This window comes from Camarhynchus parvulus, chromosome 13 (assembly GCF_901933205.1).
Source record: "Camarhynchus parvulus chromosome 13, STF_HiC, whole genome shotgun sequence".
NCBI lineage: Eukaryota > Metazoa > Chordata > Aves > Passeriformes > Thraupidae > Camarhynchus > Camarhynchus parvulus.
Genome location: NC_044583.1, coordinates 1,796,683 through 1,936,053, shown reverse-complemented (window position 1 = coordinate 1,936,053; position 139,371 = coordinate 1,796,683). Strand labels below are relative to the sequence as shown.

At 58.2% G+C, this 139,371-nt stretch overlaps 1 protein-coding gene across 3 annotated transcripts; it reads left to right on the top strand.

Annotated features, from left to right (window-relative positions):
• The first annotated feature begins 57,430 nt into the window (after positions 1–57,430).
• On the top strand, positions 57,431–116,385 carry PCDH1 (protocadherin 1). 3 transcript variants are annotated; one of them, XM_030957487.1, is made up of 6 exons: positions 58,486–58,816; positions 65,288–66,102; positions 67,643–69,835; positions 86,503–86,722; positions 111,295–111,337; positions 113,474–113,598. In XM_030957487.1, exons 1-5 carry the CDS (start codon positions 58,753–58,755, stop codon positions 111,318–111,320), a joined length of 3,318 nt encoding a protein of 1,105 aa, XP_030813347.1. In that variant the 5' UTR covers positions 58,486–58,752; the 3' UTR covers positions 111,321–111,337; positions 113,474–113,598. The 3 variants fall into 3 exon arrangements, with proteins under 3 accessions (XP_030813346.1, XP_030813347.1, XP_030813345.1); XM_030957486.1 differs by lacking the exons at positions 58,486–58,816; positions 111,295–111,337 and adding an exon at positions 57,431–57,541 and having other exon boundaries at positions 113,474–116,385; XM_030957485.1 differs by lacking the exon at positions 111,295–111,337 and having other exon boundaries at positions 113,474–116,385.
• The last annotated feature ends 22,986 nt before the right edge of the window (positions 116,386–139,371 follow it).

Sequence of the window (139,371 nt, the reverse complement as noted above, 5' to 3'; positions counted from 1 at the left end):
GATGGGATGGGATGGGATGGGATGGGATGGGATGGGATGGGATGGGATGGAACGGAACGTAACAGAACGGAGTGGAATGGAATGGAATGGAATGGAATGGAATGGCAGGGGCTGCTCACTGCCACCCAGGGTCAGCGCCTGCTGTGGCAATCCAACATGAAATGAACGACACTCACACGCTGAGATGTCCAAGGCAAAAGAGGCACCTTTATTTCTGGACCTCAATATTTACAGAATTCCAAAAGTGACCATGGATTGGAGGATGAAATTCCCACCTCTCCAATCACACTGGTCAAACCAACAGTCCATCAGTTCTCTCCTCCTCCACAAAGGAATGCAAAATAATCACTATTTACATGAAAAGCGTGTGAGAAGCTCCATTACAAAAATGTAAACATCAGAAGGCTTAGAAGAACTTTACAAGAACAGGACAACACCTGCCATTCACTGGAAGCCCCTCCTGGCTCCTCCCTGGCAAAATCAGCCAGGATCACAGCAGCAGGGCCGGCTCTGACCTCAGCACTCTGCTCACGTGCAGCCCATGGGGCAAGGAAATACAGAACAAAGAGCCCCAAAGGTGCCAAAGCCTCCCCAGCTCCTGCAGGGCTCCTCTCTCCACCACGGGGCCTCTCCCAGAGCACTGCTCCAAACTTTAATATCCAGCGTCACAGAGGCTGCAGAGCCTTTCCTGTGCACAGCCCCCAGCCAAAGGCCCTCTGCCAGAGCAGAGCACCTGCAAAGATGCTCCTCTGTCATCTGGAGCTCCTCGTTTTGAGGCTCTGGGTCCCCCTCAGCTCTGAGAGATTCAGCTGAGCAGCCCATTCTCCTGCTGGGGAAAACAATTGGGCAAGTTGCTAATTAGGCAAATGTCATTAGGCAAGAGACTGTTGTGGGAGAGATGGAGGAAAGGCTGATGTGGGAGCAGAGCCCACCAGGCTCCTACACCACTCCCTGACTCCTCCATGCTGCCCTACACGAGATGCTGGGGGTACTCTGTGTTTCCAGAGGGAAAAGCACACAGAGCCCATTCCCAGGGGCAGAAAACACCATAGGAAATTCAGGCTGCAAAACAAAAATATAAAACCACAGAAGGATGTGAAGGAAATGGCTCCAAAATGGCTGCAAGACAGCAATGCTGAGCCTCATTCCTGGCAGGCAGGGATGTCCCAGCTTGGAGGGGGCAGACTGGGAGAGTGGCACTGGCAGAAGGTTTCCCTACAAGAAGGGGGATGTGGAATGTGTGGCTGGGCACTGCCCACCCGTGTGATGGCTCCCTGCCCTCTGATGTTGAGATTTTCCCCTTGGACAATATGTCTGGAGCAGGAAGACAGGACTCAGCCATGCCCTGGGCTAGGCAGGCTCTGCCCAGTCTGTTCCCTGCTTTTGTCCCGTCCACTAATCAGGGCAGCAGCAGGGGAAGGGATGGAGTGGCTTTAATCTGTTTTTTGGGATCAGAGCATCCCCCTGCAGGAGCTGTGCACTGTAGGGTCCAGCTTCCAGCAGCCTGGAGATGCTCCCAGCTCCTGGAGCCCATGGCTGCATGGCTGGAAGAAGATTCCATGCAGGGAGGGTGTTGCACAGACCCTGAAGGATAAGCCTGGCAGAGCAGAGCATTCCCTGCCCTTGTTTTCCATTCCCTGCCCTTATTTTCCATTCCCTGCCCCTGTTTTCCATGCCTCTGTTGGGAATTCTCTGGAGCACCTGCACAGCCCATGGTCCAGGCCAGCCATCCCAACTCTGGTCAGGAGGTCCAGTATCCCATCCTGGCTCCCAGAGGGGTGTCTGGACCTGTGGATTTCAAGGAATTTGGGCCCCTCGCCCTGCTTGGTGCCCCAGCTTTGCTTTCCCGGGCTCCCCAGGAGGGGAGCAGCAGGGCTGGGCAGGGCAGCAGAGCAGGGAGGGGTCCCTGAGATCCCCCAGCTGCATCCATCCCCATCTGGGTGCCCAGCCAGCAGCAAAGCATCTGGAGCTGTGCAGCTGGCAGAGCAATCCCGTGATCCCAGAGAATCAGAGATTATCCAGGGGACAACTCGGGGCTTAAGTGGGATCGGGAGGAGGAGAGGAGGATTTGGAGCTGGCCCGATGGGTTAAGCCACTTGTACCAGCTGGGATTAAGAGAGAAGGAGTCTGATTTAGATGGGAAATCTGCTGCACCCCCTCGGAGCCCTGGCCATGAATTCCAGCAGCTCGTGGTGCAGGAATGCAGCAGCTGCTCCTGAATAACCCAGCCCAGGGGGCAGGAACGGGCCTGGAGAGCTCCTCTTCCCTCTCTGTGCGGGCTTGGAATTGCCTGCACCTCCTTCCTCATGGTCAGCATCAGTCTGGATGGCTTCCCAGGGGATCCTGCCCCGCTTCCCTCCGGACAAACCCCTTGCCGGGCCTGCAGATGAGAAGAGATGGAAGGAATTGGCATTTCCTGCTTCCCCTTCTCACAGGCATCCATCTCCAGGACTGCCACAGCTCCAGCCTGTCCTGGCGACACCTCCATGCTTGCCAGCCCCTTTCTCTGCTCCAAGGAGTGCAATTCCCTTATTGACTTGAAATTCCAGCTGCCAGGAGGGGCAGCTGAATCAGCCCTGAATCCCACGGGGATGCTGCACTGCCCAGGACTGCCACGGCTCCCCAGGATCTCTGCTCTCCTCTCTCCTGGCTGCACAGCCAGTGGAAGCCCCCAGCCCCACCACGCTGGTCTTTCCTTTCCTGCTGGGATCAGGATGCTGCTCCCCTTGGAATCTGGCAGGCACAGATGGCTCTGGAACATCCTCCATCCCAGTGGGAGCTGGGATCTGGCAGCTTTTCCAAGGGTGAGGATGAGATGAAGGGAAGTGAAACAGAGCCAGAGATGGGAGACAGGGGCTGGGAGCAAAAAGAGCAGTCAGGAGTGACAGCCCCTCCTGGCACTGCCCTTCCTTCCATGGCACTCCCCTGTCCCCCTGGGGGCTGTGCAGACACGGCTGGGAGAGGGTCCCAGCAGCTTCCCCTGGGCGCTGGCAGAGGGAAGCAAAAGGGACCTTGAGCAGCTGAGAGAGGAGATGTGAAATTGGTCCCTGAGAGCAGCCCCGCTGTCTGACAGTGGCCAAAGCAGCAACAAAGCTCTGCCCGTGGCCACCATGGCCAGCCAAGCCCAGCCCAGAGCCTGGAGTGCCCTTCCACACCTCTGGATCCAACCCAGGAGATCCCTGTGTGCCCCTGGAGGGGCTCTGGGGGGCAAACCCCAAATGCAGCCCCCTGTGCCCTGCAGGTGCTGACCCCCTCAGCCCTGGAGCTTGTGGGGAGTGCAGAGAGCCCTGGGGGTGAGGAATGCAGGTTTGGGTTGGAATGAAGCCCCAGGAGCACGGGGTGAAGTGTCAGAGCCCTGGGGATGCTCTTGGATCCCCCACAATGAACAGGGCTTGGAGTAGCAGCCCCCTCCAGGGATGGATTTGCATCCTGGGTGCCCTGGGCATGGAGAGCTGTCCCAGAGCTGGGGGACACCTGGATAGGAGCCTGGTGGGGTAAAACCATCCAGATCCCATTTTTCCCAGAGAAATCAGTGCCATCTCCAGCTGTGGGCTGCCTCCTGAGGGGAAAAGGAAAAGGAATGGGGAAGGAAAGGAAATGGGGAAGGAAAAAAGGAAAATAAAAAAAGAAAGGGAAAGGGAAAGGGAAAGGGAAAGGGAAAGGGAAAGGGAAAGGGAAAGGGAAAGGAAAGGGAAAGGGAAAGGGAAAGGGAAAGGGAAAGGGAAAGGGAAAGAAAATGGGGAAGGAAAAAAGGAAAGGAAAAACAGAAAGGGAAAGGGGGAGGAAAAAAGGAAAAGGAAAAGGAAAAGGAAAAGGAAAAGGAAAAGGAAAAGGAAAAGGAAAAGGAAAAGGAAAAGGAAAATGAAAAGGAAAAGGAAAAGGAAAAGGAAAAGGAAAAGGAAAAGGAAAAGGAAAAGGAAAAGGAAAAGGAAAAGGAAAAGGAAAAGGAAAAGATCTCCTGAGAGCAGGGGAGCAGGAGCACCAGAGCCAGCAGTGGGAGCTGCACACTCAGACAGGAAGGAGACCTAATGAGGTGCTTTATTAATTGCATTGTGAACTTTTCCTTTAATGATTCTCCCCGCAACTCCCTCTAGTTAAAGCTAATGGCCTGTAGCAGGTTCAGCAGATGGATTATCCAGAGGTGCCCAGGCAGCCGGGCCCTGCTGCCAGAGGGGGGTGTGGGGCTGCCAGCCTCAGCTCCCGGGGTCCCACAGCCCCTTGGGGACTCTGCAGGACCCCAGGGACACCCTGTCCCTGCCCCATACTGGTCCCAGTGTGTCTCTGGAGGTGTGGAATGGCAGCAGCCAGAGGGGTTCCTGTTTCTCAGAGTCCCACTCTAGGGATCTGTGGGCTCTCCTGTCCCAAGGCTGGGTGGGACAGGACAGGTCTTCCTGCTGTGCTGCTGTGCAGGGTGGCCTGGAGATGGCAGGGAGAGGGAGCAGGAGCCCTGGCAGAGCAGGGTGTGGGGAAGATTGCAATGCAAGATGTTTTCAATTACCATCTGTATGGCAGATTACCTTTGTCAAGCACCAGGAGGGACCGATGGAGGGACAACCCCACCCGAGGGGCTCCTGGCTGGGAATGGGGCTGGGTTTGGGCACCTCCACAACCCAAACCCCCTGAGACAGTGTTGAAGATTGCAATGCAAGATGTTTTCCATTACCACCTGTATGTATGGCAGATTATCTTTGTCAAGTGGGCAGTTTGCCTTATCTCTCTCTGTGAGTGACCACATTCACACCTCCCTCGGGAGGGGACATTGCTGATAACAGACTACTGAATGTCCCTGCATGGCTGATAAGAGCTATAACATCCCACTAGGAGATGTGAGCCCAGAGGGAGGAGCCAAGCATTGCTACCCCGATATATTCTGGAGATTCTGGAACACCAGCATGGCTTTCTCCACGGGATTCCCCAGAGGAACAGCAGCTGCCTCTTCTCCCACTGGATCTTCAGAGGAAGAATCCATCCTTCTCTACAGAACCCCCTTGCTCCAACAGAACCGCACCTGACACTGTAGGAGGGCTGCAGCCACAATTCCAATGGGACTGCTGCCAACTCCCTGACCCACAGGGTGTTCTGACTCTGTCAGTGTTGTTCTAGTGGACTGCATTGTTTATTTTATCCTTTTATTTTTTTTCCTTCCCTATTAAAGAACTGTTATTTCCTGCTCCCATATTTTTGCCTTAATTTAAAATTATAGCAATTCGGAGGGGTGGGGAGGGTTCACATTCTCCATTTCAGGGTAGGCTCCTGCCTTCCTTAGCAGACTCCTGTCTTTCCAAACCAAGACACCTGTCTGGGCTCTGCCTCGTTATTTCTATCAAATGACAGCAGATGCTGCCCTAAAGGACCACGTGCCACCAGGACAGTGCCCGGCCCCTGAGGGCAGCAGGAGCCTGTGCTGCCCCATCCTGGGATAACCCTGGCAGAGCAGGGGGGCCTTTCCTGCCATCCCTTGGATTTCACAGAGCCTGGTGAGAAAATATGGATTTCCAGCTGCTGTGGGATGTGGGGTCACAGCCACCAGCTGCATTTAGCACTGGGAGCTGTCACAATGTGTGCAGGGAGAGCAGGGAGCTGTGATCCATGAAACCCCACAGGAGCCAGGATCCAGGGAACATTGGGGCCACAGCAGTGCAGCTCAGGCCCTGTGGGGTTCAGCTGGGAGCTGTCCTCCCTCAGCTCCTCTCCCTGCTCCATCAGGCCCCCATCAGAGCTGCCTCCTGCCCTCCCTCCCCTCCCCATTCCCTTTCCCTGTCCCTTTCTGCTGCTCTTTTCCCGGGGAAGGTAGGCACAGGCAGCTCTGGACTCATCCCACACCCCAGGGCCTGTCTGCAGGCTGAGCAGCAGCAGCAAGGGGAATAAATTAGCAGCTCCAAGAGGAGCTGGAGGTTTCCACGTGGGAGTTTGTTTCATTTTTAAAGCTGCTGCTGGGGAGGGCTGGGCGCTGCCGCCCGGCCGGGGCCGTGTTTGCATTCAGCGCTGCCATTAATTGCTGCTGGGGATGGCTGAGCGTGGGCTGAGCTCTCTGAGGTGACTCAGCTGTCCCCTCCTCGGCACCACAGCCTCATGGGGTGGCTCTCGTGTGGCCTCAGCCGTCCCCAGTGCCCGGTGCTGCCCCGTGGAAATTCTGGCTGCTCTGCTGAGAGGATTTTCCCTCTTGGAGCAGCTTTCCAGCCTGTGCTGGGGGTCTGCTGTCCCCTCCCGTGGCTGGAGCTCTCCCTTGGCTGTCTCAGGGGGCTTGGAAGGACAGGAGTCTGCTAAGGAAGGCAGGAGCCTACCCTGAAATTGAGAATGTGAACCCTCCCCACCCCTCCGAATTGCTATAAATTTTAAATTAAGGGGCACTCAGGCAAAAATATGGGAGCAGGAAATAACAGTTCTTTAATAGGGAAGGAAAAAAAAATAAAAGAATAAAATAAACAATGCAGTCCACTAGAACAACACTGACAGAGTCAGAACACCCTGTGGGTCAGGGTGTTGGCAGCAGTCCCATTGGAATTGTGGCTGCAGCCCTCCTGCAGTGTCAGGGGTGGTTCTGTTGGAGCAGGGAGGATCTGTAGAGAAGGATGGATTCTTCCTCTGAAGATCCAGTGGGAGAAGAGGCAGCTGCTGTTCCTCTGGGGAATCCCGTGGAGAAAGCCATGCTGGTGTTCCAGAATCTCCAGATTATATCGGGGTAGCAATGCTTGACTCCTCCCTCTGGGCTCACATCTCCCAATGGGATGTTATAGCTCTTATCAGTCATGCAGTGACATTCAATAGTCTGTTATCAGCAGTGTCCCCTCCCGAGGGAGGTGTGAATGTGGTCACTCAGAGAGAGAGATAAGGCAAACTGCCCACTTGACAAAGATAATCTGCCATACATACAGATGGTAATGGAAAACATCTTGCATTGCAATCTTCAACACTGTCTCAGGGGGTTTGGGTTGTGGAGGTGCCCAAACCCAGCCCCATTCCCAGCCAGGAGCCCCTCGGGTGGGGTTGTCCCTCCATCGGTCCCTCCTGGTGCTCCAGGCAGGTTCAGGAATGCTGGGGGAGCTCTGGGCACTGCCAGGGTCACCTCAGTCCCCTGCAGTTGCTCATCCCATGGTCCCCAGGGAGCAGCCAGGCCCTGGGGATGGGCTGGATGCAGGGAAGGGATGGGGCAGGACCTGCCAGCCTGGGGGAATCTGCCCCACAGAGGAGCTGGGGGCTGCTGGGGGGGCAGGGAGCCAGCAGAGAGCAGGGGAAGGGACATTTTTTGGGACTGGGCTTCAGGATCACAGCGGATGGGCAGGAGGTGTTACAAAACCACATTTCCTCTGCACTGGCTCTCCCTGAGGTCTCCAAGCCCAAAGCCAAGCTCAGTTCCATGGAAGTGAAGCTGGCATGGATGTTCAGGGGCTCTCTTGGCCATGCAGGTGGCCAGACCTGCTGGGGAGGGCTGAGGGACAGCTGCAGGGACAGCAGGGCTGTGGGAGCCAGGCTGGAATGGCAGGGATGGGCTGGGAATGGGATCAAAGCACAGTGCCCCAGAGGGGATCATGTGCAGGGCCTTGAGCTGCATCAGCCACCCAGAGCTGGGGTGTGTGGGGACTCCTGAGCTCCTTGGGGCTCCCTAGAGACCCCCAGAACCCTCCTCATGCCCCTTTAGCTCCCACTCCTCCTCAGGAGGGCCAGGATGGGAGGTCCCATGCCCCATGGGGGGCTGTGGGACAAGCCAGCAGCTCTGTGCTGAGAGAAGCCCCCTCCCTCTCTGGGATGGACATTCCCCAGAGCAGCTCTGTGCCTGAGCCACAATTCCAGAACTGGAATTGTGCAATTGGAATTGTGGAATTGGAATTCCAGTTGTGGAATTGGAACTCCTCCAACCCCACAGGACAAACCTTGGCCACACCTGAGCTCCCAGCAACTCCGTGCCCCACCAGGGATGCCACCAACCCAGGGTGGCCTGGATCAGCCAAACCCCGCTCAGTTCTTGGCAGCAGAGCAGTGAAACCCCCCCAAGCCCCTCCATAAAAAGGCAGAGGGAACAGAGGGGTCATGGTCAGCAGCCCCAGGGGCCCTGGATGCTCCTGCATCCCATGGGATCCCGGATCCCTGCCTCTGGAGCACAAGGCAGATGTGTTGTCAGGTATTTCCCTCCTGTAGCTGGAATTTTGCTGAATGTTTTGTCCTGGATCAGCTGGAAGTAGCTCCAGTCACTGTTAACAGTTCATTAGCTCGGTTTTGTTGTTGCTGCTGCCTCTCTCAGAGGGGAACGGCTCCGCAGAGCTCAGAGCTGCCCAAAGGCTGCTCCTGCTGGGGAGAGGCCTCCAAAGGCCCCTTCCATGGGCTGCACCTGCCTGGCCCTGCTCCTGGCACTTAGAATATGTTGGATTGTGTAAAGCAATCCAGGGAATTCACAGAATCACAGAATGACCAGGTTGGAAGAGACCTTCAAGACCATCAAGTCCAGCCCAGCCCCAACCCCTCAACTCAACCCTGGCACCCAGTGCCACATCCAGGCTTTGTTAAACACACCCAGGGATGGGGACTCCACCACCTCCCCGGGCAGCCACTTTATCACTCTTTCTGTGAAAAACATTTTCCTGATATCCAACCTGAATTTCCCTTGGTGCAGCTCGAGGCTGAGCTCTCCCCTTATCCTGCTGCCTGTCCCAGCCCATTCCCACCCTCCTCAGGGACACTGCTGGAGCTCAGCACAACACTCTGAGGGTTTTGTCATTTTTGGAGCCTCTCAGTGCCACACCATCAATTCAGGGATGAGAAACCCAGCACAGTCTTGGCTGCTGTCCGTCTGTCCCCACTCCTTCTGCCACAGTTGATATTTTCCCATCTCCAGCTCTGTGTCTTCCCATTTCCCGCATGGGGAGCAGGGGTTTCATTACCAGCAATGTCCTTTCCTGGCTGCCCTCCTATTTATGGCAGTCCTTCTTTTTTATAGCCAATTTTGTAGAGTGCCCAGCAGTTAGCTCAACTGCTTCCTTTCATTTCGGCATTATTGCCAATTTCCTGTTCCACGGGCTAAATTTATCACTTCTTTAATTGTTTGATAACTCCAGGAACCAGCTGAGAGTCACCCTGCCCTGTGCCAGCCCCTTCCTGGGGGAGGGCCCCACACTCCCACCTCCAGCATGTCTTGGTGAGGAAGATTCCAGCCGCAGAGCCATTCCCAGCCTCTCCCGGGTGCTTTTGGCCTCCTTTCTCTCAGTTTAATTTGTCCAGCCGAGTTCAGCATCCATGCCTTGGTCCATTGCCAGCTCATCCTGGGAATCCTTGTGGGGTGTGAGGGCTGCCCAGAGCTCTTCCTGCAGCACTGTCAGTGCTGCCAGCTCTGGCCTCAGCTCAGACCCAGCCCAGAGAAGATGCCAGGACTTGGGCCAGGTGGGTTTCAGTCCATGGCACCCCCTCCCTGCCTGGCTTTGGGCTGAGCAGCAGAGCAGAGGATGGATTCTGCAGGGTCAGGACAGCCCAGCCCTTCCCAAGATTGCTCCAGGCTGTGTTCCAGGTGCCAGGGAATGGGCCCATTTCCCACCCCAGAGCTCTGTGAGCCCTGCAGAGTCCCTGGGGACGCTCTGGGTGCCTGTGCAGGGCTCCAGCAGCACCCTGGCTGCTGCTCCCAGCCCCAGGCCGAGCAGGGAGAGCTGCACACCAGCTCTGGTGCCTCCTGCTCCAGCACACATTTCCCTCCTGACTGCAGGCTTTGCTGGGAGCCTTCCAGTTTTTCTCCTCGATTGGGCTGGAGCTGCCCTGTACTGCCTGCAGAGCTTGCTCTGGGTTTGTGGTGCTTCTTGCACCTCCTGACTGCGCCTGGATCCCCATTTCCTCCCCGTGCCTGCAGCTGGGGCTCCCTGGCACCAGCCCTGGCACAGGGGCCCATCCTGGTCCCAGTGCCCTTCCCTGGCACCAACCCTGGCACCAGCCCTGGCACAGGGGCCCATCCTGGTGCCAATGCCTTCCTCCCAGTGCTGCTGCAGCAAGCTGGGCTCTGGGGCAGGGTGGATGCCTGGAACCCAGCCCCAAGGCTGATCCCACGGCTTTTCCATTTTTTCCATGTTATCCCATTCCAGGGCATGGCATGGAGGTTGTGTCTCAGGAAGGGCAGTTTGTGCAGAGAGGTTTGGGCTCTGCTGCCCCAGGGCTCCACTCCACCCCATCACAGCTCAGTGACACCAAGCAAATGCCTTGCCAAGGCTTTCTGCTGGATAATGCCAAAATTCCCAAGACATCCAGGGCAGTGATCACAGCCCCGAGTTTGCCAGAGCTCCAGGAACATTGGGACGATGCCCCCGGGCACAGGGTGGGGTTGTTGGGATGTGCTGTGCAGCAGCAGGAACTGGCCTGGGTGATCCTTGTGGCTCCCTCCCCCTCGGGCTGTTCCATGATCCATCAGCCCAGAGGGGGTTGAGCATCCCGGCTGTGCCTCCCAGGAGCTCCACACTTCATCCTTGTCCTGCCCAATCGTCATCCATCCAACTGGGGCCAGTTTGTTGTCCTCGGTGCTCCTTTGATGCGTTAATTAAATGGGGCTGGGTGCTGTGAGAGCTCCCTGTGTGAGACCCCCCAGCCCAGGGGGGAGCAGCCTCTCCTCACTGAGGTCCTGCCCCAGCCTTTCTGTGCCTCCCAAACCAGCCCGGTCCCACAGTGCTGGAGGTGACAGCCCCCTCTGAAGGGGAATTTGGAGGCACAGAATTACCAGGGGGCTTCACGCCTTGCATTGTTAGTGCTTGTCAAATATTTATGAAAAAACAATCTGGGGATAATTAATTCAGCAGCAATTGCAAAGCCCTGGCTGAGATTTATGGGATGGATGCGATTGGAGCACGGACAGAGCTCTGCCAAGCCCAGGGAAGTGTATCATCAATAATAGATTTGTCAATAGATGAAAACACCAGCAGATAAACTGGCCTTGAGTGCCACCTGGCCAGCACATCCCCACAGCCACCCTGGCCAGGGCCTGGCGAGCAGCTCCCGGTGCCACCTTTCCCTGCTGGCATCCTGGGGACTGTCAGAACTCAGCACATCCCTCTGAGTGTCCGGAGTTGCCGAGGACCCCGCCGGGGGCTCAGAGACCCTGGCACACAGCCCAGAGCAGCTGGGGGTTCGATTATGACCCATGGAGCAAGTTGCCAGCTTTGTATGAGGACATGAAAGTCACAGAAGTTTAAATATTATAATAATAAAATTATCACAGGGTGAAAAAGTAGATTTTAGGATTTTTGGTATGGGGGTTTTGGGGACAAGATGGAGGAACTTGGGCGTGTCCAGCCTTTCTTCTTCTTCTCCTTGGTCTCCATTTTCTGCTGTGATGTTGGTACTTTGGGATTGGTTTAGAGTAGAAGTTCACTGTCTAACACAGGTGATAAGAATTGGGAATTAAGTGTAAATATGTTATACATAGTTTGTAGCATAAAAGGACAACACCGCCTCAGGGGCGGTCAGAGTGCCTGTGGCTGCCCTGCTGAGCAGATCTCAGCTGGGCAGAAAGAAAATTTTATAGATAGGAATTAGTAAAAAACCTCAAGACCAAAAACTGAAGAGTGTGCACGTTCTTCAGCCATGCGGGCCGAAGCAGAGACATCCCGCACATCTCGGGGCAGCAATTATCAACAGCAACCCGAGAGGGGACCATGTCCCCTCCAGAGCCATCTCAGAGCCACCTCCAGAGCCACTCGGCACAGCGGGGACAAGGGACCAGACACAGCCTCGGGGCAGCCCGGCCCTCAGGAGCCCCAGCGCTGGCCGGGTGCCACCATCCCTCCCTTTGGTGTCTCCGCCCGTCCCCAGGGCAGCCGCGGCTCTCGATTCACGGCACAAAGGCGACCTTGAGCAGCTCCTGCCCTTTCCCCGAATAGCTCCGAGCCCGCGGGGTCCCGCTGACCCCAGCGCCGCCGGCCGGGTGCTGCGCACACTGAGCCCATTGACGGGGCAGAAAGGGGCCCTTGTTCCCTGCAGACACAACCGCAGGGCCCCGAGCAGCTGCGGCGACGCGGGGCCACCCGGGCCACCAGGGCTCCGGGACATCAGCGGCCCCGGTGGCTCCGGCGGGGCGGCCCCAGGAGCCCCCCGTGTCCCCAAGGCTGCAGCTGCACAGAGCCTGGGCAATGTCACCCCATCCCCAGTGAGGGCAGGTCACTCCACGTTTTTGGTTTTTTTTTTTCGTTTGTTTGGGGTTTTTCCCCCATTTTTTTGGCCCTGTTCAAACCTGCTCTGGCCTGAACACCCAGCAGAGCACCAGCAGCTGCACCTGTGGCCCACCAGGCCGGGCCTGGCCTGTGGCATTTCCAGCACTGAGGGACTGAGCAGAGACTGAGTGAGCTGAACTGCAACCCGGGGAGGGACTTTCTCAGTTTGTCATGTCTTTTGGAGCAGCAAGGAGTTTTATTGATTAATATTGTTTAGGTTTTATTGTTTAATAAACAGGTTTTTCCACTTTTCTCCAAGGAGGTATTTTCTCCCCGGACCGGTTGTGGGGAGGGGCCGATTGAATCTGCTTTGGGAATTCTCTCCCAAATTTGCTCTGAACCAGGACAAATACACCTCTTGGCTGTCGCCTCCAGCACTGCGGGGCCTGGGTGGTTTTGGGAGGCACAGAAAGGCTGGGGCAGGACCTCAGTGAGGAGAGGCTGCTCCCCTTGGGCTGGGGATTTCACACAGGGAGCTGTCAATGGGACACAGCACCCAACCCCAACCTGTGCAGGGCAGGGTGACCGTCCCCATGCCAGGGGACACCGGGCAGCACAGCTGGGACACAGCCGTGCTGGGGAGCGATGGGTGATGGCCAAACCCAGCCCTGCAGCCTCTCCCCAGCGTTCCTGCTCTGAACATTCCCCATATCCCTGTGCGGGGACAGCTCCGTGGGGCAGGAGATGCTGGAGCCGGCTCTGCCCCCTCTCCCTATGGGCACCGAGGCTTCCCCGGCTGGCCGGTGGATGGCTCAGGCTCAGGCTCATCCTCATCCATCTGCTCTCCTGTCACATCCCCGTCTCCCTGATTATTTTAATGAGGATAATGATTCACACCTGGGCAATTCAAACCCGCTAACAATAACAATTTTAATTAGTTTCCACTACAAATCTGAAACGTCGTCATTAACATTTAAAACGCTCGCGATTGGCAGCTCCGTGGAACGCCGGGGCCGGGTAGGAGCTGTGGGAGGGGTGGGCAGAGCTCCAGGGTGCAGGTGGGATGGGGAAACTGCTGACGGGGTCAGGGCCGCGGAGCCACGCGCTGAGGGTGGCACTGAGCTGGCTCCTGCCAGCCCCCGGCCCTCCACGCTCTGGGAGGGAACTGGATCCTCCCCAGCTCTTCAGCGGCGTGGGCAGGAACCAGCACCTGGTGGCACTTTGGTGGCATCTCGGCTGCTCACTGGGAGCTGTGGCCTTTGGAGACAGTGCAGGCAGGGGAGGGGACATCCTTCACCCAGGCAGGGACACCCACCTGCCCCACGCGGGGCTCCAGGAGAAGAGATTGTGTCCCAGCGGCTCAGCCTGCTGCCCCGAGGCTTTCTTGAACCCCAAAAGGCATTTTCTGCCCCCAAAAAAGCTTTGCTACAGGCTGCCCACAGCAACCACAGCATTGGGGTCAGCCTGTCTCGGTCCCACACCCTCCTGTGTGCCCCTGGTGCCAGCTCTGTCTTGGCCATCCCTCTGTCCCAGCCATCCCTCTGTCCCAGCCATCCCTCATCCAAACCATCCCCCTGTCCAAACCATCCCCGTGCCCAAACCATCCCTCTGTCCCTGCCATCCCCCTGCCCCAGCCATCCCTCTGTCCAAACCATCCCCCTGCCCAAACCATCCCTCTGTCCCTGCCATCCCTCTGCCCAAACCATCCCCCTGCCCAAACCATCCCCCTGTCCAAACCATCCTCCTGCCCAAACCGTCCCTCTGTCCCCTGTCCACCCTCCCCACACAAGCCGAGGCAGTTCCTCATTCCCAGGGCTGGGTTTTCCCCGAGGCAGCCGTGGCTGCAGGCTCGGGCCGTGCCCTGCCCTGCTCGCTCAGGACGGGGAGAGCACTGCGGGAACCTGCTCCAGGCACCACAGGAACACGGCAGAGCACAGCAGCCTCGGTGCCCAGGTCCAGCTGCTGCCGGGGGGGTGTGCCCGAGGGTCCCAGCTCGGCTCTGTATGAGCTGAGCCCTCCCAGCCTCTCTGGCAGCTCCACCCGCCCATCCCTGGAGGAGGCTGGGGTGGAAACAGCCCCGCAGTGCCCGGCCCGGGCAGCCTGGCAGCGAGCACAGCAGCCATTCAGGCCTCTGGGGCTGTGGGATAACGCCGGGCTGGGATGGGGGTGGCACATGAGCATCACCCCCCAGGCTCCCCCCGGGGCAGCAGCAATGAGCAGCCGAGCTGAAGCTGTGGGTTCAGGGCAGCAGGGAGCCAGCAGCCCCCTGAGGATGCCCAGAGAGGGGGGAGCTGGCACAGCTCCTGCCCAGGTGTGCTGGGTGCTGCGGTTGTGCAGGGGCTCGCTGGGTGAGTGCTGGCCACAGCCTGGGCAGAGACCCTGGGGTCACGCTGGGGGCTGTTTGAGGTCCTTGGAGCTCCTGCCTGGAGTTTGTCCAGCTCTTTGAATGAAGGTGGAGGGAGCTGCCTGATTCCTGCCCTGCTGAGAGCCTGGGGAGCAGCACCAGGGCTGGAGCTGCTGCCCTTGTGCCTGCCCTTCTGTATTTTCAGGGACGCCTGGATTGTCCTGGAGCCCTGAAGGGCCCTGGGCTGGGGGTTCTGGCTGGGGAGGGGACAGGGGCTGTGGGCAGCAGCCCAAGGCCACCAGGACAGCCCTGAGCCCTCAGCTCAGCCCCCACAGTGCTGGGGCAGGGCAGGTTGTGCTGGCAAACCCCAGTGCAGCTACATCCCAGAGCCAGAGCTGTCCCTCTGGGCAGGGTGGGATCCTGTCCTGGGGACCTTCCCTGCATCCTGTGGGCAGCGAGGGACTGACCACTGAGTGGCCAGTGCCTGGCCAGGGTGGCTCCTGCTGCCCCCCTGATCCTGCTGCCCTCTTCCCCTTTCCCAGCTCCCCAGAGCCCATGCCCAGGATCTGGTGGGAGCAGCCCTCTGGCAGGCTTCAGTCCCCCAAAACCCCCTTGAGTCCCCCCACAGGGGACCCCTGGGCAGCCTTGAGTGACACTCAGGGCTTGGGACAGAGTGATGCCACCACTGCTGAGAGCCCTGCACTGTCCCTGCAGCCTGGGCCTGGCCTGAGCTGGGCTCAGCAGCTCCTGGGGGACAGAAAGGCTGAGTGCAGATTGCAGCCACCTCCCCTCCCCTCCTTCCCCCGGCTCCACCGGCTGTTGTCTAAGTGTAAACAAGGTATTTAATATGCACAAGCACTCATTAGCATCTCCTGCTTCCAAGGCACCGTGTCTGCAGCTGGACTCGCGGGACGTGTCACAGGAAATCTCTACACACAACTTTTAATTACAGACAAACGGGTGGGCACGGTGGCACTGCCAGTCCCAATGGCACTGCCAGCCCTGCTCTGTGCCCCCTCCGGGGCAGCCCCTGGCCAGGATGGGGTTGGGGATGGTCCCAGGGTGGTGGGGATTGAGGGGACACTGGGGGTGGTGGCAGCAGGGACCTTCCAGCAGCAGGGAGGCAGTGCCAGCATCACTGGTCACTGTGCCAAGGGGCCAAGTGTGGGAGCCCCATCCTTATTTTGGGATTTTGGAAGGATATCAGGGTGGCTGTGGCCCATGGTTGGGCCAGTGAGCATCGAGGGAGGGCACCCTGAAGCAGGGCAGGAGGCTTCATCCATGTCACCTCAGGTGTCACAAGGATTTGGGTCACCCTGCCTGTGACCGTGTTCACAGGGGTCTGAGGATGAGGGAAGAGATGAGGATCTGACTCCATGTTTCAGAAGGCTTGATTTATTATTTTATGATATATATTACATTAAAACTATACTAAAAGAATAGAAGAAAGGATTTCATTAGAAGGCTAGCTAAGAATAGAATAGGAAGAATGATAACAAAGGTTTGTGGCTCAGACAGAGTCCGAGCCAGCTGACTGTGATTGGCCATTAATTAGGAACAACCACATGAGACCAATCACAGATGCACCTGTTGCATTCCACATCAGCAGATAATCATTGTTTACATTTTGTTCCTGAGGCCTCTCAGCTTCTCAGGAGGAAAAATCCTAAGGAAAAGATTTTTCATAAAAGATGTCTGTGACACCCTGCCAAGAGCCCAGCCACTCCTGACCCCCTCTGTGACTCCTCAGGGTCCTGTGGCTCATCATGACCAAGGGACACAGTGAAACCCAGCCCTCTGGGTCACAGGAAGGGTCCAGGATGGGCCCTGCTGTTCCCAGCGTGCCAACAGAGGCAGCTGGGTGGGCCTGAATGCCCTGGGACAGGCAGATGGTTGTTGTTATCCATTGCTGCCCAAAATCACAGGTACTGGCCCAAACCAGACCTTCCAGCAGCCCAGTGCTTCTCCAGAGCCTGGAGCGGCCCATCTGTGGTGGGATGGACAGCCAGGCCCCGCTGGAGGAGCAGGGGTGGGAAATCCACATCCCCTCGTGGTGGGGATCAGCCCTGGGCTGGTCCAGCCTGAAACACAGCCAGGAACTGGGAATGTGCAGGGAGCAGGGGGATGGCACCCTGCACACCCCGCACACCCTGCACACCCCGCACACCCTGCACAGCCTGCACACCCCGCACAGCCTGCACACCCTGCACACCCAGCTGCAGCCAGCACACAAACCCCTCTGAGCCCCTGGCAGAGCAGAGCCTGGCCCAGGGCACAGGCAGAGGTGCCCAACACTTCCCATGGCACAAGGGAACCATGGGAGCTCCAGGCCTGGCTCTGACCCTGGGCTGCTGCAGGAAGAGCTGCTGTTCCCTTCTGAGCCCCAGCAGGCACTGCCTGCTCCGGACAGACACTTCTGGGAGCTGATTTTGGGGCAGATTTTCTTTCAAAAACAACTCACTGCCGATGATTTCTCACTGGCTTTCCCTGGGGAGCACTGGTGAGGAGAGGGAGGGAGGGTGGGGAGGGGCACACAGGCACCTCACACACACCTTGGGATGCTCTGGGGCACAGCAAACAGCTGGGACTGTGACCACACAAACTTTGGGATGCTCTGGAGGCTGTGGGGCACAGCAAAGAGCTGGAACTGTGACCACACAAACCTTGGGATGTTCTGGAGGCTATGGGGTGCAGCAAAGAGCTGGAACTGTGGCCACACCTGCCCCAGACTGCGGGTCCCGGGTGGCTGCACCCCTGGGGAGGGATTTATCCTCCTGGAATGTCCCATCCTGCAAAGCTTTGAGCAAGAGCCATTTGGGGTTCACTTGAGAGCATCCAAAGAAGGGGCAATGAGTCTGGAGAGGGGCTGGGAACACAAACCCCTGTGAGGAACCCCTGAGGGAGCTGGGGGTGCTCAGCCTGGAGAAAAGGAGACTCAGGGCTGCCCTCATCACTCTGCACAGCTCCTGAAAGGTGCCTGTGCTCACCTGGGGCTGGGCTCTGTCTCCAGCAGCACTGACACAACCAGAGCACACAGCCTCAAGCTGCACCAAGGGAAATTCAGGTTGGATATCAGGAAAATGTTTTTCACAGAAAGAGTGATAAAGTTCTGGAATGGCTGCCCAGGGAGGTGGTGCAGTCCCCATCCCTGGGTGTGTTTAACAAAGCCTGGATGTGGCACTGGGTGCCAGGGTTGAGTTGAGCTGTTGGGGCTGGGTTGGACTCAATGACCTTGGAGGTCTCTTCCAACCTGGTGATTCTGTTCTGTTCTTTGTGCTCACAACATTTCCACAAGGTCATTTCCTCTGGAGTGGTCACCAGGACAAGAGGACACAGCCTCCAGCTGTGCCAGGGGCAGTTTAGGCTGGACATGAGGAAAAAATCCTACACAGAAAGAGTGACTTAAACTGGAATGTGCTGCCAGGGAGGTGGTGCAGTCCCCATCCCTGGGTGTGTTTAACAAAGCCTGGATGTGGCACTGGGTGCCAGGGCTGAGTTGAGGTGTTGGGGCTGGGTTGGACTCGATGATCTTGAAGGTCTCTTCCAACCCAGTGATTCTGTGAATTCTGTGAATTCTGTGAACCTGCAGCATGGGAATGTCCCTCCCAAGGTGGGCAGCTAACAGGGACAGCAGCTCCTCAGGAGCTGGGGGGATGCTCTGCTCACTCAGCACCAGCTTCCCATCCTGGTACATCCCGGCCAGCTGAGCAGGCTGGGAGCTGTGTGGGGTCTCAGGCTCATTCTCAGGGAGTTTGGGCACCTCCAGGATGCAGGAACACCCTGCAGGAAAAGCTGGCTCCATCACATCTCTGTGGTCTGTGGGGCAGCCGTGGTTTGCCCTGATTCCTTGGAGAGGCCAAAGGAAGCTGGGCTGGATTTCAGGGGTAGCTGTGGCTTCCCTTGAAAAGAGAGACAGAGAGACCAAATTCATGGGGCTGGGCAGGATTTTGGGGCCCACACCCCTACGAGAGCACAGACACCCCCCTGAGCTGCCAGGCCGGGAGGGAATCACAGCAATTCCCCCAACCCCCACATCACCCCATCTGTGACAGTGCCAGCAGGCCATGTGCGCAGCCCGGGCCTCGGGGGACATTCCCTGCTCCTCCTGCTGCTCCTCATCCCCCTGCAGCTCCTCCCGGGCGGGCTGAGCGCCGCTGCATCCTCCCCCGGGAGCAGCCAGGCAGGCTCTGCAGCCCGGGGTCACTGCAGGTGACACACAGGTGACGTGTGGCCGTGTGTCCTCTCCTCCTGACGCATCCCGGGCCCCCTCCCTCGGCCAGGCACGCTGGGGTGGGTGCCTGCAATCAGCAGAGATGCCGATAAGGGATCCCGCCCATCCTCCCGCTCCAGCTGCTGCCCCTCCATCCCCGCGGATCCCCCGTGCCAGGCACAGCCCCAAAGCCTCCCCAACAACCCCCAAACCCCCCAGCCGGGCTGGGCAGGGCTGGCAGGGAGCAGAAGTGTGACGGTGCTCACAGGGGTCTGAGGATGAGGGAAGAGATGAGGATCTGACTCCATGTTTCAGAAGGCTTGATTTATTATTTTATGATATATATTATATTAAAACTATACTAAAAGAATAGAAGAAAGGATTTCATCAGGACGCTAGCTAAGAATAGAAAAACAAAGAATGATAACAAAGGCTTGTGGCTCGGACAGAGAGTCTGAGCCAGCTGAATGTGATTGGCCATTTATTAGAAACAACCACATGGGCCAATCACAGATGCACCTGTTGCATTCCACAGCAGCAGATAACTATTGTTTGCATTTTGTTCCTGAGGCCTCTCAGCTTCTCAGGAGGAAAAATCCCAAGGAAAAGATTTTTCATAAAAGATGTCTGTGACACAGAAGGAGCAGCCTGAGGTGCCCTATGCCATTCCAGAGGGGTGAGCACAGGCTGTGGCATGGGGATTTCTGTAAAACCTGGGAATTGTGCCCCACTGCGGGCTGGGAGTGCTGCTGCTGCCACCCCTCTGCAAGGGGACACGGTGCCCATCCCTGGGAAATGGCAGTGAGGGGACAGAGCCGGCCTGGCAGGTTTGGGATTGGAGGGGGGATGAGTTTGGTAGGTTTGGGATTGGAGGGGAGATGGCTTTGGCAGGTTTGGGATTGGGATTGGGATTGGGAGGGGGGATGAGTTTGGCAGGTTTGGGATTGGGAGGGGGCATGGCTTTGGCCATCCCAAGTTAATTTTCCCACCTTTCCCACTGGTTAGATAACATTAAAATTAAAAAAACTCCTCATCTTAATGAAGCAATCCTTTTCCTAATACTTCATATTTTATTTTCCAGAATAAAGAGATAGAAGAATTAACAAAGATTTGTGATGAACTGATTGCCAAAATGGGGAAAAGCTAAACTTTAACCAAGTTTCTGGACTTCAATATTGGGATTGGGAGGGAAGATGGCTTTGGTAGACTTGGGATTGGGATTGGGATGGGGGATGGCTTTGGTAGTTTTGGGATTGGGAGGGGGGATGGCTTTGGCAGGTTTGGGATTTGGATGGGAGGGGGGATGGCTTTGGCAGGTTTGGGATTGGGATTGGAGGGGGGATGGCTTTGGCAGGTTTGGGAGCAGCACAGATGGATTTGGGCTGTCCCCGCAGGGAGGAAAGGCAAAGCCAGGCTGGGGAAGCTTTCCCAGAGATGCTGCACGGGGGAGACCGTCAGGATTTCCAGCTGGAATGGGGAATTGCAGAGGGAGGGCCGGGAGGAGGGTCCCAGGCGGGGCAGGGGGGACAAGGAGCGCTCCGTGGCGCTCTCCATGGCAACTGCCGGGCTGGCAGCAGGATTAAGGGAATCGCTTTGGCTGTGCTGAGCCTAAACCACTGCCTGAGGGGCTGCGAGCACCGTGGGTGTCCCTGCACCTCTGTGGGTGTCCCTGTGCCCCCATGGGTGTCCCTGTGCCCCCATGGGTGTCCCTGTCCCTCTGTGGGTGTCCCTGTCCCTCCATGGGTGTCCCTGTTCCTCCATGGGTGTCCCTGTTCCTCCATGGGTGTCCCTGTCCCCCCATGGGTGTCCCTGTGCTTCATGGGTGTCCCTGTCCCTCTGTGGGTGTCCCTGTCCCTCCATGGGTGTCCCTGTGCTTCATGGGTGTCCCTGTGCCCCCATGGGTGTCCCTGTGCTTCATGGGTGTCCCTGTCCCTCCATGGGTGTCCCTGTGCCCCCATGGGTGTCCCTGTCCCTCTGTGGGTGTCCCTGTCCCTCCATGGGTGTCCCTGTTCCTCCATGGGTGTCCCTGTGCCCCCATGGGTGTCCCTGTGCTTCATGGGTGTCCCTGTTCCTCCATGGGTGTCCCTGTGCCCCCATGGGTGTCCCTGTGCCCCCGTGGGTGTCCCTGTGCTTCATGGGTGTCCCTGTGCCTCCGTGGGTGTCCCTGTGCTTCATGGGTGTCCCTGTGCCTCCGTGGGTGTCCCTGTGCCCCCATGGGTGTCCCTGTGCCCCATGGGTGTCCCTGTGCTTCTATGGGTGTCCCTGTGCCCCCATGGGTGTCCCTGTGCCCCCGTGGGTGTTCCTGTGCCCCCGTGGGTGTCCCTGTCCCTCTATGGGTGTCCTTGTTCCTCCATGAGTGTCCTGTGCCTCCGTGGGTGTCTCTGTTCCTCCATAGGTGTCCCTGTTCTACCATGGGTGTCCCTGTTCCTCCGTGGGTGTCCCTGTGCCTCCGTGGGTGTCCCTGTGCCCCCATGGGTGTCCCTGTGCCCCTGTGGGTGTCCCTGTGCTTCCATGGGTGTCCCTGTGCCCCCGTGGGTGTCCCTGTTCCCCCATGGGTGTCCCTGTGCCTCCGTGGGTGTCCCTGTGCTTCCGTGGGTGTCCCTGTGCCTCCCTGTGCCTTCCACCAGTGGCTGGAGGGTCATTAAGTGCTGCCTAGCCAACATCTGCCCTGGCAGCAGAGACAACGCTGCTTTGGGGACAAAACCCCCTGCTTTGGGGACAGAAACCCCTGCTATGGGGACAAAACCCCCTGCTTTGGGGACAGAAACCCCTGCTATGGGGACAAAAACCTCCCAAAACCTGCAAGCTGGGCATCCCCAGCACCACACCTGCCCGAGGGCATCCCCAGCCCCAAGGCCAGGCACAGGACACCCCCCTGGCCCCAGGGGAGCCCCTGCCCTGCTGGGGATCAGCCTCCTGCTCCCTGGATCCTTCCTTGGCCTCCTGGCCAGTGCTGGGGTCCTGCTGAGGCCGGTGAGCTCCTCAAGGGCAGTCTCCTCCCTGGGGAGGTGTTTTGGGGTCTCCCTGCTGCTCCCAGCACTTGAAGGTCTCTGTGCTGGGCACGGTGTGAGCATGCAGAGCCCAGCCCAGCACGTGGAGCCCGGGCAGGGCAGAGGTGCCTGTGCCAGGCAGGGAGAGGTTCCCTGGCCCCACGTCACCGCCAGGGTGACCTGGATTCCTCCCCGAGGCACGAGCCGGTGACCTCAGCCATAAACAAAGGAGTGCAATCAAACCAGGCCAAGACAGATGCCTGCTTTAGAGGCTTTTTAAAAGCTTTTGACTCATTCTGGCAGGCTGGACTAACCTTAAATTGCCGTGTGATGGAACTGGGGGGGAAATCTTCTGGCACCAGCGATGCTGCACACGGATCCATGGAGAGAGGATAAAAATAAACAGCGTGGAGAGGGCCCTGGGGCTGCCAGGAGGGGCTGCACCCCGGAGTTAACCCCTGCACCCCAACACTGCCGCCAGGAGGGATCAGCAGGGTGGGCCTGGGGGCTGGCAGCTCTCCCTTATAGGATTTTTATAGGATTTTCTGGTGGGAATATGCTTGGCTGGGATCCCAGGCCTCTGCATGGAGTCACAGCAGACTGGCTTAGAAAATGGACCTGGGGTTAATGTCCTGCTCGGCAGGGGAGGGGGAATGTCCCCAAATGGGAAAGGCAGCTGGGAACCGCAGCCAGGAGCCAGCCCGGGGTGAGAGGGGCTGTGTGGGGCAGCATTTGGGATTTTCCTGTCTGTCCCCTCCTGCCTGCCTCATTGGAAGGGACCTGCTCGCTGCTGCAGCCCCGGGGCACAAACCCAGTGTGATCCCCCTGCCCTTGGCACTCAGGGGGGCACCCTGGAGCATCCCTGCACCCAGGGAGAGGGGCTGGCAGCTGGCACTGAGGGGGCACTGAGGGGCACGGCTCTTCCCCAGCACTCGCTGGGCACACAGGACCAGGCTGGACGCACCACCCTGGCACCGTGTGGGGACAGGGGGCAGGCAGAGCCCTGTGCCAGCCCCGCTGCTCCTGCCTCAGCACAGAGCATCTGTGCCATCAGCCGCTGCAGCTCCCATCGGGGAGGGTTTGAAGCGGCTCCTAATGCATTTCTAATTCCTGCTCACCGCCAGAGCCTGTTGGAGCTGCTCCCCCAGCCCTGCTGCAGTGATCTCACGGCAGCAGCTCAGCCGGGAGCCCTGGGCTGTGCCTGGAAAGCCTTCCCACACCCCCTGCCCACGGAGAGGCAGCTCCCACCACAGCAGCTCCCACCACAGCTGCTCCCTGCCTGTCCCTGTCCCTTTCCCCATCCCTGTCCCTGTCCCCATCCCCGTCCCTGTCCCTATCCCTGTCCCCATCCATATCCCTGTCCCCATCCCCATCCCTGTCCCCATCTCCGTCCCCATCCCTGTCCCTGTCCCCATCCCTGTCCCTCTGCCTGCATCTCCTGGCCCTGGCTGGGATGAGGTTCTGGTCACTGCCAGGCTCTGATGGCACTGCTGGGCAGGTGTCCTTGTGCTCCCTGTCATCCACACGCCTGGGAGATGAGGCAAGACTTTGTAGGGTGAACCTTGTAACCCATCCCCAACCCCAGAGTCCCTGAGAGACCTTTTGGAGGTGACAAAAAGTGCTTGAAGGAGAGGACAGATGAAGTCCCACCTCTGCTGGGGGCTGTGGGCCACGGGAATGGATCCCAGCCTGTAGGAGCGTCGGGGGGTAGGACAGTGGGGATGGATGGAGACGAGAGATCTCTGCAGCCAGGTCAGGAACTTGGGGTTCATTGCAAAGGGCCTGGGTGCAGGGCCCTGCTGGGACTTGGGGTTTATTGCTGGGAGCTGCCAGCCACAGCTCAGAGCAGGCTGGGAGAAGAGAGGGGGAGAGAGGATGAGAGGGTGAGAGAGTAAAAGGGGTAAGAGAGTAAAAGGGGTAAGAGAGCCAGGTTCCCGTTCCAATACAATAAATCTTCTTCTGTGTTGGATATTCTCATTCTCACTAACCAATCTAGTACAAGATACAAATCCTACAGCATTTACATACAGCCTATAAGAATCATTACATTACCACACTGTGTTACATTTTAAACCCTAAAAACTCCTCTTTGGGCCCCTTCTGCCAAGCTGTAGGGTCTGCTCTGACCCTTGGGCCTGCCTGCAGGCAGAGGGTGTTGTTCCATCAAAAGGGGATTACCCTCAGCTGGCCACGCCATTGTTTTCCAGTTGTTCAGTAACTGAGGTATCTCAAAGCTTGCTTTCATTTCAATCTCACTTACAGTTTCTATATTCTCAAAATCTTTTGCCAGGCAATCATATTTATAGGGCTTTCCTGTTTCACCTTCCCCAACACCAGCCCTTTTTCCTCCCGTTCCGGCGGTGGAAGGAGCATCCCCGGCATCCCACACCCCCGGGCTGGGGGAAAGGCTCCGAGGGAAGCGCCCTCTGCTCTGTCATTAGCGCTAATGGCTCTTTGCTGGGGATGCTCGAGCAGCCGCGGCTCCAGTTTCACGGCAAAGCCCCCCTGCCCCTCCCCGCTGCCCCGGCACGGACACAAAGGCTCCTCCGGGCGCCCCTGCAGCGCCGGGACCCCCGGGGGGGGCAGCCGGGGCACAGCAAAGGCACCGGCAGGGAGGGGATGCGTAAAGATCCCTGTGCCAGGAGCACAGGACGCGGGGCACAGGGATGGGGACAGGGATAGGGACAGGGGTGGGGACAGGGATAGGGACAGGGGACAGGGATGGGGATGGGGGCATTGAGATGACAGGAATGGGGGCAGCGATAGGAACAGGGACAGGGATGGGGACAGGAATGGGGATAGGGAGAAGGACAGGGACAGGAACAGCGGTCACAGGGACAGGGATGGAGACAGGGATGGGAACAGGGACAGGGATGGGGATAGGGACTGGGGACAGGGAAAGGGGCAGGGATGGGGACAGGGATAGGGACAAGGATGGGGACAGGGACAGGGGACAGGGATGAGGATAGGGATAGAGATAGGGACAGAGATAGGGACAGGGACGGGGGCAGGGACAGGGACGGGGGCAGGGACAGGGAGGGGACAGGGACAGGACACAGCCCAAGGAGCCCACGGGGAGCAGGAGCTGGCAGGTGGGGGTGCAGAGCACACCCTGCACCCCAGGGCTGGGGTGGCACCCTGCCCACCTGGCGCCTGCAGCTCCATTTGCATTTCAGGGATTCACGGAAAACGAGAGGGAATTTTTTTTTATATATATAATTTTTTCCCCCTTGGTAAGCACGGAGTTTATGTGAGTTGAAAATTGACTCGATAAATATTTCAGGCGCTGCTTTAACGGCGTGTGCGGGCTTCAAAGGCTCTGAGGGCAGCAGCTTCAGCCAGGCAGGCACTGAATCGCCCTGGCCAGAGCACAGCACGGCCCGAGCTATGACACTGCCCCCAGGGGAGCTGTTCCAGCGGGATAAAACCGCTTTCCCTGCGAGCTGGGCGGGCTGGGAGGGCTGGGATCTGCACCACAGGCGTGATGCTGAGCTGGGAGGATGCTGCAGCACGGGGCAATGCACGGCGGGATCTGCGCTGCCTGGGAAGCCTCATGCGGGTGAGGGCCCTGCAGGAGGGTTTGGGAGCATAAGGAGCCCCGGGTGCTGCCGTGGGTGCTGCGGATCCAGGATCCAGCCCTGCCTGGCGCTGCAGGATGAGCTGGAGGGTTCAAAGCCCCGGGGGAATCCTCCTCCTCCTCCTCCTCCTCCTCCCGTCTGCCGGGGAGAGGGAGGCGATTCCCGCTTGCAGAGCCCTCCCCATGCTCCGGTGCTCCGAAATGGCCCCACGGGCACCCTGCCAGGCAGGGCTGCATCCCGGATCCGTTCTGCAGCTCCCGGCAGCGCTGCCGTGCCCAGCCCAGGCATCCCGGGCACCCCGCGGGCCCCTGTGCCCCTCCGTGCCCGCCCTCCCAGAGCCCAGCAGAGCTGGAAGCGCTCACAGCCAGCCAGACGAGTGGAAAGCGCTCCTCTGCATTTGGAAATTAAACGGGAGCTTTAAATATCGCTGGAGCCGATTGGCGGCGCGGGCAGGAGCCCAGCGTGGCCCTTGCCAAGGGCTGCCCGGCACGGGAGGGCTCAGCCACAGCGTCCCCTGCGCTGCTGCCCTCGGCCAGTGTCCCTCGTGTGCCCCTGAGCCTCCCTGGTGACAGCAGAGTGGCCCTGGTGCCATTGGGGGTGGCCCTGGTGCCATTGACGGTGGCCCTGGTGCCATTGGGGTGGCCCTGGTGCCATTGGAGCTGGCCCTTGTGCCATTGGGGGTGGCCCTGGTGCCATTGGGGGTGGCCCTGGTGACATTGAGGGTGGCCCTGGTGCCATTGGGGGTGGCCCTGGTACCATTCGGGTGGCCCTGGTGACAGTGGGGCGGCCCTGATGCCATTGGGGATGGCCCTGGTGACATTGAGGGTGGCCCTGGTGACATTGGAGGTAGCCCTGCTCCCTGGGCATCCCCGCCCGGTGCGCTCGGTGCCAGCTCCGGGGGCGGGCGGGGGCAGGGAGCCGTGCTGCAGGATTAGAGCAGTTTGCTGTGGGATTAGAGCACTGTGCAGCCATGGCAGGGCGCGGGAGCCCCGCTCTGCCTCGCTGAGCTCGCCGGGATTAAGGCTTTGTTTCAAGGGATTAGGGCGATTAGCGCGGGGTTGCTGAGGCATGCGGGGCTGCTCCGTGCAGCAAACTGAGCCAGAAGTGGGGCTGGGGGGCTTGGAGGGCTTCAGAGACATCCCAAAATTGTGCTCCCATCTCTGGGGGCTGCTGATCCCTCGTGGGTCCATGCCCAGGGTGTCAGGACCACAGAGCTGCAGAAAACAACTGCACCCAATCCCTGGTGGGACCCAGCCCCCTCAGAGCGATCCAGCCCCTCCCATGGAATCCAAGCCCTTCAGAGGGATCCAGCCCCCTTGGAAGGATCCAGCCCCCTTGGAAGGATCCAGCCCTCTCAGTGGGATCCATCCCCCTCAGTGGGATGCAAACCCACCTCGTATGGTGCTGACCGAGCCCAAGCCTGGTCTGACCCCACCTTCCCCATCCTCAAAACTCAGCCTTTGCCCCACTCCTGCGCATCCTTGGCCACAGACTCATGCCTTGGCCACAGACCATGGCAGAGAGCAGGGGAAACACGTGGGAAGATCATGGAGAACAGGGAAACGTGGAAAAAATGACATCATGGGCTGTCCCCATGTCCCCACAGGCAGCAGGGACCTCTCGTTCCTGGCACATGGACCAGCAGCTCCTGCCTGGGACCCTCTGTGCCACTCTGGCCCCTCCCAGCACTGCTCTGGGGGACAGGAGGTGCCAGCACAGCAGCTCCTGGCTGGCCCCAGGTGAGGATGGGGCTGTCCTGTCAATCCCCAAGTGTCCCCAGGGCCCCCAGCTCCCTCTCTGGGGTAGGAACTGCTGGAGCTCAGCTGGGAGCAGGAGCAAGGGAACAGCCCCGACCTCTGCAGTGCAGGAGTGAAGCTAAAACTGCAAATCCCACCCAAGGTTAGAGGCTGGAACTGCCCAGGACCAGCAGCTGGAATTGCCAGGGACCAGCAGCTGGAATTGCCAGGGACCAGCAGCTGGAATTGCCCAGGATCAGCAGCTGGAATTGCCAGGGACCAGCAGCTGGAATTGCCCGGGATCAGCAGCTGGAATTGCCAGGGATCAGCAGCTGGAATTGCCAGGACCAGCAGCTGGAGCCTCCAGCCCTGGTCTCTGGTTGCTCCAGAGCTGGGGCGCTGGCAGCAGCCCTGCAGGGTGGTGGCAGTGCCAGGGACACATGCCAGGCTCCCAGATGCCAGTGCTCATGCCATCCATGTGCCTTCCCCGTGGTGCTGCAGCCCAGCCCCTGACCTGAGCCAGCCACGAGGAGCTGGATCAGAGGAACCAGAAATGGAGCCAGGGGTGCAGGGGTCCCTCACCTGCAGCTCCTCATGGCTGAGGCTCCTGGCCCAAGCTGCAGAGCTCGGGGGCTGCAGGGAGGGGAGCAGCCCCCAGGCCTCTGCTCTGAGATTCCAAAGTCACATCTGTCCTGATCAGCTCGGATGGACACAGAGCCTTTTGCTCAGGTCCCTCTTCTCCCCCCTCACACCCAGAGCTGACCCTGCCTGGTGGTGGCATCGTGGAATCATGGAATGGTTCCATGGTTTGGGTTGGAAGGCAATTTAAACCTCACCCCACCCCTGCCATGGCAGGGACACTTCCCACTGTCCCAGGTGGGGGTGTCCCAGGGACAGCCCCAATGTCAGCCTGGCCTTGGGCACTGCCAGGGATCCAGGGGCAGCCCCAGCTGCTCTGGGCACCCTGTACAGGGCCTGCCCACCCTGCCAGGGAGGAATTGTATCCCAATATCACACAGAATCACAGAATCACAGAATCACAGAACAATGAGGTTGGAAGAGACCTCTAAGATCATCAAGTCCAACCTGTGCCCTAACACCTCACCCAGACTATAGCACCCAATGCCATGTCCAGTCTTTTTATAAACATACCCAGAGATGGTGATTCCACCACCTCCCTGGGAAGAGCATTCCAGTAATTTAATATTCTTTCTGTGAAATTTTTTTCCTAATATCCAACCTATCCCTTCCCTGCTGTAGCTGCAGACTGTGTCCTCTGGTTCTGTCAGAGACCAACCCCACCTGTCTGCAGCCCCCCTTCAGGGAGGTGTAGAGAGCAATATCCCATCTAAACCCCCTCTCTGTGCCTTTGAAGCCATTCCCTTATCCTGTCAGCCATTTCTGGGCACACCCGGGGGCAGTGCCCCCCCAGCCCCCTGTGCCATCCCCAGGATCTGCAGAGGGGGAATTTGCATCCAGGGACATTTTCTTCACAAAGGAAATGTGCAAATGCTGCTTTGGGCATGGCCACACTCAGACCTTCAGAACTCTGGGACATCAGGTCATTCCTGGCCCTGTGCTGTGCCTGGTCCTGCTGAGTGCCACCCCCTGCCCAAGCAGCTCTTTGGGACAGGAGCAGCTCTGGGGCTGGCAGAGAGGGGATTTGCAGCTCTGGGGATGGCAGCAGAGGGGGGATGAGGGGGTTGGACTGGGGGGTGAGCAGGGATGGATCCCATCCTTTCCCCTCCTCCAGGCTGCGAGGAGAGCTGGGTTTGCAATCCTTCTCCCCTGCTCGCTCCCTGTGAGCTGGCACTGTGCTGGAAGGGATTGATGTGGAGGAGACACAAATGAGTGACTCACACACACTTGGGCAGGATAAAAATACCCAGGCCCATGTGTCCCACCCGTGTGGGGTGGCTGGGATGCTGCAGGTGCCATCTCTGCTCCCCCAACCACGCCAGGACCAACCCCCAGGGGGCTCAGTGGGTGCTGCTCTGCTGCTCCTGCCCCAGCAGCTCCAGCTCTGCTGCCCAGGAGTGACAAAGATCAGGGGCCACGTGCCCTGGGGATCAGGTGGCCTCTGTGTCCTTCAGCAGGCAGAGGGTGACACAGCCCTGGCAATAAACCTGGTGCCAGCACCTGGGGAGCACCAGAGCCAGCAGCTCGTGGTGGCAGCAGCACTGTGGGCACTCTGCGTGTACCCAAGGGTGCCCACAGGGCAGGATTTGGTCTCCTCTGGCCCCTGGAGGTGGCACAGCCTTTTTGGGCGCTGCCAGCAAGGTGTGCCCAGCTTCCAGTGCCACTGCTGAGTGTGCCACGTGCAAGGGTCACACAGAATTCCCCGTGCTTCCCTCACTTCCCTGTTCCTGGGGGGAGGAAGGAGGTTTGAAAGCAGAGACTTGGCTTCAAGTCCCTTGCCTTCTGCAGTGCCGTTTCTGAAAATGGGACACTTTGCAGGGTTTTCCCTGCTCTTTGGATGTGCTCTGACACAAGAATGCCCTGTTGGAGAGGGCACACGGTGCCAGGAGCACCAGGGAGGATCCATGCCCATCCCTCCTCCATCCCTGCAGGGCTGATGGGTGACAGGAGTGGCTGATGGGGATGCTGGTGACAGGGCTGGGGGGGACATCACCCAAATGTCGCTGGAGGCTGCCATGGCAGTGCCACACAGCAGGGGCACAGAGGGCTGTGCTTTGTGCAGGCAACCTGCAGTCCCTGGAGGGGCAGTGATCAGTGCTGGGATGTGGGAAAAACACAAGGAATGGTGAGAAAAAGAGGAAAAACTGGAAGAAAAGCCTTCGAGTGAAGGTTTCCAGCAGTCAGCCTGAGAGTGTGGAGGGGACTGAGCCTCTGCTGCCTTCCCCTGCTGCCTGTGCCAGGAGCCACAGGTGTCCCTCGGGCAGGGGGGCACAGATCCAGCTCCTGATGCCTTCCCTGGCTCAGGGCAGGGGGAATGGGGCAGTGGGATCGTGGGGAGGGGTCTGGGTGCGCCCAGCCTCATCACCCCCCTCCTGGGCTTTCCTTGGTGATTTCCCACCTCGCTTTGCCCCGGGAGGGAGCAGGAGACTCTCCTGGGTTGGGTGAGCTCTCAGCACCCCTCAGGCTCTGCAGGGTCCCTCCCTGCACCCCCGAGCTGCAGGTGCCCACCCAGGGCTGCTTTGTGAGCCACTCAGAGGGTTTGGGGTCGGGCAGGGGCAGAGGGCAGTGCTCACCCTGGGGTGGCACACTGGGGTGAGCGCCCCAAAGGGAAGGGGCCCGGCTGAGCCCCCCGAGCAGTGCCAGCGCTGCAGAAGGTCCCTCCCGTCACCTGGCAGCCCCGCAGAGCACGTTCCTGGCATTTCGCTGGAAGCTGAGGCGCAGGAGCCGGGCTCTGGCAGCGATCCCAGCACTCTGCGCTTTCCTGGCAGCGGGGTGGGAGCTGCCACGGCTGGGCGGGGGCTGCCGGGGGGGAGGAGGAGAGGAGGAGGAGGAGGAGGAGGAGGATGCTCCTGCCGGGATGCGGCCCCGGGAGCCGGCTGGCGTGGGAGGGGGTGGGAAGGCGGTGAGGGCGGAAAGCAGGGTGGGAAAGCGAGGCAGAAGTCCCGAGGGAGCGAGGGAGGGTGAGGGGGGAGCCCTGCTGCAGCCCCACCTCGGGCAGATGCGAATCCCGCTCCCTCTGCTCTGCCAGGGGATCCGGGCGCTCCTCTGCCCCCGGGACAGCGAGGGGAGCCCTGTCACCCTCTGTGCCCTGGAGAGGGGAGCTCTGTCACCTTCTGTGCCCTGGTCAGGGGAGCTCTGTCACCCTCTGTGCCCTGTGACAGCGAGGGGAGCCCTGTCACCTTCTGTGCCCTGGCAAGGGGAGCTCTGTCACCTTCTGTGCCCTGGTGAGGGCAGCTCTGTCACTCTCTGTGCCCTGTGACAGCGAGGGGAGCTCTGTCACCCTCTGCACCTGTGACAGTGAGCAGGGGGTGCTGCTCACCCCCCCCACAGGGCATTGCCCGGGGGCACCGAGGGGACCCCACTGCCAGGGGGTCCTGGCATTCTGTGTCCCCTGTGTTGGGGGGACTCTCCCCACTGCTGCCCTGGTTATACTGGGACAACTGGGCAGGGGTTGGGACAGCGTTGGACTGCGGGAATTTCCCTGCAGAACTGAGGCAGTTAAAGTATCCGATAAAAAGGAGCATGTCAAGGCAGGATTAGTTCCTGGATGGGGATCTGACCCGCTGGCACTCTGCAAAGGGGGCAGCACTGAGGGGACAGGGCCCCCTGTGCTGGCAGGACACACAGCAGGACACAGGGACACCCCCAGGGGTTGCAGCCTGCCCAGGGCAGCAGGAGCACCTGGAGGGGCAGAGCCCCCATCCCCACCTGCATGGAATCCCAGGTGATTTGGGAGGAGCCCTACAGATCATTTCCGTGCCAAGGCTGCCCTGGGCAGGTGATCCTGCCATGCTGACTCATGGCAATGCAGACATGAGTCAGTTGGGAGAAAAAACCACTCCTTTTCCCTTTTCCCTTTTCCCTCTGCAGGATCCCTTCCTCCCTGGATCTCTCCCCAGCTCTCTGCTCCTCAGCCTCCCCTCAGCCCTTGGCCAGGGGAACAGCTCCCAGAGCAGGGATGGAGCTGGGCTGTTTATTCCTGGGGGAAATGGGAATTCCCTGCACATGGCAGCATTTCTTTTCCCCAGGGTTCCACCAGTACCAACACCCCCCTCACTGTTCCTGTTCCTTCCCTCCACATTTATCTGTCTTTCACGGCAATTTCAGCCCACCTTGGGCTTCCTCAGCCCCCAGCAGCAGCTCTCCCCTTCCCTTAGGTTTGCAGGGATGCTAAACCTCACTTCCTACTGCTCCTGCATATTTCTTCTCCAAAGCCCAGGCTCGGTTTGGCAGGAGCAGCCGGCACTGCCTGTTCCCAGCTCCAGCTCTCAGCTGGGGGATGAAATAGGGATGCTTGGATCAGCCTGGGCTGAAGGCTGCTGGCTCCTCATCACTATTTACTGCCCTGCCAGGCTCCCGTGTCAGCTGCAGATATCAGCAGAGAAATTGGGGATTTATTTCCAGCTGCTGCTAAAGGTGGCCCAGCCAGGGCTCCACATCCACTGGGGAAATCTCCCTCAGGAGCATCCCGGGGTGGGTTCAGGAGAGGAGGGGACCTGCCACGAGCTGCCTGGCCACTGTGGGCTGAGCTGGCTGCCTGTGGGGCTGGAAATGCCCCCTGGCACTGGAGGAGCCCCAGGGCTGTTTGTCCTGCTCCAGCAGCGGCACAACCAGCCCGGCAGCACCGGCGAGGGTGGAGCAGGAGCAGTGACAGGAAACTGCCCTGAATGAGCCCACTCGGTGAATCAGAGCCCTTCCTAACCCCGGCTATTCAGCCTGGGGCTGCTGGAACAAACATGCCAAAGGAACAGCTCAGGAGTGTGGCACCCACTGATCACAGGCACCCTGATCCCGGGAAGGATCCTGGTGGGAAGCATCTCACTGCCCCCTGCCCCTGGGAAAACCTGCACACAGCCAGCAGAGACCTCCCCAGGCTGTCCCGGCTTGAGCTGTGCCCCAGGAGGAGCCAGGCTGGTCCCCACCGTGCCACACTTCAGGATGGTGGCTGGTGGAAGAAGAGAAAATGTAATCCTGCTTTTTTTCCCTCATGTCCATTACAGCCGACATGAGGCAGCAAGAAGAGTGGATGACTCAGTCCTGTGCAATGCAGCTCCTCTGCAGCAGCTTCCTGTGCCCTGAGCATTGCCACGGGCTCAGGGTCCTACCTCGGTTTTCTCCCTTTGGATAAATTCCTCCTCAATGGGAAATGCAGGATCCTCCCAGCTGGGATTGCCCTGGAAAATCCAGGGGGGAGCTCGTGGGGACCCCCAGGTTTGGTAAACACAGGATCAGGGCAGGAATCCTGAATGCATGGAGGACGGGGAAAGAGGGGTCACATTTGGGGTGCAGAGCAGCCCAAGCAAAGCCATCCTGAGCAAGAGTCTCTGCAGCCTTGGGTGGGCTCTGGGTCAGGGAATCAGGGAATGGTTTGGATGGAAATGACCTTAAATCCCATCTCATTCCACCCCTGCCATGGCAGGGACACTTCCCACTGCCCCAGTGTCCAGCCTGGCCTTGGGCACTGCCAGGGATCCAGGGGCAGCCCCAGCTGCTCTGGGCACCCTGTGCCAGGGCCTGCCCACCCTGCCAGGGAACAATTCCTCATTCCCAATATCCCATCCATCCCTGTCCCCTGGCAGTGGGAGCCATTCCCTGTGTCCTGTCCCTCCATCCTCTGTCCCCAGTCCCTCCCCAGCTCTCCTGGAGCCCCTTCAGGCCCTGGAGGGGCTCTGAGCTCTCCCTGGAGCCCTCTCCTCTCCAAGGTGAGCACCCCCAGCTCTCCCAGCCTGGTACCATGGCAGAGGGGCTCCAGCACTGGGAGCATCTCTGTGGCCTCCTCTGGACTCATCCAGCAGCTCCTGGTCCTTCTGGAGACCCCAGAGCTGGGGGCAGCCCTGCAGGGGGGTGGGCCCTGCTCAGGGGGTGCTGCTGTGGGTGCTGCAGGGGCTGTGGGTGCAGCTGTGGGTGCTCTGGTGCTGACAGGACACACACCCAGCTCGGGGGCTGCTGGCTGTGGGGATGGGAGGAGGTTTCCCCCTGGGCACTGGGAGCAGGTTTGCTCCATGGCTCTGGCATGGAGTGTGGCAGCGTTTTCATGCACTGATAATCCATAAAAACAGGGTGAAATCTCTCTGCGTTGTTGTCAAGTTTCAAATCTCCAAAGGGTTGGAGCAGACAAAGCTTTTCTGGCTCCTTTTCCACAGCTCCAGCTTCGGCCTGAGTGGGCAGATCTCTGCAGAGCCAGGCAGGCAGGGAGCTGGGAGATGTTTTCTACTTTCACGCTCTTTACACTGTGATGTGTCCTGCAGGATGTCAGCGTTGCGTCTGGGGGGATGAGAGGCAGCGTGTGGCCCACTGCTGCCCATCACCTCCTGTCCCTGAGCTCCTGGGGCTGAAGGGAGCAGCTTCCCACAGCTCCTGAGGCACTGCCTGCCCAGAGATCAGGGAATTTCAGAATTCACAGAATCACAGAATCACAGAATTCACAGAATGACCAGGTTGGAAGAGACCTTCAAGATCATCAAGTCCAACCCAGCCCCAGACCTCAACTGAACCCTGGCACCCAGTGCCACATCCAGCCTTGTTCAAACACCTCCAGGGCCAGTGCCCACCTCCCTGGCAGCACATTCCAGTTTAAGTCACTCTTTCTGTGTAGGATTTTTTCCTCATGTCCAGCCTAAACTGCCCCTGGCACAGCTGGAGGCTGTGTCCTCTTGTCCTGGTGACCACTCCAGAGGAAATGACCTTGTGGAAGTGTTGTGAGCACAAAGAACAGAACAGAATCACCAGGTTGGAAGAGACCTCCAAGGTCATCGTGTCCAACCCAGCCCCAACCCCTCAACTCAACCCTGGCACCCAGTGCCACATCCAGGCTTTGTTAAACACACCCAGGGATGGGGACTGCACCACCTCCCTGGGCAGCCATTCCAGAGCTTTATCACCATTTCCATGAAAAACTTTTTCCTGATATCCAACCTGAATTTCCCTTGGTGCAGCTTGAGGTTGTGTGCTCTGGTTGTGTCAGTGCTGCTGGAGACAGAGCCCAGCCCCAGCTGAGCACAGGCACCTTTCAGGGGCTGTGCAGAGTGATGGGGGCACCCCTGAGTCTCCTTTTCTCCAGGCTGAGCACCCCCAGCTCCCTCAGGGGTTCCTCACAGGGGTTTGTGTTCCCAGCCCCTCTCCAACCTCGTGTCCTCCTCTGGACGTGCTCAGTGTCCCAAGGTCCTTCCCAAGCTGAGGGGGCAGAGCTGGGCACAGCACTCAGGGTGTGCCCTCAGCAGTGCCAGGCACAGGGGAAGGATGCCCTCCCTGCTCCTGCTGCCCACAGTCCATCTGAGCCATCCTTGGCATTCCAGGAGCTTCCAAAGGGGGAGCAAACCTTGCTCCTTCTGGGCACTTTGATGAGAGCTGAGGCTGAGCCTGCAGGACATGTGGTGCCAGGGCAGCTGCCTGTGCCCTCCTGCTTGCCCAGGACACTGCTGGCCACCCTGGGAAGGTGCCAGCAGCAGCCAGAACTGGGGGTGCCTGGTGCAGGGCGATGGAGGCCCAGGAGCCCCTCCCCACCATCCCCATCCCTGTGTCCAGAGCAGGACAGGCTGCTCCCATGTCCCTGTCCCAGCCCCACAGCAACACCTCAGCACCCCTGTCCCACCAGCAGTGTCCCCTGTCCCACCAGCAGTGTCCCCCACCCCTGTGCCAGCAGCTCCATGGCCTGGCTGATGCCTTTCCTCATGTCTGGCAGTTCTGCTGTCCCCTGGGGAGGTGGCAGAGGAAGGTGTCACCCCCCTCGGGGTGTTCCTCCCCAGGATCTGTGCCTCCCACTGTGTCTGCAGGCAGCCTGGGGAGCTGCCAGCTGGGCTGAGCTGCCTGGGCACCCATCCCAGCCCCAGGAGCCCATTCCAGCAGCCAGGGCAGGGACTGTGCCTGTTCCCGAGCCTGTGGAGGGTGCCTGGCCCTGCTGGGGTGGCTCTGGCTCCCTGCTGGCAGCTGGCCCTGCTGGGGATTGCTGGCAGCCATAGGGGAGGGTATTTTTAGCTCTGCCCTCCCTCTGGCTGTGGGTGGTGTGTGGCATTTATTTGTGGTGGAATTATTTGGAATTGGGGTGGCAGGAGGCACGAGCAGAGGCACAGAGCTCACCATCCCTCAGGGCACCCTCCTCACCCCAAAATCCTGGATGCTGGGGTGGTCCCATGGGCTTTCCCCTCTCATCCTGAGCCCAGGGCTCTGCCCAGGTCACAGGGAGGCTGCATGGAAGCTGAAATGCAACAGACCCAATGAGCTGCTCATAAGCTCTAGGTGAAGGCCAGGTGAACTTCCAGGGTCACAAATATGGAATCAGGGAATGATTTGGGTTGGAAGGGACCTGGAACACCATCTCATTGCAATGCCCTGCCATGGCAGGGATGCCACCCACTGGCCCAGGCTGCTCAGGGGCTCACCCAGCCTGGCCAGCACAGGTGAACCCATGCTCAGGCTCTGTGTGGAAGCATCTCTGTGTCCTGCCCCTGGGAGCTGCCTCCTCCTCCTCCTCCCCTCCATGTGCCCACGCCCAAACTGGACCCACATTTTCCCCTGCCAGTGCCTTGACTCAGCTGTTGGCATTCCCAGCCTGTCCTGCCTGCACAGGAATGCCCGTGGAGCAAACACCTCGTAGCTGTGAAATGATGCCCTGCAGGAAAACGCTCCCCAGCCTGTCAGGTGCCTTCCCAGAGCTCCTCAGGCTGGCAGAGCCTCCCTGGCACACGAACCCTCCCTGCAAGGATCACACATTCCCTGGCACGGGCAGAGCCCTGCTGGATGCAGCTCTGGGATGGGCTGGGCACGAGCAGGAATGTTGTGCCCGCACGTGTGGTTGTGGTTCTGATGATGTGAGAGCTCCCAGCTTATCTTGACCTTACTATCTGGGTTTTTAAATGCATTTCAGTCTTTATTTAGATGTTTTAAGCTCTTGAACTAGATTTTACAAGCTGGTGACCAGTGGCAAAAGTATTTCTCCCACAGAACTATAACCACACATTCCCAATTCAGTATATGGTTGAATTAATATTAATACACATCACCATTTTATCAATTACCTGATAAAACAAGATATCAAGTATCCAAATATTGAGTTATGCAGCTTGAAAGGCATACAAAATATTACAGAGGTCTGCCCAAGGCATAGAAGAAACTCAAGGAGGAAAAAGGAAAGGAAAGGAAAGGAAAGGAAAGGAAAGGAAAGGAAAGGAAAGGAAAGGAAAGGAAAGGAAAGGAAAGGAAAGGAAAGGAAAGGAAAGGAAAGGAAAGGAAAAAGGAAAGGAAAGGAAAGGAAAGGAAAGGAAAGGAAAGGAAAGGAAAGGAAAGGAAAGGAAAGGAAAGGAAAGGAAAGGAAAGGAAAGGAAAGGAAAGGAAAGGAAAGGAAAGGAAAGGAAAGGAAAGGGGAAAGGAAAGAGGAAAGGAAAAAGGAAAAAGGAAAAAGGAAAAAGGAAAAAGGAAAAAGGAAAAAAAGGAAAAAGGAAAGAGAAGAGAAGAGAAGAGAAGAGAAGAGAAGAGAAGAGAAGAGAAGAGAAGAGAAGAGAAGAGAAGAGAAGAGAAGAGAAGAGAAGAGAAGAGAAGAGAAGAGAAGAGAAGAGAAGAGAAGAGAAGAGAAGAGAAGAGAAGAGAAAGAAAAGAAAAGAAAAGAAAAGAAAAGAAAAGAAAAGAAAAGAAAAGAAAAGAAAAGAAAAGAAAAGAAAAGAAAAGAAAAGAAAAGAAAAGAAAAGAAAAGAAAAGAAAAGAAAAGAAAAAGAAAAGAAAAGAAAAGAATCCCAGTTTAAGCAAAGCAATAGTTGGTAAACAACTCTCAATAGGTACAGTTAAAGAAAACTGCAGGATTGTTCAGAAATTTTCTGTTTAAGAATTTTTAGCTACAATAACAAAACATTTCTATGTTTAAAAAAAAAAAAACATCTACTAAAGTAAAGGGCATATTCCATACTTCCTGCCCAAGACAAAGACAACATTTTACCAGAAACATTGTGGAGTCCCCTCCTGTGTGGGGACAGGCTGGGGGATGCAGGGGGTGATTCCAGCCTCATCCATTCCGTGGATGTCACCCCTCAGATCCACAGGGGCTGGTCCCAGGTCCCTGCAGGGGCTGTGAGCGTCCCAAGGTGTGGCATGGCAGAGCCAGAATGCCAGCACTGGCACCAGGCTGGGTTTGCTGCCACAGCTCCTGGGGCTGGCATTGGGAACAGGGGGCAGAGGCAGGAGCAGCATTCCTGGATATTCCCAGCGGTGGAAACTGCTCGGTGGGGATGGAGCACGGGGACAAAACAGAGCTGGGGAAGCAGCTCTGAACCTTGGGGACTTTTCCCGGGGCTCAGCAGGAGGGAGCTCCCACTGGACTGCTGCCCCAGACCCTCTGGGGGTCATCCCATGACAACATCATGGAATCATGGAATGGTTTGGGTTGGAAGGGACCTTAAAGCCTTTCCAGTTCCCCCCATACCATGGGCAGGGACACCTGCACTGTGCCAGGGTGCTCCAGGGCCCATGCCTTGCACAGGTGTGTCACAGGTGTGTCTCTGTAGGCCTCTGTCCCTGCAGTGCCACAGCTCTGGGAACACCCAGCCATGGAGACCTGCAGCCTGTGAGGCCCACATGGCAGAGAGCAGCCATGGCTGACTCACTGCAGCCCAGACACTGTGGGAGGGCTGGTTTCGGCTCCAGCAGGCTCCCAGTATAACCAGTAATGCTCCTGGCTGTGCCTCAGTGCCAGCTGCAGCAGGGGCTCCACCCAGGAGCCTTCCCCTGGCCTGGGGAGAACTGAGGGTTAAAGAGCACCTGAGTGCTTTGGCCTGTGCGTGCCCAAGTGACATTCCTGTGGATCTGTGTGTGTCCCCTCAGGAGCTCAGCCCCTGCCCCAGCCCCTGCTGGCACACAGCAGGGTGGCACAAATGGGGGAACGGCCAGGGCAGGTGCCTGGTGTCCCCAGGGCTGCAGTGAAGTGCCAGGAGCAGCCAGGGAATGTCACAGAATCATGGAATCTTCGAGGTTGGAGAAGCTCTCTGAGGTGTTCCAGTCCAATCATTCCCCTGCACTGCCCAGGACACCACAGCCCCATGTCCCCAGGCGACACAGCTGTGTGTGTTTGAACTCTGCTGGGATGGTCTCACTCCACCAGTTCCCTGGGCACATGTTCCAGTGCCTGACCACTCTTCCAGTGAAGGAATTTCCCCAAAATCCACCCTGAGCTGCCCTGGCCCAGCCTGAGGCCGTTCCCTCTGCTCCTGTCCCTGTTCCCTGGAGCACAGCCCGACCCCCCCGGCTGTGCCCTCCTGGCAGGAGCTGTGCAGAGCCACAAGGGCCCCCTGAGCCTCCTTTGCTCCAGGCTGAGCCCCTTCCCAGCTCCCTCAGCCTCTCCTGGGGCTCCAGCCCCTTCCCAGCTCCGTTCCCTGCCCTGGACACGCTCCAGCCCCTCCAGGGCTCTGTGCCCATGAGGGCCCAGAACAGGACACAGCCCTCGAGGTGCCCCAGCAGTGCCAGCACAGGGGACAGGCCCTGCCCTGCTCCTGCTGCCACACTGGTTGTGATCCAGGCCAGCTGCCCACGGCCTCCTTGCCCACCTGGGCACCCCTGGGCCCCCCTGGGCACCCCTGGGCACCCCTGGGCACCCGTGGGCCCGTGTCCAGCTGCTGCCACCAGCACCCCCAGGCCTTTCCCCCTGGACAATTCCCAGTCACTCTGCCCCACCCTGGAGCGTCCCTGGGGTTGTTGTGTCCCAAGGGGAGGGCAGGGCAGGACTGGCAGCGATGCCCCTCAGGTGAGGGAGGAGCAGGCCCAGAAACGTCCCCGAGCCGGCAGTGCTGTAACCGTGGAGACCGGCGAGGTAATTGGGAGAGAGGAGCGCTCTGCAAGCGGCACCCGCTGCTGCATTCAGCCCCGCTGGAGCGGCTCTTTGAGGCAGCTGCGATTTCCACATCAAAAGAGGAAGCTGAGCAAAGGCAGCCCAAAGGTTGAGGCTGAGGCTGTGCTCGGGTCCTTGCCCAGATGGCAGCAGGGCTGGGCAGATGGGGTGGGATGAGTTCCTCGAGCTCAAACTGCCTCCCCACAGAGCCTGTGCTTGCTCGGCCCTTTACAGGACGTGGGGAGGATGGACACCTCTGGATGACAATTTGTGACATCCTCAGGCAGCTCTGAGGTAAGACTCCAGACCTGTGGATGTCTTGGCTTTGTGAGGGAACAGGCAGAGGGATGAAAGCTCTGCTGGCCAGGGATCCCCCCTGTGTGGGGGAGGCAGCACCTCTGAGGCCTTCTCTGCCATGCTGGGGCTGCTCTCAGCTTTTTGCTTCATGCTTTGTACCCCTTGGCCTTGGCCCAGGGATGGGGATGGGCACTGGGAGGGGAACTCAACACTCCAGGGTTCCCTCCCACCATCAAACATTTCCATGTGCCCACCCCAAGCAGGATGGAGGGAATTCCTCCTGGGCCAGAGAGAAAGGAAGCTTCTGCAGAGCTGGCTGAAACCAATCAGAGGGTGCCAGCAGAGTTTTGCATGGCTGAAATGCAAGAGACCCAAACTGAAATCTCTTTGGCACAGCAGATTTCAGACCATGATCATCAGTTCCAGTTCCAGCTCCTTCTGTTTGAGGAATTGGGCCTGGGAAGATGAGAATGGGGTGCAGAAGGAGAAAGCAGAGAAGCTGTTCCACAAGGGATCTCTCCTTGGGCCATCCTCACCCTGTGCATGGCTGAGCTGGGGACATTGGGAGGGGAGGCTCAGCTGCAGCAAGCCAGGGTGACAACAGCAATTTGCACAACCTGTCAGAGGGACAAAGTGGCTCTTGAGGTCCTGCTGAAGGGGACAGGCACGGCCTGGTCCCCATCTGCTGTTTGCTCCTCCAGCTATTGTCCTATTTCCCAGTTTGTCCACACACAGCCCTGGGATTTGGCTCTGCAGTGCTGCCTTTGCTGGGCTCTCAGGAGCCTGATGTGTCCTTTTCCAAACCCCACAGAGTCCTGAGCTGGAAGTGACCTCAAGATCCCTAAAGTCCTGCCCAGACCCCCCAGCAATCCCCCCTGTGCATCCCTGGTGCCCAAAGGCTCCTGGAGCTCTGACAGCCTCGGGGCCGTGCCCATTCCCTGGGCAGCCTGGGCAGTGCCAGCACCCTCTGGGGAAGAACCTTTCCCCGATCTCAGCTTGACCTGGCCCAGCTCCATGGTGCTCTCACCTGGACAGCTTCTCTGGAGCAAAGATGGGCCCAGGGTGGAGCCCAGCTGGGATCCTGGAGCTCCCATCGGCCTGGCCATGGCATTTCCCATCAGGAAGTTATTGGCCAAGTGCAACAGAACCACAGCTGATTGTCACAGAATCCCAGACCTCCAAATGGGTTGGGTTGGAAAAAACCTTAAGGATAACCTCATTCCAACCCCTGGCATGAACAGGGACACCTTCCACTATCCCACCACCAAACATTTCCATGTGCCCACCCCAAGCAGGATGGAGGGAATTCCTTCTGAGCCAGAGAGACAAGAAGCTTTCTGCAGAGCTGGCTGAAACCAATCAGAGGGTGCCAGCAGAGTTTTGCAGGTTGAAATCTGTTTGGCACAGCAGATTTCCAGGTTGCTCCAAGCCCTGTCCAACCCGGCCTTGGACACTCCCAGGGATGAAACAGCCACAGCTGCTCTGGGCACCTTCTCCAGGGTGTCCTTTACCCCTCCTCCAGGGATGTGGGGGTGAGGAACACATCCCACACCCAGCATCCAGTGAGGGATGTTTCTTCCAGTGAAGAAATTTCCCCAAAATCCTCCTGTCCCTGTTCCCTGGAGCACAGCCCGACCCCCCCGGCTGTCCCCTCCTGGCAGGAGCTGTGCAGAGCCACAAGGGCCCCCTGTGGCTGTCCCAGGTGCAGGGAAGGCAGAACAGGAACATCCTGTGATAGACGAGTAATGTGACGATTGACTCTCACAATTAATGGACAAATATCTTGTATGTAAGTTAAGAAAAGTTTATAGATTCATAGTTATGTTGTACCCCTCATGTGGTTATCAAGGGACATCTGGAAGGGCTGGCTTGTCACTGTGGTGACATCTGAACTCCAATCAGGATCTGAGGAAGAGATCTCCACCACTGGACAGTGAAGAAGGGGGTGATGGACAGAACTTTGGGAGGGGTTAAAGGGTTAAAAAGGGTAAAACCTCCTTTGTGAGGGGGCTGAGCACATGGTGGGGGAAATCTTTTGCTCCCAGTGCCGTAACCTTTTTCCTTTATTCAGTCTTGTGTTGTATTTTTGATAAGGTTTAATAAACCTTCCTAAACTATGCCAAGTGAGGAGCTATTTCTCACAATCCCAGCCCAAACCCAGAGCTGTGCCCAGCAAGCAGGGCCAGGCTGGGGATGGCAGCAGTGCCAGGACAGGGGACAAAGCAGAGCCCCGGCCCCGCTGGGCTGCAGCCCACATTAGCAGCCCCGAGTTGTGTATTAGCCGTGAATTAATGTCCTGCAGAGACTGGGAACCGGGATCATGCGGGGATTAAAGAGGCATTACCCCTTTGTTAAAGCTGATGTTTTTGGGATAATCTGGAAGCTTTAGCTAATACATTATTACAGAAACTCCTTCAATCACAGCGGCAGACAGTAAGCAGATTTGGATATTACTGCATAACTGCGCAGGGCTGCTGCTGCTGTTCTTCCCTGCTGCCCTTCCTGGGCAGCACCATGGCACAGCCAGGCCTGGGAGCTCCCCAAGGACCTGGGCTGGCCTTGTCCTGGAGGAGATCCTGCCTGGAGCTGCCCAGCTGAAGGGTGGCTCTGTCCTGGCCAAGGTGCTCAGGGCTCCATGGGGAAATCAGCAGCTCTGGAGACACTGCAGGGGCTTTGTCCATGGAGGGAGCACTGGGAGCTGCAGCCTGGATAAGTGGATCACCAGCCAAGCCGCGGGAAGCATCCCCGGAGCAGGGGAGGTTGTTGCTGGGGGCACATTTCTCCCTTGGTGCTGCTGCCCCATTGGACGTTCTGCTCCCTCCTGTTTGCTCAGGAGCCGCCAGGGCTCTGACAGAAGGAATCCTTCCCCCATCCCAAGGGCACAGCAGCCCCAGGATTTGGGGCTGTGGAAGGAGCCATTTGGATGTCACTTGTCCTTGTTCCCAGCGCCTCAACACACGAAGGACTTGATGGGTGGCTCTGGCACCACATTCCCAAGGCTCACTGGGGCTTTGGTAGAGACACATTCCCAATTTTCTGTGTGACTCCATGCAGTCCCTGCCAGGGATGGCTCCCTAAATCCATCTGGGAGGGCAGGGGAAGCTCGTGTGTTCCACCCTGCAGGGATTCCTGCCTGCTGGCAGAGCAAACTGGAGCTCAGCACGTCCCACCCCTCCACAAAGGCTCCTGGAAATGGGAAAGGTTCTCATGGAATCATGGACTGGTTTGGGTGGGAAATGAAAGCTCTTCTCATTCCAAGCCTCTGCCACAGGCAGAGACCAGGATGCTCCAGGCCCCATCCAAGTGCCCAGTAAGCCTGGCAGGAGCCAGAGCTGGATTTAATCTCAGTCCCTGCCCTAAGGCTGGCTCTGATCCTGCCTCCCAGGGGTGCTGTGGCTCCCACAAGGCAATCCCAGGGACACAGAGCCATGCCTGGGGTCAGAGCAAGAGCAACTCTCACTGTGCCACATTTCCTGGGACATGGAGATGGCTCCAGACCTGTGGGAACAGCAGGGACTGGAATGTGATGGGACCAGGGCTTGAGGCCCTGCTCAGCAGAGCTTTGGGAATACTGGGAAGAGAAACAGGGAAGGGCCATATTGCTCTGATGGCAGATGCATGACAGGGAGCCAAATGCTGTGGAGAAAACAGGGATTAAGCCACAGAGAGCCAACAGAGAGGGGGAGAGAATGCAGGGGGTAAAACACGGGATGGAAATCAGGAATCAGAGATGGCTGGGAGCACATGGAGCACAGGGAGTGTCGGAACTCAGTACATCCCTCTGGGTGTCCAGAGTTGCCAGGACCCCTGCCAGGGGGCTCAGAGACCCTGGCACACAGCCCAGAGCACCTGTGGGTTTGATTATGGCCCGTGGAGCAAATTACCAGCTTTGTATGAAGACCTGAAAGCCACAGAAGTTTAAGTAGTGTAATAATAAAATTATCATTGGGTGAAAAAGTAGATTTTGGGGTTTTTAGAATAGGGGTTTTGGGGACAAGATGGAGAGACTTGAGTGTGTCCAGCCTTTCTTCTTCTTCTTCTCTACCTCCATCTTCTGCTGTGATGCTGGCACTTTGGGACTGGTTTAGAGTAGAAGCTCACTGTCTAACACAGGTGATAGGAATTGGGAAGTAATTGTAAACATGTTATACGTAGTTTGTAGTATAAGGAGATAACACCACCCTGGGGGCAGGCAGAGTGCCTCTGTCTGTCCTGCTGAGCGGACCTCAGCTGGGCAGGAGAAAAATTTTATAGATAAGATACAATAAACAACTCTGAGACTGAAAACTGAAGAACTCCAACTCATTCTTCAGACGTGCGGGCCAAAACAGAGACTTTTCATGTGTCTTGGGGCTGCAATTAACAGCAGAACCCCCGAGAAGGGAGCATAGGGAAGGGGGGAAATGTGGGAATACATGGCCAAACCCTGGGACAACCTCACACAGGAGCAGAAACCGTGTTCCCAAACCCATCCTCCTCCTCAGGCAGGGAAGAGGAGGCAGAGATGGAGGATTCACTGCCACGAGGCCGGAATGCACCGAAGGCAGCAAATCCCCTGGCCCAGATGACACATCTGGAGCCCTCCAAGAGCCCCAAGCCTGGTGATGGAGCTCTCAGCAATAACACACAAATTCACATCCTCCAACTGCGGCTCCGGGGGCACTAAAGGCTGGGCCTACATTTGAAAGCAGGCCCCGGGGTGTGCTCGGCCTCACAAACCAATAAGCTTTGCTTCAGCCTGAGCAAATGCTTGGAACAATTATGCAGAGGCGTAATTAGAAATCTTGGTGAGCAGAGGCTCCTGAGCTGCCGTATCCAGCACTTCAAACGAGCACACCAGCTCCTGCTTTCCAGCCCGGGCTATTCCTGGGGCTGCTTCCCCCCACGGACACACAAGCCGTGCCCTGGCAGCAGCAGGAACAGTTTGGGCTGGGATGGAGGGGTTGGCAGCAAGGAGAGCTCTGAGCAGAGCTCAGGGCCAGCAGGACCCAGTTTTTGGGGGGTTTAGGCTCTGCCAAGCTCCCCAAGAGCTGCAGGTCCCTTCCAGCAGAGCTCAAGGCTAGCAGGACTCAGTTTTAGAGGGGTTTGAACTCTACCAAGGTGCTGAAACCAACCCTAAGAGCTGCAGGTCCCACCCAACAGAGTCAGAAGCCTCAAGGCTAGCAGGACCCAGTTTTAGAGGGGTTTAGGCTCTGCCAAGCTCCTGACACCCACCCTGAGAGCTGCAGGTCCCACCCAACAGAGCTCACAAGGCTCAAGGCTAGCAGGACCCAGTTTTGGAGGGATTTAGGCTCTGCCAAGGTGCTGAAACCCAGCTGAGAGCTGCTGAAACCCACCCAACAGAGCTCACAAGGCTCAAGGCCAGCAGGGCCCAGTTTTAGAGGGGTTTAGGCTCTGCCAAGCTCCTCAAACCCACCCCAAGAGCTTCAGGTCCTTCACAGCAGAGCTCAGGGCCAGCAGGACCCAGTTTTAGATGGGTTTAAGATGTTCCAAGCTGCTGAAACCCACCCTGAGAGCTGCAGGTCCCCGCCAGCAGAGCTCAGGGTCAGCAGGACCCAGTTTTAGAGGGTTTAGCCTCTACCAAGCTGTTGGAATCTACCCTGAGAGCTGCAGGTACCTCCCAGCAGAGCTCAGAAGGCTCAAGACTAGCAGGACCCAGTTTTAGGGGGGTTTTGGCTCTACCAAGTTGTTGGAACCCACCCTGAGAGGTGCAGGTGCCTCTCAGCAGAGCTCAGGACTAGCAGGACCCAGTTTTAGAGGGGTTTAGACTCTGCCGAGTTGCTGGAACCCACCCTGAGACCGAGAGCTGCAGGTCACCAGCTCAGGGGGGCTGCAGTGCCAGGAAGATGCTGCCAGAGGTTGTTGTTTGCTCCTGGTGGGTCTTTTCCTCCTTCAGGGCACCTTTTGCACCTCCCCATATCTAGGCACCAATTTGGTCTCAAATTGAAGTGTGTCCCTGGAAGTGTTCAAAGCCAGGCTGGACAGGGCTTGGAGCAACCAAGACTAGGAGAAAGTGTCAGCCAAGAGGGTTGGAATAAGGTGGTGTTAATTCACAGAATTCACAGAATGACCAGGATGGAAGAGACCTTCAAGATCATCGAGTCCAACCCAGCCCCAGACCTCAACTGAACCCTGGCACCCAGTGCCACATCCAGCCTTGTTCAAACACCTCCAGGGCCAGTGCCCACCTCCCTGGCAGCACATTCCAGTTTAAGTCACTCTTTCTGTGTAGGATTTTTTCCTCATGTCCAGCCAAAACTGCCCCTGGCACAGCTGGAGGCTGTGTCCTCTTGTCCTCGTGACCGCTCCAGAGGAAATGACCTTGTGGAAGTGTTGTGAGCACAAAGAACAGAACAGAATCACCAGGTTGGAAGAGACCTTAAAGATCATCGTGTCCAACCCAGCCCCAACCCCTCAACTCAACCCTGGCACCCAGTGCCACATCCAGGCTTTGTTAAACACACCCAGGGATGGGGACTGCACCACCTCCCTGGGCAGCCATTCCAGTTTAAGATCCCTTCCAACCCAAATAATTCTGTTATTAGAATTTTTAGAACCCATGGTTCTAAAAAACCTGCAGATGTGGCACCTGGGGACACGAACGCATGGTGAACACAGTGGTGCTGGGTTAACTGTTGGACTTTATGACCTTGGAGGTTTTTCCAACTTAAACAATTCTCTGATTCTGGGATCTAAATCCTGCAGAGCTTCCTGACATCGGTGACATCAGCCAGGAGCTAAAATCACCTCATTGCCTCAGAAAACCTGAAAGAGAAGGAAATGAAACCCAACCCTGCAGTGCCCCAGCCCCTGGCAGTCCCCTGAGGCACCAGGGTGTCCCTGCAGGGCTGGGGCTGCTGCTGCTCTGGCGTTTATTTTTGCCCTGCTAACAATAGGATTGCAAACCAAAACTCAATTATGGGATCCTCTGTATGGCTTCCTCCCCTCCCACTTTCCTAAAGAGGTGGAGTGGCATGGAAAGGTCCACAGGGTTTTAAATACCTGACTCAGGCTGGAAAAAAACACCAAATAACAGCTGAGAAAGACTTTTCTGTAATAATTTTGGTGACAAAGGTCCCTGAACAGCACCTTTGGGATCATCCTGATGCTCAGGGTGCCCTGTTTGTGTGCCCCCGGAGCTGCCCGTTGTTTGCAGTGGGGGCCGGGCGGGCAGGGGCACAGGGGAGCGCTCCTGCCCCAGGCTGTTCTCGGCACAAAGGAGAGCAGGGCCTCCCTCCAGGGCTTCCCCTGCCTGCTGCTGCCCCGGGGCGTTCGTGCTCCTTCCTCCGGAGCCCTGGCACCTCCGGGACTGCGGGCTGGGCTCCCCAGTGCAGCTCCCCCAGCACCAGCCCAGGGGCCTGACAAGGGAAATCAGGAGGGACCCCCGCCCTGGCTCCTCGCTGTTGGAAAAGTAGGACAGGTCTCCCAGGCTCTGCCGTGCTCCTTCCATCAGTGCCAGCGTGTCTCCAGCTGATTCCTGCTAACCCTGCCCTCTCCTGCTCCTCCAATGTGATCCTCACATCCAAGGGAGCCCCAGATTTCACTGCTCCCCTTTGAGCCGGGCCTGTCTGCTGCCTCCCAGGGCAGCTGAGGGGTCACACAGAGCCCAGGGGAAGTTCCCAGCTTGGGGACAGCTCCTTCACCCGCCTAAAAAACCACTCAGGAGCCTCTTGGTGCTCGGTGAGGCACCTGCACCCCCTGGCACCCCCAGGAGGGACCATGAGGTGATAGACACCCAGCATCACCATGGAGGTGCTGCTGGTGTCCCTGACAGGGGTGGTGGCACAGCAGTGGAGCTGGCACAGCAGCAATGGGGGCACAACTGTGTCCTCCCCATCCCTCCTTGGCTTTCTGCAGCTGCCCCATCCCACATCTCTGGGAGGTGACACCGTGGGTGTCGTACACGGGCCAGGAGCTGCCACCTGGAGCAGCCCAGCATGGGCTGTGGGCAGGGATGCAGGAGGAGGGCCCAGATCTCCTTCTGCCCCAGATTTCCACAGTCTGGTGCTGGCTGTGCCCCCACCTCCTGTCACCAGCGCTGCCCCTTCACCTTCCTCACACTCCAGAGGGGCTGAGCAGCTCCCTGCCCTCTCCACAGTGCCCTTGGATGTGCCCTCAGTCCTCTCCAGGCACGAGTGGTGCTGCTGCAATCAGACCAAGAGGTTTTGTTTTGTGAGCAAAATTGTCACCAGGTCCACTCCAAACGTCTCGCTGTGAGCCAGGCCAACACTCTGCAGTGATTTTCTCTCCTCTGCTCCTCTGCCCCTCCCTTGGTGTGCCTGGCACAGCCCTCCCTAACCCTGGTGGCACCTCTGTGGGGCACAGCTCAGTGGGAGTTGCTGCATGGGGACACCAGGGGTTCAGTTTCCTGCAGCTCCTCCCAAAGGCTGCAGCTCCCTGTGACCTCCCTGTGCCATCTCTCTGCTCAGCCCTGATTTCCTGAGGGCTTTTGGGTCACCTCATGGTGGTTTTGCCAGGGACCTCAAGCTGAGGTGGCTCAGAGATCTCGTTATCCCATGACAATGGGATCTCATCATCCAAATCTCCCCTCCAAATTGTCTCATTCGTTTTACTCCTTGCTGTGGAGAAGACCCAGACCCAAAAGGGCTTCTGCTTCTTGGCCTCCACATCCTGCAGCTCAAAGCCTCTTTGGTGGCTGAAGCCTTGAGGACTCAGAGCCAGGATGAGGCAGGAGGGTCAGGGCCAGGCTCTGGCAGCGGGAGGGGTGACAGGAAGAACATTCCCCCCATGGTGAGACTGTCCCCGTCATTCTGACTGTCCCCATCATTCTGACTGTCCCCATCATTCCAGACTGTCCCCATCATTCTGACTGTCCCCATCATTCTGACTGTCCCCATCATTCCAGACTGTCCCCATCATTCTGACTGTCCCCATCATTCTGACTGTCCCCATCACTCCAGACTGTCCCCATCATTTCCAGACTGTCCCCATCATTCTGACTGTCCCCATCATTCCAGACTGTCCCCATCATTCCCAGACTGTCCCCATCATTCTGACTGTCCCAAGAGCCTGTTCCATACCCTCTCCAGTCCCTGCAAGGCTCTTAGACCCAAAACTCCCTGCTCCCAATCCATTCTTCTGGTGCTTCCTCATGTCACTGCTCCCCATTCCACCTGTTTCCAGCCAAGCCCCTGGGCAGCAGAGCCCAGAGCTGGGAGCAGCCCCCAGGCCACCAACCCATGTCCCTGCAATGCTGGAGGGAGGCTCCTCCCTGTCCCCAGCACCTGCAGGTGCCCAGCCCATCCCCAGGTGTCATGCAGCCTCTCTCCAGGTCACCCCATCCCATCCCCAGGTGTCAGACAGCCTCTCTCCAGGTCACCCCAGCACATCCCCAGGTGTCAGACAGCCTCTCTCCAGGTCACCCCAGCACATCCTGGCCCTGGCAGGGGGCAGTGCCCAGTCCTGTGGCAGCAGGGCCAGCTCCTGTCCCGTGCCAGGCCACCAGAGATGCTGCTGGTGGCCATGGACTCGTGTGCCTGCTCAGCTCTCAGCCCGTGGCTGCCAGGCTCCCAGGCATGTGGGCTGCAGTCCCTCCTGGGGGCCCTTGCACCGTGCCAAGGGAGCTTTTCTTATCTTCACAGGAATGAAAACCTTTCTGAAATCAAAGTGCTTGGGTGGCTTTGAAGAGTTTCCTCTGGAGATGAAACAAGGCTGTTTGTGAGCGCCAGCAATCTGAGCTGCAGCTCCTGGGGCCACGGGGCTGCTGGGCAGCACTGGGCAGTGCCCGGCCTGGGGGGGCCCTGGCCTGGCCCCTGTGGCCACAGGAGCTGCCCCCAGGCTGGAAGGTGCCCCTGGTGCAGAGCCCACCCACAGTGAGCTGCTCTGGCTCGTTCCCAGGCTGGGAGCTGTGTGCCATGAACGGCAACCAACAAAGGGACGGAGAGAGGATGATGTGGAGGTGCTGGAGATGTTCAAACACACCCTGCACTGCCAGGGGCTGCTCAAATCCTCCAGGGCCCAGGGCCCACAGGGCCCCTTTGCAAAGGAAAAAGGAATTCAAGGGCCAGTGCAGCAAATGAGCCTGGAGAACAACTGCCCCTCTGGAGGAACCCACCTAGGCTGGCCTGATTTGAGGTGCTGGATGTGGAGGGGCCAAGCAGGCAGATGTGGGCATGTGATGTGGCACTCAGCAGCACAGGCTGTAGCTGCCAGCCTGCCCTGGGGAGCAGAGAACGCCTGGCAGGCCGGTGTGCATGGAGATTATTTGTTGTTTGATATTTTCCCTTCAATGCTTTTGTCCTAGAATAAATACACAAAAGTTCAGGGCCCTGCAGGTTGTCTCTGTTAGGGGTGGTGGAGTCAGGGATTGTTTTGGAGTGATCCATGCTGTTTGTTTACCAGCATGGGCAAAGTCTGCTCTCCCTGCTTGATCCTAATTCCTCAGGATTCTTCCCCAAACCTTCCTCAGCCATTCCCTGCTCAGCCCTGCCACCCTTCCCTGCTCAGCCCTGCCACCCTTCCCTGCTCACTCCTAATTCCTCAGGATCCTTCCCCAAAGCTGCCTCAGCCTGTCCCCGCTCAGCCCTGCCACCCTTCCCTGCTCCCACAGCCTTCCCACCCTGGGCAGGGCACCCTGGCCTGTGTGGCACCACTAACACTTCTGTCTCTGGGGACAGACAGACTTTGTCCCCCCACAGGAGTGAAGGTCCACGCTGGGTGCCAGCTGGGGTGGTGATGCTCAGGCCCAGGGGGAAGCAGGACGTGCTGTGAGCTCTGTGCCATCGCCCTGGCACCTGGGCACAGCTGGGAGGGATGTCCCACCCCCAGTGTTCCCCCACTGCATCCCAGGGCCAGCACTGCCACTGTGCCCAAGCCCAAGAGAAGAGAAGATCCCCAGCAGGATCCCCACTGCAGCCATCCCTCTGAGGCTCCTTCTCTCCCTCAGGATGGGCTGTATCTGATCTTGGCTGGCCTTTCCTGCAGATCCCAGCTTGTCTGCCACTTGTTTAGCCCTGCATTCCCCTGCCAGGCTCACCCCAGGGCCTCTGGATTTTGACCCCAGAAGTGCTGGCTCCAGGATATTGCAGAGCAAATACAGAGCAGAGATAAAGGGGCAGCATCACCCCTGGGAGCAAACACAGCCCCAGCCCTGCAGAGGTCACTCAGGTCCATCACTGCTGCCACCCTTCCCTCCCCAGCCCCTGTGCTCCTGCCACATGCCAGCTCCAGTGGGACAGTGACCTGCCCCAGAGCCTGTCCTCAGTGCATTCCCATTTCCAGCCCTGCTCTCCCCATCCCAGTGCCAGGGCTGCCTGTTCCTGCCCCCCATGCCCACAGGGATCTGGTCCTGCCCTGCTGGTGCTCGTGGCACCTTGGTTCCCTGTGCCCCTTGTCTCCTCTGCTGTGCCCATGCCCCAAGCCTGCCCTCAGTGTGCCCCTGCCATCTGCTGCCAAATCCACGCTCACCCTGAGCTCTCCCCCTTCTGCTGTGCCCATCACAGTCCCTGCCCTGCTGTTGTCACCCAGCACCCTCCCATGGTCCCCATCTGTCCCCAAACCCTACAGATCCCTGCTGGCCGTGGGTCCCTCCTCTCCAGGGATGGGGATGAGCCTCTCCCTCTCTCCATGCCCAGAGCTGCTCCTCTCCTGCCCAGCCCAGACTCCAGGGGCAAGTCCCAGCCTGAGCAGAGGTTTCTGTGTGTCCCATCCCCATGTCAGTCACGGGCAGGGCAGGTCTGGTCTGGTCTGGTCTCCCGTCCCTGAGTCTCCTCCTGTTCCCTTGGGCCGCAGGATCCTGTGGAGGGAGGTCAGGGCTCCCCGACAGCTCCTGTTGGGAGGATGTGGAAACTTCCCTTCCCCGGTGCCTGCTTGCTTGTCTCCAGGGCTGGACCATCTCCCAGCAGCAGCTGGAGGTGGGATTTGAGGCAGGAGACCGTTGGACCCTAACAAAAGCAGGAAATGGGTGTAATTCTCCTTCGGAGGAGGAATGAATAGCAGATCCCAGGAGGAGGCGAGGCCAGCTTAGCAGGACGTGAGAAACTCGGCTCATTCCTCCTAAGGCTGCACTTCCTGAGAGCTTCCCCCTTCCTGCTGCTCTCCAGCCTCTCCCCAGCTCTGGCAGAGCCTCAGCAGCTCCAGCAGGACAGGAACCACCAGAGTCCTGGCCAGGGTGCCTGTTCCCAAACCTGCTGCTGCCGGGCCATGGGGAGCCCAGGATGGGGACAGCCGAGGGGGACAGGGGACATGAACGATGTGATTTAGTGGGTGACATCCCTGTTTTGGATTGAGATGAGTTTGAAGGCCACTTCCAACCCAAACCATGCTGTGATTCCATGACTCTGTGACCCCACACCTCTGTACAGCCCCACTCACTCCTTCCTTATACCCAGGGGCAGGAATTTGAGTGGTTTGGGAATAAAGGGAGTGCCAGGGGCAGGGATGGGAGGAGGCCAGTACAGCCCAGACCACTGGCATGGACTCGGTGCTGGGAACAGCAGGAGCTGCCCTTGGGGGTGGCTCCCAACCTGGGGAAGCTGTTGGAGCATCCCACAGATTTCCAACAGCCTGGGAGTGCCAGGGAAGCTCCTCTCCAGTCTGAACCCCAGGATCAGCTCAGGCAATGAGCACCAAAGCTCCATCAGCACCCAGGGTTTCATTTTAGGGCTCTGCTGCTTCTTCTTGAGGAGCTCTCTGGTGCCGCAGAGGATGGGTGGGGACTGGAGAAACCTTCCTGAACCCTGGAGCAGGGCATTGATTAATCAGTGCTTGAATAATTGCAGGGCACTGCAGACATTCTGCTCCCTGTGGAGGGAAGGGATGAGGTGGAGGATCGGGCCAGGGAGGTCACTCACCCCAGCCCATCCTCGCCTCAGCCTCAGAGCTGCCCCCAGGATTAAATGGTTTCTCTTTAAAAGCGAGATCTAATCTGGTGACAAAAGCCGAAGCAGTGCTGTGAGCCCATCATCTCCCCAAGAAAAGCTCCTCCAGCCTTCAAATGCTCTCACCACTTGGATGCTGGATTTCAATCCAAGGCTCAATCTGCCTCTCTTCAGCCCCAGCCCTGCTCTTGTTCCTCCTTGCTGTGGGATTTAAGGGCTCCCCGCTCTGTTTTCCATGTGGGAGCACACAGCCAGGTGCTCAGCTCACCTGATAACAGAGTTTTAGCAGCATCACGCCCCTAGGCCTGGCTTTTCCAGCCTGTGCTCGGGTCTGTGGTGCTCCTCCCAGCTCTCTGGTGTTCCCCTGCCATCCCCGAGTGTGGGTGCCAGACAAAGAGCTCCAGCAGGGCTCTGTTCACTGATTTGCAGCCCCCACACATCCGCACACAATGATCCCTAATTACCCTTTCACAGACAAATCTGCATCGCTGGACCAGGCAGATATTCCTGGGAGGGCCTAAAGCTGGCTTGGTTGCTGGTTAAAAGCCAGGGTTCCTCTCCCAAACCTGTATGGGCATGTCCAGAGTCACTGCTTTCCAAGATCCAGCCTGAGGGCTTCAAATCCGAGCTTCAGTCCCAGATCTATTGCAGATATCTGCAGTCAAACACCCCCTGACCATTTAACCAGCTGAAAACATCCTCTTCCCTTTCTGTCTCATCACTCTGGGTGTCATTTTCCAGCTTTCCCAGCAAAGATTTCATCTCTTCATCTCCATCATTGATAAAAATGTTTCATAGCAGCGGACGAAGCGCGGGGCCCCGGGGGAGGGAGGTGGGAATAATGCTCCTTTCTGCTCTCTCCCCATTAGCAGCCCCCTCGGAGATCTGCCAGGGAAGCAGTTTGAATCCATCTCATCTGTGCCCTGTTAATTCCTTCTAATGCAAGTTTTAATCAAAATGTCAGGTGGAAGGAAGTCAAATGCCTCGGAGAGATCCGAGTGTGCTCTATCAACACAAGTGCCTCTCTCGCCCAGCCCGGTGCTCCTGTCACACACAGACAGGGCTGGGTGACAGCCCTGCTGGCCCTGCCACCAACGCTGCCTGCAGCTCCTGAGTCTGGGGACATCACATCACCAGCTGGGACTTGTCCCAGGGATCCACATGTGGATGGAACCCCATGGGACACCAGCAACCCGCCCTGAGCAATGCCCTCACCACCTTCTCCAGGCCCAGACCCACCTTTCCCCCTCCTTACTGAGGGAATGCTGCTCCCTGAGGAAGGGGAGGAGCTTTCTGTGACGCTCAGCCCCAATGTCCATCCCAGGAGGAGCTCCCAGTGTGGCAATGGTGGAGCTCATGTGGCCCTGAGGGACAGGGGACAGTGGCCCCTGAGGAAGGGTCCCTAAGGAAACGTCCCTGAGGAAGGGGATGAGCTTTCAGGGCTGCATGAGGAGACTGGAGATGCTCAGCCCCAATGTCCATCCCAGGAGCGGCTCCCAGTGTAGCAATGGTGGAGCTCATGTGGCCTTGAGGGACGAGGGACAGTGGTCCTGAGGCTGGGAAGAGCTTTCAGGGCTGGGTGAGGAGAGTGGAGATGCTCAGCCCCAGTGTCCATCCCAGGAGGAGCTCCCAACCCTGTGCCCTGCGATGGGGGGTGGGCCGAGCACTGTGGGAGGACCAGGGCTCAGGGGCTTCCCCAGCTTGCAGGATCTTTCATCCTCCGTCACCACAAAGCCAGGCCAGATCTGCATTTGCAGCAGCCCACAGAAGCTGCCTCTGTTGTCTTATTTTTGTTATTTTTGAGAGGATATTTTAGCGCTGAGCACATTCCCTCCTGTTGCCATGGCAGCCGTGACAGGGGTTATATACCGTGAGAAAAATACCAAAATTAATGAGTGAGTGAAAGAGCAGCCAAGAGAAAAACAAGGTTAAAAAAAGAGTTAAAACAGTAATAAAAACAATCTCCCAATAATTTGGCAGCGAGCATCCCACAGGCAAGACAGGCGGCGAACATGGGAGCCCGCGGCTCCTCGCTGCATCCCAGCTGGGGCTGGCTGCCCGCAGCCCGTGGCCAGAGCACTGCAGCCCATGGCTAGAGCACTGCCGCTGTCCGAGGGCCGTGCTGGATCCCAGCCTGTGGGCAGAGCATTGCTGGAGTCCCAGGGATGCTCCAGATCCCAGCCCGTGGCTGGAGCATCGCCGCACTCCCAGGGCTGTGCTGGATCCCAGCCCATGGCTAGAGCATCGCTGCGGTCCCAGGGACACTCTGGATCCCAGCCTTTGCCAGAGCGTTGCCACGCTCCCAGAGCTGTGCCAGATCCCAGCCCCTGGCCGGAGCATCATCGTGCTCCCAGGGACACTCTGGATCCCAGACCCTGGCTGGAGCATTGCTATGGTCCCAGACATGCACCAGATCCCATCCCATGGCCAGAGCATCGCTGTGATCCCACGGCTCTGCTGGATCCCAGCCCGTGGCTGGAGCGCCGCTATGCTCCCAGGGACACTCTGGATCCCAGCCTGTGGCTGGAGCATTGCCATGGTCCCAGGGACACTCCGGATCCCTGCCTTGGTCGGAGCGTTGCTGTGATCCCAGGGATGCTCCAGATCCCAGCTCGTGGCCAGAGCATCGCTGCAGTCCCAGGGCTGTGATGGATCCCAGCCTTGGCCGGAACATTGCTGTGATCCCAGGGATACACTGGATCATAGCCCATGGCCAGAGCATCGCCGCACTCCCAGGGATGCTCCAGATCCCATCCCATGGCCGAAGCGTTGCTGTGCTCCCAGGGATGCTCTGGATCCCAGCCTTGGCCAGATCATCGCTGCAGTCCCAGGGCCGCGCTGCTCCCACTCCATCCCACCGACGCTCCGGATGGGGCTGCGCCCACCCAGCTCCTTCCCCCGCAAACCTGCAGCCCTCGGTGACGCAGGAGGCGAGCGGAGGAGAAGTTCTTTAATGTGCTCATTTCCTCGCATTTGGGTTTTGAGGATCTTTTTGTTTTTAATTGTAGAAACAAGCGGATTGTCAGAACATCTGTGTTATTAGCATTTGCTGCCCAAATCCGAGCTGCTGCTTCTCCTGCGGAGCCCAGAGCTGATGAGAGAGAGAACAGAGGAGCCTTTGAACTCCTTGCAGCAGACGGCAGCCAGGTTGCTGCGTGTGTGTGTTGGGGAGGGGGTATTTATTCTCTTGTAAGGTTCATTTGCTCTCCGTGTTTCCCTTTCTTCTCGCTTTCCCAGAGATTTAGCTGGATGCTCTTCCCTTGCAGGCTTTGTTCTTCTGACAAGGCCCCACCGGCAGCACGGAGCAGCTGCCTCTGTGTGATGCCAGGGCAGCCCAGCACGGGGTACCTGGAGCAGCCCAGCACGGGGGACCCGGAGCTCGGGGCAAGGCAGAGCCTCCAGCAGCAGCTCCGGGGGCGGCGGCACTGCCAGCCCTGCAGGGGCTCACCGAATAACTCTGCAGACAGAGCTGCAGCCTCGGGGCTTCTTGTTGCTCAGACTGGCTCTGCTTTCTGGGAATGGTGAAGACAAGGTGAGGATGGGTGACTCATCTGGAGCTGCTACATACACAGGGTGGAATTCTTCCCTGGTAGCGTGGTGAGGCACAGGTTGCCCAGAGAAGCTGCGGATGCTCCATCCCTGAAAGTGTTTAGGGCAAGCTTGGATGGGGCTTGGAGCACCCTGGGATAGTGCAAGGTGCCCCTGTCAGACCAAGGTGGAATGAGATGGTCTTTGAGCTCCTTTCCAGCCCAAACCATTCTGGGACTCTACAATAACACCCAGGAGAAGGAAGTACAGGGAAAGGCAAGCTTCCTGTGTTGTCAGAGGGCAAGGAGCACTCTGGGAGGGGCTTTCAAAGGCACTGGGGTGGAGGAGGAAGGCAGAGATGGATGAGACAGCCCTGGGATGCCAGGCAGCAGGGCCCTGGACACAGTGTCCCCCCAGCTCCCCAGGCTACGGGTGCTGCTGGCACTGCAGAGGCCCTGCCAGGCTGCTCCCCTGGGCTGCACAGAGGTGGTTTCTGATGCCAGGACACTTTTCCCCTGCATTCCTAGAGCCTGGACCTGTCTCTCAGAAACATGTGTGAGCAGAGGCTGAGGTGACAGTCACGGGTGTCCCACAAACCAGCAGCATCCAGTGATCCATGTACGCGCCCAGCACCCCAGCACTTCCTGTGCCGCTGCCCATCGACTCCTTCACTGCCCCGTGACTCTTGTGAAATGCAAACCTTTGGTCCCCAGCAATCTCTAAAGTTTGCTGTCCCTGCTCCACGGGCAGCCTCAGATCCACAGGGTCACTCTCTCGGTTTCTCCCTTCTCTCCAGCTCCCTGTCCCTCCAAGGAGGGCTGCCAGTTACTGATCCATCAAATCTCCCCTTGTCTCCGGAGAATTTCGTTCCCTCTCCCTGCCCAGCTCACGCTGGATCAGCAGGGCACAGCCTGACAAACCCCACAGCTCCTCTCCCTGCCCCAAAGGTGGGCTGTGACCTTCCCTGGCTTCTCAATTCACATCTCTTGCTAAATTGGCTTCATGTGAATTGACACTCGGAAAAAAACCCTGCACATACACACGGAGGAGCTGACATCTCTGGAGGAGCAGAAAGTCAGGGAGGAGAGCTGGGCTTTCCATCCTGAGGGATGACTCGCCAGCCCCCTTTTCCTGCCCAGCGGGATGCAGCCGTGCCACGGCCTGAACCCGCTTGTTGCCGGGGAAAAGCGGGGAGATTTGGGAGAAAAGCACGGCAATTCTGGGGGGAAAACGGGGCGATTTAGGGGGTGAGATATAGCCGGGCTGCTCCGAGCAGGCAGGCGCAGCCTCTAGATGGTGCAGTCATGCAGCCGAGCTGAGCATGTGTGCAGCGAAGGGCGCTGCGCAACAGGTTGGCGTAGCTCAGCGGGGAGACGCGCTCCCATCCTCGCTGCGGCGGAGCGGGAAGGACTTTCCAGCATCCTGGCGAGAAATCCGCGCCGCAGCCGGCCCGGAAAGCGGGTGAGGGGCAGCGCCACGGGCTGCGAGACCCTCGGAGGGTGCTGAGGGTTTTGGCAGGGTCGGGCTGCAGCTCCAGCCCCCGGCACGGAGCGCGGCCGCTCCTTGCAGGAGCGCGGAGGCGGCGGAGGCAGCAAGGGAAGGGGCAGCCCTGCATGGAACACGCTGTCCCCAGGCCCCGGGGACATGGCTCGGCCAGCCGAGGTGCCGGGGTGAGGAGCCAGCCGAGGGAGAACAGCTTGTGAAAGCATCGCGGGTGCTTTTGGGAGCCGCAGGTGCTCCGTGCCTGCTGCGCCCCGACACCCCGCGCTAAATAAAGCCGTGATTCACCGAGGTGTGCCGGCTCCAGCCCCGGCCCCGCAGCCAGCAGGGCGGCTCTGCAGCCTGCCCGCAGCCCTGCTGGGGGGGCTGGGGGCCGGGGAGCGTGGGCACAGCCCCCGCTGAGATCGGTGCTAAGAGGGACCCTCCTGGCGGCGCTGGCCCGGGTCCCCGGCCCTGTGTACGGGGTTGTGCGGGTGGGAAGCGCCGGCTGGAAGAATAAACGAGCGAATTAATTATTAAGAGCCCCGAGAGGGGAGTGAGAAGGGAGACCCGAGCCGCACGTGTGCGGGCGCGGAGCGGAAGGGTCTCCGGGGCGAGGGGCTCCGGGGGGCCGCGGGGACCCCCGGTCTCCACGGGCACCCCCGTTCTCCACGGGCACCCCCGCTCTCCACGGGCAGGGCGCCGGGCGCGGTGCCGGCAGCCCGGAGCCGGGCGGCTCTGCCCGGCAGCCGCTGCCCGCTCGTCCCGGCAGCCCGGCCGGGCTCGGGATCTGATAAGGAGCCGGAGCTCCACCTCCCCGTGGTGGCGGCGGCGAGAGGCGGAGGCAGCGGCGGGCGCGGGGGGGGGAAGGGGGCCGTGCCTGCGCTGCGCTTCCCCTGCACATCCTCACACACACCGAGGGACGGAGGCGGGCACGGACCGAGCTGCCCACCGGGGCTGCCTCCAGCCTGAGCCGCCGCTCCGCCGGAGGAGCCGCAGCCCCGGTCCGGGGAGGGGGGCGGTTCCCACGGGACATTTATATATTTTTTGCCCCCCCTCCCCATTTTTTTTTTTTTTCTTTTTTTTTTTTTTTTTTTTTTTCCCAGTATTTTTTCCGTTTGGTTTTCATCCGTGGATAACGCTCGAGAGGAGCCGGGGGGTGGGGGGAGCGCGGTCCCGGCGGGAAGGAGGCGATGGAGACGCCGCGGGACCAGCGCGCCGGGGCTCGGCACGGAGCGCAGCGCCGGCACCATCCAAGTAAGAGCTGCGGCGGAGCCGGGACCCCCGCCCGCAGCCAGGCACAGCCGCGGGGGGGTGCGGGATGCCCCGCGCCGGAGCTCGGCTCTGTGCGGGAGCGCGGGGCCGGGCGGCGGCGGGAGCGGCGCTGGCGAGCATCCCGCTCCCGAGCATCCCGCATCCCTCCGCTCCGCTCCGCGCCGGGCTGCGCGGGGCTCCGCGGCCAGCGGGGCGGCTCCCGTTTGTGCCCGGTCCCGCCCGGCGCTGCCACTTGTTGTTGTGCGGCGCGGAGCGGAGCGCGGCCAGCCCCGCACAGCGCAGGGCGGACGGGGGTTGCGGGAGGGCGGCTGTGTCGGGGGGTGCGCGCGTGTTTCGGGGTGTTTATTTTTCCGCGTGGGGGTGGCCCTGGGTGTGTGTCCCTCGTCCAGCCCTGGGTGTGTGCCCCGCGGGGTGCGCGGCTGCGTGGGAGCCGCAGAAGTTGCGGGTGAGCCGGGAGCCGGCTGGGAGTGGGGCTGTGCGGGAGCCGGAGCGGCGGCGAGAGAGGGGCTCCGGGGGTGTGGAGAGGTGTCCGCGTGGGGTGCGTGTGACACCGGGGTGCGGGGACGCGAGTGGGGTGCGTGTGTCTGTGTGCGGAGCTGTGTGTGTGTAATGGGTGTGCGTGCGGTGAGTGTGTCAGCCGGCTCCGAGTGTGTCAGCGGGCTCCGAGTGTGTCAGAGAGCTCCGAGTGTGTCAGCGAGTTCTGAGTGTGTCAGCGAGCTCCGAGTGTGTCAGAGAGCTCCGAGCTGTGTCAGCGAGTTCTGAGTGTGTCAGCGAGCTCCGAGTGTGTCAGAGAGCTCTGAGTGTGTCAGCGGGCTCTGAGTGTGTCAGCCGGCTCCGAGTGTGTCAGTGGGTTTCGAGTGTGTCAGCGAGCTCTGAGTGTGTCAGCGGGCTCTGAGTGTGTCAGCCGGCTCCTGAGTGTGTCAGCGAGCTCCCAGTGTCAGCCGGCTCCGAGTGTGTCAGCCGGCTCCGAGTGTGTCAGCGGGCTCCCAGTGTGTCAGCGAGCTCCCAGTGTGTCAGCGGGCTGTGTTTGCCCGCGCCGCGGAGGATCCCGGTTCCCGGTACGCGAGGCTGAGCGCGGAGCCGGTGCCGGCAGAGCGGCTCCCGTGGTTTTGTCACGGGTGTCTGCGTGCGTGTGTCCGTGCGTGTGTCCATGCGTGTGTGCGTGTCTCTGTGCGTGTGCTCGGGGCTGGCGGAGCCGCCCGGGGGAGCGGGGGCTCCGCTCCCTCCGTGCCCGCAGCCGGAGCCTCAGCGCGGGCAGCGCCGCGGGGAGCGGAGCCGGCCTCCATCCTCCCTCCCGGCCCCCGCAGCGGCAGCAGCGGCTCCTGCGAGGCCGGGGGGACCCTGTGCCCCTTCCCCAAGTTCCCCCCGACCCTCCCGGCTGCATCCCCTGAGCAGAGCCGCTCCCGCTGTGCCCGGCTCCCAGCGGCCCTGCCGGGGTGCTCCAGGCCCGCGACATTTCTGTCTTCCCCAGGGCCGCTCTCCAGCGGGGTTGGAGGGTGGGATGGTGGCGGGAGGGGACAGAACCCGGAGTGGCTGCGGGAAACCCAGGCTGGAGGCTGAGGGTGCCGCTCCAGGGAGGCTCTGACAGGTCTCTGCCTCGCCGGCTGCCAGACTTGGAAGGGATGTGAAGGCAGCAAGAGGAGGGAGGGCCCTGGGCTTTGCCGGCTTTTCATCACCGCCCAGCTCCTCAGGGATGGTTTTGGGGTGACGCTGTTGCCAGGCCAGTGGGGTTCCTCCTCGCGGGCTGCTCTGGCTCCCGGCGCTCGGGCCCAGCCTGCAGAAACGCCGAGCAGCCGCAGTGGCAGCCGGAGCTGGAGCAAATGCTGGGACGTGCTACGGAATACCCAGGATTCAGCCCATCCGTGCCTTCGGCGCAGGACTGACCATCAGCGGCCGCGTTCTCGGCTCGCACGATCCCCGAGCTCCGCGTGGAGCTGGCATGAGCTGCTTGCTGCTCTCTGGGATGTCGCTCCAGCTCCGGGTGTCGGAGCAGGGCTGGGGGGAGCGTGGAGGGGGGATTAGCACTTGTGTGCTTGGTGCAGGGTTTGGACAGACTTGTGAGCCGTGGCTCCGAGCCACGCAATCAGCGGCTGGGAGCGAGGAGAGGCTGGACTTTGGTGCCCATTCCCGAAGCGGTGCTGCCTCCCGTGGAACGGGGCCAGCAGGCTGTGGGAATCACAGGGAGCACAGGCTTGTTCAAGCAGTTGCTTAAATTCGCGGCGCTTTATAACCTCTCTCTCATTAAGGCTTGTTTTTTTTTGGTGGGGATGGCTGAATTCTGTCGGATTTTGCATGCCACTGTCCTCCGAGAGCTTCCCAGTCATGCATTAAGCAGCGTGACTAACGCCTCTCTCTCATGTGGTTCAGTCTCTCTCACACACTCCCCGTAGGGAGAATTGTGTGTGCGGAGGAATAGTTGTTTTGGGAGGGGCTTTTATTTTTAAGTGCTCTGTGCTTTGCCAGCAGGTTGGAAAAAGGTGCCTGGCACCAGAGAAGAAAGTGTGGGATGGTCCTTAGATCCCATGGGAAAATAGCCTGGTGCCTTGGACTGGCCCCTGGGAAGCTTGTGTCTCCTGCACAGACGTGCTTGTGGAGGCTTTCTCCTACTCCTCCTCCTCCTCCTCCTCCTCACGCCCAGCCCTGGGCTCTCATATGTTCACCATGTCATTCACACCCCTGGGTGCCTGGGTGCCGGGCAGGATTCCTGACCCTGCTGATTCCTTATCCTGCCCAGCCCAGGGCCCTTTGTGCCTTCCAGCAGTGCCCCTCAGGCTCTCAGGCCCTCTGCTCGTCCCCTGCTCTGCAGGCTGCCTTCCTTCACCTGCAGGAATGGGGCTTGGGCTCAGGTCCAGCCCTGGTTTTGGAGCAGAAATCCTGGGTGCTGAGCACCTCTGGGTGACACCCTTCCTCCTCCAGGCTGGCACAGGGCTCCTGGCGTTTCCAGCTGCTGGGCCCTCCCTCCCAGCTCCCTCAGCCATGTGAGGCACCAGCACTGCCTTGAGACTTCCCCCTTCCCTGGCGATCTTTCACCTCGCACCAGGGCTTAGTCAGGACGTGGCTACGTCACCAGCAGCCAGGCCCAGCCCAGTGCAAACAGCCCAGCAGCGGGCACGGTGCCTCTCCCAGCCCGGGCATCCTCCAGGAGCCCTTTCCCAACAGCTGGAGCTGCCCATCTTGCCTGTCCTCATCCACAGCCATCCCCAATGGGAGCGCAGGGCTGGCAGACCTCGGGGCAGGTTCAGCCCATGGAGGCAGCTGGGTGAGGGGGCTCTGGTGTGAGCACACCTGGGGGTGGCAGACACGAGCGTGACCCAGGTGCCAGTGCCCCCGCACGGGTGACATCACACACATGCACAGGGGCATGCGCACACGCGGGCACACGCGGGCACACGCGCTGTGTGGGGCGCACTCACGTGCAGGAGCGCGAGCTCACACACAGGGCACGGGCCTGGAGCGGGCAGGAATGTGCTCCTTGCCCCGTGTGACACAGCTGCACACCCTGCCAGGGCACAGGTGGGATTGTGTGCCTTTACCTAAGGACACAGGGCCATGCTCCGGGCAGGTGCACACTCTGGAACGCTCACAGTGCACACCCAGCATGGACACACACGCGTGTGTGCACACACTGCCCGTGCTGATGCAAAAATCTGTTGTGTTTCTGCTTGGCTCCCGACCTCCTCCATCCTCAGCCCAGTCCAGGGATGGAAAATGTCCTGCTCTCTCTCCTCATCCCTTCCTCCTGGAGTCACACATCCCTCGCTGGTGGGGGCAGCTCAGCAAGCTGGGGATGGCTCTGCTCTGCAAAAAGGAAGGGGCAGGACAAGGGAGCAGGGGCAAGCTTGGCTCCAGGGCTACAGTCTCCTCTCCAGGCACGGAGATGTATTTTCACTGCAGAGGCAGAGCTCATCTCGTCCACGTCCCCATGCCCATGGGGAAGCAGAGGGCTGGAGGGACCGGGAGCTGTTGGCTTGTGGGAAGTACAAAGGAGGGCAGTGCAGGATGTTCTGCTTGCTGATGATCCATACCATGCCAGGCTAACCAGGAACTGGGCACTTGCAGTGTGGCACCACGGAGGGGGATGGTGATGGAGCGCTTGCCCATGGAGCGCTTGCTTGTCCTTGGGTGCAGAGTGTGGAGAGAGGGAGCGATGGGAGCGGCGAGAGCAGGGTGATGCTGTGGGGCCTTGGCAGATGTTTGTGGCTGTTCATTTTAGGGCATCCAATCTCTGGGCTTTTGGATGCCAGTGAGCTGTGTTGAACCACATTATGCTCACAGCTCAGCAGAAGCTCCTGGACCCTGGAGGAGGAAAATATGTTCCCAGAATGGAACAGGAAAGCTGGTGGTCCAGCACAGCACCAGACAGGGGCTTGGTGGCAGGGCATGTGGCTTGGCACAGGAGGGGACAGTCTGTGGGGCTGGCATGGCCTGGGCAGTGTGTGGGCACAGGGAAGAGGTGCCAGTGGCAGGGGCAGCAGTGCAGGGGTGCAGCAGTGCAGGGGTGCAGCGGTGCAGGGGTGCAGCGGTGCAGGGGTGTCTCTGCAATGCAGGGGGCAGCGCTCCTGGCACCGTGCTGCAGCAGCAGGGTGGGCACTGGCACAGGGTGGGCACCCAGTGCGTGCCATGTCCCAGACTGGAGTGGGAGGGAACGGGAAGGAACAGTGTGTCTGCAGCGAGGAAGGGAACAGGAGCTGCTGGCGCAGGGTGTGGGGTTGCCTAGTGACTGTGCAGCGAGGGGGATGCTGTGCTGCCGTTGCAGTGCGCCGGGGCTGGGCACTGCCGGGGGCTGCCCGGGGGTTCCTGCACTGCAGCGCAGCCTGGGCAGGGACCCCGTGTCCCTGTGACTGCCGGGACGCCGGGGGTGGCAGTGCTCCACAGGCAGTGCAGGAGGGATGAGGCTCAGGGCCCCTGCATCCCTGCAGTGCTGGGTGGGTGGTGCCTCGGTACCTGGCAGTGCGAGGCTGGCAGTGCCACTGTGCTGGCAGTGCAGCAAGGGCAGTGCTGCTCTGCTCCTGCCACAGCGGCCCTGCAGTGCTGGAGGGGTGGCAGCTCTGCATCTCCGCAGCGCCCCATGGCCCTGCAGTGCCCTGCAGCCCTGCAGTGCTGGGTGGGCAGCAGCCCTGGAGCGCCTGGTGTTCCTGCAGTGCTGGACAGGCGGCAGTCCTGCATTCCTGGAGTGTCCAGTGTCCCCGAAGTGATGGCTGCTGCTGTTCCTGCAGTGCAGGCGGTGATGGATGGCAGGGAGCTGTATGCTGGCAGTGCCCCGTGTCCCTGCAGTGCTGGGTGCATGGCAGCCCTGCATCCCTGCAGCAATCCATGGCCCTCCATCCCTGCATGAGTGGCAGCCCTGCATCCCTGCAGTGCCCTGTGTCCCTGGGTGGGTGTCAGTCCTGTGTCTTTTCAATGTCCCATGGCCCTGCAGTGCTGGGTGCATGTCAGCCTCACATCCCCACAGTGCTGAATGGGTTCAGCCCCACATCCCTGCAGAGCGGATGGATGTCAGCCCCACATCCCTGCAGAGCGGATGGATGTCAGCCCCTCATGCCTGCAGAGCGGGTGGATGTCAGCCCCACATCCCTGCAGCGTTGGATGGGTGTCAGCCCCACATCCCTGCCATGCTGGATGGGTGTCAGCCCCACATCCCTGCCGTGTTGGATGGGTGTCAGCCCCACACCCTGCCGTGCTGGATGGGTGTCAGCCCCACATCCCTGCCGTGTTGGATGGGTGTCAGCCCCACACCCTGCAGTGCTGGATGGGTGTCAGCCCCACATCCCTGCAGTGCCGGGTGCATGTCAGCCCCACATCCCTGCAGTGTCGGATGGGTGTCAGCCCCACATCCCTGCAGTGCCGGGTGCATGTCAGCCCCACATCCCTGCAGTGTCGGATGGGTGTCAGCCCCACACCCTGCAGAGCTGGATGGGTGTCAGCCCCACATCCCTGCAGAGCAGGCAGAACTCCCCGTTTGGTGCTCCCGTTTCTGCAGTGCTGGCAGCTGCGTGCAGTGCCCGTGTGTCCCTGCTGTGCATGGCAGGCAGTGCCCCTGCACTGGTGGCACACAATGCTCCTGTGTTTGGGTGGTGAGAAGCTGTCTCAGAGTCTGGCCGGCTCCCATCGGGTTGTTGGCAGCAGGCTGCCTGCAGTCCACCCTGTTAGTGTGCCTCGTTGGGTCTAATTACAGTTGGTGTGGTGACGAAGAGGGTGGACAGTGGCAGGAGTGGCTTCCTGCAAGTGGCAGGGCTGAGGTTTCAATGACAGGGTTACTCACTCCAGCAGGGCGTTGCAGGAACTTTGCAAGCTGGGATGGGTCCCTCAGGGCACTGGAGGCTGCCAGGAGCCAGCCCCAGCAGCCCCTTCCCTTGGGGAGCCGTGCCAGGACCGTGTGCGGTCCCGCATGGCGCAGGGGTAAGCCAGGGAAGGGGGCTGGTCGCTAACCTCTGGTGTCTGTGTCTCCTCCAGCTCCCCTGCAGTGCAGGATGAACCCGCTGGCATCCTGCCTGGGCCTGTGGCTCCTCTGCCAGCTCCCTGCCCTGGCCTCGGGGACACGTGCGGTCTACAAAGTGCAGGAGGAACAGCCCCCCAACACCCTCATAGGGAGCCTGGCCTCTGACTACGGCTTACCGGACATGGGGCACCTCTACAAGCTGGAAGTGGGGGCCCCGTACCTCCGTGTGGATGGCAAGACTGGGGACATCTACACCACAGAGACCTCCATCGACCGGGAGAGCCTGCGGGAGTGCCAGCACCTCCTGCCCGGAGAGCCCTGCTTCCTGGAGTTCGAGGTGTCCATCACCAACCTGAACGCCAACAGCAGCCCGCGCCTGCTCGAGGGGCAGATCGAGGTGCTCGATATCAATGACAACACCCCCAACTTCGCCTCGCCCGTCCTCACCCTCTCCATCCCTGAGAACACCAACGTTGGGACGCTCTTCCCCATCCCCCTGGCCATGGACCGGGACTCGGGCCCCAACGGCGTTGCCTCCTACGAGCTGATGGCTGGTCCGGAGGCGCAGGAGCTCTTTGGGCTGCAGGTGGCCGAGGACCAGGATGAGAAGCAGCCTCAGCTGATCGTCATGGGGAACCTGGACCGGGAGCAGTGGGACTCCTACGATCTGACCATCAAGGTGCAGGATGGGGGGAACCCCCCTCGGGCGAGCAGTGCCCTGCTCCGCATCACCATCCTGGACATGAACGACAACGCACCCAAGTTTGAGAAGGCCCTGTATGAGGCAGAGCTCTCTGAAAACAGCCCTGTGGGGCACTCCGTCCTCCAGGTGAGTGCGCAGGACTCTTCTCCTCACCGTTTCCCCTCCTGCCTGGCTGCAGGGATAACCCAGGAGCATTGACATGGCCGTGGTTCCTCCAGAGAGGAGGGAGGGTTGGATGGAGGCGCTCACAGTGTTACCCAGGGCCAGCGGGCAGGCAGGTCCCTGGGATATCACATCTGCTCAAGTGAGGTTGGAGAGGATGCACAGGAAGGCACAGCTGGAGTGGGGCTGCAGGACACTGCTGAGGGGCAGCAGCAGAGCTGCAGGGAGGGAGCAAGGTTCTGGGTTACTGGGAGGGCTGGGACCTGAGGGGCACCAGGAGCCTGGCTTGGGGCCAGCGCGGTCTCAGTGCTGCCCGCAGACAAGACATAGAGCCTTTCATAAGTTGCATTCCCTTGGCTGCTCCATGGAAACTTAGGAGGTGGGGACAGGGAGCATCCCTGCTGCCCGTGCACGGGGCTGGCCATGGCTCCGGAGGTGCACTGCTGTCTGCAGGGAGTGGGGGCTCTGCCTCATCTGGGGCAACGCTGCAAAGTGGCCTAGAGAGCCCAGGGGGCTGGATCTTGGTGGATTTGGCTTGGAGGGGGCATTGAGATGATAGTAGTCGACATCTGTTTATCTGCAGCTGCCATCTTAATAAGCGGAGCGCGGCCAGCTCTCATCTGCCTGCTAATTCTGATGTGAATTTTTTAAGAATTCATTTTTCACTGTTAAGAGAATGGGAGTTGGAAGCAGATAAGGGAGCTGCATGGCCGGGAGGAGAATGGGCTGAGATGCCGCTGCTGCCATTGCTCAGCTTTTATCTTTCAGGGGGAAAATGACTTCCGCCTGTTTTGTGAGTGGAGGTAAAAGGTGGAATTTACATTTAACAACTTTCGTTCTCCATCCAAATCTGCTGAGCAAGATAACGGCAGAGCAGCAAATGGTGCAGAGAAGAGGCTGCTCAGAGAGCCGATTAGGGAGGCAAATGTTAGACAAACCTCATCTTCTTTAGAAAGCAAATAATAGGCGTAGAGGCAGGTTTATGGGGATGCAGGGCTCCTGGCGGGCAGGCAGGGATGGACGGTGCTGTGCGGGGCTCAGGCAGCCCCAGTCCCTGCGTGGCTGCATCCCCAGATGCCGCGATGGAGCTGCTGCAGCTCCGCACAGGGCTGCCTCCCTTCTTGCCCTCACCTGAGCCAGGCAGCTGCTCCAGCCCCTCCTCGGGGGCACAGCTGGAGCTGTCCCTCCCTGCTGCTGGCTGGGTCTCAGCGGCACGGTTCCATGGTTCCGGAGGATTCCCTGCATGCCGGAGCCGGCTGGGAGGGGAGCGCAGCCAACCGGCCCAGCCGGTTTCTCCGGAATAACGAGGCAGAGCCTCCGTGCCCGAGGGTGGCTCCCAGCTGCTCTGCCGGTCCCAGGCTCTTTGCCCCACAGTGCTTGGCCCCAGAAGAGGAAATCCTGGTTTTTCCCCCCGGCTGTCCTCAGGGAAGGCCACAGCGGTTTGCGGAGGGGCTCGCTCCGCCGTGCCCTTGTCCTGCTCACCGCTTGTCCCTCTGCCCCCCAGGTGAAAGCCAACGATTCGGACCAGGGCGCCAACGCCGAGATCGACTACTCCTTCCACCAGGCCTCGGACATGGTGCGGCGGCTGCTGCGCCTGGACCGCGCCACGGGGCTCATCACCGTGCAGGGCCCCATCGACCGCGAGGACATCGGCACCCTCAAGTTCTCCGTCATGGCCAAGGACAAGGGCGCCAACCCCAAGAGCGCCCGCACGCAGGTGGTGGTCACCATCAAAGACATGAATGATAACGCACCCTCCATAGAGATCCGGGGCATAGGGTTGGTCACCCACCAGGATGGCATGGCCAACATCTCGGAGGACGTGCCAGTAGAGACAGCAGTGGCTCTGGTGCAGGTGTCCGACCGAGATGAGGGTGAAAACGCTGTGGTGACCTGCGTGGTGGCCGGTGATGTCCCATTCCAGCTGCGCCAGGCCAGTGAGACAGGGAGTGACAGCAAGAAGAAATATTTCCTGCAGACCACCACGCCGCTGGACTACGAGTCGGTGAAGGAGTACACGATTGAGATTGTGGCTGTGGACTCAGGGAACCCACCCCTCTCCAGCACCAACTCCTTGAAGGTGCAGGTGATGGATGTCAATGACAATGCCCCTGTCTTCAGCCAGAGCTTCACTGAGGTGGCCTTCCCTGAGAACAACGAGCCCGACGAGCTGGTCATGGAGGTGAGTGCCACTGATGCTGACAGCGGCTCCAACGCCAAGCTGGTTTATTCCCTGGTGACAGACCCCTCCTCCAAGGGCGCCTTCACCATTGACCCTGACTCTGGTGAGATCCGGGTGAAGGCGGTGCTGGACCGAGAGCAGCGGGAACGCTACGAGTTCTTGGTGGTGGCAGAAGATAAGGGCAGCCCCAGCAAGCAGGGCACAGCATCTGTGGCCATCAACGTCATGGACAGGAATGACAACGACCCCAAGTTCATGCTGAGTGGCTACAACTTCTCAGTGATGGAGAACATGCCGCCCCTCAGCCCCGTGGGCATGGTGACAGTCATCGATGCTGACAAAGGAGAAAATGCCCGGATCCAGCTGTCGGTGGAGCAAGACAACGGGGATTTTGTCATCCAAAATGGCACTGGCACCATCCTCTCCAGCATCTCTTTCGACCGGGAGCAGCAGAGCACTTACACCTTCCGACTCAAGGCGGTGGACGGTGGGGATCCCCCCAGGTCTGCCTACGTGGGGGTGACCATCAACGTCTTGGATGAGAATGACAATGCCCCCTTCATCACTTCCCCCTCCAATGCCACCTACAAGCACATCCTGCCCCACACCAGCCCCGGCCAGCAGGTGAGCAAGGTCAAGGCGGAGGACATCGACTCAGGCATCAATGCCGAGCTGATCTACAGCATCACAGGAGGAAACCCCTTCGAGCTCTTCCAGATCTCCCCGCAGAGCGGTGACATCACTCTGGAGAAGGAGATCCTGCGCAAGCACCACGGCCTGCACCGCCTGGTCGTGCGCGTCAACGACAAGGGCAAGCCCTCGCGGCATGGCACGGCTCTGGTGCACTTCTACGTCAACGAGACGCTGGCCAACCGCACGCTACTGGACACGCTGGTGGGGCACAGCCTGGACACCCCGCTGGACATCGACATCGCCGGCGACCCCGAGTACGAGCGCAGCAAGCAGCGGAGCAACATCCTCTTCGGGGTCATCGCCGGCATCGTGGCTGTCACCCTGGTCATCGTGCTGGTGGTCCTGGTGCGCTACTGCCGGCAGCGCGAGGCCAAGAGCGGCTACCAGGCAGGCAAGAAGGAGACCAAGGACCTGTATGCACCCAAGCAGGCCAGCAAGAGCGGGAAGAGCAAGAACAAGGTGAAGAAGAGCAAGTCTCCCAAGCCACCCAAGCCCACGGAGGATGAGGAGGAGACGGGGCTGCAGAAATCGCTCAAGTTCAACCTCATGAACGACTCTGTCAGTGACAGCCCCCGGATCCACCTTCCCCTGAACTACCCTCCGGGCAGCCCGGACCTGGGCCGGCACTACCGCTCCAACTCGCCACTGCCCTCCATCCAGCTGCAGCCTCAGTCACCCTCCGCCTCCAAGAAGCACCAAGTGGTGCAGGACCTGCCGGCCACCAACACCTTTGTTGGCACCGGGGACAACAACTCGACGGGCTCCGAGCAGTACTCGGACTACAGCTACCGCACCAACCCCCAGAAATACACCAACAAGCAGGTAGGAGAGCTCATCCTGAGGCCGGCAGCGGCGCCCCCGCTGCACCGGGGAGCCATCTGGACAGAGGTGTGGGAGTGAGCGTGGACTGGTCCCCAGCCCTGCATGTGTGGCCCAGGGGGCTGGCGTTGGACTACCCCGGAGCCAAGCCACAGAGCCTGGGCGTGGTGTGGGGAGGGGATGGGGATGGTGTGAGGGAGGCCAAAAACTGTCAGAGGCCTTGTCAGAGCGCCCGGGGCTGGGTCCTGGTGGCGCTGCCTGGGTGACGGTGACGCGAAGGGCGCTGCGTGCATGTGGCTCTGCATGTGGGGCTCTGGGCAGGGAATGCCACCCACCTGTGTCCCCTTTGGGGACCACTCTAACAGCACCAAGGAGGGCGATGCCCACCCTCCCATCCCTCCCTCTGTTTGGGCTGGCTCATGGGGAGGAGGGACTGGTCCTGATCCTGCCACAGCCGGGTTCCAGCCCTGCCCTGCTCCAGGGAGCAGTTGGGAAGGCTCTGGCCTCACTGTTGCCAGCCTGGCTCCACTGGTGCGGCTGAGCCTGCCACCATCCCTGCACCAGGGCGCCTCAAAGGGAGCTGCGGCTGCCCAGGCAGGTGGGGCTGGGCGGAGGAGCAAAGCTCTGCCTTTTTCCCAGGCTCAGGCTCCGGCTTCCCCCAGGCTCGGGCCCTCTGCCACAGCCAGCACGGTGAAATCCGCGCTTCCCGTAGCACGAGCACCGGGCCTGGAGCTGTGGCTCTGCAGGAGAGGGTCTGCAGATCCTGGTGGCACAGGAATGTCCCACCCGTGTGGCAGGGCTGGGGCTGTGCTGGGGCCGGGGGAGAGGGGCACTGAGGTCTCTGCTGCGGTCGGGTCACTGCTCTTGGTGTTGCCGGGGGGGTCTCTGCGTGCGGGGCAGGGCGGAGGCAGGTCTTGGCTGCTCGCTGGTGTGCACTGGAGCTTGGAGCTGAGCCACGAGGTCGTGGGCTGAGTGTGGAGCTTGCAGGACCCTCTTTCTCGGGCTGTCTGGCCACTTAGGAGCTTGCACCACATTTCTGCTTTGGCACTTCTGTCCTTAACCAGCCAGGGAGGGAGAGGGGGAGTGAGTGCCTGTGGCTTTGTCTTCTTCCTGGGGCCCCACGGGTGAGGACCACCCACTCTCCCCCATGCTGTACCCCCTGTGCCCCATGAGACCCCTGCCCCCCTCTTTGTACCCCAGTGAGTGGCAGGCTGGGCTCCTGCCATGGGGCTGAGCTCAGCTGCCCTGTTGGATTTGACTTCAATAAAGTTTTCTATTTTTGACCGGTTGTGCCTTATTTTCCCTGCTGCCCCTGAGAAGGCTCTCCCAGCAATTTCCCAGGCATATTTTCCATGTCCTTGGCCATTGGAGCACTCAGGCCCAGTGGAGGCCAGAAGTGATGCTCACGTGAGCCGGCCATCTCCACAAACCCTCCACCACAGCCCAGCGTGGTCAGTCCAGAGGCCTCACGGTGCTGACCCTTCATCCCCAGGTTGACATGTCCCATGTCTAGTCACTACCTGGCCCTCTGAAGATGTCTCTCCAGGACAGGGTTCCCAACACCTGCACACACTCACACACACACACACACACCTGTGTGGATGTGGATGCAGTCCGAGCCACGGCCCAGCCCGCCCAGCTTTCATTTCACTTCACACCAACATCCTCCCTCAAAGCTTCTCCTGGTTGATCCCCACATCCTCTTGAGCCACACCCACGTCCCACAGCCAGAGCGTGGTGGAGCAGATCCCCGTGCCTGGCTAGCCTGACCCAAATCCCTGTGGCGCGGGCTGGCAGCGCCGCTCCCGCGCGCCGCACTGCTGCAATGAGGGCGCGCGCGGTTGCAGATGGAGCCTTGGCGTGTCAGCAGCACCCAGATCCCGCTGCTCCCCCACCCTGGGAGGTGATGGGAAGGAGAGATCCTCTCAGGAAGGCTTGCTGGAGCCGGGTGGGCTCTGCCCTGAATGGGATCTCCTGGCGGGATGGATGGGGGTGATGCCAATGCCATGGGACTCGCTTGGGGTCTTGTCTCCAGCTGTTTGGAGAAAAGATGGACCCTGGTAGGCAGGAACAGTCCAACACCCCTCTCCCACCATCCCACCATTCCATCTCAGGGCCCCCCTCCCTGGCCACCTGTTCCTGTTTCTCCTGGTTTTTCTTCCAGACTGGGGCACCCATCCCTGCTCCTGTCACACCAGTTCACCTCTTCCCCAGGGCCTCCGGTGGCCTCACCAGGCTGCTGGGCCTGAGGAGCTCTGGCGCTGGGAGAGATTAGATCAGCCGGGGAAACCAGTGGTTCTGGCTTCGGTGGTTTGAGCCCTGTGCCAGCCTTGGCTCTCACAGCCTCCTCGTTTGTTTTGCTAACAGCATAAGGTTTTATCTTGAACCATCCAGGAAGTGTCTGGGCCTCCTGGGCAGGCAGGGCTGGGACCCGCAGGGAGATGCGATGGCTGCAGAGGAGGAAAGGAGACACCAGCAACCACCTCAATAACTGCTCCCCGCAGGGCTGGGCCGGGCAGTCTGGGGGCTTGGCTCAGCCCTGCTATCTGCTTCCCTTTGGGAACTTTCTGAGAGAAGTTTCCCTCCCTTCCTCGTCCTCGGCAGCTCTTTGATGAACCTGGGGTGAGAACTCAGGCGCTGGCGTGGGGAGCGGCTCTTTCTTCTGCCTGGCTCCCAGGCTCCATCCCTTTTTTACCGGGAGGGGAAATTGTAGATCCTTTCCCAAGAGCTTCCCCGGGTCCTTGCAGCCCCCCAGCAGCCGGGAAGGCAGCTGGAGTGGTGTGAACTTGAGCGAGCTCAGCAGAGGTTCCTGCACCTGCCCGCGGGCTCGGAGCGGTGCAGCATTAATTACTCTCTGCGGGAGGGGAGGAGAGGAATATTGTAGCTGTAATGGACAGAAATGAAATCGTCTTGTTTGAGAATTTAGCTCAGAGTCTCCATAAATTGCAGGTTTAGGTGCTGGCAGATGTCTGGGAAAGTCTCCCACTGTCCTGGGTCAGTGGGTTTTCTCAAGGTCGTTCACGTGGAATGAGCTGATAAATGGATCCAGCAAGGAGCTGCAGATGGAGCTGAGGGTTCATGGGGGACCTGCCCTGCTTTCCCCCAGTTCCAGAGAGAAGCTGTGCTGGGAGCAGCTCCTCCACACTGTGGATCAGCTCCTGCTGCTGGGATCGACGGGGCTTGGGTCAGATTTGACTCTGCTGGGCTGAGATGGAATGAGGGAAGTGTCCAGGGGCTGCAGCTCCCGGGATCTGCTGGGAAGAGTGGCTGTGTCAAAGCACAGCAGCTTGTGAGCATCACTGGGGTGCCTGGGGAAACAGGGGGAGCACAGGACAGGGTGGGGAGTGGGCAGTGCACCGTGCTGGAGCATTGGTGAGGATGCTGAGGGCACCAGGGGCGAGGCAGGAAGGCATGGTGGCTCCTGGTGCATCTGTGCTGGGGACTTGGGTTGATGAGCGAGAGCACTGTGGGGTATTTGGGACCTCAAAATGAGGAGATTCAGGCATGGGAGAAGAGCAGCCCCTGGTACAGGCTGGATGTGCAGCCAGAGCCAGCGTGGCTGTGTGCAGGTTGTGCTGCAGGGGGAGGTGACAGTGGGGTGTGCCCAGCCCGTGCCCCCACACGTGGGAGGTGACAGGGGGATGCTCAGTGCCAGCACCCTGTGCAGGCGGCACAGAGGGGAGCGTGCTCTCGGTGACAAGGGGGCCAGGGACACAGGCACAGGCTGTGTGTCACGGGCAGGGGATGCAGGGGATGCAGCTGGAGCCTCCCCCAGGAGAAGGTGGCACAGGGCAGGGTACAAGCCCTGTCCCCAAGGAGGTGGCAGTGGGGACTGTGCAGCCTGGGCTGCGGCAGGAGGTGGCACAGGGGGTGCACAGCCCCAGGGAGGTGGCACAGGGCTGTGCACAGCCGGGGGCACAGGGGTGCACCCCCGGGGAGGGGGCACAGGGCTGTGCACAGGCTGTGCTGTGTGGAGGGCGGCAGTGGGGTGGACACAGTGGCAGCAGTGGCAGCAGGGTGGGCAGCCTAGGCCAGGTGACAGCTCTGTCTGCAAGGACACAGTGGCACTTACTGTCCCCAACACATCAGGGAGGTCACTGGGTCTCTCCTGCCTGGCCGTCCCTGGCCCCACCAGCGCTGGGGACCTCGTCCTTTCTCCCTTGGAGGCTCCCCCAGCCTGTGCTCCTTGCCTGGGGCTCCCCACGTGTGGCTGGGTGACAGCACTGCCCAGTTCCCCTCTTGCCCTTCCTCCCTGCCCTCCTCTCCCTCTCCCTCCTCGCAGCCTCAGCCTCTCCCCTGCCTGATGCCCTTGGAGCCAGCACTGGCCTTTCCTAGCCTGGACCTGGGCAACTCCTCCTTTCCCCCCCCCAGATCTTCCTGCTTCTTTCACAACCGCGTCTGCTCCTCTCCACCCTCTCTCCTGATCTCTCCCTTCTGCCTGGCTTTCCCCAGTCTCTCCTGACCGTGCTGGCTGCAGTACAGAGGGATGGGAGCCCTCCCAGCGCAGGGCTGAGCCCCTGGCTGGCTCTGCTGTGGCTGCTGGGGGATGAAAGCCCTGGCTGTGTGTGCAGCCGCCCGCTCCAGGCCTCCCTGATTGATATTCCCAGCACTGCTCTGCCCGCTCGGCCGCGCTCAGCTGCAGCGCTGCTCCCTGCAGCGGGGCCCGGCCCTGCAGGCTGCAACACCAGCGCCAAACCCTGGGGCAGGGCCTGCGGCTGGGACAGGGCGTGTCCCCGTGGTCCCTGAGTGTCCCTGTGTGTCCCTGAGTGTCCCCATGGTCCCTGAGTGTCCCTGTGTGTCCCCATGGTCCCTGAGTGTCCCCGTGGTCCCTGAGTGTCCCTGAGTGTCCCCGTGGTCCCTGATGTCCCCGTGGTCTCTGTGTGTCCCTGTGTATCCCTGTGTGTCCCCATGGTCCCTATGGTCTCTGTGTGTCCCCATGGTCTCTGTGTGTCCCCATGGTCTCTGCATGTCCCTGTGGTCTCTGTGTGTCCCCATGGTCCCTGTGTCCCCGCCATGGCCCCTGAGTGTCCCCATGGTCTCTATGTGTCCCCATGGTCTCTGCATGTCCCCTTGGTCCCCCATGGTCCCTGTGTCCCCCCCATGGTCCCTGTGTGTCCCCGTGGTCCCTGAGTGTCCCCAGGCACTCGGTGCCCCTCAGCCCACAGAGCACCCAGAGCTGTGCATGGGGTGAGGCGCAGAGGGTGGCTGCAGCTGGAGGGGGTGGAGGGCGGGGTGTTCCCGGGTGAGGACAGAGCTGGGATGTTCTGGGACGTTCTGGGACGTTCTGGGATGGGATGGAAGGAGGCTGCAGTAATGAGAGGGTGCAGGATGTAGGACAGGCCAGGGAGGTTGTTGTGGAGGGAACAAGGGCGAAGGAGTGCCTGGAGCAAAGGGCACAGAGTGTCTGGGATTGTATCAGGGCTGGGGAGGGCAGCCTGGGAGCCCTGGGACAGCAGCAAAGGGGGGGCTGCTGTGCTCTGGGGGCCAGCTGGGACCCCCAGAGTGAACCCCCCCGTGTGGGGCCATGCCAGGGCAGCTCCCAAAGAGCCCCTTCGTGGTTTGTGGGGTGTTGGGCACTCAGCACCCGTGGTGCCCTGGCAAACCTCCCGCTGGTTGGCACATCCTTTGGAATGCTGAGCCCTGTGCCAGGCCCAAACCACCTTCCTGCCCCTCCGCCCTCATCCCCACACGGCCCTGACCTGTGAGAGCACCTGCCAGGAGCCCTGGGCACGGCCCATCCCCAGGGCACAGCTGGGCTGCCATTGCACAACCCAGCTCTGCTCCTGGCAGAAACCAAGATGGGCACTGGTGATTATTCCAAAGGAGGCTCCTCCTGCAGTGCCCTGATCCTTCAGCCCCCCAGAAAGCACAGAGAGCTCAGCTGGGGCACAGGGGGCTTGAACAGGGCTGAGGAGGCCACCCCTGGCACCCTGGTGCCCCTTTTCCTGTCACCTCTGACTGTGGCTGCAGCATCCCCCAGCCCAGCCTGGGTGGAGCCTTGGCTTCACCTCTGGAGTCACACCTGCAACTCAGCCTCACTCAGCTTCCCCCCTTCACTGACCTTGTCTTTTGTCCCGACCCTTTCTGTACTTCAGGGAGAGCTACAAAAAAGATGGAGAGAGATTTTACACAGGCAGAGAGTGACAGGACAAGGGGAACTCTTTGAAATGAAAAGAGGAGAGATTTAGATGGGATATTGAGAAGGAATCCCTCCTTGGGAGGGTGGGCAGGCCCTGGCACAGGGTGCCCAGAGCAGCTGGGGCTGCCCCTGGATCCCTGGCAGTGCCCAAGGCCAGGCTGGAGCAGCCTGGGACAGTGGGAGGTGTCCCTGCCATGGCAGGGGTGGCAATGAGATGGGCTTTAAGGTTCCTTCCAACTCAAACCATTCCATGATTCTATTCTTTGACTTTCTGAACTTTTTTGGAGGTCTCTCACCCTTGAGGACCTGGTTTCCACATCCTACCTGTGGTAAAGTCTTCTTTTGTGAGCGTGATTCCCAACCCAACCCTCTGGAGAGGAAGAGGAGGTCAGGCAGAGGACCAGAAAGAAAACAACTCCCCCAGATCCCTTCAGAAACATTCCTGGTTGTTTTGCATCAATGCCTGGTGTGGTGGAAGCTGTTTACTGCCTCAGCCCTTGAGCTGCTGGCAGGGAAGCGTGGGTGGGTTTGTGGTGGGAGCGTGGGCTGTGACCTGCCAGGAGAGCAGCAGAAAGCTCCACCACCTCGTTATTTCCATCCTTGTGGCACTCACAGCCAGCCCTCGTGGGTCCTGCCCAGAGATCCCTGAAGATGCCCCTTTCCTGGGATGTAAACATCCTGCTGAGCTCCTCCTGCCTTGCAAAACACCGCTCTGACCTACCTGCACGTGGCACGGGGATCCTGGCACGCTCCATCAAAGCCGGGAGCCGTCCTTTGGGGAGGGCAGCGATCCCACCTCCCTCCCTGGGAGCTGTCAGAGCAGCCTGCCCTGATTCAGCTCCTCGGAGACATCTTGAAAGGCCCCAGCAACCTGAGAGCCTGCAGCTATTTTGCTCCCACATGGCCTGGTTTTCACATCCTGCCAGCTCCCCCGTGCTCAGCAGCAGCTGCTGGGGGGGCACCTCGTGGCTGGGCTCCGCACTGAGATCCTGCTGGAAGTGTCCTGCTGGAGCCGTGTGTGATGTTCCCCTCGCACTCATCCATTCATCTCCCTGCTTGTTCATCAAAAGCACTTGAGCCCTGTGGAAGGCCAGCTCGTGTTTCAGATGTTTGAAGAGCCCCTTGGTTCTCATCCAGGCTGGGCAAGACCTACTGAGGTGTTGCGATTCCAGGCTCTGCAAGTGCCTGGAGGAGCTTGGGTGGGATTTTTTCCCAAGGATTTCAAGTGGATCACAGTTTATTAGGGACTACTGGGGCATCTCTTGACCAGAGAGCTCAGAAACCTTTGCTAATGTGCTGGAAATTTGTCTGGAGCCAGGAGCTGGTTTGGCCAAGGATGTGACAGCAATCCTGGGATTTGAGGAGCTCATGCATCCCAGGGGTCCTGTGCCAGTGGGAATGGGAATTGGAGCAGTGCAGGCAAGATAAGTGGCCCTAAGAAGCCTTCCTATGACTTGTCCTACCTGTTTGATGTCTCCTAAGGAAGGTTTGTCTCACCTGATATCTCCGCTCATCAGGAGGTGCAGACCACTAAAGTGAGGGCTCTGCCCATCTCTGCAGTGTGTGGGTGCCCAGACCTCTGGAACAGGCACAATTCCTTGGGCAGACAGGAAAAGCTGCTGCCCTTTGCCTGTGGAAATAGAGCTGCTTGCAAAACAGGTTTACCCTCAGAGGAAAATTTTCAATTTGAAAGCAAATCAGGAAGAACTGACAGTTTTCCCCCCTGTTTCCCAGGTCAATCAGAATTTATATTATATATAAATATTTTTTTTGATAGTAATGTCTAAAGGCATGATTTTGCCTGACCTTTTTGAGTTGAGCTCCGTAATTAATACTTGGCTGGAGTCCTGAAGTGAAAGGTACCTTTGCAAGAGCATCATTTTTTCATTTTCACGTGTCAGCAAAGATCTCCCCCCACGCCCCAGCCCTGAAACAGGGAGCTCACTTGAATAATGATCTGATTCCAGCAAATTGACAGGTTTTCTGTGGAAAGGCTTCCATGGAGGCATTCCTGGTTATCTCCTCTTTTTTTTGATAGAGTCCTGAGTCTACAGCTTGGGACCCCCTGCTCTCCCCAGAGCCTTCAGTGCTCTCTGTCAGCTCCACTGGGTGCAACTGGGAGCCAGATTAGCTCATTATTCTCCCAGCATCATTTTCCCACTCTGCAGCTGTTGGATTCCTCGAGGGTTTTATTCAAGTGTTGCTCCCAGTCCCAGAAAGCTTTTTCTCCCTGGGATCTTAAGATGGTTTTAACGTGATTATGAGGCCTCCTGCTGCGTCCAGGGCAATTTCCACTCCACACCGACCATCTCCAGAATAGCTCCATTATCAGCTGGATGGTGACAGACATTCCTGGGCAGCACAGCCAGGCCAATTTAGACATCATTCCATAAAGATTATGACCCCTTTCCATTTTATCGTTCGCCCTTCCGATGATTTATTTCCGTGTTTTCCTTGCCCATCTTCATTTCACCCAAAGAAAAGCCAAATGGCACCTCCTGGATGGGCTCAGAGCTGGGATAGGCTGAGGGTTAGGCAGGCTCTGTCCCCAGGCTGCCTAAATGGGTCTCTAATTGCGTTAGATCTTGCTCTGAGTTAGATAAATTCGATCTGACCAGGCAGGTTGGCACCGGGCTTTGGCGGCTTCTTTGAGCATCATGCAAATTTCAGGAGGCTTCAGGGCACCTATGTGGAGTCAGGCCGCATTTTCCCTGGATTTATTCATTAAATAGTGCCTCGGGAGCTGATGTCCATTTGAGGCTGGCTGCTCTGCTATCATTATTTCGGCAGGACTTGGAGACTGCCTCTGCTGACTGCAAGGTCAGCACTCGCTAATTGTCAGCTGAGCAGCCACTCAGGAGGGGAGCAGGTGCTTTTGGGATGATACCGGGGTTTGGGAGCTGGGATTCCATGGGTTCCTGTGCTTTTTTCCCTCTGGTTGCGGATTCCTTCTCTGGTTTGTCAGCAGTGGAAGAGCTGAAGGGATGTTGCGAGCTGGGGATGGACACAGGGGTTTGTGGGCAGACACAGCCACCACATGAGACCCCGTGGGCATCACGGAGCAGAGAGGTCACCCCATGGCTGATGTGCCCTGTGGGACCCCAGTGGCTGTGGTGGAGGTGACCCCAGTAAGGCCAGGCTGGCAGATCACAGATTTGGGCCTCTAACTGTGCTCCAGAATTGTCAGGGTTCTTTGGGAGGGACAAATTCTTGGGAGGGCCTGAAGGAGTGTTTTGAATAAAAGGATGGCTCTCACAGGTGTGAGACCACAGATCTTGGCTTAGAGATGGGTCCATCCATGTCCCTCCCTTGTCCAAAGCAGCCCCTGGGACCTGATCCCAGCCCTTCCCTCAATTCCTTCATGTTGGGCAAACAGGGAGCAATCCTGGGAATGCAGCTGGGTCTGCTCAACCACCTGAACCCCTGGAGATGCTGGGGCACGGCAGGGAGGGGCCCTTGCGGCAGACAGGACCCCCAGGCCACCGAGGGCAGGAGCAGGAGGTGACACCAAGCCAGGACAGTGCTTGCCTTGTCCCTGTCCATTGTCCCTCAGGGTGCTGCTGTGCCAGGAAATGCCCTGAGCTCTTCCCATCACCTGCAGGGTGAGTGCAGAGCAAGCAGGGAGGGCTCTTGAGGGGCTTCTCCTCCACAAAGCAGTGCAGTGGCTGCACAATGTGCTGCTGCAGGGTCATGGAACATGATGGGAAGAGCTGGCTCAGCTCCATTCTCACCCCAGCAGGGCAGCAGAAGCTCTGGTGGCTCAGACGAGCTGTGAAATGGTCGGCTCAGGGACGAGCTGTGTCCTGTTTCCTGGAGCCCGAGCGTTGCCCTGGGTGGTTTTGGCAATTCAGCTCCAGCTTTCCTCAAGGCCTGCCCTGGTTTCCATGGACATAATATTCCCCTCAGCCTGCTGCTCCCAAGGCTGTGCTGCACTGCACTGGAGCCCTGCTCCTCGCCAGGCAAAGCAAACAAGCCCCAAGCCTCCAGCCATGGAAAGCTGGCTCTGGGTCACCCAAAGCACGATCCCTGGGCTTATCCTTCTCTCTTCCCCTCCGTAGCCAGGGATGCTGTGTGGCTCCAGGTTGGTGTGTGAGGGAGAGGGGCTGATGAATCCATGTGAAGTTGGGCAGCTCCAGTGCCACAATGGCTCCCTTGTCGCTCGGTTTGATATTCCGGGCGCTGGCTCTGACATTGCCTTTCACTCCCGGCCCTGTGAGTTGCCGCATTGTGGTGGCTGTAGGGGAAGCAGCTCCCTTGGCAGCTGCCTGAAAGGGGCTTCTGGCATGTGGGGAGGCACAGGAGGCCAGGGGAACGTGGATCCTGCTTTGGGATCAGCAGTGAGCCAGTTAACAGGGGCTGGATTCTCCCCCCTGCGCTCAGGGTGGCTCCTCTCCATCCCTGCCAGCAGGAAAAGGGTGCCCGGGGCGGATTTGGTGGTTTCCTTTGTGAACAATGGAATTCCTGCTGCTCACTCCCTGCCCTCTGCACAGGCAGCAGTGCCAGTGGGTTTGTGGGGACATGGTGACATCCCGAATTCCTGCTGCTCACTCCCTGCCCTCTGCACAGGCAGCGGTGCCAGTGGGTTTGAGGGGACATGGTGACATCCTGAATTCCTGTTGCCTCCTGGCACTGCTGTCACTTGGGCTGAGTTTGTTTTCCCTGGGTTTAGCAGGGAAAATCAGCCTGGTGCAGGTCCTGCTGGGAGCTGGGGATGTTTGAATGAGCGAGCAGAGGGGCTGAGGATGGCGGGGTCCCCTGACCCTGATCCAGCATCCATGAGTGGGAATCCTCACAGAATCATTAAGGCTGGGAGAAAACCCCTCCAAGATCATCAAGATTTGATGTGCCCCAGCCCAGAGCACCCAATGTCACCTGCAGTCATTCCCTGAACACCTGCAGGGATGGTGGTTCCACCGCCCTCCTTCTGATGCCTGACCACCCTTCCCATGAAGAAATATCTCCCAATATAATTTTTCCTAGTGTGCCCTCATGGCAGGAGGAATCAGCACAGTCAGGGATTGGTGTTGGGGGGTTTGGGATGTGCAGCCAGGAGCAGCCAGGTGGGGGACAGCCCACAAAAATTCCACACCAAAACAAAGCTCCAGACGAGCCCCAGAACTGGAGCTGTGGGTTTGGGCTTGGTTTCCCTGTGGCTGGAAAATTGGGGAAGAGCTGGAAGGGGCACAGGGAAGGGCAGCAGGGATGGAAGGGGCACAGGGAAGGGCAGATGACATGGAAGGGGCACAGGGAATAGCAGCAGGGCTGGAAGTGGCACAGGGAAGGGCAGATGGGAGGGAAGGGGCACAGGGAATAGCAGCAGGGCTGGAAGTGGCACAGGGAAGGGCAGATGACATGGAAGGGGCACAGGGAAGGGCAGATGGGAGGGAAGGAGCACAGGGAAGGGCAGATGACTTGGAAGGGGCACAGGGAATGGCAGCAGAGCTGGCCAGAGCTGCCTGGTGTCTGCAGCAGGACCTGGCAGAGCAGGATGCAGCCTGGATTTGTGGAATTGGAAGGGGGCAGAGCGAGGAGTAATTACTGCCGTTCCTCACAACCCTGCAGGTAGGAGAAGTTCAAGGCAAAACGAGCAGGCAGCAGAGGCAGGAGCAAAGGGAAGAGCTTTTCCAGTGAGCACATGGGCTGGCGTTCACTGCTGCCGCAATCTGCGGAGGCCGGAGCAGGCACGGCCTCAAAAAGGCAGGAGAGCACTTCACAGAGGATGGGGGTCAGCAGAGGGAGAGCTGCCAAGGATTCCTCCTCGGGAAAAATCCCTGAGCTGCAGCAGCACGGAACCTGCAGGATTTTCCTGGGCATGAACATCCCCATCAGAGCATCCTTGCGGGAAGAGGGGGACAGGGGCTCAGATATGGTGCTGGCACAGGGTCCCCATCAGGAACATCACAGTGAGCACTGAAAATGCAGTTTTTTTATCCAAAGCCACAATTTCTCAGCTGAGAAAATAGACAGCCCTGCCCCAAATCTCATTCCAGCACAGTGGCAGCAGTTGGAAGTAGGAAACCAATAAATACTGGGGGTAAAAAGGAGGGAGTTACAGCAATTAGGGGAAATGAGTCGTTCTGGAGTGTAGAAAATTAACAAGCAAAGCCAAAGACATTGGGGGAAAATCAATTATTACAAAGTCAACACAATAAGTACTTTAAAAAATGCGCCGGGAAGAGGTGGAATTCAGGAACTGTCAATTCCAAGTGGAGATTGCAAAATTGTTAATTATGGAGAAAAATGCAAAAGTATTGACTAAATAGTTGGAGTAATTTGGGCTGAGACATAACAATGTAGGATGTGGGACGCGCCCATGTGCTGGGAACCAGCAAAGGCATTCGAAATAGAGATATTTGACATAATGGAATGGAATAATTTGTAGCAAAGAGTGGGATCTCTCTGCTCCGGAGGTGTCCATGGAGCTGGGGAGCCTGGGGCGGGCAGGACTGGTAGGGCAGCGATGCCACGAGCAGCTGGAAGAGCTGGCTGGGGCTGTGCAGTGCTCACTGCCCTGGGCAGCCCCAGGGAACAGCTGGATTAATGGCTAAAGCAGGAATGGCTGATGGAAATAGCACTGACGTCAGTCACTGTGGCTGATGGCAGGGGACACTGGGCACTGGCATTACGTGACAGGTCTGGCTTTTAAACCTTTCCTTAGGCATGGCCCTGGCCTCTGTGAGGAACAAGGGCTGCTGCAGGCATTCCCACAGGGCTGGAGAGGCAGAGCTGGTTTGTGTTGGGCACACAGCAGCTGGAGACTGATGGATGCTCCCAGCTGATAATGGGGATTTTATCACTATCATTATTATTATTTTTATTGTTTTGCATGAACACTGCTCTGAGGTTGGACATCAGCAGGAATTTCTCCATGGAGAGGGTGGTCAGGCATGGGAGGAGCTGCCCAGGGAGGTTTGGAGTGCTCATCCCTGGAGGTGATCACCTGGATGTGGTGCTCAGTGCTCTGGGCTGGAGATCAGGCACAGCTTGGACTCAGTGACCTTGGAGGGCTTTTCCAACCTGGGATTCTGTGCATTGTGAGGCAGATCTGGTTTATCCAGAGCTTAGGGAAAGGAAGGGAAGCTTGGCTGGGATTCCTCCTGGAGCCAGGTTCTCCTGGAGCCAGGTTCTCCTGGAGCTGCCCCTCGGCAGCGCTGTGCCCGCTGCCATTCACCGCTGCAGTCAATGGTCTGGAAGGAAATCTGAAATCACTGCTGATAAACCCGCGCCTGCCACGCAGATTGGTGGAGTGGGAGATGGTGCTGAGGATGGAGCAGCCATGCAGAGCAATCCAGATTACTCAGTAAACTGGGCCCATTTAAACAAAGTGCATTTTAACATGGCCCAGGAACTGGCTGATATCCTGGGAAGTGCTGGCTTGAAAATGGATTCAAGGGTCACGCTGCATGAGTAGCTCAGGGTTAAGAGGCTGGCACAGACCTCAGGTGGAAAAAGCTGCGAGGTTGGAAGGGCAGGAAGGCGCTGCAGGAAGCCCTAGTGAGATGGCACCTGCAAAGGTCACCTCTGATGAGGAACGGGGAAAAACTGGGGCAAGCAAACATGAGGGCCCCAAAACAGATTTGCTGTTTGCAGGTTATGACTTGGAGCTGCTGTGTTTGACTCCTCAAACAGAAGGCTCTGGTGCACCTGGACTGCACTGCACAGGCAGCTCCTTGTGCAGAGGGCACTGCCTGCTCAAAGGCTCTTTACCCTCCCCAGAAAGGTCACACCAAACCCAATTTCTGCGAGTCAAGGCCAGACAAATCAATTCCGTGCCTTTCCATGATTCCAGAGCCGGGCTGAGGGGGTGGAGAGCTTCCCAGGGACCCGCTGGTGGGGCTGGGCACAGAGGGAGGGGGGCACTGCCCGTGCCAGTGCCACGCTGCCCCGAGGGGCTGCAGGGGACAGGGCTGGGGAGCCCTGCAGTGAGAGGAGCCCTTTCCAGGGCTGCCTGGCAGCAGGTGACCTTTAAAGGAGGTGTTTTTCAGGTAAAAGCGCTGCAGCTGGGATGCAGCCCCGCAGGCTGGGGGGATGGTGGCTGTCACAGGCTGCCTTTGGGATGTTGTTGATTTGTGTTCTCTCAGCACCCCGAGGAGCCTGGCTGGTGCAAGCAGGAGGGAAAGCAGGAGCTCGGGATGGGCCAGGCAAGGCAGGAGATTGGTTTCAGCTGGGTGGGCAGGGTGCAGGGGGAGGGCAGTGCCAGGCTTCACTCGGTCCCTGTGGGCTGGGAGGGGACTCCAGAGTGTCCCTGGCACCTGGGCAGCGCTGCCTTGTCCTCAGCTCCTGCAGAGCCCTCCTGTGCCTTAGTGACAGGGCTTGCACCCTCCGCTCCGGCAGCCCCATCCTGTGCCCCCTCCGCTGTGCCCCAGCCTGGCAGTGTCCAAGGGGGGCTGGATGAGGCTCGGAGCCACCTGGGCGAGTGGAAGGTGCCTGCCCATGGCAGGAATGGGATGAAATGAGCCTTAAGGCCCTTCCAGCTCAAGCCCTGCCATGATCCTGTGATTACACTTGGCCAAAGCCACCGCTGAGGGGTTTTTGCCGCAGTGATTAACCCGGTGTTCCCACTGCAGGTAGAGGTCACTCCTTCTCATCTGCCAGTGGTCCCAAGCAGAGGCTTTCCCCTTCCAGCCTTTGCCACCCTTAACCTTCTCGTCCCTGAACCAATTTCTCTCTTTTTTTGAAATGTTTTGTCATGGTTTCTAACGACTGCTTGTCTGTTCTTCTCTGCTGAAGTGGGGCACTCTCCTCAAAACCGGTGCCCAGCTCAGCCTCCTGGCACCCGGCAGAGCTGGCACATCCCAGCCCATTCACACGTCCCAATATTGATGCATTTTTGGGTGGGAGGCTGGCAGCAGGGCTGGATCCTCAGCCAGCTGTGACTGCTCCTCACGAGGGTGCAGATGTGACAGACCCATCCCACATCTGGCATGCCAGCAGCTAATGAAAGCACAGCCCAGCCATGGATCCGGGACACAACCCAGAGCTTTAATGTGATCCATGATCCCAGCTGAAAAGGCTGTCTGCAGTAATTCCTTCAGGAATAACACTTTCCAAATGATTTGCACCCAGGCAGGGATGTACCGTGCTGCACCTCTGCTGTTTGCTTGCATTACTTATGAGAAAATCAGCTAAAACAGTGTAAAAAAAAACTTCCTCAAGTCGAGCTAGAGCATTTACTGCTCCTCCTCCCTCCACGAGGCCTGCTGTCGTTTCAAAGGAAGGAGTTCAATGGCTTGACATGTTTGTTTGTGACAAACCTACAGTGGCTGTTACTCATTTCCTTGTTATCTTGTAGGTACTTACAAAGAGTTCTTTTATCTGCTTCAGTATTTTTCCAGGAACTGAAATTAAGCTAACTGTTTTATAATTCTCCAGCTCTTCTTTTTTTCTCATCATTAAAGACAGGCGCTATTTTAGCTCACTTCCAGTCTTCTGGAAGCTCCCTGATTCTCTACAAATTCCTCAGAAAAAAAAAAAAGTCTTGGGAAAAAAAAAAAACAGCCCTAACAGCTCTGAAGTTACTTAAATCAGGTCTCTAAGCATCTGTGGTGAATTTAATCAGGTCCAACCAACCTTAAAGCAGCTCATCTAAATGCTCCCTCTGTGTTCCTTCCCTCTGTTTGTCTCAATTCCTTCCCCTTCCTGGCCGGTGCTGGCTGTGTGTGGGACGCCTGATTGCCACTGATTTGTAGGAAAGACACCAGCACAAAAAAAGGTATTCAGCCTAAACAGCGTGTTGGCTCCTCTCTCACCTCATCACCTTCAGATCTCCATCAAATAAATCCTGTCTTGGGCTTTTCCCCACGTTTCTGTGGGGAAACATTGTGGTGGCTTTTTCTTGCTCTCGGTGGTTGTGTTTCATTCCCCTCTCTTGCCCCTTGAACTCTCCACTCCACTCCTCGGTAATCACACCAAAGAAGGATTTGGTGGAAGGATTTGGAGCGGGATAATGATGTGGCTTAATGGCTGCTGGCAGGGAGCTGCTCTGAGAGTGAGGCAGAGCTGGGGAGGGAGAGTGTGAAGTGGGGTCTTGGAAAGGCTTAGCGAGGTGACCCTGGGAGGAGAATCCTGGGGATGGGAGCTGGGGTCAGGCCGGGGGCTGGCAGGGGAGGAAGGATGTGGCTCTGTGCTGGGCAGTGATGCCATCAGAGAGGCTTTGGGGGGGCCTTGGCTATGTGAGGCTCTGAGGTTGCGTTGGGAACCGGCCAAGTGGGGATCTCTGGTCAAGGGTGGGGACAGTGATTCAGGAGGCTGTGCCGATGGGGAGACATTTCCAGAGCTGTCCTGACATGGGAGGGGACATCTGGGTGACAGACGAGGCTGGGACAGAGCCGTGGGGGGAGTGATGGCTTGGGGCAGCACAGGGACCATGCAAAGTGTGCTCCTTACATGTGATGGGGAGCTCTGGGATGGAGCCTGGTGCTGAGTGTGCCAGGATGGCTCTGGGAGATGAGGATGGGGTCAGGCTGGATGACCCCACCCTTTTTCTCCACCTGTGGGGTGGGTGATGCAACATCTTCTCTCTTGTCTGCAGTTACCTCATCGCCGAGTGACGTTCTCTGCAGCCAGCCAGGCTCAGGACCTGCAGGACCCCTCCCAGCACAGCTACTATGACAGCGGGCTGGAGGAATCTGAGACCCCCAGCAGCAAATCTTCATCAGGGCCCCGCATCGGGCCCCTGGCCCTGCCCGAGGACCACTACGAGCGCACCACGCCCGATGGCAGCATCGGGGAGATGGAGCACCCCGAGAACGGTACGTGCCCGCCCTCGCGCCTGTCCCCTCCCTGGCACCTGTCCCCGAGGCTTCGGGCCCTCCGTGATCCGTGTCCCCGGTGTGGGCGACGTGGGAGCTCGGCTGGGACATGCTCGGCTTGGTGGGGATGGGAGGATGGAGAAGAGGGGAGGCTTGGAGCAAGAGAGCAGCAAGGAGGGGTGGGGAGGGGACAGGCGGGTGAGGGAGCAGAGGTCTGGGGGAGCTGGGGGATGGGAGGAGTCAAGGAGACAGGTGGGTGGGGCAGAGGACAGGGGTGTGGCTGGAGATGGGTGTGGCAGGAAGCAGGTGGGTGTGGCAGGAGATGGATGTGGCAGGAATTGGGTGTGGCAGGAAGCAGGTGGGTGTGGCAGGAGTTGGGTGTGGCAGGAGATGGGTGTGGCAGGAAGCAGGTGGGTGTGGCAGGAATTGGGTATGGCAGGAGATAGGTGTGGCAGGAAGCAGGTGGGAGTGGCAGGGGACAGGTGGATTTGGCCCAACATGGTGATCCGAGATGGCAGCAGAGGGGCTGTATCCCAGCCCATGGGGAGCTCATGTGCTGCACTCAGGGGTCCCATGGTTGCCCATCCCCACCTCAGGGGGATTCGGGTGTGCTGGATCTCCTGTGTGTGTTTGGGGTTGGAGCTATGGGTGTTCCAGGGAGCAGAGCAGGTTTAGGGGCACAGGCTGGGCTCAGGAGATCTGTGGAGCGGAGGCTCATTCAGCATGGTGGTGGCAAACCCCAGAGCGACATGTCCCTTCACCTTGCCCCTCAGGTCACCTCCCTGTGGGGTCCAGCTTTCCCTGAGAAGCCCTGGAGGTGTCTGTGGTGTCACCACCAGAGAGCTGCTTCCCCGCGGTCGCGCTGCTCATGCTGCCCCTGTGCTGCTCCCCTGGCTGCAGCCCACCCCCCCAGCTGTCTTCTTCTTTGGCTCTGGCTGTGCACATAACATCTTCTCTCCTGTACCTGCTGCCTTCTGTGCTCGTGTCCCCAGGGGAGGTGGCTGTGGAGGTGGCAGGGTCAAAGAAACTTCTGGGAGGGAAGAGGAGCAGGTGGCAGAGGATTCTCCTGAAGTCGCCTCCTGTTTCTGGGAGCATCCTTGGCTTTGGGACAGGTGTGTGCGTGGTGGGAAGAGGCTGAGTGTGCGTTCAGGTGGTTTTTAGGGAGCTGCAAAGCTGCTGGGTCTCTCTGTTGTGGAAATGGACAGGTCTCTTCCCAATTCCCAGGTTATTCCTGGAGTAACACTGGAGTTCTCTGTGTTACAACCGTTGGAGTGAGGCATGATGGGGTTCCCAAATCCATCTGTGGCACCCTCCTGTCCACGAGTGTTGTGCAGATGACTTTCTCCCCAAAAGTGCCAGTCAGTCACCTGGGAAGAGCAGTTTGAAACGGTTCCTGGAGCCTTGGCACTCAGTAACATTGCTTGGAAGAGAGGCTGGAAGGGTGGTGAGCAAGGAGCTGCCCCATGGATGAGCTGATGGACACGGCGAGGTAGTGGGGGTGGTGGACCTGGGAGAGGAAAGGTTGAGCCCTGGAATGTGACAGTAAACTCGGGGATGATGAGGGAGGAGCAGGGCTAAAAGTAGAAAGAGGGGGGAGAGAGGAGCACCTGGATGGTGGAGGGCAGAGAGGGCTGTCTTGGAATATTCCTTGGAATGTTCGTTATGTGCCCGGCTGGATGGGCAGAGCAGAGGAAGGCCAAGGGACACTGCCTGGGATGGCTGCCTGCCCACAGCATCACAAATCTGCCCTACCAACCAGTTCCCTGTCTGGGCACAAGGTGCCCTGTGTGGGCTCACCTCCCAGGAGAGCAGGAATCACCCCACACCCGTCCACCACCAGATCCCTGTGTGGTACAGACCCTGTGGAGGCTCCCAGGAATAACCACAACCCTGCTCCCCTCTCCATCCCCCAGAACGTCCTGCCTTGGCTCCAGCATCTGTCCTGATGTCCTCCAACTTCCAGGTGCTCCTCTGTCCATCTGTCCTGATGCTGGAGGACATCCTGTGTTGGGTGCAGAGGCCGTGGCAGGTCAAGGCTCTTGGAATCCCCCGGCATTATCCCGAGCTGGTCCTGGTGCTCTGCAGATAATCTGGCACGGCAGTTCAGGGTGGTCCTGAGGAGCTGGGCTCAGGGTCGTGATCCTCTAAGCGGACTGTGAGGGCATCCTGGCACTGGGACAGGCCATTTGGGGATTAGGAGGCACTGGGGTGTTAGACCAGGTCACCAGAGTTGTGTTTGCTCTGTGCCCTGCCCGGGGTGTGGCACATCCACATCTGTGCTTCCCGTCAGGCCTTGCTAGTCCCGAGAAGGATCGTGACTTGTTTCCTGCAAAGGCTCTCCAGAGATGTGGGACCATCATGACCTTTTGGGGACTGTCCCACCATGTCCTTGCCTTGGCTCCATCAGCAGCCCCAGCCCCTCAGAGAGGTCAGATGTTGGGTTTTTGAGCAGACAAAGCTGTTCCTGACCTTCTGTTAAACCGCGGAGACGCGCTGGATCCTGCACCCCCATCCCGCGGCACGAGCGCCAGGCTGACACCACTGTGCATTTTCTCAGCTTTCATCTGGTTATAAATATCCAACATAACAGGGCTTCCATTGCTTTCTCCAGGAGATTATCCCTGCAGCCGAACCAATCTGATAAGCAAGTATGCAAGGCTATTTATAGCGTTTCAACTGGAAGACAGATCCATGCCTTTTCTTTGTAGATGGTTCTTCACTTGATTAACACACATCTCAGTGTCCTCCTTTTTTGGACCCTTTCTGCTGTGCAGACTGCAGTAGAATGCTGTATTGCAGGGGCTGAGCCAGGCCCTTTGCAGGAGGAATTACGCTGGTTCTGGTGAAGACTTCTCCAGGAGCTTGGCACTGACGTGGCAGCTCCTCAGTCATCCCAGGCGTTTGTCATCCCTGCTATTTTCCCTCTCTGCCCACTGTTTCCTCCCCAGCATTTCCCTGCGCTGTTCCCCACCTTGGTGGGGCCTGCTGAGCTGGGAATGAAGCTCAGGCTCCCACTTGGCCACCCGGTGCTTTTCCCAAAGACATCTGTTCCCCCCGGATCCCAGATTTGCTTTGGCTGGAAGGAGCCTGGGAATGCTGGTGCTCCATGGGGGCTCTGCCCTGCCATAATGCACGGAGGGCTTGGATGGGGACTGTGCCAGTCACTCTCCAGCAGCCATTGAGGGAATTTAACAGGATTTCAGGACCAAATATGAGCAATTTAAGAATTGTTACACGGAGCTTGTTTTCCCTCTGTCCCTGTGTGGTGCAAACATATCTGAGATTGTGTTTTATTGGATGAGGCATTTCTGATTCGTGTTTTTCCACTCCCAAAATCTGTTTTATGGCTGTTATTTAAAGTGAGGACCCCATGCCATTTTTAATGCATGCAGTTACAACTGTGCTCCAAGTATGGAATTAACAACCACCTCATGAGCTTTCCCAACACTCTCTGTGCCGTAGGATCTGCACTTCCCAGATGTTCATGAGTTTATCCTCACAGTTCCAGAGAAGAACCTCCGCCATAGGTGGGGAATGAAATAGAAAATTGCAATTTGCATTTTTCGGAGGTGGCTGCTCGCTCTGGGTGACCCTGGATGAGCTGGCAGCTCCTCCCTCTGTGTGCTGGGATCCTGGTGTTCCAGAGGCACGAGGCAGGAATCTGGCTGCTCCCAGATGCCAGAGCCCAGGCTGCTGCTGACATCTGAGGAGGGAGCAGAGCTTGGCTTTGGGACTTTGTGGCAGAGCTGGTTTGAAGCTCTCCTGCCTGGTTCAGGCTTTGCTAAGCCCAGCCTTTTCCTGGTGCTGTCTGGGAGTGGATGGATGGAGATTCCACTCCCGGGTTTGGCTGCCGGGCTCAATAAAACCCCCCCCAGTTCGGGTTTTCCTTTGTTTCAGGGAAGATTTAGAGGGATGCTTTGCAAAGGAAGAAGGAGCAGCTTGTCTTACCCATGTGTGGCACAGCCATGAAATCCCAGCCCGTGATTCTGCTGGGAGCATCCCTTTAGGAATTGCCCACTTGGTTAGCACAGCGTGTGAGACCCCAGGTGAGCCCTCCCAGTGGAAGGTCCTCTCTGCCCCCAATTTCACCAGTCTACACTTAAACTCTGCTTCAGCTCCTCCCATTTCTTCCCACTGAGTCCCACAACACCAGAATTCCCTCTCCTGGTGCGTACTCAGAGATCCCATTCAGGCAACTCAACATTTAAAGATCTCTTTGAAAGAAAACTGAGTCAAGTCCCTCCCTGTGAGCAGAGCCAAGGCAAGGGATTTTGGCAGCTGGGTGTCTCTTCCTTCCTCCCACCCTTCCTCGCGCTCCTCCCAGCCATGGCCATCTGCTCCTGCCACCACCACAGACCTGCAGCCTCATTCCTGGGCAGCAGCAACATCTGGCACATTTTGGATGTGTGTGGTGCTTTTTGGCAACCCTTGCAGAGGCAGCCTGGGGAGAAGTTTCCCTCCTCCTCTTTGCTAATTTCTGATTATAGCTCAAGCCTTCCATTCCTCTGGCTCATTTTCCTCTCTGTGTGGTCTCCAATTTGCCCACAAGCTTTTGGTGGGCTGGATGTGCCCAGGTGATGTCCCACAGCCCCTCAGCAGCACTTGGTGACATCCACAGCAGGTCCAGGTGCAGGGCTGATGTGTCTGGGAGTGTTTGTGTTCACAGTGTGACCATGGCATGGAAACGTGGCTGCACCTGGCTGTGTGTGCACCCTGCAGTGCCAGGGATCAGGGAATGGTTTGGCTTGGAGAGGACCTTAAAGTCCATCCAGTCCTACCCCCTGCCATGGGCAAGGACACCTTTCCCTATCCCAGATTGCTCCAGCCTGGCCTTGGGCACTGCCAGGGATCCAGGGGCAGCCCCAGCTGCTCTGGGCACCCTGTGCCAGGGCCTGCCCACCCTGCCGGGGAACAATTCCTCATTCCCAATATCCCATCCATCCCTGCCCTCTGGCAGTGGGAGCCATTCCCTGTGTCCTGTCACCCCATCCTTGTCCCCAGTCCCTCTCCAGCTCTCCTGGAAGGGCTCTGAGCTCTCCCTGGAGTTTTCAATGCTGAGCACCCCCAGCTCTGAGCTCCTTGAGAAGGTGGATGGCTCAGAGTACTCCTGAGCCAACCATCCTCTTCTCCTGCTCACCACAAGGATGGATTTGCAGCCCTGGGCAGTCACTGCCTCCTGCCTCTGCTTTAGTGCCAGTCATGAGCTGCTTTTTAAGGCTCTCACTGCGATTGTTGTTCAGTTCCTCACAGCCAACAGATGGGACAAAAAAATTACATTCTGTCTCCTTCCCTGGCACAGAGACTCCTCTAGATCTTAAAATCTATTCTCTTTTTCCTACATTATCTCTAAATGTCCCTTTTGTCTTGCAGAAAGAGTTCCAGGCACATTTGCAGTCTGTGAAGTTGGGGTTTTTTTCAAATGTACCATGCAGCACTTCTGCTTTGTTGCAGAGGCTGAGGGATGCTTTGGAGTGGGCTTTGTCTGGGATGTGGGCTTCCAGCTAGATTTGTGCCATTCCTGGTCTTTGCTGACTGGGATCCAGCAGGTCACACAGCTGGCCTGGGGTCTGGCTGCTGCTTGGGCTCCTCTCTAGCTGAGACATTGTGGGTTTGGGGTTTTTGTAACTGATCTTCAGCCCTTTTTAACACTTCAGGGCTGGGATTCCTTTTGTCCTGACCAGCAGCTCCCACTGCTGCCTGGGTTTAGGGTGTCCACATTCTATGTGACCATGTTCTGCTCATCATCTGCCTCTAAAAATTCTTTCTGTGTCCCTCAGTGATCCTCAGCACCTGCATTTCTGCATTTCTGCATAAGAAAACGGGAGCTTCTCTCCTTTCCACACTTAATGTTGGTTCATCCCCAAAACCGGCTCCTGGTTTGCTTAATCGCTGCTGGGAAAAGATTTTTATCAGGACAGACAACATCCAGCAGATTGCAGATGGCCCTGGATTACCCCATCCCAGTTTCAACATTTCTGCCTGAGCTGTAATTCCAGCCCTATTTCCTTATTTTCCATGTTTTCCAGTGGCTGTGTCTGGGCAGACTCTGACGCCAGAGCTGCTCGGGGCAGGGCACTTGTCCTGCCAGCCAGCCAGGTGACCTTCCTCAATTGTCCCCAGAGCCCGGGGTAAACGGGGGACGCTGTTCCCCTGCCCCAGGAGCAAGCACATTGCTACCAGCTCCAGACACCGCCTTTAATCCTCTCAAGACCTTCTAAGAAGGCTGCTCCTCACTTCAGACGTTGTCCAAAATAGCTGCAATAATTTATCTGCCTCTCCTGCCTCACAGGATTATGTGGTAGCACACACACAAGGCTGTCCTCGAGTTCTCCAAAGATCCTTGGCGGATCCTGGAGGTCTTTAGAGGAGTTATTTGTAGAACCCAAATTTCCCTGTTGGATTCTGGTTGCTTTTTTCCCCCTTTTCTGTCCCTGAGCCCACGTGGTGTGATTGTGAAAGGTCCAGGCACTGCAGTCACTCAGAGTCAACGCCCCAGAGACAAAAACTCCGTATTTCAGTGGGAAGGTGCCTTCTCTTGGAGCATACCCAGGTCCCCATGGTTCTGTGTGTGCCTCCTGCATTCAGGGTTGGACTTTGGGACTTTCTTGCTGGTCCTTCCCTTCCTGGGCTGGGTTGGGATCTCTTCTATTCCCCCTTGCTGTCTGTGGCAAACCGGTGGAAATCCACGAATGCCCTCTCGCTTGTGTTGTGTCCATCACATTCCTCCTGCTCTGAATTTACTGGGGGGAGAAAATTCTATCATTTCTCCTGATCTTTGTTCCTCTTTCCCTCTGGGAGCCCTCCCCAGGATGCTGCTGTCCCTGTGCATGGGGAGGTGACCCTGCCCTCACTGTGTAGATTTTCTGGACAATCCTGCAGAGACCCCAGGCCTGGGGAGCAGCTGGGAGCTGCTGACCCCAAGCTCACCCTGTTCCTTGGAATCACTCTTGGGCTTGGTCAGCTCCATGGCAAACTTTGAGACTTTCCTTAAGGGAATCAGCTACAAACAGATGGGAATGTGGAAGTTTTTAGCTAAGAATTATAAAATAACTCCCTGAGGGAAGGCGCCTTCTTCTGTCCCAGAGAAGGGAGGATTTCCCATCTTCCCAACAAGGGAGGCCAAACTGTGTCATGGAACTCCTCCGGTCCAAGGCAGGAATGTTTTCCATCACATTCCACCTCAGCAGGCCTGGGAAAAGGTTCTCACCTGGCAGAACATGACCCCCATGACATTAAAACAGGAACCCAACCCACACAGGACTTGGCATTTTCCTTTTCCCTGGCAATGGTTGCAAATTCCGATGCAAATGCCCATGCAAATGGTCATGCACAGCTATTCTTATCTCTGGGCCAAATCTCAACATCCCTTCTTTGGTAGAAAGTCGATTTTCCAAAAATAGTTTACGTCAGCCTCCAACTATTCATGTCTTCAGCTCGAGTTCGTTAAACCCGGTTCCAGGAAGAGTTTTCCGAATTAGATCTGCAATGGCAATGGGAGGGTGGGGCCCTTCTTTTCTTGTCCCACGTTCGTCTCCAGGGAGGACATTTCCTTGGAGTGACGGGTTGGGTGAAGCTGCTTCAGGCTCTTCTTTTGTGTTTCCCAGCCCATTTTAAAATGAACGTTTGAACTTGGGCTGCCGTTTCTTCAGACAGCTGGGGACAGCCAGGAATGGGAATGATGATTTCTCCTGAGCCACAATGCTCTGTGTGTTTTGACAGCAGAATAGGCAGGTTCCTCCTGTCCCTCCTGGCTGGCTCACCCCTGTCCCTGGGCCATCCTGCTGTCCCAGCACAGCTCCATGGTCAGCTGGACAGGGGAGTGACCAGGCTGAGGTTTTGCTGGGTCACATTTTTTTGGCCAATTTTGCTCTCCAGACAGAGCAGTTTTCCCACCCTGCCTGCTCTGTGGCTCCACAAAGAGCTGAAGTTGCAGGAAGCCGGGATTCTACGGGAGGCAGGGATTCTGAGCTTGGCATTCAGCTTTAGAACACGTCTAAACCAGAAAAAGCCACCGAGTGTAAAAGCAACAGACAGGCAGGATCCCTCAGCAGCCCCAGACTATTTGTTGTTTTCAAAGACCTGCTTCCTTAGAAAGCTCCTTTTGAAGTAATTTGACGTGCCATTTCCAGCTCCTGTGTGATCTACCGCAGTTATTCCCCTTTATCTGCCTCCCAATGCTCCGGAATGTCTCCATAAACCTGCCTGGCAGTGCCTCTGCCCGTGCAAGGGACCTGCATTAGCGTGGGATTTAAACTTAATGCCAGAGGAGCTTACAAACTCTCCCGTTTGAGCTTCTCGTGGACTCCACACCGCGGTTTCTTTCTCATAAAAATAGCAGGTGGCTGAGTTTGAAGGATCGGTCAGGTGTGGATCCCTCACATGGAAAATCCCTCTCGCCGGCAGGAGATAGAGGATGAGGGATTCATCCCTGTCCCCGGTGAAATCAATGGGAGCTTTGCTGGTGAGACAGGTCAGGTGTCAGTCTCAGTTGTTGGCTCTTCCCCGGGATTTGCTCCTTTGTGCTGTCACCATTAAAGAATCTCTCTTCCTGTCTCCTTCCCACGGGCTCTCATCCATCCTGGTTTGAAGTCCCCTCCGTTAAGTGGCTGGAACGCCGGCGCTCCGCTTCCCCGGCGGAGAGGACACTCCATAAATCCGCCATTAGTCATGGATGTGCTGAGCCGTCCAGGGCCAGGCTGCTGTGCCTCAGACGTTATCAAACCATGGCAGCCCCTGCGTTTGCCTCTCCTTCCCGAGGGCTCCGTTCCCTGCCAGCATCCAGGGCTCATTTCCCGGGAGCTGAGGCGGCCACGCTTTGCTCAGGGACACGACAGCGGCCACGTGCGGCTCAGTCCTTGTTCCCTGGCCAGTGTGGCTGGAGCTGGGCTCCCTTTCCAGCTCCTCTGAGCAGGACAAGAAGCTTCCAACAAGCAGGAGTTGGGGAATTTATGTGTTGGTGGCCAGAAGGCTCCGTTTTCCCAGCAGAGACACACAGGGACATTGTCTGTGTGTGTTGTCCCCAGCAGGGTGGAGAGGGGGTCATGCCTCTGAACGGGGTACAAGGCTCCCAAATGATCCCTGTGAGACATTTCAGGGACATTTCCTCATGGAAAAGGAGGGCTGAACCTCACTGGTGGGAGCAGGGAACCTCCCAGGGTGTCATGGACACCAAGCCCTACCTGGATGCTCCTTCCCCAAAAACAAACATCCAGACCTCATTCCTGGGCTTGGGGGACAAGAACAGGGAAGGATCCCCCCAAAGTGCTCTGGTCCAGCGCTCTTGTCTGGCAGGGAGCTCATGTCAGAATGAGCTGGATGATGAGGACTCTGCTTGTGGTAGCTGTGGTCATGCTTGGATTTACACTTGGCACCTTTACTCTGGTGTGAGACTGGTGTTGGGCTAAAATAACATCATTTTTCCAATAATTTGGGGGAGACTGGCAGGGATGCTGTGAATCGGGAAGAAATCAGCTCAGGTGGCCCATGGGTGAAACCTGTGACTCTCCTGTAGTCTGTGCTCTGTATCACTCAGGTATAAAATGTTCATCCAGGGATGAACCCTCTGCACAAGGAGCATGGGAGAGGCTGGGGAAGGGACGCAGCAGGGAACAGCAGCGTGCTGGGATGCACAGGTTCCTGGGAACAGCAGTTCTCAGTCAGCTGTGTGTGTCTGGGTTGGTACAACCTGCCTGGACGTGAGGAAACAAGGAGGCAGCAGGAGGAGGGGGTCAGGATGTGATCCCTGCTCAGGGATGTCGGAATGGCTGTCGTGTTGTTTTATCGCTGCCGAGGAAAGAGAAAATGGAGCAGGGAATGCAAAATGACAGAGAGTGAGGAGATGTGATATTTGCCTGATGTATTTTGCTGGTAATTAGTGTAATGCCAATTAGACAGAAGTAATATTTTTTTTCCCCTTCCTCAGCTGTATAATTTATTGCTGGAATATATGCCAGCTCAAACTGAGATATTAAACTCAGAGTGATGTGGAGATCTCTGCTCCTTGAGGATCTCTAGATGAAATTACCCAGACAACAGGGATCTTGACAAAAGTAAGGCTGACTCTATCCAGAAAGAAAACGAATCAAAGCCAAAGGAATTTTTGTATTCCACGTCTGGCGTCTTGCTGCTTATTAGCCACACAGGAAGGGGCCCCCACAGAGATGCAGCAACATCAGTGAGAAAAGGCAAATATCTCGCCTTTCCTGCAAACAATGCCACTTGCTGGCTATTGTTCCCCTATCAGCTTCCCTGAGGAGCAGATCCCGGGCCCTTCCCGTGCTCGGGCTGCAGGTAAACCCTGCCGCCCCCGCGCATTCCATTTGTCATTCCCCGAGCCCTGTTTGCTCCCACACCGGGACAGCAGCGCCGGGGTTGTTTCGCCTCCGGCTCCCCCGGGACGTGGAGCTCTTTAATGATGATGTACGGCTTCCTTCAAAGGGTCAATTGCTGGCCTGGACCTCTCCAATCGTGCATCCCTCGGAGCTCTGTACCTGGGCACAGACGCTGCTTTGCTCCGTGCCTGCCGCACACAGATTTTCCCTCGCATGAGGAGCAGACCTGCTCTTGCTGTCTCCTCCCTTTGGAAAAATAACTGCAAAAAACGATGCCCGTCGACCGATTCTGGAAATTTTCCTCCGTCTCTGTTGGATTGTGAAACCCAAATCTTCCTGTGCTCATCCTGCTGCTCCCTGGTGCTGTGCTCCGGGCACATCTCCCTCTGACACGGGGGGGATGATGGATCCCGCTTGTCCCGCCTGGGTTTCAGGATTTTGTAATCCTCACTGGCTCTTTAAAGCGTGTTTTATTCATGGCAGCCTTTAGGACTGCCTCTGGCAGGCCTCCCTCGAGTGGTGCAAACTTTATTGCATCTCTCCTCCAGCAGCCTGTAAACTGCAGCACCCAGGGGTAGCTGGAGGTTGATATTCCCTATCGGAAGCGATTTTCGGTCTTTTCCCTGCTTTCCCACAGGGGCTTCTTGCTGCCATCCTAAAAACAAACACAGGGCACAGCAAAATTCATCAGGATCGGGGTTTTTTTTCCCAAATGAGCCATCACCAGGCTGCCCTGTTCCTAAACATCCCCATATCCCGTGTTTGCTCCTTCAGCTGGATGCTTTGGCACAATCCCTCCTGTTTTTCCAGGAGAAGGGGATTTCTCCCCCCGTCCTGGCCATCAGATAAGGGGATTTCTCCCCAATCCTGGACATCAGAGAAGGGGATTTCTCCCCAGTCCTGGACATCAGAGAAGGGGATTTCTCCCCAGTCCTGGCCATCTGAGAAGGGGATTTCTCCCCAATCCTGGACATCAGAGAAGGGGATTTCTCCCCAATTCTGGCCATTAGGGCAGCAGATCCTTTCAGTGCTTGGTGTGGAATCCCAGCAGGAGGGCAAATGCTGCAATTCAAGCCCCGGGGTTGATTCCTTGGGGTGAATTTTGCCTGCACCACAGGAGGACGTGACCGGCGCTGCTCCTGCCACGTGCCAGGCACAAACCCTCTCCCCGTGGCGCTCCCACTGCAGATTTTCAGCCTCGCAGGCTGTGGGCGTTGGAGGCGTCAATAAGGAGCGTTTTCAGCTGCGTTGTGGCACGGCTGCACTGCAGAGAAAGGGGCTGGGCAGCCCAGGGGTTGGGGCTCTGGATCTCAGAGCAATCGGCAGAGAAACGGCCCCGTTTGATGTGGGATCATTCCCGCAGGGTTCCCTGGCTGTATCCCTGCTCCCAGGCTCCCAGGAGTGCTGTGTGGTGGATTTCAGGTGGGTTTGGTTCCCCAGGGCTGGGTTTGGGATGCAGGGCTGTGTGTGCCCCCAGCAGGGACAGCACAGCCCAAGAGCCTCGCCCTGCACTGAGTGCCCGTCCCCTGATCCTTGTCACAGGCACCACAAATTCCAGCAGGGATCTGCCTCTTCCCCCGCTCAGGACAGGCTGTAAGGGAGCTGCAGTGATGTGAGGGTGCTCCCTTTCCTCGGAAGCAGCCCAGGAAAGATCCGTGGCAAGGAAACAAAGCGTCCACCTGCAAATCCACGCTGTCATTTCCTCTGCCGGCTTCCTTGGGGTTTGGCTTGACTCTCTTCCAAGGGCTCTTCCTTCTCCCTGCTCCGCTTGCCTCCGAGTGGTCTCGGTTCCCTTTGTTTGCAGATCCCCTCCTTGAGAGGAGCCCTTTTCATAAACTTGTGGGTTTTTTGTCACTTAAACACCTCCCTGACTTCAAAGGCCGGGAACAGCACTTGGCTCTGTGGCTCCCGGCCCCCCTGCGCCCACCATTTCCCCCCATCCATTGTCCTGCCAGGGAAGGATTATTAAATTGTTGATGGAGCTGAACAATGGTTTTGTTCAAAGGCAGACATGCGAACGCCACTTCTTTTCTCCTTGACACAAGAGCTTTAATACCCGGGAACAATGAGAGGCAGCCACCAAGGAGCAAACACTGGAGAGGACTCACAAAGCCAGGCTGGGATTCCCAAATCCCTGTGTGCATGAACTGGTGCTCCTTGGAGTGCTCCCCGTGGCTGTAGGTGAGGTGAGAGACCTGGCCGTGCTGAAAATTAATTAAAAATAATCCAATTATTGCCTGTTAATTCTGGCTTGTGTGATTAGGACATGAGCAGGGGGTGGGAGAGGACCACCCTTTGCACAGAATCATGGAGCTAAGGTTGGAAAAAATCTCTGAGATCATCAAGTCTAACTGTTTCCCCAGCAGTGCCAAGGCCACCACTAACCCCTGTCCCCAGGTGCCACATCCACATGTGACACAGTGTTCACAGGGGTCTGAGGATGAGGGAAGAGATGAGGATCTGACTCCATGTATCAGAAGGCTAATTGATTATTTTTTGATATATATTACATTAAAACTATACTAAAAGAATAGAAGAAAGGATTTCATCAGAAGGCTAGCTAAGAATAGAAAAAGAAAAATAATAACAAAAGCTTGTGTCTCGGACAGAGAGTCCGAGCCAGCTGGGCTGTGATTGGCCATTAATTAAAAACAACTCTATGAGACCAATCACAGATCCACCTGTTGCATTCCACATAATCATTGTTTACATTTTGTTCCTGAAGCCTCTCAGCTTCTCAAGAGAAAAAATCTTAAAGAAAAGATTTTTCAGAAAATGTCATAGCTACACACATGGCTTTGAAATCCCTCCAGGGTGACTCCACCACTGCCCTGGACAGCTCTGAGCATCCCTCTGGGATTAAATGTTCCCTGATGTCCAACCTGAACCTCCCCTGCTGCAGCTTGAGGCCACTCATCCTGGGAGCAGCTCCTGATTTCCTCTCCTGTCAGGGAGTTGTGCAGAGCCACAAAGTGTCCCCTGAAGCTCCTTTTCTCCAGCTGAGCCCCTTTCCCAGCCCCTCCCTGGCTCCCATTCCCAGCACAGTCTGGCTCCTGGCGCTCGGGGCGTGCCGGGCACAAAGGAGGAGGCAGCAGGAAAAGGAGGAGGGGGTCAGGATGTGATCCCTGGCTCCAGCCAGGCTGTGCCTCTGGAGCAGCTCTGCAGTGAGGATCCTGCCCTGCACAGCCTCAGCTCTGACATTTTGTGCTGCACAGGCTCCTTTCCGATGGCTTATCGCCTCAGCTGCTTTCCAGCGCCACAGCTTCAATTTTCCATGCTGGGTTTCCCTCAGGTTGATTTCTCTTTCTGTTTTTCATGACTTTTAGCCGAGCTGTTCCAGCTCGTTTTGGAGAACAAGCCGTGCTGCCTCAGCCCTGCTAACAAAGGGATTATGAAAATTTCCTTTCAAGATCCATTAGCTTAACCACACTTTGGGAGGGAGGGCTGGGATTTGGCATGGGAGCTGCCAGCAGCAGCTGGGGGCTGCTTGTCCCAAAATGTGCTCTGAATGTACCTCAGAACACATCCCTGGGGAGCTGTGCCCACACTGCCCTGTGTGGCCTTCAGACAACAGCATTCCCAGGGTTTATCCATCGCGGGAATGGATTCCAACTGACACAGGAGGTTTAGATTGGATATTAGGGAAAAAATCTTTCCCTGTGAAGGTGGTGGGGCCTTGAGCTTGCCCAGAGCAGCTGTGGCTGGCCCTGGATCCCTGGCAGTGTCCAAGGCCAGGCTGGACAGGACTTGGAGGAGCCTGGGACAGTGGGAGGTGTCCCTGCCATGGCAGGGAACAGGATGAGCTTTGAGGTGCCTTCCAACCCAAACTACTCTGTGATTCCACGGTCCTGTGCTCCATGTTCTCTTTCAGACAGCAGCCAGGGTTTGCTGCCATTGCTTTGTGGGCATCCATCCTGTTCCCTGATTCACATCCCTCAGCTGCTCGGTGGATCTCCCTCCCTCCTGGACATTTCCCAGTGCTCTGTGCTCCCCAGGTTTCTTTGGGATGCTGGGTTCAGCATGGCAGGGATTGTCCTTTTCCTCTGGGAGGAAAAGGAACTCCTGCTCCAGGGTGTGGGTATCAGCTCAGAGATGGCCTTTGGTGCTCTAAGGACTTGCAGGGTCCTTGTTGCTGGCAGCCTCAGTTTTGGAGAAATCCAGCAAAGTTTGGAAATTTTCAGGTTGGTACCTCAGTGTCAATTGGTGGGTAAAGCAGCGAAAGGAGGGTGGCTCTGCTCTGGGCCTCTGGGGTCAGGGTGCACCTGAGGGTGCCCAGGGGTGCCCAGGGGTGCCCAGGTGGGCAAGGAGGCCGTGGGCAGCTGGCCTGGATCACAACCAGTGTGGCAGCAGGAGCAGGGCAGGGCCTGTCCCCTGTGCTGGCACTGCTGGGGCACCTCGAGGGCTGTGTCCTGTTCTGGGCCCTCATGGGCAGAGAGCCCTGGAGGGGCTGGAGCGTGTCCAGGGCAGGGAACGGAGCTGGGAAGGGGCTGGAGCCCCAGGAGAGGCTGAGGGAGCTGGGAAGGGGCTCAGCCTGGAGCAAAGGAGGCTCAGGGGGCCCTTGTGGCTCTGCACAGCTCCTGCCAGGAGGGCACAGCCGGGGGGGTCGGGCTGTGCTCCAGGGAACAGGGACAGGAGCAGAGGGAACGGCCTCAGGCTGGGCCAGGGCAGCTCAGGGTGGGCACAGCAGGAATTTCCCCATGGAAAGGGGGCTCAGGGATTGGGAGGGGCTGCCCAGGGGGGTTTGGAGTGCCCATCCCTGGAGGTGTCCAAGGAAGGGCTGGAGGTGGCACTGAGTGCTCTGGGCTGGGGACAAGGTGGGGATGGGGCACAGCTTGGACTCTTTGGTCCTGGGGGGCTTTTCCAACCTCAGTGATCCTGGGATTCTGTGGGAGAGCTGCTCTGGGGGATCTGGGAGATGGAACCAGTCTGAAGTGCTTCCCCCAAGGCCTTTCCTTGTCTCATTCCCAGGCTGTGACAGTGCCCAGCTCCCCCTGGAGCAGAGCTGTCCCCACGTCCCCCCACGCCTGGCACAGGGCTGGCACTCAGGGGTCCCTCGCTGCCTCCCCAGTCCCAGCCGGCACAGAGGGACTCCTCCTTTATCTTCTTTCCCTCTGATTGTCTCTCCCAGGGCCTGTTCTCCCTTCTCCTGCTCTTCCTGGTGCGCTGGCAGAGCTGCCTCAAGCTCCAGTGCCCCCGGTGATGAGCTGCTGGCAGCCAGGGCAGCAGGCTGCAGCTTTAATTAAATGATAAGGGCAGAGCCCCGGAAGTGGGGAGATAAGTGCAGTGGTGTCTGCCACCACACTTGCCCAGGCTCTTTCTAATTAGCTTTGAGAAGCTCTGGAGAGGCAGATTAACCCTTGCAGGGGCTGGGTGAGTGCTGGGATGCAGCAGGAGGAGGGTGCCCAGGCCAGCCCCAGGGATGCCAGGCTGCAATGCCATGGTTTGGGTGGGATGGGGCTGCAGGGGACCCTCTGTGCTCCCCCCAGCCCGGGGCAGAGGGGACAGGTCAGGGAGGATCAGACCTGGCCTCTCACGGGCTCAGGCACTTTCAAAGCTCAAGGATTATGTGCTTTGCTCCTCCTGGAAGAAGCATTTGCTGCTGTGCCATGTCCCTGCTGGGTGGGGGGACTGTCCCCAGCCCCACAGGGCACAATGCTGCCGTGGCTCAGGTCTCCAGCCCCTCTGGGACCATGACCAGTGGTTCTCTGAGAGCTGGGGACTTGGGGACACGGGGTAGGAGGACCACTGTGTGTCACCAGCCCCTGATAAAATGGACTGGCAGCTCCCCAGGACCTGCTGCCACCAGGGCCACCCCCTGTCCCTCCCCCAGGTGCAGCTGAGAGTGAAGCACACCAGAGGGCTGGGGAGGGCACCTGGGCTGTGGGCACGGTGTCACCAGGGCAGTGGGTGCTCACAGTGGCACTGGTGACACTGCTCCTGATGGCCTGGCCCCTGGTGGTCACCCTGGCTGGCAGCACAGGGCACCCAGAGTGTGCCAGGGAGCTCTGGGGTGGGCACTCCTGTGTCCCCAGGGAGTTCTGGCCATTCCTGTGTCTCACTCTGGGTGCCCCTCCCCAATCTGTCTGTGTCCCCAAGACTGGGGTGGCCATTCCTGTTCCCCAGAACTTTGGTACCTTCCTGTTCCCCAAGACTCTGTACAGCCATTCCCTGTGTCCCCAAGGAGCTCTGTGACAGCCATTCCCTGTGTCCCCAGGGAGCTCTGGGATGACCATTCCCATGTCTCCAGGGAGCTCTGGGGTGGCCATTCCTGTGTCCCCAAGGAACTTCGGGACAGCCATTCCCATGTCTCCAGGGAGCTCTGGGACAGCCATTCCTTGTGTCTCCAGGGAGCTCTGGGATGCCCATTCCTGTGTCGCCTGAGAGCTCTGCCATTCCCATGTCCCCAAGGAGCTCTGGGGTGGCCATTCCCATGTCCCCAGGGATCTCGGGGGACAGCCATTCCTGCGTCCCCAGGGAACTCTGGGAGAGCCATTCCATGTTCCCAGGGATCTCTGCCATTTCCTGTCCCCAAGGAGCTCTGTGACAGCCATTCTCTGTCCCCAGGGAGCTCTGGGGTGGCCATTCCATGTCCCCAGGGATCTCTGCCATTCCCTGTCCCCAGGGAGCAGGTGGGGATGGGGAATGCAGGGGGGGATGGGGAATGCAGGTGGGGATGGGGAATGCAGGCAGGAGCAATCAGGAGCGATTTGGCAGCAGGAATGTGCATCCAAGGCATGCATGAGCTGGCAGCCCCGGGGGTGGCAGGAGCTGCTGCTCCCTCCCCTGGGATTTGCATCATTAGCCCTGAGCTCCCCATCGCAGCTGCTGGGGCAGGAGCTCCACTGCCCAAATTCCATTCTTTAGGGCCTTTGTGTGCCCCTAAAGGAACCTCAGGTGCTGGTGCTCCCCTGGGGCTGCAGGAGCCAGTGCTGGAAGAGCCTTTGGTTATTCCACGGATTGGTTTGGACTCCCCAAGGTTTCTGGTGGATATTTGTGGAATGTCTCTGGTCTGTGGGACAGCCAGAGGATACTGCTGGGATGTGAATGGATCCAGGGTTTCACTCTGGAGCTGGGTTGGTTGTTTCATGCAGGGTGAGTGAGGAGATTGCCCAGCAATGCTCATTCTGTGCCTTTGCTTTTGGCTGCTGTGAGTTTTAGCTGCAGGGACCTGATTTTTCATAGAGGGCGTGGGCCAGGTACCAAATATTCTGAGAAGCGCCAGTGAAATGTGCCCAGATAATTTATTTCTGGAAGGAGGAGAGAAAATTGCTGGTTTTCCTCATTAGGAGAGCAACATCCCCCATCCTCCAGCCCCTTTTTAGAGGAGGAGTTTTCTGTGATCTCTTGACCCTTTCCTTGTACCCTCCCCAGTTTCTGCAGCCTCTGGGGCAGAGTCTCAGTGGCAAATCAGCTCCTTCCCTGTTCAACCTCCCAGGGGCTCTGTCCTCTCCCTGGAAGCCACAAAGGCACCCAGGGGAAATATTTCCCTCCAGAGTGAGACTCTGCTCTGCATCAGGAAGCAGGAGGAGAATTAAGGCTGCCTGGACAATCCTAATTTTGGCATTTCCTAACCTTTGGACCCTGTAATCCTATTTAGGTGCTTCTTAACATAATTATTCAGCAGTTTAATGTAATAATTCTGCTTTTTATAGTCCAGTGAAGGTTGAAGCCCCTCTGTGCCAGGGTAGGAGATCATGGGGGTGGCACCACGGCCACAAAATCTGTTATAGGGGGGTTGAATTTGTTTTGCTGGGTATCACAGGGAAGCTGTGGGGTGATGGGGATTTTGGGAGCCCTCAGTGTGTTCTGAGCCCTGCAGGGACATTCTCAGTGTCTGGGAACATCCATCTGCCTGCCATTGCTGTGGCGATGTGGCCGCTGTGACTGCAGCAGGGAGGCGGCTCCTCCTGCACACACGGGAAACACATCCCCTGGGAATGGGGAAAATAGGGAAACACATCCCCTGGGAATGGGGAATGGAAACACATCCCCTGGGAATGGGGAATGGAAAAACATCCCCTGGGAATGGGGAAAAAGGGAAACACATCCCCTGGGAATGGGAAAAAGGGAAAACACATCCCCTGGGAATGGGGGAATGGAAACACATCCCCTGGGAATGGGGAAAAGGGAAACACATCCCCTGGGAATGGGAAAAAGGGAAAACACATCCCCTGGGAATGGGGGAATGGAAACACATCCCCTGGGAATGGGGAAAAAGGGAAACACATCCCCTGGGAATGGGAAAAAGGGAAAACACATCCCCTGGGAATGGGGGAATGGAAACTCATCCTCTGGGAATGGGGAATGGAAACACATCCCCTGGGAATGGGGAAAAAGGGAAACACATCCCCTGGGAATGGGGAATGGAAACACATCCCCTGGGAACAGGGAAAAGGGAAACACATCCCCTGGGAATGGGGAATGGAAACACATCCCCTGGGAACAGGGAAAAGGGAAACACATCCCCTGCGAGTGGGAAAAGGGAAGAACACATCCCCTGGGTGTGGGGAAAAGTAAGAACACATCCCCTGGGAGTAGGGGCAGGGAAAAACAGATCCCCTGGGAGCAGGGAAGAGGGAGAACACATCCCCTGGGATCTGGGAAAGGAAGGACACATCCCCTGGGAGCCAGGCAAAGCTCCCCAGCCCCAGCTGTGTTCCAATGCTGAGCCAGGTGGGTCCATCTCTCCACATCCCGTCCTGGGCCGTGCTGGGCTGCCCTCGGCAGGGGCTGGGAAGGCGTTTGCAGCTCTGCAGTGCCGGGATGCCCTGCGGGGGCTGAGGCTGCTCCGTGTGTGCAGAGCCCGCTCCCTTCGGGCCGAGCCGAGCTGTGTGTGCTGCCCAGCGCGGGCAGAGCAGCGGGGCTGGAGGGGCCGCGGGATGCCGGGCTGCTTCCAGCTCCTGGAGCCCGGAGAAGCCTGTGCGTGCCCGGCAGCACCTGGGCAGCTCCGGGGAAGTGTGGAACAGCGGGTGCTGCTCGTTGTCGCCCCGGGAGCCGGAGGTGTGGCTCGGAGCCGCAGTCACCCCTCGGTGGGCAGTGCCGGGTCGGGCTCCGGGAGCTGGAGCCATCTGGAGCGAGGGTGGGAACTTCGGGAAGCCATCTGGCTGGGTGTTGTAGCGCTAGGATCGGCCCCGCAGCCGTCTGCCTGGGTGATGCGGTGAGAGGAGCGCTCCTGCAGCCGGGGAGGGTGCGGGGGGAGCCCGGGGCTGCGGGAGCTCCTGCCCCTGCTCCCGGCTCCGAGCCCTCCGTGCCCATCCATCCCCGCCCCAGCAGCTCCGCAGGGCACACTGCTGAGCTCTGGGCTCGTCCTCACGGGAGTATGGGCCAGAAATGGGTGAGGAGCTGTGGGAGCGATTCTACATCCAAAAGTGTCCTGGGGATCAGCCAGGGAGGGATTGTCCTGCTCTGGGCTGGGCACTTCGAGTGCCACAACATCAGAGACCCAAAGCTGCTCCAGAGTGCCCAGAGGAGGGGCCGGGGCTGGGGAAGGCTCTGCAGGGGCCACCCGAGGAGGGCTGAGGGCTCTGGGCTGGTTCAGCTGCAGAGAGGAGCCCAGGGCAGAGCTCAGGGAAGGAGGGAACGGCTGCAGGGGAGCTTTGGGATGGACACCAGGGAAAGGTTCTTCCCCAGAGGGTGCTGGCACTGCCCAGGCTGCCCAGGGAATGGGCACGGCCCCGAGGCTGCCAGAGCTCCAGGAGCCTTTGGGCACCAGGGATGCACAGGGGGGACTGCTGGGGGGTCTGGAGCTGGATTGATGATCCTTTTGGGTCCCTTCAGCCCAGAATATTCCATGATTCCCTGCTGGAATAATGCACTGGCTGTGCCCCCCTGAATTGGGGACCGTGAAGGGGCAACTTGCTGTGAGCTTGTGAAGGAGATCCTGGCTCCAGAGCCACCTGCAGCACAGCTCCCCTCTCCCAACAGCCCTGGCAAGGGGAAAACGTGCTGGGAATGAGGCACGGAGCTGCCTAATGCCTGTTCCCTGCAGGAAACTCGGGATGGGATGGGATGGGATGGGATGGGATGGGATGGGATGGGATGGGATGGGATAGGATAGGATAGGATAGATAGGATGCGATAATGGGATGGGATAGGATAGGATAGGATAGGATAGGATAGGATAGGATAGGATAGGATAGGATAGGGTGGGATAGGATATCAATGGGATGAGACAGAATAGGATAGGATAGGATAGCAATGGGATAGGATAGGATAGGATTCTATTCATGGGATGGAATAGGACTGGATAGCAATGGGGCTAGCCAGTGTAAGAACATGGCATGTTGGGCTGCACAATCCCAGCTGTTCCTAAGGGTGTCTGAGGAGGGAGGGGAGCAGCAGCACCGGTGCCTGGAGGAAGCAGCTCGGCAGGGAAGTGGTGTCTGGAGGGAGCAGTGTGTAAAACATGGAACCTGGAGGAGATGGCTCCACTGCAGCAGCGCTGCCTGCAGGGAAGGCAGCAGCGGGGGGGGCAGCACCTGGAGGCAGCAGCAGCACAGAACATGGCACCTGCAGGGGGACCCGTGCCTGGAGGCAGCAGCGCCGTGGGGGATGGCATTTCCCAGGAATGGCACTGCAGGGAATGGCACCTGGAGGGAGCAGCACCATGGGAGAGCTGTGCCTTCGGGAGTGCGCCGTGGGGAACACACCTGGGGGGACACACCTGGGGACACACCTGGGGGGACACAGCTGTGAGGAATGGCGCTGTGGGAGAGTGGCACCTGTGGAGAATATTGGCACCGGCAGCTCTGCCATGGGCAGCAGGGAGCAGCATTCCTGGGAATGGTTCCTGGAGGAGCCATGGTGCAGGAGAACAGCACCAGGAATGGTGAAATAGGGAATGGTGCCAACTGCCAGGAGCTGTGGGGCGGGAAGGGAGTCCTTGTCGCACAGGGAGGGGGGACAGTGCTGCTGGGAGGTGATGTCATGGGGGGCCACCACCCTCAGGGACATCCCAGAGGGGTCTGCAGAGTCCTGAGGGCCAGGAATGGGAGAGGAGGCATTCCCAGGTGTCCACAGCATGGTGGCCAGGCTGCCTGTCCTGGGAGCCCTGCCCCGTTCCCTGGCTCAGGACAGACCTCTGGAACCCCTGGCAGCCCAGGTGCAGCGTGGGCCCTGCTCTGTCCCTCTGTCCCCAGGGCCAGCACAGGTCAGGGCTCTGGGGCTCTGCTTTTGGGGCAGCTGGCTGGATGAGTTCTCCCCAGGGAGGGAAGAAGGCTCTTTCTGATCCCAGCTTTGGGAAAGCATCTGGTTTTCCTCCCAGCTGCTTTCCCCACAATCCCCTTCCCCATTTCCCCACACCACTGAGCCCTCCAGTCCCTCCTGGCATGCTGTGCTTCCCTCCTCCCCTTTCCTGGGCTTCTCTGCATCCTCTGCCATGCTCTGCTCTGTCACAGCCCCTCTGCCTCCCTCCCAGAGCTGCTCCAGCACTTCCCCTCCCTTCCAAGACTTCTCCTGTGCTGCATCATCCATCCCTGCTCTCCCTGCACTGACGCAAGTGGAAGACACAGGAAGACCAAACCAGGCTGGGGATAAAAACCAGGCTGGCATAAAAAACGTGCTCAGGGCTGGCTCAGCCTCTGCTTGGAGCTCCCAGGCTTGCAGAGGGCGAGGGAACCTCTGCCCATCTCCTGCAGGAGATGGAAGCGCTGCTGGCTGAGGCTGCTGCTTTTGTGTTGTTCCCAAAGTGCCCCAGAGCTGTGCTGGGATCCCCCAGTAAGGTTTGGAGGAGCCCTGTGACAGGATGAGCTCCTGCTCTGCGTGGGGAGAGAGGGAGACAGGAGTAATTAGCAGCAGCACCAATTTGTGCCTCTTCCCAGAGGAGCCAACCTGGCATCTCTGAGGGTGTCCTGATGTAAAACCCCAACGGTGCCCCCCAAGAAACCAAAGGGATCCAACTTTTCCTGCCCTGGGTTCATCCCTGAGGAGGAAAACACCCCGAGGCAGCTGATGAGGGGATGCCAGAGAGAGGCAAAGCTGCAGGAAGGGGGGAGCCAGGAGGATGTGAGGGCTGTGAATGCCCAAGCAACCACTTCCCTGCCTGGGAAGCACAGTCTGGTGGCCTGGAATAACCAGGATGGGCCAAAGCTCAGGAAAACACAGCAGCTGCACAGAGCTTTACTTGGTGTGACCAGGACACTCTGTTACCAGAGAGGGCGTGGCCATCCTCTTCATCCCTGGGAATGTTGTCACATTCCAGGGCCTCAGAGGCACAAAAGTGCGTTTTGGGTGGAGGAGGGATCGGAAATCCCGAGCACCCTTTGTGCATCCCGAGGTGAGGGCCTGCCTCCTCACCACCCCACAAAACTGGGGAAAATCCATGGGCAGAATTCCCACCGAGGAGGGATTTGTGCTTGTCTGGTGGCACACTGGAGTCCCTGAGCCACCAGCATGTGCTGGGAATTAGGCCATGGGGTCGTGTTTTCCCTCAGTCCCAGCTATTCAGGAGTTGCACCCTGCCCTGTTCCGGGCTCATGGCACAGAATCCGCTCTGCCAGCGAGCGGACAACGCTGGAAAAAGGCTCCAGTGCCAGGAGCAGACAATGGGTAGAGCAGAATAAAAGACCCTGAACACAGCGTTCCTGCTTGATCCTGCCATTCCCAAGCTGCTGCTGGCACCAGGAAATCTCCGTAGCTTTGTTCCCTGCAGAGGTGGATTTTATTTCAGTCCTGCCAGTCCCCTCTGCGGGCTCGGCAAAGCTCCCTCTGCCCCAGGAAGAGAGGATGGCTCCCATCCACTCCCCTGGGAGCACAGACCACCAGGGCCTTTCTGAGAGAGGAAAAGACATCCAGGAGGAAAGCTGGTGAGGAAAGGATGGGGATAATTCCACGTGGACACGAGGGAAAGACCACAGAACAAAACCTCAAAGTGCCCAAGCCATTGTGTGGCCACTGGAGCATCCTGTGCTCCTGAGAGGAAAACCTGATGGATCCTCCTGGGTTCAGATTGCGTTCTCTGCTTGCCCAGAGTAGGGATGGAAATGGAGCCCTTGTGCCTCTGGTTGTGTATCTCATGTGGGAGAGAGAATTGAGGCAATTCCCCAGGAAACAGGGCTCTGGTGCATGGCCAGCCCCAAGGACGTGCCCCGCCAAGCTGTGCTCCCGTGCTGCCCGTGCCCCTGCCGTGTCCCCTGGGCTGCTTTTGTGCTGCTGCTTCTCGTCCCCGCCGTGTGAGCATGGCTGTCCCCGCGCCGCGAGCAGGGCCAGCATCCTGCGGGATGGATCCCAGTGTGGATCCGTGTGGGTGTCTGTGTGTGTGTGCGCCTCCATGTCGGTGTATCCATGTGTGTGTGTGTCCATGTCTGTGTGTGTATCCCTGTGTGTGTCCATGTGTGTGTGTGTATCCATGTGTGTCCATGTGTGTGTGTGTCCATGTGTGTGTCCATGTGTGTGTGTATCCATGTGTGTCCATGGGTGTGTATCCATGTGTGTATCCCTGTGTGTGTGTGTGTCCATGTGTGTGTGTGTATCCATGTGTGTATCCCTGTGTGTGTGTCCATGTGTGTGTATCCGTGTGTGTGTGTATCCATGTGTGTATCCCTGTGTGTGTGTCCATGTGTGTGTATCCATGTGTGTGTATCCCTGTGTGTATCCATGTGTGTGTATCCATGTGTGTATCCATGTGTGTATCCATGTGTATATTCATGTGTGTAGATCCATGTGTGTATCCATGTATGTGTATCCATGTGTGTAGATCCATGTGTGTGTATCCATGTATGTGTATCCATGTGTGTGTATCCGTGTGTGTGTATCCATGTGTGTGTATCCATGTGTGTTTCCATGTGTGTGTATGCACGTGTGTATCCCTGTGTGTATCCATGTGTGTATGCATGTGTGTAGATCCATGTGTGTAGATCCATGTGTGTATCCATGTGTATCCCTGTGTGTAGATCCATGTGTGTAGATCCATGTGTGTGTATCCATGTGTGTAGATTCATGTGTGTGTGCGCAGCCCCAACCCCTCCATGTGCCCAAGTTTCTGGTGTCACCACCCAGGTGGCTCCCAGAGTCCCCATGTGAGTCCCGCCGGGGCCGCCGGGCTCCAGGGAAGATCAGGATGAAGCTGGAGCAAGGAGTGAGGGAGGAGCAGCGGTGGCTGAGCGGCCTCCAGGAGGCTGGAGCAGGGCCAGGAGAGGCCGAGGAGGGGACCAGGGGGACAGGGGTGGCAGAGGCTGAAGGGGGTGTGGAGGCCGGGGCTGTGCACTGATGTGACGCTGTCGTCCTTTTTCTGCCCCTCATCAGAGTCCCCTGAGCGGAGCAGGCTGTGAAGGGGGGCTGCCATCAGGTATGTCCGTGTGCCTCCTGCCAGGATATCCCAGCTGCCAGGGGGAGCTCCCGTGGGTGCCAGGGATGCACTGTGGGCACAGGCCCCAGCCCCCAGCTGGGGGTTTGGGGAGTGTCACCGGGGGCTGGTTTAGGGCAAGCTGTGCTCACACAATGGTTGGCTGCTGACTTTGCCCCCTCATCCATGCCAGTGTCAAGCATTCCCAGCATTGTCTGGAGCCTTCTCCTGCGTCCTGTGTGTGAAAGCTGTGCCAGGGTGACTCGGGTGTGTGGCAGTCCCAAACTGGTGGCAGGAGGGAGCGCTGGCCAGGGCAGAATCCCCACCATGGTGCTCTGGTTTGCTTCTTTCCCAGGCTCAGCGAGTGCCTGTGGGTCTGCCCTGCTTTTGGGATGAGGGAATTGTGTGGACCAGTGTGTGTCCCGTGGGAAGGGGGTGTCCCACATGTCTCAGGTCCCCAGAGCTCCCCATCTCCCTCCATCAGTCTGTCAATGCAGAGAGCTCCACTGTGGTGGAGACATGGAGAGGATTTTTGGGAACCACAGGGACATCTGGAAGTCTGAGCAGCCTCGAGGTCATGAGCAGCCCCTGCTTCCACCCCAATATCACCACCAGGCTGGATCTGCTTGTGGCAGCAGGCAGTGATGTGTCCGGGGCACTCTGTGGTGTCCCAAATTGGGGCAGAAATCAAGGAATGGCTTGTGACTGGGATGGCTCTGGGAGGGACACTCAGCTCTGCATGGAAGTGCCAAATTCCAGCCTCAGAAGCCTCGTGCTGCCTGTGCCAAGGACACCTGGCCAAGGCTCAGGGACACCTGGGGCAGGGGGTGGCTGGTGTGTGAGGACACCAGATTGTGAACTGGTCTAACTGGTGCTCAGTGTCCTGGCTGTGCCAGGAGCAGAGAGGCTGTGGTGCCCTGGGGTGCTGGCTCCCTCAGGGGCAGGGGTTTGGTGCACAGGGCACCCCTGGCATCTCCACAGGGCACCCCATGGCATCTCCAGCCTCTCTCAGGGTGGGCATGGCTTTGCCTCTGTGTGCTTGGGGATTGCAGGCTCCACAGGAGACCAGGATTTCTGGCTGGAGGGTGCCAGGGGAGGCTGGAATGTGGTCTGGAATGCCTGGTGGAAGTAGGGCAGGGATGCCCAAGGATGCTGCCCAGGACACACGGCTGTGCCTCAGGGCTGAGTCCAGGGCAGTTCTGTCTCTGCACAGTGATCCATGGGATGCCATTGGTGGTGTCCAATGGGAATTCCTGGAGCTTAGCAGGTTCCAGGTGGTGCCTCAACTTCTGGGATCACAGGTCTGGTGTGGTAGCATGTCCTGCCATACAAATCCAAGCTGTGGAGCCTCCCTGTGCAATCCTGGTCTCCTGAGGGGCTCGGGGAGCTCTGCCCTGTGCTCTGCCTCCTGTTTCTCTGTGGCTTTGGGTTTCCCTCCCTGCTCTGCTTTGCTCCCGTTTTTTTGTCTGTGGGTCTGGCTGCTGGAGTGTCTGTGGGTCCAGCTCCTCTGCTGTGGGCTGGCTGCGTGGGCCGCTCTGGGTGTCTGTGGGTGTCCGTGGGTCCAGCTCCTGGGTGTCTGTGGGTCCAGCTCCTGGGGTGTCCGTGGGTCTGGCTCTCAGGGTATCCATGGGTTCAGCTCCTGGGGTGTCTGTGGGTCAGGCTCACAGGGTGTCCATGAGTCCGGCTGTCCCTCCCAGAATGGGTAGGATGGAGATGTCCAGTCCTTGCTGCCCATCTCTGCATCCTGAGGCAGGGTTCCTGAAGTGGGGTTCCCAAGGCAGGGTTCCTGAGGAAGGGTTCCCAAGGCAAGATTCCCAAGGCAGGGTTCCCAAGGTGGAGTTCCTAAGGCAGGGTTCCCAGGGTGGGGTTCCCAAAGCGGGGTTCCTGAGGAAGGGTTCCCAGGGTGGGGTTCCCAAAGCAGGGTTCCTGAGGAAGGGTTCCCAAGGCAGGGTTCCCAAGGCAGGTTCCCAAGGCAGGTTCCCAAGGCAGGGTTCCCAGGGTGGGGTTGCTGAGGCGGGGTTCCCAAAGCGGGGTTTCTGAGAAGGGCTCCCAAGGAAGGGTTCCTGAGGAAGGGTTCCCAAGGCAGGGTTCCCGAGGGAGGTTCCCAGAGCTAACACCGCTGTCCCTTGTTCCCTGCAGATCTCCGGCCTCTGCCCGATGTAGCCATGACTGGGACCTGCACCCGGGAGTGCACAGAGTTCGGCCACTCCGACACCTGCTGGATGCCTGGCCAGTCCTCCCCCAGCCGCAGGCCCAAGAACGCCCTCAAACTCTCCACTTTTGTGCCTTACCAAGACAGAGGGAGTCAAGAGCAAGTCGGGAACGGCAGCCCCAGACTGTCGGAAGAGCGCAGCACCAAAATGGCCAACCTCCGCCTGCTCCCCACGTACAGTGCCTTCTCCAATAGTAGCCATGAGCCCTGCAAGGACTCTCCCATGGAGGAAATTCCTCTCACCCAGACCTCGGACTTCCAGCCAGCCACCACCCCCTCGGCCCAGACCACCAAGAGGGAGATCTACCTGTGAGGCTGGGCGCGAGGGGCAGGGAGCTGAGGCCAGAGGAACATTTTCCACTTCGATGCTTTATGCTTCTCCAGGCAGGGGGCTCTGCGGGGAGCAGGGCAGGGCGAGGCAGGGATGAGAGCAGCGCCTTTTTAACCCCCTGTTGCCCGGGGCTGGGGGTGAGTGGGGAGGGTGAAAAGCATCCCGACCCCAATTGCCGAGCATCCCGAACTGCTGCCGGGGAGGGCTGGGCAGGCTCCTGGTGCGGAGGGCACGGAGAAGGGAGAGAAGGGCTTACGTACCAAAGGTCCACGCAGAGCTGGTGGAGTTCCTGGGGCATAGGACGAGGAGTGTCCCCGAGCACGGGGAGCCAGCTGCCTGTCTCTTTGCTGTAGACTCCTGTAAATACGAATCTTATAGGAATGACATTCAAGTCCTGCCTGATCGCAACTTTTTATTGTCCTTGAAACAAACAAAAAGACATTTAAAGAGAAAACAAAACAAAACAAAATGAGAAAAAAAAAGCAGACAAAAAAAAAAAGGAAAAACAAAACAAAAAAAAAAAAAAGAGAGAAAAAAAATAACAAACCACAGGGAGCAAGTTCCAGCTTTGAATGGTTTCCTGCGTGGAAGAGCCCCTGGGAGCGCAGCGTCCAGCCCGCACTCGTGTTCTATATTGTAAATAGAGATGTGATCAGTCCCTGAAACAGCAGCTGGGGAGCTGGAGGAGAGGGGCAGCATCCTGGCGGACTGTAGGGACTTTGCTGTTTTTCAGCCTGGATCTCTTTCTGAACGTTGTCACTGTGCCCACAAGCTGCAGGGTCCCTAGGGACTGCCCGGTGCCATAGGTGGGGGCTGCTTTGGGGGTGTGGGGGGGGTCCCCGGTGGTGGCCCTGCGCCTGGCGGGTGGAGGAGGGCTGGGGAAGCCCCCAGACAAGGGACCGGCTGGGTCCGGGGAGGGGATGTCCCCAGGAAGGGACCGGCTGGGTCCGGAGAAGCCCTCAGTCCACCTCTGCTGGCAGGGAGGTTGCCAGCGGCTCCGGCTCTCAGCCCATCACCTCGGGCCTCCTCCGGGGCAGGGGATGCCCACGAGGCCAGGCTGTGCCGTGCCCTCGACCTCCGTCCCATCCGCCTGTAAAGCCACCATTGCCTTTGTGAGGAGGAGCTTTGTCTCAGGGTCACACCGGGGGCCGCCGAGCCCCTGCCCGCTGGACTCCGCTGCCCTTAGGCCCCAGGGCCACTCTCACGGGATCCAGCTTTCTCTTCCATTGTCAAAGGTCCACCGATCCCCCGGCAGGTTCCTGCTGCCCCGGCGTCCTCAGTTCCTGTGCAGGGTCAGAGGAGCCCCTGCCCCTCACAGGGCTTCCTGAGGGGCACCCCTGGCTCTGTCACTGCTCCCTTGGCAGCGGGGCACAGGCCTGGTTTTGGGGTGCACCCCTGGCCGGAGGGGTCCGGGCGACTCGCGCCTCATTCCTGGGTAGCCCTTCCCCTCCGGGCCGCGGGAGGGGCCGTGCTGCACCCTTGTGCTTCCCGTCTCCAGCTCTGGCACCTTCCCGAGGGAGCGAGGCCGGTGGGGCGGCTCTCCTGTGGCCAGGGCCCGTTCCGTGCCCATGGGGCTGGTGCGGGGCTCCGGGGGCACAGGGACCACGCAGGGCTGGGGCTATGCCCTGCCATAGCTGTAGTGCCTGTCGGGACCCCCTGCCCAACCTCTCCCCCCTGCTCTGAGCAGCTCCTCTCCCCCATGGGGCAGTGGCACACGGTGGGCAGCCGTGTGGGGCACACGGTGCCAGCCGAGCCCAGGCCACAGAGGGAGGGCGGCAGAAGGCGCCTGCTGGCACCGCTGCCTCATGTCCCTCGTGTCCCTTGTGCCCCTCGTGCCCCAGCCCTGCCTTCCCCGGGTGGCACCGCTGCCACCCTGCATGGCCCCGGCCCCGGCAGTGCCAGCCGGAGGAGGCAGGACCCTCCTCCCACTGCTGCTCCCGCCTGGCTGGCGTGCTCCCGGTGGGATCCAGCGGCCTGCCCGGCCCGGCCGGGGTGCTCCCGGTGGATCCAGCGGCCTGCCCGGCCCGGCCGGGGTGCCCCCGGTGGATCCAGTGGCCTGCCCGGCCGGGGTGCCCCCGGTGGATCCAGTGGCCTGCCCGGCCCGCCCGGCCGGGATTCCGGGATTCCTGCTCTGCCCTGCGGGGCGGCCGGGCTCCCCCCGCTCTGGCTGCCGGAGCAGGTGCCGCTCCTGACCTTGTTTTTATTGTAGCTCTGTAGTTTCAGGGCCAAACTGGGCAGAATGTGCAATTTGGCCGCGCTGGCCACGATCTTTGACTCCACTGCCAACTCGGCTGCTCACGCCTCCCCTGGGCCCAGGCAGTGGCGGTGTCCAGTGCCCCTCTCGGGGACCCCCGGCAGAGCCACATCCGAGGGGGGCTTGTCCAAGACCACCTCATCCCGGCTGGGGGTCTCCCTGCCCTGTGCTGGGGTCTCCAGAGGGATCCCGAGGCTGGAATTCCTGTGGCTGGAATTGCTGTGCTGTCTCCTGGAGTGAGGTCCTCAGTGCGAGCACGGTGTGGAGGGAGGGGGGAGCGCAGGGGGGTCCCCGGGGATGGGGCTGGGGATGGGTTTGGGGGTGGCTGAGTCCCATGGGGGTGCACAGAGGGCTGGGGGGGTTTCCAGGGGAGCACGGTGGGGCCAGAGTTGGGTGTCTGGGGGCGCAGAGGGCTTGGGGGTCTCAGGGCATGGGTTGGGTGTGAGGGGGGCAATGGGACCGGGGCCTCAGTGGGGTGCCAGGGATGCAGGGGATGGGTGCCTGGGGAGGAGAGGGTGCCGGTCATCAGTCCTGGGACAGGGGTGTGAGGGGATTCATCCCGGGGGGAAGCTGCCAGTGTGGCTGGGGATCAGTCCTGGGGGAGGGCGAGGAAGAGGTGCTGTGGGAAGAAGCTCATTTGCACAATTATAAGCCAGAAGGATAAAGCCTCTGTGCGCGTGGGGGGAGGACAGCTCCCCACGGGCTCCAGTCCAGACAAGCACAGGGAGGAGGAGGAGGAGGGTTCACTGTATCTCACACTGCACTAGGACAAGCCAGGGGGAAAACCAAAGGTGGGAGCCAGGGAGCAGGCGGGCTGCGTGGGAAGGATCTAAGCGACCCCTTTGTAGCTCTTCAGTGTTGGTTCTATTTATACGAGATTTCATTTCCTTGCTTGTGATGCCTTGTTTTTTGTACAGTTTTATGTACATGCAGGTGTAGCTTTTCTAAAGGAGAAATCCTATGGCAGAGTAAAGTCCCCCCACTATTTTTCAGATGGTGCCCTATGTCTAAGGCGACGCCTCTTGCTAAGGTTGTACTGCTCAATGTGTGATGCATTTCCCTGTGCGGGGAAGCCTTTGGGCCTTGGGCTTGGTTTTCCCCGGGCGCTGTGAGCACAATTGATTCCCTTGTAACCCTTTCTGTTCGGAGCCGTGAGCATGACACCGTCGTGATGCCCCTTTCTTTCCGTTCTCCCCTGTTCCGTTCGTTTGCTGAGCTGTCAAGATGACCAATTCCATTGTAATTAGCCCTTCCTAAAGCTTTACAATAAAAGTGTGAAAACCCGGCTGCTTCTGGGCCTGGCTGCTCCTTCCCACGCCCCCCTGAGCCCCTCGGGGGAAGAAAAAGCTGGGGAGGCTTTGGGATCTGCCTGCCTCCCTGCCCTGCTCTTTGCTCCCTGTTTGCCAGCTCGAGGATTGTTCCTTGTCCTTGTTCCTGCACAAGGACGAGGGGGATAAGCCCCCAAAGCACTGTCCCACAGACCAGGCTCCTTCAAGGCCAGGTTGGACAGGGTTTGGATCATCCTGCTCCAGTGGAAGGTGTTCCTGCCCATGGCAGGGGGTTGGAGCTGGAGGAGCTTTCAGGCCCCTTCCAACCCAAGCCATTCCATGATTCTGTGATTGATTCTGTGATTAAACCCAAATATTTCAATGAAAAAACACCTCCAGCCCCAAGGCTGCCTGCACTGGTCACCAGCCAAGGTGGGCATCAGGGAAAATCCCATCAAAGCTCTCCGGACCCCCTCCCATCTCCACCACAGACTTGCTCCATTTCCCACCATTTCACCATCTCCTTTCCCAGGCGTGGCTGGGGGTTTTTGGGTATTTCACCCTTTGGAAACATCTGGGCCACTCCAAACCAGGCACACACAAATGTGTTCCCACCCCAGCTCCTCCAGGCCTGGCTGTGGGGTTTCCCTGCCTGCCTTTGCACAGGATCCCGATGATCCTGGGAGGTTTCCTGGCTCGGGGTAGGGCTGCTCCCCTCTCTGGTGGGTTCCATGCAGCTGTGGCACATCTGGGCTGTGCTGGGCTCACACACAGCCTTGCACCTCTGCCTGCTCAGCTCTGGGCTCACTGTGACTGGACCACCAGGCAAAGGCTCCATCCCAGCCTGGAAGGCTCCAGGAAGGAGGAGTTCCCTTGTGGAGATGAAGCTCAGCCTCCCCTCTCCTTGCAGGGACTCCTTTTGAGCCATCCCCTCCCCAGGGCTCTCAGGGCTGTCAGAGAGGATCCAATGCCCCCATTCCTGAGGGGTTCCCCTTGTGCTGGGGCTTGGGGGGCTCTCAGCTGCCCCTCAGGGCAGGCCCAGGCCAGCTGGGAGCAGGCATGTGTCCCCAGGGACCCTGGGCAGCCCCGTGCCCTTTGCTGCTGTCCCAAGGAAAGAGGTCTGGATGCTGAGGATGGCGCCAGGCTGGCACAGAGGGCAGAGCTGCCCCTAGGACAGGTGACCAAAGGGTGTTTCCCTAAGCAGAGACAGTCCCAGGCTCTCCCGGTCCCTCCTGAACATTCCATGCCCTCACACTCCCTCCTCCTCAGCCATCCCAGGATATGCAGACCCCTCCCTGATGCCATCTGTGCCTCCTTCCCCTCTCTGCCAGCCCTGTCCCACCCATCCCACCCACTCCCTGCCCTCCTCGTTCCCTCCTGGCCTCTCCTCCCCGTTCCTGTGCTCTCCCCTCACCCCGCACCGGCACTCGAGCCTTCCCCTCCTCCGGCAGAGCCCCGAGCTCGCATCCAGCCGGGCTGGAGCCCTCTGGTTTCCATGGCAGCGCACATCAGTTACCGCTGGCTGCGAGGGGCTGCGGTGCTGCGGAGGCTGCCGGCACGGCCCGGGGCTCGGGCACAGCGACCCCAGCAGCGCCCTCAGGGTGGATTTGATGCCCGCAGAGCTCTCCAGGGGGATGGGAAACAGGAATGGGCACAGCGATCCCAGCAACAGCCTCTGGATGGGATTGGTGCCCAGGGAGCTCTTCAGGGGTTGGGCACAGGAATGGCCACAGCAACCCCAGCAACACCCTCAGGGTGGATTTGGTGCTTATGGAGCTCTGCAGGGTTGGGAACAGGAATGGGCACAGGGATCCCAGCAGCAGCACCCTCAGGATGGGATTCAGTGCCCCCAGAGTCCTGAAGGGGGTGAGAACAGGAATGGGCACAGGGACCCCAGCAGCAGCAGGGATGGGAATCTTCCTGGATGGGAATTGGTGCCCATGGAACTCTTCAGGGGTTGGGAATAGGAATGGGCACAGGGACCCCAGCAGCAGCACCCTCAGTGCCCATGGAGCTCTGCAGGGGTTGGGAACAGGAATGGGCACAGGGACCCCAGTAGCAGCACCCTCAGGATGGGAACTGGTGCCCATGGAACTCTTCAGGAGGATGGGGAACAGGAATGGGCACAGGGACCCCAGCAGCAGCACCCTCAGGATGCATTTGGTGCCCAGGGAGTCCTGCAGGAGGATGTAAAACAGGAATGGGCACAGGAATCCCATCAGCAGCACCTTCACCATGAGAATTGGTGCCCAGGGAGCCTGCAGGGGGTGGGCACAGGAATGGGCACAGGGATCTTGCTCCCCAGGACTGTCCCAGCTGCCTGGGCTCCATGGCTGGGGCGATGTGGCCTCGCTGTCCCTGCCCAGTCCCTGGGGATTCATTCCTGGTGAAGGTGGAGGAGGTGGGAGCTCCTGGCCACTCCTGAGGGGTGGGGGGTGGCTGCTGGGGACAGTGTGTGACAGGGCTGGGCTGGCTCAGCCAAAGCTCTGCTGTGACCTGGCTTTCCCAGGTACCTCTGGTTTAATTGGGTCCTGGCTTACAGCAGGAGCTGGGAGACTGCCAGGCCAGGGACATCCATTTTGATGGGAAATTTAAGTCCTGTGCCTCCCCAGGGCCTGACCTGCAGCCCCAGCTGTCCAGCTGCCTGCACAGGCCTGGCAGGCTCATTTCCAGGCCTTGCATGGTAATGGGGATGCGGTTTGGGATCTCTTGCTGGCTCCAGCAGTGCAGTGGCACCATCTCCTCCTGAGGCTTCTCCCAGCAGGACTTGGCTCAGCCCTAGGCACTGGGAGGTTTAAAGCTGGATTTTCAGTAGCCCCAGGATCACAGAAGCACAGAATGCTTTGGGTTGGAAGGGACCTTGGAGATCACCCAGTGCCACCACCCCTGCCATGGCAGGGACACCTCCCACTGTCTTAGGGTGCCCCAAGCCCTGTCCAGCCTGGCCTTGGGCACTGCCAGGGATCCAGGGGCAGCCACAGCTGCTCTGGGCATCTTATTCCATGTCCCACCTGGACAGGGGAGGGGAAGGAGCTCTGATCCCAGCTAAATCCACATCCTTGGGTGTTCCTGGTGGCCAGGAGTCCCTCCAGCTGAGCTTTTGCTGTACACAGGAAACTGATTCCTTTTATCTGCTGTCATTGGGAGCCTTCTGCTTCCCTGCTCTGGCACTTCCCTTCCCACCTGGAGAGAAGGGGAAAGGGGCACAGGGCTGTTCATGGCCCCCGTGATGGGCAGGTGCCTGCAGCACATCCCAGCAGCATCTCCTCCCACACAGAGTGACCCCAGCCATGGAATCAGGGAATGGTTGGGGCTGGGTTGGAAGGGAAATGAAAGCTCATCCAGCCCTGCCCCTGCCATGGCAGGGACACCTCCCACTGTCCCAGCCCCAATGTCCAGCCTGGCCTTGGGCACTGCCAGGGATCCAGGGGCAGCCCCAGCTGCTCTGGGCACCCTCAGAGCCTCTCCCCATCCCCTTCTGTGCTTGCCCAGGTTCCTCCCTCCCACAACTGGCATTTCTGGCAGCTGGACACAGGGAGCCAGCTGGGAACCTCAGAACAGCCTGACCTCTCCTCACTGCATCCTTACCAAAAGGTGCTGAGCGGGTTCCTGGGCCCAGCAACTCCAGAGCGAGCCAGCAGAGCCCTGCCCAGAGCTGCCTGAGCAGGGAGGGCCCAGCAGGGAGGATTTTTCCTTGGATGAGCAACGGAACAGCTCTTTCTGCTGTGCTGATGGCCACAAATCCCCCCTGGCACGGCAGCAGGGCTCTGGATCACCGCTGAGCCAGCCCAGCGCTTGGGGTAGAGGTTCCAAAAGAACGGAAAAGCTGACACCACTTTTTTTTCTTTCTTTTATCACGAGATGTGTTTAAATCCACGATTTCCAGAGCAGAAACCTCCGGAGCAGGACCATGGAGAGGGCAGGGAGGGCTGGGCACGGAGCCCGCAGTGCCGGTGGAGCCGCTCACTCCTTCCCCGCAGGCTCGGGGGTGCCCGGCCCCCCTGGCAGTGCCCGGCCCCCCTGGCACATCCCTGCCAGGCTCTCCGGTAATAGGATGAGCAGAGACAAGCCCGCCTGGCCCCGGAGCCTGGCCCTGCATATGTTGCGGTGGCCTCTGGGGGAGATTGGATATTGTGCTCCAGGAGAAGCCCCTGTAATCGCCCGCAGGATGATTGGGATTTGCAGCAGCTCAGAGGAGCAGGGGGGCCCAGCCCCAGGCAGTTTGCTCGGTGTCTCTGCTTGTCTGGCACTCTGATGAAGGGGATTAGGAGATTTAGAGGCAGCCCAGCCCCCTCCCCGGGGGGCTCTGGAGCTGGAGCCCAGCACAACGCTTGGCTCCGTTTATTCCCACCGCAGACCGATGGGGACAAGGCTGGGGTGCTCTGCCAGCAGCTGGGCAGGGGCAGGGCTCTGCCAGCGAGGAACTGTCCTCCTCCTGCACAGGGACAGTCTGCATGGCCAGCTGATCATCCCCCACGCTGCTGTCCCTGTCCCCTCACCCCCAGAGCTGTCCCATCATCCCCAGAGCTCTCACCTCACCCTGTCCCTGTCCCCATCCCTCACCCCCAGAGCTCTCACCCCAAACTGTCCCCATCCCTCACCTCCAGAGCCCTCACCCCACCCTCCCCATTTTCTCATCCCCAGAGCTCTCACCCCACCCTGTCCCCATTTTCTCATCCCCAGAGCTCTCACCCTACCCCTCTCCCCCCCATCCCCAGAGCTCTCACCCCAAACTGTCCCCATCCCTCATCCCCAGAGCTCTCACCCACCCTGTTCCTATCCCCAGAGCTCTCACCCACCCTGTCCCCATCCCTGCCCTGCTCCCAGCCCTCCCAATGCCAGCCCCCCCGCCCCTTTACCCCAGTATGAATGCCCAGGCTGGCCTGGCACCATGGTTTAACCCCACCAGGAGGCCCAGCTGCCCAGTCAGGGCTCTCCTGCCCACCCACCCGAGCTGAGGCTGGCCCGGAGCACGGCCCTGCTCTGCTGGGAGGGGCAGGGCCCCATCAGCGCCAGCAGCCCTGATGGGATTAAAGGGAACAACAGGAGCCACCAGCTCTGCTCCATGGACAGGGAGCTGTGCCTGTCCCCTCCCTGCTCCCCCCCTGCCTGTCCATCAGCCCAGCAGGTGCCAATCACATCCCAGCTCCCACATTCCTGGGAAAGGCAGCTTTGGAAAATTGGGAATGACCTCCCTGAGCCCTTCTTGACACTCTGACCTCACATATGTCACAGACATCTTTTATGAAAAATCCTTTCCTTAGGATTTTTCCTCCTGAGAAGCTGAGAGGCCTCAGGAACAAAAGGTAAACAATGGTTATCTGCTGCTGTGGAATGCAACAGGTGCATCTGTGATTGGTCTCATGCAGTTGTTTTTAATTAATGGCCAATCACAGTCAGCTGGCTCGGACGGAGAGTCCAGGCCACAAACCTTTGTTATTCATTCCTTTTCTATTCTTAGCTAGCCTTCTGATGAAATCCTTTCTTCTATTCTTTTAGTATAGTTTTAATGTAATATATATCATAAAATAATAAATCAGCCTTCTGAAACATGGAGTCAGATCCTCATCTCTTCCCTCATCCTGAGACCCCTGTGAACACGGTCACACACATGGGCACGGCTGAGGCCACCTGCACTCCTAAATAACCCCACACTGCAGGGTTTGACTCCAGAGAAAGAAGATTCTTTCCCAAAACCTTTAAAAAGGAGGTTTTAAAAGAGGTTGGACCTGCAGCCCCTGCTCAGTTCCCTGTTTGCAGCAGCCTTGTCACAGCTCCAGCACTGCAGGGACACTTGGGCTTTCTGGGAAACACAGGGAGGATCCCACAGGAAAACCATCAGGCCCAGTGATTAATTAGTGCTGTAATAACATCGAGGAATCCCCCATAACCCACTGTGGTGTTACCCTGCAAGCACAGGGCAGAGATTTCCCTTGAAGGGAAGGGAAGGGAAGGGAAGGGAAGGGAAGGGAAGGGAAGGGAAGGGAAGGGAAGGGAAGGGAAGGGAAGGGAAGGGAAGGGAAGGGAAGGGAAGGGAAGGGATCCTGCATGCTGGGCCGGCCAGCTGGGTGTGTCTCTAACCCAGCAGGACACACCTGGGGAGGGCAAACCCCCCTAAGCACCTCCCCCTCCCCCTGAGCTGGGCAGGGGGTGTGGGGCAGCCTGGGGACAGTGCCAAGTGGGGGGACAGTGCCATCTGGGTTTCCACACCCACACACACCCCCACCCTCCTCCCTGGGGGCACCAACACGGCTGTGAGTGCAAGGCTGAGCTACCAGAGCTGCTCTGTGCAGGACCAGATGTCCGGGGGGACACAGAGCGTGTCCCCGTGTGTGCCCTGGGCAGGGGTGGGTGTCACACACACACACACACACACACACACACACACACACACACACACAGTGTCCCTGTGTGTCCCCAGGGCAGGGGTGGGTGTCACACCCAGCCTGTCCCCTCCTCCCGCTCAGCCCGAGGCGGGTGCGGGTGCTGTGCAGGGCCAGGGGCTGTTATTATTCTTTATTAGTTTTCCTGTCCGTCTGACATATTCTTTATCACTCTGTCTCAATCTTTCACTCATCCTCCTGCTCTCCCTCAATCATCCCCGATTAGTTTTTCTGTCTGCCTCCCGTTCCCGGATTCCTCATCAGGCGCTCCCTCCCCCGCTCCTCCCCGCTCCCCTCCCTCCCCTCCCCTCTCCTGCACTGGCAGCGAGGAATGCTCAGGAGGTGCGGGGCCATCGTGGCTCTTCTCCAGCGCCATCTCCATCCCTGCCGGGGCTGCCAGGAGCATCCCGGGGCTGCCAGGAGCATCCCGGGGCTGCCGAGAGCCTCCAGCCCTGGCGGGGCTGGTGCTGAATCGGCTGCAAGCTGAGCCCATGGCTCAGAGCAGCTCAGCAGGAGCCAAGATCCCCTTGGATCCCCTTGGATCTGCTCTGCTCCTGCTTCCTCATCCCTCTGCTCCTCCTGCAGTCCATTCCAGCACTACCCAGTGCCTCATTCCCGTTCCCACTCCCATCCCCATCCCCATCCCCATTCCCTTTTCCATTCCATTCCCCTTCCCATTGCCATTGCCATTCCCCTCCGGTTCCCATTCCCCATTCCCACTCCCATTCCCATTCCCATTCCCACTCCCATTCCCCTTACCCTTCCCATTCCACTTCCCCTTCCCATTCCCATCCCCCATTCCCAGCCCCATTTTCATTCCCATTCCCCTTCCCACTCCCATTTCCCACTCCCATTCCCATTCCCATCCCCCACTCCCATTCCCATTCCCACTCCCACTCCCACTCCCACTCCCATTCCCACTCCCACTCCCACTCCCATTCCCATTCCCACTCCCACTTCCCATTCCCATTCCCATTCCCATTCCCATTCCCATGCAGGTCCCTGGAGCACTGGGTGAGGCTGAAGGCTCTCCATATCCCCAGAGGCCGTGCCTGGCAGCCCCAGGGCCATTCCCAGCTTTTCCTGCCTCTCACCCCCAGGTGTGAGCTGCTCCTGTTGGGAGCCCCGCAGGTACCAACCCCCGGGAGGGCTCAGAGCCGGGGATGGGTGCTCAGGAAGGAATTTTGGCTAAAGGCAGAGGATGGGTGCTCAGGAAGGAATTTTGGCTAAAGGCAGAGGATGGATGCAGACCTGGCTGTGTCCCCCAGCAGAGAGGGCACAGATATTTCACCTCATGCTTCCCCTTTTGGGAGCCAGAGGCGAAAATCTGCGGTACTGGAGGGGTCGGGAAGGCGGAGTGGCCTGGCTGTGGCTGCAGCGGGATCCACCGGCCCAGACTGGAGCAGCTCCTCAAGGAGCTGGGCTCTGCAGGGCTCCTGCTCCTGGGGGACACCGTGCTGGCAGCTCTCTGTGTCCCAGCATGGGCAGAATCCCACCTGGAAATGCGGGAGGAACCCTCAGTACCACAGCAGCCCCTCCTTGGGGGCGAGGGGTGTCCTGACCCAGCAGCTGGGACAAGCTCTGATTTCTGCCCCTGGAGCCATCCTCTCCAGCCTGATTTCCCGACATTGCCCTCACTCCCGTTCCCTCATCCCTGAGCTGCCGTCCGTGTCACCCCTAGCCCCAGAAAAGCCCATCCCAAGGGATGGGAGCCCTCCTCAGCAGGACCCCCGTGGCACCGGGGCTGCGGCTCCTGCGCTGCATCCGCCGCCGTGATGGATGTGACAGGCGCGGGGGTTGCCAGGAGATAACATCCTCCTCCTCCTCCTCCTCCTCCTCCTCCTCCTCCCCGGGCGCTGCAGCCAACGCGGCTCGGCGCTGGTGAGGTAATGCTGCTCCAGCACTGCCCGCCCGGCCTCTCCCTGCCAGCATCCAGGGAAAAAGGGAAAAAAAAGGAAAAAAAAGGATAAAAAGGGGGGAAAAAAAGGGAAAAAAGGGAAAAAGGAAAAAAAGGGAAAAAAGGGGGGAAAAAAGTGAAAAAGGGGGAAAAAGGGGGAAAAAGGGAAAAAAGGGAAAAAAGTGGAAAAAGGGGAAAAGCCCTTTCAGCCATCCCCATGGCCATCCTCGCTCTGCCTCCCCTGCCCCAGGGGTCCCAGAAACCCAAAGTGCCCCCTGCCCTCCCCGGGGTACCCCCCAAGCCCCTGCTGGGGTCTGGCCCCCGGGATGGAATATGCAGAGAGGTTTTCATGGATCTGGCAGGGACAGGGGGAGGCAGAGGGCTCCTCACGCACACAGAGGCTCACGGAATAAATATCTGGCTACAAATTATCTGCTGATCTAATAAAAAAGATATTACCTAGCTCTCCAAACCTGGTTTCAAATTATTCCTCCTGCTCTGCTCAGTAGCCTCCTGGGAGATCACTGGCAGGTTAATTTGCTATTGAACGGGTCCCAACTGGAATTAGGCTCCAGCCTGGCTCTGCTTTCACTTGACACTTAATGCAAGTCGCTGTTATTCACTCCTGCCTCTGAACTTTATGCACTGCACCACGTTTCACAGGTGGGAAAGAGCTGAGCAGGAGGTTTTGCTTTGGATCCAGCACTTGCAAGGCCCGAAAGGTGCTGAGGTAGAAAATAAACTGCCATTTGTGTGCTGTGCCACGAGAGCCTGGCGTGCTCCTAACAGAAGTGGCCTTTATCTGGGGACTGTCATTTTGATTATTTTATATCTGAGCAGTGCCCCAGAGGTGTGCATAGAAAATGAAAACAGATAAAGAGCCTGGATGAGGCACAGCTCTGCCAGAGGCCCCGAGAAACAGCAGGGCTGAGGGGGGGACACTGAGGGGGACACCTCAAAGCCACCAGTGCTGCTCCAGACAGGGAAGGGGACACAGAGCAGCTCCATGGCACTGGAGATGTGCCTGGAATGGGAGTGATGCCTGCAGGGATGGATCCCAACCCCAGCGTTCCCCTGGGATGATGTCCTGGTGACCTCTGTCCCTGTGCTATTGCAATAGCTCCATCCCTGAGCCGGGATTTCTGCATGGAGGGACCACATTCCCTTCTCCTGGGCTCTCCCACCACGGCTCCTGCCTGGGCATCCCAGGAGCAGCTCCCTGCAGGGCTGATGGAACATCCCACGGTGCCAAACCAGGGTCTGGAACAGCACAGACACGGCAGAAATTCCAATCCTGGCATTTCTCAAGCTTTCAGCTCCTCATCTGTCCAACCTTTGCATCTCAATTTCTCAGCTCCTCATCTGTCCAACCTTTGCAGGTTTTACCTGTGCCATCCCACCTTCCTCACCCCGCTGCTCTCCTCGCACAGCCCTTTCCCCACCATGTTCTCTGCTCCATGCCCCCATCCCAGATGGCTCTCACAGAGCTCCTGGACCCTCAGCCATGGGCCAGGAGCTTCCCCTGCTGAGCCAGGCCCAGGCTCAGCCCCATCCCTGCCCCTGAAGAACCAGCATGGGGGGCAGGAGGAGCTGAGTCAGCAGCCCTGGCATTGCCCACCCCCCTGACCCCCCAGCTCCAGTGAGCAATTTCCATCTCCTCTGTTCCACCCTTCAGGCACTCAGGGATCCAGCCCCTGCCTGTGTGATTGACCAGCAGAGCTGCACAGATTGAGTTCCTCTCATCTGCCCCCCAAACCCCTCAGCAGCTCCCTGTGCCCCTCTCCTGTGGCTCCTGGGGCCAGCAGGGCCTCCAGCTGTGCCCAGGGTGGGAATCTGCTGCCAGCAGCACCAGGCAGCCCTGCTGTGCCCAGGCCTGACCCTGCAGGGTGCTGGGTCCCTCAGGATGCTTGGGGACATCTGGGGTGTCCCCTCTGCTTGGGGTGGTCCTCAGTGACCCCCTGAGACCCCTTTTATCCCCGTGCTGGGGTGGGGGTGGAAGGAGCAGCAGGGAGGGCAGAGGAGCCATGGGACACTCTGGAACCATCCCTCTCTAGGCTGGTCCTGCAGCATCCCCCCCTTGCCTCAGCATCCCAGCCCAGCCCCAGGCACTGCAGGGCTCCTCCTGGGCTCTGCCTGGGGTTCTCTCCTGCAGGGCTTCCCCCTGCCAAATCTGGGCCAAAATCCCTGCTCTGGGCTAAACCCAGCTGTGATTATTGCATTTGTGGGGGAAAATGATGCAAAATGATGTGAAACCTGCTGGGGGTGAGGATGTGGGACTGACCCAGCCAGGCCTCCCTGGTCCTGCGGAGAGCCAGCAGCTCAGAGAGGGGGATCTGTCCTGCTCCTCTGGGTCAGGACTTGGGGCATCCTGGCTGAGGGCACTTGGCTCATTCCCAGCGGAGCCTGAGGGCAGCAGGGGCTGCAGCTCCTCCCCAGGGACAGCCCTGAGCTCTGAGCTCTGCTCTGGGACAGGGACAGCACCCAGGGAGCAGCTGGAGCTGGGCCAGGCTGGATTTTGGGAGAAATTTCTCCCCCCAGAGGGTGCTGGGCACTGCCCAGGCTGCCCAGGGAATGGGCACGGCCCCGAGGCTGCCAGAGCTCCAGGAGCCTTTGGGCACCAGGGATGCACAGGGGGGATTGCTGGGGGGTCTGAGCAGGGCCAGGGGCTGGATTGATGATCCCTGAGGATCCCTTCCAGGCCAGGATATTCTGTCGTTCAGTGATTCTCCCATTCCTGTGCAATAACACATTTTGTCCACGTGCCATGGAAATCACCATTCCCAGAACCATCCAGCAGCTGAACCTACAGCTGCTGTTCTATCCCTGTGCCCAGTGAGGGCTTTCCACCATCTCCTCCGATTGTCTGGATCCCCCAGTGTATTCCCACACCAGAAGCCCAGAGTGGCTCCCCTGGAAGCAGCTCCAGAGGGGAAAAGGAAACAAGAGCCTTTTCCCGGTGCCCTGGGCAGTGTGGGGCAGGAATTCCGTGGATGAGCAAAGCCCCTGCAGAGGCTGTGGCTGCTGGGCTGGGGCCCTGCCCCAATCCTTCATTTCCAGCAGCCTCCCTGGCTCTGGGCTCCCCTTTGGGGGTTGGAGATGGATTCTGCAGTTGTGGCTGCTGCTGTCTGTCCCTCCTGCAGCTGCTGCACTTCCCTGCCCAACCCCTTGGGTCATTTCCTGCCCCTCTCTGACTCAAACAGCTCCACTCTGGGGCTCTGCTTTATTCCTGGTCCTACCCCAGACCCTCTGCCTGCCCCCAGCCCTGCTCAGCTGCACCTGCCTTTCCTTAAGGTTCAAATGTGATAATTTGACAAGATTCCCTTTGTTTTCTTATTGTCCACAGAAACTCTTTAGCTTCTCTTCTCTTCCCTTTCTTTTTTTTTTTTCTTGGTTAAAGGCAGATTTTAGAAGGCTCTGCAGTGCTTCAGCCATTTGAGAGTCATCATTAATTTAATCTTCTTCCTAATTTATTAATGGCTTCTACTTTCTTGCCAGTATTTGAGACTCCCCTGATATATTTGCAAAACCCATCTGATTCCCCTTCCCCTCTTTGGCAGCATGAGTTCATCTGCCTTCCCTCCCCCCCGAGGAGGTTGCAGTGAGTCACTGTGCCCCCTGTCCCCAGGACATCACGTCCCTGCCATCACAGCTCTGCCGGCTGCTCTGTGCCTGCTCCTCGTTAGGTGATTGCTGGAAGCTGCCCTGTTGTTCAGGGAATGTCTCAGGCTCTCCTCACCCCATCCCAAAAATGCCACCCTGTCCTGGTGACATCTCCCATCAGGGATGGGGGACAGGGAGGGGACACAGTGCAGGGTCTGTGCCCTGCTGGTTTATTAATTCCAGCAAAATTCCAGCCCTGCCTGAGAGGGTAAAGCAGCATCAGACTTGAGAAGAAACGAGCCCAGGGGTGCCCAGGGGTGCCCAGGGGGGCAAGGAGGCCATGGGATCACAACCAGTGTGGCAGCAGGAGCAGGGCAGGGCCTGTCCCCTGTGCTGGCACTGCTGGGGCACCTCGAGGCTGTGTCCTGTTCTGGGCCCTCATGGGCAGAGAGCCCTGGAGGGGCTGGAGCGTGTCCAGGGCAGGGAACGGAGCTGGGAAGGGGCTGGAGCCCCAGGAGAGGCTGAGGGAGCTGGGAAGGGGCTCAGCCTGGAGCAAAGGAGGCTCAGGGGGCCCTTGTGGCTCTGCACAGCTCCTGCCAGGAGGGCACAGCCGGGGGGGTCAGGCTGTGCTCCAGGGAACAGGGACAGGAGCAGAGGGAACGGCCTCAGGCTGGGCCAGGGCAGGCTCAGGGTGGGCACAGCAGGAATTTCCCCATGGAAAGGGGGCTCAGGGACTGGGAGGGGCTGGGCTGCCCGGGGGGGTTTGGAGTGCCCATCCCTGGAGGTGTCCAAGGAAGGGATGGAGGTGGCACTGAGTGCTCTGGGCTGGGGACAAGGAGGGGATGGGGCACAGCTGGGACTCTTTAATCCTGGAGGGATTTTCCAACCTCGGTGATCCTGGGATTCTGTGAAATGTCTGCCAATGAGCCGTGCCCTGGCACACAGAGCCCACAGCTGATGGATGGAGGACACAGATCAGCAAACAGCGCCCATGGATGGGAGAGGAGCCCCGAGGCTGAGGCTGACCCACAGCAGCAGAGACATCCCCTGAACCCATCACTGCTGGTGCTCCCTGCAGGCCACGAGGTTCCTGCTGCTGTGAATGCTCCTGACAGGCTCCAGGCCTGGCTGGAAGATAGCTTCCCATCCCTTAGAATGTGGTAATGGCTGATCCTCTGGTGGCCAAGCTTGTAGGAACTGGGGCTGATGGCTCGGAGAAGGGCAGGTGGCACCTTCTGGGACAGCTTGTCATGGAATGATGGAATGATGGAGTCATGGAGTCATGGAGTCATGGAGTCATGGAATCATGGCATCATGGAATCATGGAATGATGGAATCATGGAACCATGAAATGATGGAATCATGGCATTATGGAGTCATGGAATAATGGAATAATGAAATCATGGCATAATGGAATTACGGCATTATGGAATTATGGAATCATGGAATCATGGACCCATGGCATCATGCAATCATGGTATTATGGCATCATGGAATAATGGAATCATGGCATCATGGAATTATGGTGTCATGGAATCATGGAGTCATGGAATCATGTCATTATGGAATCATGGAGTCATGGAGTCATGGAATCATGAAATCATGGAATGATGGAATAATGGAATAATGGAATTGTGGCATCATGGAATCATGGCATCATGGAATTATGGCATCATGAAATCATGGCATTATGGAATCATGGAGTCATGGAATCATGGCATTATGGAATCATGGAGTCATGGAATTATGAAATCATGGAATGATGGAATAATGGAATAATGGAATCATGGCATCATGGAATTATGGAGTCATGGAATCATGAAATCATGGAATGATGGAATAATGGAATGATGGAATTATGGCATCATGGAGTCATGGACTCATGGACTCATGGAATCATGAAATCATGGAATAATAGAATCATGGACTCATGGACTCATGGAGTCATGGCATAATAGACTCATGGCATCATGGCATCATGGAGTCATGGAATGGGATGTTAAAACTCATCTCATTCTGTCCCCTGCCATTGGCAGGGGCACCTTCCACTATCCCAGGTTGCTCCAAGCCCTGTCCAGCCTGGCCTTGGACACTTCCACCTTCTCTGGGCTTCTGAGAAAACCAACCTGGATCAGACTGGGAGGTCCCACTGCTGGGGACGGAGCCACCAGTCCCAGTCCCAGTCTGCCCAGTGCCACCTGCACTGCATCCCCCAGCCTGCCCAGCACCAGCAGCCCCAGCTGCCCATGATCCCATGGCTGGTTCCTCCCTGGAGCACGTCCCAGCCCTCAGACACCATGGAGAAGGAAAGGAGCAGCAGTTTCCCAGGAAATGCTGAGGATGTGACTTTTTCTCCCTCTTTTTTTTCCCCTTCATTTGCAAATGAAACAGGCCCATCAAAGTCTGAGTGTTTTCTGGAGATGAAGTTCGGGAAGTGTTTCTTTTGGATTAATCCAAATGTTCCGTGTCAACAAAGCCCAAATACGTCACTGCAATTTGGACTGTTTCAAACACAAGTAGAAGGAACACTTAGATTCAATTTTGTTCCTAAATGTCATTTGGAACAGAGAGAGAAATTCCTCAGCCTGCAAATGTTGAAACAGACATTTTGATAGCACAAGGATACTTAATCCTATTAAAATAAAATAAGATGGGAATAGACATATTTTAGTACTTTTTTTTCTTTGATTTGGGCAAAATCACCATAAAAGATAAAATCCTGAATTGTTTGAGAGAGGATGTGTGCTCCAAGGAATGCTCTGTGCTGGAGGCATTCGGGGCTGTGGCAATGACTGGATCATGGAATCCCAGACTGGTTTGGGTTGGAAGGGACTTGAAGGATCAGATCCATGGGCAGGGACACCTCCCACTGTCCCAGGCTGCTCCAGTCCCCATCCAGCCTGGCCTTGGACACTTCCAGGGATGCAGGGGCAGCCACAGTTGCTCTGGTTATCTTATTCCATGTCTCAGCTAGTCAGGAGAGGGGAAGGAGCTCTGGAGCTCCACTCCCTCATCCTGCAGGATCCAGGTCAGCCCTGGTGTCCTGGGAGCACCCACAGTATCATCCCGTGGTTGACCACATGCTGAGGACCCTCTGGAATAACCCACCCCCCAAAAAATTCCCTTTTTTGGGACAGGCCATGAAATGCTGACCTCTTGAGCAAGAAATGTGCTCGCAGCACCTTGGATCTCAGCAGGGCTGCAGCTCCTCCATTTCCAGCTGGACATCTCTGAGTCTGGCTCCAAAGCTGCCTCCCAAGGATGTTTTGGGACTGATGAACTCCTGGGGCACTTCATTCCTGAGCACAATCAGGTTAGGAGACAAAAATGTCATCAGGAACTGGACCTGTCACAGCAAAATTGTGTTTGCAGATTGCCAGGAATGAGCAGAACAGAGCCTGGCTGGCAGCAGCTGTGGCTCCTTTGTCCTGGGATTTGCTCAAGATCCTGTCAGATCTCTCCCTGCATTCCCAAGCTGGGAATTTCCACATGTGACAGCTCCTCATGACTGCAGTGCCTGTCCCCACACCAAGGTTTGGCCACTTTGTCACCACCATGCCTCGTCTTCAACCCTCTGCCCCCCAAAAATTCCCTTCAAAATTCCCCATTTCCACATCTCTTCTTCCAGGCTCCCCAGGTTTTCTATCTGTTGACCAAGACATTGCTTAAAATATCTTTTTTTTATTCCCTCAAAAATTGCACAGTTTCAGCCAACGTGTTTTGACTGCACTGATGAGGTTTTTCATGGAAATTGCTGGCAGCTGGAAAACGCAGCCCCTGCCTGGGAGGGAGCCAGGGCTGTGTCCCAGCCTGCCCCAGGCCAGGAGCATCCTGCTTCCCTGGTGATGGATCCAGCCAGGAGCCCAAATCCCGTGGGAAATCCTGGAATTCCATCCCTGCCCATCAAATCATGGAATTCCACCCCTGGCCATCAAATCCTGGAATTCCATCCTTGCCCATCAAATCCTGGAATTCCATCCCTTCCCACCAAATCATGGAATTCCACCCCTGGCCACCAGTGCACTCTGCTGTGCTGGTGAAGCCGAGGAGACACAATTTCCCTTTCCAGTGCATCGACTGGAAATGGGATGAGCACAGCACCGTGGGGCACTCACAGCATTCCCACAGGAGCAGAGGTGGTTTCCTGCTGCCCCATCCCATTCCTGGAACCAGGCAGGAGTGAGGCTGCAGCCCACAGCAGGGCCAATGATTTTTTTGCAGCTGGAGAAAAGCAGGAATCAGCAGCTCTTGTGATGCCTCAGGTTTCAGCCTGATATATTTTATATCTAATTTTTTTAATATATTTTTCACATTCTGTGCTGCTTTAGTGTGTGGGTCTGGGCTTCATGTGAAGGGATGGTGAGCTCTCTGCACAGAGCAGGGAGACAAAACAATTCCTGCTCCAGCTGGGGACCAAGGACAAATGACCCAAATCTCAGGCCCAAGAGCACAAACAACATGGACTGAGGCGAGAAAAACAAGAATGGGACTGCATGGGCTGGAGCTGGAATTGGACAATGAACTCCAATATGCAAATGGGGCAGAACTGATAAAAGTGAGAGACCCCGTGAGCAGTTGTGCATTTTGGGACCATTTTGGTTCATCTTGGGTGCAGCCCTGGCTGGGCTCTTGTGCTGCCCGAGGTGGATCCATTGAGGCCCCCTAATAAATCCCTGCTTTATTCTTTAACTCCTCTAGTCTCTGTTCTAGGCCAGCCTGCACAAGGCACCACAGGGACTGGGATGCCCTGAGAGCAGCAGCCAAGCACGAGCAGTGAGCAGAATGAGCAGAGTGAATCATGGAGGGGAGAGGAGCAGCCCTGGTTTGGGAGAGGGCTGCATTTCCATGGCAGCTGCTGAGGGAAGCAGCAGGAAACACTGCTCAGGACAGACTCAGGGCTCGCTTGACACGCAGAAGCAACATCCCCATGTCCCGGGGTGAGCACAGGGTGGAGTCACACTGGGTGCTGGCAGGTGCCCGAGTCACAGAATCACAGAATTCACAGAATCACTGGGTTGGAAGAGACTTTTAAGATCATCGAGTCCAACCCAGCCCCAACCCCTCAACTCAACCCTGGCACCCAGTGCCACATCCAGGCTTTGTTAAACACACCCAGGGATGGGGACTGCACCACCTCCCTGGGCAGCCATCCCAGAACTTTATCACCCTTTCTGTGAAAAACTTTTCCCTGCTATCCAACCTGTATTTCCCTCGGTGCAGCTTGAGGCTGTGTGCTCTGGTTGTGTCAGTGCTGCTGGAGAAAGAGCCCAGCCCCAGCTGAGCACAGGCACCTTTCAGGAGCTGTGCAGAGTGATGAGGGCAGCCCTGAGTGACTCCAAGCCATGCCTCATTCCAGGCAGTCCCTTCCCTGCTCCAGCACAGAGGTCATTCCAGTGCCTCCCAGCCCATGGATCAATATTCAATGCTGTGGAAACACGGTCAGCTCAGCAGGATGGGCTGGAAAGGCTTGGAAGCGCTCATTCCCAGCTTTTCCCTGTTCTCAGGGCACATCCCTCCACTCCAGCTGCAGAGCTGCTGCTCCAGGCACAGCGAGGTCCTGGGAATTCTTTATCCTCAGAACCATTTCCCTGCTGCTTCTCACTGGCTTGGGGTGCACTCTCCAAGTGTTGGAGCTGGGATTGTGTGGGATTGACTCCCCAGCCAGGCTTTGGGGATCTCAGCTCCCATTTCTGGGTGCTGGGATAACAGCAGGAATGTGGAGAAAGGGCTGAAGTGCCAGGAAAAAGCTCTGCACTGCAGCAGCAGTGGGGTAATCCCTCAGGGAATGGCAATGGTGGGTGCTGGGGAAGCTGCAGGAGGGGACAGGGATGTGGCTGGTCCTGGGCATGAGGGATCCATCCTGCAATCCACACCCCTTCCTGAGCTCTCCCTGGGGTAAGCAGGGATGGCCTTGCTGAGCTGGCAGCTGGAAGATCCTAAGGACAGCTTAGGGTGAGGCTAAGCAGGTTCCTGGAGCTCCTTCTCCATCCCGTCAGAATGTTTGGAAAACTGCTCTGTCCCGTGAGCAGGGCCCAGGCAGCCCAGGGTGGGTTTGTCTGAACAAGGCTGAAGCAGTTTGGGATCTCTGGAGCGGCAGTGGGGCTGTTTCCAGATGAAAACACAGAGAGAATGTCCTCCAGGGAAAGAGGGAGGAGGTGAGGGCATTGGGCCTCTCTTCAGGAAATCTCCTGGAGACAGGAGCACCTTCTGCCCAGGGAGGGGCTCCTTCCTCTAACCCACCCCCTCATGTAACCCCGTGAGCACCCAATGTGTGCCATTCACATTCCCTGGACATGATCCCTTCCCAGGGTTTTTCTCCTGGGAAGCTAAAAGGAAGCCAGAGGCCTCAGAGAAAAGGAAAACAATTCTTATCTCATTTGCTTCTCCTGTGTTGTGCTCATGTGGAATGTGTTTGGAGATTGTTTACCCACAGGCGATTGTTCCATTGCATTCTGCTGTGAGTTGTTTTCACTCTTTGACCAGTCAGGGCCAAGCTGTGTCAGGGCTCTGGAAAGAGTCACGAGTTTTCATTATTATCTCTTTAGCATTCTGGAAGTATCCTTTCTGTATTCTTTAGTTTAGAATAGAATAGAATAGAATAGAATAGAATAGAATAGAATAGAATAGAATAGAATAGAATAGAATAGAATAGAATAGAATAGAATAGAATAATACAGTAATAAATCAGCCTTCTGATAAGATGGAGTCCTCCTGATCATTCCTTCCTTCGTGGCTGGCCCTGCATTTACAACACACCCAGAGGTCTCTCCTGGCATTTCCCTCTCCCTCCACCCCACACGCAGCTCCTGCCCTGCCCTGGCAGCGGGGCTGTGTCACTGGGGCAGCCTGGCTGTCACTGTCACTGTCACTGTCACTGTCACCAGCCTGCCACGTGCCCAGGCCTCCTCCAGGAGCTGCCCTGCCAAGCAGGAGCCACTGTGAGCAGGGGAGCAGCTCTGAGGGGCGATGGAGCGGAAGCAGGAGCAGCTGGCACCGGGATGAGCCATGCCAGGCCATGTGTGCTGCTGCCGCCATGGATCCCTGAGCTGGCAGCTCCGTGGGGTGGTGACACGCCAGCCCTGTCACCTCCCCCCGCCTGGCAGCACAGAGGGGACATCTCGGAGGGACCAGCCCTGGAAGGGGTGTCAGGGGTGTCAGGGGTGTCAGGGAACTGCTGGGGCTTTGTCCCCCACGGCAGGAGCCAAGGCATGGCTGCTCCCAGGGAGGGGATGTGGCCACTGCCCACAGTGACACAGGGCCAGCTGGTCACGGGAGGTGTGGAGCACAGCCGAGTGACATGGAGGAGGTGACATATTTTGACGGATGTCCCTTATGCCCAGCTCAGTGCCAAACCTCTGGGAGCGGGCAGGGAAGAGAGCAGTGACACAGCATTGTCCCAGTGGCTCCTTCCCCAGTCCCAGAGCCACTGAGGCTGGGAAAGCCCTCCAGGATCATCCCAGCTGTGCCCCATCCCCACCTTGTCCCCAGCCCAGAGCACTCAGAGCCACCTCCAGCCCTTCCTGGGACACCTCCAGGGATGGGGATTCCAAACTCCCCTGGGCAGCCCCTGCCAATCCCTGAGCACCCTTTCCATGGAGGAATTCCTGTTGAATTTGTGCAAACCTGGAGCATGGGGTTCACCTCCCTGTGTGGCCACAGGGCTGGAGATCTTGGGGGTTCCCAGAGCCCTCCCAGAGTCACACAAATGTTCAGTAGGCATGGCTGGAACTTGTCCTCTTCCCTCTGTTATCCCAGGGCTCATGACTTGTCCCTGTTTTCCTTTGTGCCACATCCCCCCTGAGCTCAGAGGATTCTCCTCCAGCCCCTCCCTGGAGCACTCTGGGCTGGCAGAGCAATCCTGGTGGGCAGGGAAGCCAAACCCTTCCAAGGTGGGAAGGGGGAGAGGCTCAGAGGGAGCAGGAGTGGCAGAGCTGGTCCTGGAGTGAGGGATCTCTGTCCCCAGGAGCTCCTGGAGCTCAGCTGACCATCCCTTTCCCCTGTGCTCCAAACTGAGCTCATGGTCCCTTCTCTGAGGGACCAGCAGCTCCTCCTGCTTTTCATTTCCTGGAGCAGCTCCAGAGCTCCTGGATCAGCTCCTGAGCCCCTGACCCCACATTTGGACTCTTGAATTCCCTTCCAGGTCTCGTCCTGCAGCCTTTGAGGTCACTCAAGCTCTTCTGTTTGATATTCCACTGCTGCCATCACCGGCTTCTCCTTTGAACCTCCAGCAGGTTTTACCAGCAGCCTCCTACCTTTTGTGCAAAGATCATTAGTGGGAATATTAAAGAAAATCAGAGCCCAAATGGATCTTTGAGGAACTCCATTAGCAGCCTGCCTGCAGCTCCGAGCTTGCTGGTTTAACTCCATCCATTGCCACCTCCCCTCCGGGCATTTCCCAGGTTCCTTTCTCCATTAATCCCCATCCTCACCAGTTTAATTAATAATTTCTTCTGTGCCTTACATCAAATGCTTGACTGAGGTTCAGGGAGATGAGATCTCCTGGAATTCTTTTGTCTGGGAAAGCAGCTACTTTCCTAAAAAAAGCCAACCTGCCATGGAGCGCCTTTGGTAAATCCATGTGGGATTTAATCCCTTTTTCTATTTATTTCAGTGCTTTTAATTACAGTTTCTTTTAAAGTCTGTCCTAAAGCCTGGCCTCTTGCTCAGGTCAGGTCTCAAGTTGTCTTTTCTCCAGATCCTGTTTTTTCCCTGGTTTTGGTCAGTCAGTTCTTCATCCCAAGGAAGAATTCCTGTGGGCACATGGTGTAGGAGAAGGGAATTTTTGGGAATCCAGCCTGGGCAAGGCTGAGCAGTGTGGAGAAGCCTCTCCGACGTGACCCACCCTGGTGGAATGGGGAGAATCAAAATAAAAGTTGTGCGTTGAGAAAAGAACAGTTTAATAATTGAAAATAAAATGCCATACTAATAGTAAATGGTGATGATAAATAATAATGGTAAAAAATAATGGCGAATAATCATGGTAAATAAGAATGGTAAATAGTAATGGTAATAATAATAATAATAATAATAATAATAATAATAATAATAATAATAATAATAATATTGGCAAAAACCCAGTGATGCCCAAAACAATCCCTCCCCACTCCCTGACTGATGCCAGCCCCCGTTGTGGGGCCCAGCTCAGCCCTTTCCCAGTGGCTCCCCAGTTCACACCTGGATGTGATGCTCCGGGTGTGGGATTCCCTTTGGCCAGCCCAGGCTCCCCCAGCACGGCTGTGCCTGGCTGAGGACAGGGATGAGAGGAGAGCTCTGGCTCCGTTCCCAATCCAGGCACCTGCAGCACGAGGCCAGAGGCTCTGAGGGTGCAGAGTCACATCCCTGGACACTCCAGGCCAAGCTTCCATGGAGAACGTGTTCCCACCTCTTGGTGATGGATGAGGACACCAAAGTCTGAGCCGCAGCCACAGCCCCAAAAGGCACAAAGGTATTTTAAGAGTTGGACACACCCTATATTCCCCATTCCAGCACTTCCATCCCCTCATGCTCTGTTTTCCAGGGAAGCTGGCACAGCTGGGAGAGCTCAGAGCTCCCTCCTGACCTTCAGCCAAGGATCCACGTGGAGTTCCACTGATCCACTCCCACTCTGAGCTTGCTGTGCCGCCCACACCCCACAGGCCATCTCCCTCTTCCCAGAGCCCCTTCCTGAATTTTCTGTGAGGCAGAAACCAAGGAGAAGGCTGTGTTTGTGTTTCTGGGATGGGTTTTATTCCACACCATATGTTTAGCAGCAGATGCTTCCTATGGGAATGTGACCAAAGCAGGGACGCTTTTCCCTGACCCCCTTTCCACAGTGTGCAGACCCAAGGGGAAAAGGGAGAGCAAACATTTGGATCAGGAAGCTGCATTTGCAGCCTCCCAGCCCCTTCCCCCTGCACTCTGTGTTTGCAAAGCTCTGGTGAATAAACAACCATGTCCCCTTGCCAGCTTCCATGGATCCAGGGAAAACTCAGAGCTGATTATAAACAAATGAGGTGGAATTTCTGGTCAGTTCCCAACGCAGCCTGAAGTGCTGAGATCACAAATCTTTGAACTGGGGGATGAAAGGGTCAGAGGAGTTCCTGGAGTTTCCCC

Bases quoted from the DNA above. Each gene is read 5' to 3' on its own strand.
- PCDH1 (XM_030957485.1), top strand. From the start codon at position 58,753: ATGGAGACGCCGCGGGACCAGCGCGCCGGGGCTCGGCACGGAGCGCAG. The intron at 66,103-67,642 runs GTGAGTGCGCAG...TCTGCCCCCCAG, and splicing joins TGGGGCACTCCGTCCTCCAG to GTGAAAGCCAACGATTCGGA. The intron at 86,723-113,473 runs GTACGTGCCCGC...TGTTCCCTGCAG, and splicing joins GATGGAGCACCCCGAGAACG to ATCTCCGGCCTCTGCCCGAT.